The sequence below is a fragment of the Oculina patagonica genome, chromosome 6 (assembly GCF_052425735.1).
Source record: "Oculina patagonica isolate OP01 chromosome 6, crgOcupat, whole genome shotgun sequence".
Lineage (NCBI taxonomy): Eukaryota > Metazoa > Cnidaria > Anthozoa > Scleractinia > Oculinidae > Oculina > Oculina patagonica.
Window position 1 is genome coordinate 31113200 of NC_135763.1, and position 125549 is coordinate 31238748.

The 125549-nt window shown below is 38.1% G+C and overlaps 6 protein-coding genes, 1 long non-coding RNA gene and 3 pseudogenes across 11 annotated transcripts in view; 2 read left to right on the forward strand and 8 right to left on the reverse strand.

Moving 5' to 3' along the window:
• The window catches only part of LOC144658125 (uncharacterized), an 18856-nt gene extending 3000 nt beyond the window's left edge, over positions 1-15856 (reverse strand). The window contains exons 1-7 of one of the 2 annotated variants that reach the window (XM_078518465.1): positions 15336-15856; positions 14688-14946; positions 12894-14140; positions 12239-12376; positions 11757-11890; positions 11169-11331; positions 9551-10684 (exon numbers count right to left, since the gene is read on the reverse strand). In XM_078518465.1, coding sequence (XP_078374591.1) covers positions 10503-10684; positions 11169-11331; positions 11757-11890; positions 12239-12376; positions 12894-14140; positions 14688-14946; positions 15336-15471 — 2259 coding nt within the window. In that variant the 5' untranslated portion in view covers positions 15472-15856 and the 3' untranslated portion in view covers positions 9551-10502. Of the gene's footprint in view, positions 1-63; positions 1314-2015; positions 2275-8172; positions 10685-11168; positions 11332-11756; positions 11891-12238; positions 12377-12893; positions 14141-14687; positions 14947-15335 lie in introns of those variants that run through there. The other variant, XM_078518464.1, reaches the window with a different exon arrangement.
• A 2851-nt stretch (positions 15857-18707) lies between these two features.
• On the reverse strand, positions 18708-30904 carry LOC144658131 (uncharacterized). Its single transcript, XM_078518474.1, has 7 exons — positions 30659-30904; positions 30210-30477; positions 28212-29488; positions 20686-20823; positions 20166-20299; positions 19899-20061; positions 18708-19004 (listed from the first exon to the last, which is right to left on the reverse strand). Exons 1-7 carry the CDS (start codon positions 30813-30815, stop codon positions 18790-18792), a joined length of 2352 nt encoding a protein of 783 aa, XP_078374600.1. The 5' UTR covers positions 30816-30904; the 3' UTR covers positions 18708-18789.
• Positions 30905-43177: 12273 nt separating this feature from the next.
• On the reverse strand, positions 43178-48842 carry LOC144658137 (uncharacterized; annotated as a pseudogene). Its single transcript, XR_013571647.1, has 7 exons — positions 48705-48842; positions 48331-48592; positions 46337-47602; positions 45286-45423; positions 45015-45148; positions 44482-44644; positions 43178-44122 (listed from the first exon to the last, which is right to left on the reverse strand). The product of XR_013571647.1 is annotated as an uncharacterized LOC144658137 (transcript).
• A 1347-nt stretch (positions 48843-50189) lies between these two features.
• Positions 50190-57683, reverse strand: LOC144656429 (uncharacterized; annotated as a pseudogene). Its single transcript, XR_013571302.1, has 8 exons — positions 57528-57683; positions 57165-57417; positions 54653-55895; positions 54042-54179; positions 53679-53812; positions 52548-52710; positions 52125-52310; positions 50190-50254 (listed from the first exon to the last, which is right to left on the reverse strand). The product of XR_013571302.1 is annotated as an uncharacterized LOC144656429 (transcript).
• Positions 57684-60702: 3019 nt separating this feature from the next.
• On the reverse strand, positions 60703-70783 carry LOC144658136 (uncharacterized; annotated as a pseudogene). Its single transcript, XR_013571646.1, has 7 exons — positions 70572-70783; positions 70214-70472; positions 66998-68266; positions 63072-63209; positions 62724-62857; positions 61917-62079; positions 60703-61545 (listed from the first exon to the last, which is right to left on the reverse strand). The product of XR_013571646.1 is annotated as an uncharacterized LOC144658136 (transcript).
• A 2439-nt stretch (positions 70784-73222) lies between these two features.
• LOC144658360 (uncharacterized) lies at positions 73223-78850 on the forward strand. The gene is made up of 4 exons (XM_078518785.1): positions 73223-73605; positions 75341-75432; positions 76502-76702; positions 78667-78850. The coding sequence occupies exons 1-4, from the start codon at positions 73506-73508 to the stop codon at positions 78736-78738; spliced, it is 465 nt and encodes a 154-aa protein (XP_078374911.1). The 5' UTR covers positions 73223-73505; the 3' UTR covers positions 78739-78850.
• Positions 78851-78994: 144 nt separating this feature from the next.
• Positions 78995-83355, reverse strand: LOC144658216 (somatostatin receptor type 4-like). The gene has a single exon (XM_078518597.1). The coding sequence runs from the start codon at positions 81474-81476 to the stop codon at positions 80322-80324; it is 1155 nt and encodes a 384-aa protein (XP_078374723.1). The 5' UTR covers positions 81477-83355; the 3' UTR covers positions 78995-80321.
• Positions 83356-83869: 514 nt separating this feature from the next.
• LOC144658112 (ephrin type-B receptor 1-B-like) lies at positions 83870-118738 on the reverse strand. Its single transcript, XM_078518445.1, has 19 exons — positions 118571-118738; positions 116180-116328; positions 112599-113259; positions 111717-111764; positions 111136-111498; positions 110588-110793; positions 110007-110070; positions 92906-93011; positions 91682-91731; positions 91218-91361; positions 90649-90725; positions 89800-89905; positions 89165-89226; positions 88229-88327; positions 87529-87642; positions 86931-87080; positions 86479-86523; positions 85743-85894; positions 83870-85236 (listed from the first exon to the last, which is right to left on the reverse strand). Exons 2-19 carry the CDS (start codon positions 116291-116293, stop codon positions 84981-84983), a joined length of 2817 nt encoding a protein of 938 aa, XP_078374571.1. The 5' UTR covers positions 116294-116328; positions 118571-118738; the 3' UTR covers positions 83870-84980.
• LOC144658206 (uncharacterized) lies at positions 98810-100201 on the reverse strand. The gene has a single exon (XM_078518582.1). The coding sequence runs from the start codon at positions 100037-100039 to the stop codon at positions 98810-98812; it is 1230 nt and encodes a 409-aa protein (XP_078374708.1). The 5' UTR covers positions 100040-100201.
• Positions 115034-116034, forward strand: LOC144658837 (uncharacterized). The gene is made up of 3 exons (XR_013571793.1): positions 115034-115075; positions 115174-115344; positions 115445-116034. It is a non-coding gene; the product is annotated as an uncharacterized LOC144658837 (long non-coding RNA).
• Positions 118739-125549: the final 6811 nt, after the last annotated feature.

Consider the following 125549-nt stretch of genomic DNA (forward strand, 5'->3'; position numbering starts at 1 on the left):
CTTTAAGATAGCAATGACATTGCTGTTGAAGCAGTAGTTTCATAAAGTACGTATATTACATACCTTTTACTGAAAAGCCATTTGCTGTATCAAATGCCATGGCGCACATCCACGAAAATGCAGCGAGGATAGAGAAATGGAGAAAAATAGCGACCGCTTTGCAAAGAACATCGACTTCTTTCGACTTTGCAGCACCGAGGAAGATTATTTGATAACACAGCAATGCCAACGAAAGGTTGATGAGGCACTTCCCTGGCAGATTTCTAAGCTCTTTGAACATCAGGTTAACGCCAAGCAGAAAGCACAGCGAAATGATGGACAGAAGTGTGCCAATGAATGTGAAGTAAATAAGGACTGAGGAGTTTTCCTTTGGTTCCTCGTCGGCCTGACTGCCTGGGCATACAACATAAACAGTATTTCCTTGCAGTTTCATGGCATTCTTGTCCTCTAAAAACTGCTCTGTGTTTGACAACATAACTCGACTTTTATTGAAGGCAACGTTCATCTGTATTGATTGTTTTTTTGATAAAGTGAAAACCTTGCATATCTTGCCATGTAAGGTGGCTGTACAGGTGGTGATATTTGAGGTACAGTTAAACACCTTCGACGCCAGATTAGAACCTTTCTCGACAGGACCATTGATGAGAGCTGGTTGTGGATTCTTTGGTTCTTTTGTATGTGCGATGTTTGGGCTTACATCCAATAGGATTGACCAAGGTGGTATTGGTGGAAACGGCGCACCGGGGTGCGGGCCAGACTTTCCTTCGGGATTACAAAGTGCACAGTGAGGGTTTCTGTATTTAACTGTAGCTGTTAGAGGAACTTCAAAGGACATGGAATACAAAGAACACAACTGCTTAATTTCAGACATCACCGGTAGGTGAATCAAAGCGCATTGTGTATCGTGTAACACACAAGACTTGTAGTGCTGTTTTTGCTCTTGCAACGGAACATATTGCCATTTACAATTATTTTCTTGCACAAGCTTCTTCACTGCGTTCATGTCGCCAGCACCTAATGAACCACTTTTGCACGAAATTTTAAGGCCCCAGAAAGACAAGTTCTCTTTAGTGTCGCATCTGGCACAGGCAGTGCTTCTATACGTTACATTATGCTTCCAGTCAAAGACAGGCAACTCCTTTTGTAGCGTCAAATTCAACTGCTGGACAGTTTGGCAACCGTTTGTGTCTTGATTGCCAAGCAGGCCACAAGAAGACTTCATGATTACCCCGGACCATGAAATGGGATTCGTGTCTCCACAAGTCATATTCTGAAGAAGTTCATCGTCAACAACATTTCCAGTTTGATTACATCTAAGAAGAAAACCAACAACAAACACCTCATCACGCAACTAGTGCAATATGGTAAGGTCCTTAAAAAGTATTTTACTTGAAGGATGATCTCTATGTTAGCACGGTTTCTCACCTTACAGGGCAACTGACGTTAGATTAACAAGCCTGGCTTGGCTATTTTCAGTAATTTTTTTTACGGGGGCAACTTGCGCTCGCTTTTTTATAAGGTGCAAAGATATCGTTATAAAGACGTCGCCTGATACGAACAGCTTGCCGAGGGCTAAGGAAAGCTGTGATTGGCAAGGAATTAGTAATGGCCATGTGTGGCTGTATCACGTGGTATGTTTAGACCAATTGCTCGCACCAAAAATATTTGCTGGATTGTAACGTCCGAAAGAGGTCAGAAGTGCCTAAGTGACCTTCGGAAATCGCCAGACCCCGTGATTCGTATCCAGAAAACTTTCGATCTTCAGAAGACCCCAATAAATTACTGCTGTTCATTAATTTGATTACTCTTACAAGACGAATATGAAAGAGTAACAGCATATCGACTAGGGTTTTTTTTGCTGTAGTTGCAACTGATCGGGAACAATAATGTCAGAGCGGAGCTAAAGACGGAAGTAAAACAACATTAAATTAACGATGAAGTTTTTTTTTCAAAACGTAAACACAAACAAGTGATAAAACGTAAACACGACTATGTGCAACCGAGCAGAGACTCACCTTGAGTAAAAGTCCAAGCAACAGTCACTGAATGTTTTGCAAGCCTTATCACAGTAGCATGGTTTTTCCTCTCTTCTTTCTTCCAAGAAACATCTTCCTTCACAAGACTGTTGTGAATAATCCTTTTGCCAAAGCACTGCTCTAAGAAGGACCTCTTCATATGGCATAGTGATGTTGTGCTGGCGAAGCAGTTGAGAAACGTTTTTCCAACTTATATTCTGACCCTTAAATTTCACCACAAAGTCTTGGTCATTTGACTCTAAATCAGGAAAATAATATTAAACAATCATTCTAGTTCACTGTACAGTTTGCTAATGGGGGACACTTAATTGCACTTTCCTTATACGAAACCTCAAAAATCCTAGTAATATTTAATAAATGTACAAATCTAAATAAAAAGTACTTTCTAAGACTTCTAATTAGTACATTACAGTCAACTCTCGTTATAGCGGACACGCTTGGGGAGTCGTTTAGTGTCCACCATAGCGAGAGTCCGTAATACCTGGAGTCATTTTCAGTCAAACCTCGTATGCCGGGGATCTGGATTTTGTCCGTAATAGCGAGTGTCCGCAATAGCGGGGTGTCCGCAATGCGAGAGTTGAGTGTATCACAGATTAATTCACTCAAGTCTATCGTTCTTATGAAATTGTTAAAGACGTTCAGAGTTTCTGATCTTCCTATAGTTTTTGTCAGTTTTGCCAACAAGGTAGGCCCCTAGATAACTTGTACTGTGTTTACCATGCGTTATCGTGTTAAACCTGGGTATGGTAAAATCGGAGATTGTCAAAGCATAACGACTGGTGTTTGTGGCAAACAGGTTTTCTATATAGGTAGGAGAAAAAAAAATCGAGATTGTTCTAAAAACCTTTGCGAATCCTTTTACATAACATAGAATTTTTTGAATAATTTCGTGTGATAATAACTGGTCACAATCGTTGACAATGAATGAATTGACAAGTGTAATAACTTCCGGTCACAAGTGTAATAAGGTTTATCAGCAGAAATCGATGGAGCGGAGACGAGAGGTCCGGCCAACGTGGGAAGGAGACCGAGTGAATCCCGGAACGAGCACGGGAGAGGAGGAGAATCGATGCCGCAGTGGTGTGCCCCCCACCCGTGGGGGACGACGGCCCCGGAAGGGGCCGGCGCCGAGCAGCTGCCTGACGAAGGCGCAGCACACAGCGCTACGCAGAGCGGGACCCGGGCCGACGCGAACCGTGGACGGCCCGCGCGAGCGCCGGGTGCCCCCCGCCCCCGCCGCGACCGCGGGGTGCACCGGCCCCGACACACACGCCCCCGCGGCCGGGATGCACACGGATGGAGGGGGGGGGAGGGAGAGGGGACGTACGGGCGAAGAGAGAGGTGGGGGGACAGGGGAGGGCGGCGGAGGGCGGGCGGGGGGGGGGGGGGGGGGGGGGGGGCGGCCGGGGGGAGAGGGGGGGGGGGGCGGGGGGGGGGGGGGGGGGGGGGAGGGGGGTGGGGGGGGGGGGGGGGGAGAGGGGGGGGGGGGGCGGGGGGGGGGGGGGGGGGGGAAGGGGGGGGGAGGGGGGGGGGGGGAGAGGGGGGGGGAGGAGAGGGAACCAATTGTTAATTGGTCACAAAGTAAGTAAATGTTTCATATACAGGCACATGTTAACGGCACTTGTCATTCAAACTTATATTTTAGTCACCATCGCTTTACATCTACACAACATTTATATTGGAGAACTTGTGTAAATGTACATATTAATGATTTATAAGGCTGCATTGAAACACTTCAAATCAAGTATTGCACTTAACTAGTAAAATATAAAAATGGAATTTTAATTCGCTTTTATCCCGTATTCAAATAGCTTCAAAAACACATTTATTTAATAATTCATTAAGAAAATACAAAGGAAATTAATGTTAAATGGGTGTCTTTATGTCTGATGAAGAAACACCTAAATTTTATGTCCAATTTTCTTGGCCAAAATAACCCATAATCTTAATATCAGTGCAAGAATGCAAAGATCTACATCAGAGGTTTTTGAAGCCATTTCAGTTAACGCGCAGATTGTTCTTTCATTGGTAATTCAAGAGCAATCTGCCGGTATGGACAAAAGCGGTTTGGCGAGAAAAGAAAATACGACTTTTTTTTACTTAGGGCACTTTAAGCACTTCCGCAAACCCTTTTTGCGCATCTTAAATCCTCGCCGACCACACTTCAATACAAAATTTAAAGAGAAGAACGGACTAAAGGCAGTCTATTATACACACAGGCAGCTTATAATACACTCGAACCGATCGACTTCATTAGGTTAAAATGAATAAACAAATAAGAAATCATTCCCGTATTCGCAGAAAATAAAATGAAATGCAATAAAACAAAAAGTAACGAAATGAGCCAAAATTACATTAAGGCGGGACTTAACATAAAGTTTCTCTTTTTGCCGCTTTTCATGAGTTTTTGGGAAATATCTCGTTCGCTTTTTAAGCAATGCAAAAACCCTATGCTTGTCCCATAAATCTATGTTTAGAGGTGTTGTGTAAATATTTGGGTGATTTTTGGGAGGAGATAAAGGAGTTGTAAAATTTAGTGAAATAAGAAGTATTGAAGATTTGATGTAGTTTTAATTAAAATTTGAAGTTTAATATTAGTAGACGGACACCAGACAGTTCCCTGGCAACCTGGAGTGCTCTTGCGTGGGGTTCTGTTGGTGTTCCAAAAAAGAACTTTCTTCCTTTTTTTCCTTTTATAAATTACTATAAATTTCACTAACATTTACGTTAAGTACCCCTTAAATTTAATTAGATAAAAATAAGATTGAAATAAATAAAATGACACTTCAATAAGTTAACCTAAAAACAATAATTTAAAATAAAAATAAATTACAATTAAACTAAGATTAAATTAAGATGAAATACAATATAAATTAAAGTAAAGGTAAAGAAAACTTAATTAAATAAAATAAAATTTAAAGTAAAATAAAAATAAGTAAAATTTATTCATAATTCAATAAAGTAAAATAAAAAATCTAAATACGAAAAATTAAAATGAAATTAAATTCGAATTTGATAAAATATATTAAATTGAGATAAAAATAACGTTTAAATTTATTTAAATTTAATTTAAGTTTTATTTAATAACAATTAAATTAATTTTTTACATAAAATTAAAAAAATAATAAAATGAAAATAAAGATTTTTTAATTTTCATTTGACTAATTTTATTTCTACTAAAAAATCAAACAAAATTAATTGTATTAAAATTAATTGTAGTTATAATTTAATTTTTTGAAAAATTAAACCAATTAAATTCAATTTAGATTAAATTTAATTATTTTAAAATTTAATTTAGTTTTAATTAAAATAAATATTTATTTAGAATAAATAAACCAATTAAATTTAATTAAGATTAAATTTGTAATAATTTTTTAATTAAATTAATTTTTAATTAAGTTAAATATTTCTTTGGAAAAAATTGAATTTGAAAAAATTAAGCCGAATTTGCTCTATCTCAACCACAAGCATGCTATGTAGCTTACACCTTTGGCTTAAAACATCGATGGACATACTTCTTAATAACTCTGCCTGACATTCAGGATCTATTAGAGCCACTAGAGAATGAAATATCTCAGGTGATCATTCCTGCGATTACGGAGAGCAAGTGTAATCAGCTAGATAGTTACATTCTAGCATTGCCAATACGCCTGGGGGGCCTGGGTCTGGGAAACCCGTGCCAAGACGCAAACCACGCGTATGCTTCCTCTATCAAAGTAATAACACACCTCATTGAACAAATTGAATCTCAGTCACATCAGCTACCAGAAGATTCCCTCATAAAATCAGCACAACAAGCAGTACGAAGTGAGAGATTAAAGGAACTTGAAGACAAGGCAGAGCGTATTAAGGAGATAGCACCACAGAAGACTCAGCGAGCATTAAACCTGGCGTCGGAAAAAGGATCATCGGCGTGGCTTACAGTTCTTCCTCTCCAAGATCTGGGCTTTAACCTGAATAAAACTGAGGAGTTTCGCGACGCTGTTAAACTACGATACAACTGGCAAGTGGATGATATCCCTTCCATATGTGCTTGCGGGGACGGTTTCACAGTGGACCACTCTATGATTTGCAAACTAGCAGGTTTTGTTACTCAGCGCCACAACGAGCTTAGAGATCTGGAAGCCAAACTTCTGAGTGCGGTATGCCGTGATGTCGAGACTGAGCCAGTTCTCCAAGACATATCTGGAGAGCAGTTAAGTAGAGGATCTAATTTGGCACAAGATGCGAGATTAGATATCCACGCACGTGGGTTCTGGGAGCACCAACAATCAGCCTTTTTTGATGTAAGGGTTTGTCACAAGGATTCGTACAAGGACCTAGAGCCGCAACAAATCTATAGTAGGCATGAGAACGAGAAAAAGCGTCTGTACTCAAAGAGAGTTCTTGACATTGAGCATGGAACATTTACACCTTTGGTCTTCACCACAACTGGTGGAATGGGAAAGGAATGCTTAAGATACCATAGTAGACTAGCGGAGCTGATTGCCATCAAGAAAGGAAAGCAATATGCAAAAATCATGTCATGGATCAGAAGCCGAATTTTATTTGCATTATTAAGATCTGCACTCATTTGTCTAAGAGGCTCTAGGGCACGAAGAAGACCTCAACGAGACATTAAAAACACTGACATTGACGTTGAAATTGCAGAAAGTGTGTACTGCAAATAGTTTAAATAGTTTTCCTGTTGTTTGTGATTGCTACTCGCGTACGCCAGATTACATCAAACGCACAATGTAACCATTAGTTTCCTTTGCATTTTTAATCGTTCATTCCAATTTTAAACGCTTATCAGCTTTTATTCATTTTCTATTTAACATATTTTGCTTTTCATTTTAACAACTGTATTATAGAACCTTTTGTTGTAAATAGTTTTGCGCTATAGTAAACTTTTATAACCTTTTTATCCACACTTTTGAAATAAAGTTGTTGTATTATTATTAAATTAAAAAAAAAATTAAATTTAATTAAGAAAAAATTAATCAAGATTAAATTATTACTTATAGTTAAATTAAGTTTAGTTTCAATTAAATTAAATATTTATTTAGATTTAATTTAATTCGATTCCATTTAGTTTTATTTTATTTTAAACTAAATTAAAGGAAATTAAAATTAAATTAAAAAAAATGAAATATGAGATAATAAAAATGAAACATAAATAGAATTATCATTTTCATCAATTTTTGCATTTGATGAAATTTAATTTTTTTCATTTTATTTTAAATTAATAAAAAATAAAAGAAAGTAAATAAAATTAACAAGAAAGTAAAATTATAAGGAAATAAAAATGGATTTAAAATATTATTTTAATTAATTTTAGATCAATTTCACTTTAGCTTTTACAATTTAGTTTAATTTTAATCTAACTTTATTTTTATCTAAATAAGCGTTTAATCTAATTTTAAATTTAATATTTATTTGTATTGATAAAAATTAAACGAAATCAAATAATAGTAAAAGTAAAATACATGTAATCAAAATAAAGTACAATAGAATGAATTTAAAATGAGGTTTAATTAAATTTTATTTCATTATTTTATTTTCTTTTGTAAATCGATCCGGATCGATTCTGGATATATCCGCATCAATCTATTCAGGATTGATCTGGATCGATTCTGGATCGGATTTTTGAAACCGAAGCAAAATTAAATGCAATTGCAAAGCAACTATTCAAGGCGATTGAGGATTGACAGCACGTTCTAGATTTTACAAAAAAGACCTTATAAGTGACTTATATGTCCATTTAGACAAGCTCTCCAATATAAAGGAAGTCTTGGTGTAAAGTGATGGTGACTGACAACATGAGTTTAAATGACAGGTGCCGTTCACATTTGTGCCTATGTGTGAAACATTTATTACACTTGTTACTTTATTGTAAATGTGAATGTTATTACATTTATGACTTCATTAAAATTGCGAGCAGTTATTACACTTGTGCCTTTAACAGAAGCGACCACCGCAACTGTCTTTTCCATCAATACCAATAGACATCTTAGGTACCTATATATAGTAATATAGAACTAAAAGCTCTTTTTGTATTACAAAGCTTGTTCATTTGACTCTGAACCATTCAAACAATCAATGCACCATAACCTGAAACGAATAACAAAAATCGAACACAATGTACTGTACATACCAATTGGTATTGGAAACTCGTCAGAATCGCTTCTCTGCAGATTGAAATTTCCATTTGATTTTGCTGGCATGTTAAAACCTATGACCACAGCAACAGCAATACACATTGTGATAAGTCTTGAATTGCCTTGTTTCATATTCTGTCGATAAACTGGACAGCAAGTACTAATTGAATGAGGAATCAAGTTTTTAAACCAAATGGTTAAGAGTCGAAAGCTTATATGCCATTGTTCCTTCAGCTTCTTGCAGTAAACCACTACATCTCCGGAACCTCTCTTTTTATTTGCCTGTTGGAAACTACCTCTATTGTTTTCTAAAGCTAGGGGCATTGTTGTGACCTGTTAGCTATTGTTATAAGGACCAATGGCATGTCTTGCTATCCAAGGTAGTTGTCAACCGTTTCCTGCCAGTTTCCTTTTTCAACTAACCCATTATGACTGCCTTTGTTTAAAATAAGAACGTTGAAATAAGAATTATTAAACTAACATTCATTTCGTAGATTACTGTTTTATTATGCTGTTTGAGGCGTGAATAATTAAAAAAACTTCTAAAAAGGGGTGTAGTAAGGCGGGTACCTTTTCGTTAAGTTTTACATCTTACAGAAATATCTGGAAACTACGATAGCGCACATTTTTATTATCCGTGACATGTTAGAGGTACTAGTGAACAACATTTTTCGAAACGCGCTATTTCAAAGGGCACCTGGCGTTCCATTCAAATCAATTAAAATAGAACTTCCAACGTTGTCAAATAGGAGTTCAAACTTATTATTTCTTATAGGGTGGAGAAAAACGCTTGTAAAATAAATCTACATTTTATTTTACCGGAATGACAGTTGAGCGAATTTTAAAATAAAGAACATTCCTTTTAAGCGTTGTATTAAAAATGGAAAAAGTAGCTTAAATCGACGTTTGGATTTAACATAGGTTAATAATTTGCACTTGCTAAAATTTAATTATCAGTCGTTCAATGTTTTTTTTGTGTGATTCAAATCAACACCTTTTACATGTTGTCACCATGCACAAAATGTAAGCATCAAAAATGCACGTTATTGATTATATTTTTTTAATCTTGAAAAATAACAGCTTGATGTCTGAGTCAACTTGGAATTTCTCACACGCTCTCTTTTGTTTGAAACTTCGTTATAAGAACGACTGCACGCAAAACACTAATGAAGTTGATATAAGAACTTTTACCAACCGCGAGGGGGGAAAAATCCATTGTTTTTCCGACTGTGATCTTTACAATTGTAATTCAGAAACTTTTGGAAACAAATAACTTGGAGCGTGTAGCGGATTGGATATTTTGCCATGCGCATAAGCTTCACCCTATTGAATGCGATAGCAAATAGATAGTTAGACCTCCATTTTCAGCTGTCAAATCAAAGTCATTTTCATTTGAATGGTTTCGCACGAAGACTCGTTTTGAAAATAAGGCAAAAGGTAACTCAGAAATGGCCTGTTATATTTATGGCACTTGCCTTGATAAAGATATCCACTGCATTGCTGATAGTGGTCCGTAAAATGTTGTATCAACTTTCAATTTTCCTTTTGACCGTTTTTAATGTTATTATTAAGACAGAGAAAAATTCTGTGTTTCCTTGTGAAACAAAATACAAGTTTAAAAGGTTTGCTACATTGAAGGTGAGATCGTAGTTTTTAACAGTTGATAATTAAAGCTCATTGTTGAAGGGAGCATCAGTTTAGCTTTTTATGGAAAACAATGTGAGGAAAGACCCTCGGAGACCAACTACCGTCTCTTTTTTATTGCAATACTAACAACTTACAACACCAAAACAACTTTTTATCCCAATTATACAAAGATTACTTGCAATACTGAGATTACTTCCAATATTAACGTCACTTACAATCCTGATATTTCTTCCAATACTAATATTTCTTACAATAATAACATTACTAGACAAGCTTAATAAGACGGCATGTAAGTACATGTGTTAATTAATAATAATCCGAAATAAAATAGCTTATAGACCAAGTCTTAATATAATACATCATTTAGTCGTCCTTTTGGGTTTACGATTTGCCATCACGAGGTTGTTGTAACTGTTGTTTATTTCTTTTGTTTGTTTGTTGTTGATTTTTGCAGTTTGGAGAGATTCAGAGTTCTGCTTATTAATACACATTTATTTTTATCGAGTAAAAATGCACAGTTTTGTAGATTAAGTGGAGTAACATCTTTAGGAACAATGCTAAGTTACTAAGTGGTGTCCACTGCTCCTCGGTCATTCTAGCGTTTCATCGCGCATGTGCGGACTGAAAACTGAATACCTAATGAATTACACACTTTGTCCGCGCTAACGACGTAATGGCTTTATTTGTCCCTTGATAAAGAGTTCATCTTGAAGGAGCCTGATGCTGATCCATTTCTTTTATATTTTTCACGAGTGACACTTGTTTGAGTTACAGCTGCGCCATTCCATCTCTTGTAAAATCTTTCCTTGAGAAGACCTCGCACTTTTTTGGTGGTGGTGAAGCACAACGCAATAAAAAAACCTGTAAAACATTGCATAGTAATTAAATATTCGATTCTACGATTAAAATTGTCAACAAAAGGCGAGAGAAGGTAAAAGAAATAAGGTAAATGTTTTACTAAAACAATCGTTAAAGTATTATTAATTTTCGATCTTGCGGTGTTTTTGTACAGTGATTTTCCACACAATAATGATAGAAAAGCTGTCACTTGTAGGCCATGTTTGGGCAAGAACAATATTAGCTTTTCATGAAGGCTTATGAGTGGGATTTTTTTTAAATTCAAATGATATAAAGCTGTTTTTGATGATCCTCAGCAATCGCTTTAGTTGCCAGTTAGTTTAGTTCCAGTCTAATTCCGAAAATACATACACGGTCCATTGCTCAGTCAGTCATTCAGCCAATGAGAGACCTTCAAATCCGTTGCTAAATTGTTTTTTTTTTATCTTACTGTGAAAAATGTCATAAACTCAGTTATTAGTATTGTATATAGGTTACCAGAAAGTACCTTGCATGCTGTTTAGCACAGCGGAAGGGTAATGCAGGAATGCAGCTTGTTTCCAGTTCGCGATAAGTCCCAGAATCCAAGTGAGTCCCATTACTGTGGTCAGTTTGATGCAGATAAGAATCAGCGAAGTTTGGGAGCTCTTGGTTGTTGCCAGACTGGCACCCTAGCAAGAAAAAGAATCGCTTTGATTTTCAATACAAGAACAAGATTTACAAGCTGTTTCCTGGCACGGTGTAGACGCCAGTTTCTCTTGACGTTTTTCGAGAAGTCAAAGAGAAATTCCACAGGGAAATCTGCTCACGATTATGTCAGTAGTAGCATACATAAGTAGATAACAATAAAGATATATGTTTATCGCAGTTTGACCGTTAATAAACTTCGCATCATATGCACGATGCCCCAAACGCGCCGCACTGCATAATTTCTGAACCTTGCGAAACTGAACCAAATTCAGCATGACTCAAAGTCATCGAGGAGATATGAAGCTAAATGCATTACCACTTTAATCTACATTTAAATTGTTTTAACTGCTTCCGATCTTTCTGGCGTGGCACAACTGTACAACACATTTCAAAACTGAACGCGCACCTGTTGTAAATGATGAATGGCAAATACGTTTTTCGTCAAGCACGTTACATTGAAGACCAAAGCAAGGCTCACAGGGGTCACCATGGCAACAATCATCCCTATTCTGTCTGATATCCAGCAGTATGTCGAGCCTCCTAAAATTAAAAAAATAAATTTGTCTTCGCTAAAAGAAGGTTTAGAAAGAAGTGCAGATATAAGCATTATTTAATGCAATTATTTACAAGGGATTATTCCCAACTAATTTTCTCCAAACAAACTGAAATCATAGCCGGGCAGGTTTTGTAAAAAGTGTACAAAAAATTATGAACGGTGGAATAATTATTGTCTTCAGCTCAAATACTAGAGTTTTGGTCGAATCTCACTGAGAACTCTGCCTTTCAATCAAAATGATTTTATAAGGCTCTGTAAACTAAATGCATAACTACCAGTTCAGGAAAGCAGTATTGGCAGCATGTTTAATTCGGCTATTCTTCTTTACAAACCATATCCAAAATGAAACGTTTCCGTGAAGTCCAGCACAGAGCACAAACCAACCACCATTGCAGGCAGTCCCCATCCCACAATGCAATACTTGATGAAGGTCTTCCTGACGTCCGAAGTTTGTCTCCTTGTGTTGCCTCCTGTACAGAAAAATAACAAAAAGGGAACAACATGACAGATGGGGTTGACTTGTGCATATTCATGTCAAAAATAATATTTATGTAGTAGCATCTGATTATGATTGAACTTCTGTATTGTTCGATCTTTAAACACTGAGTTAATTGCTAGAGGTAAAATCGATCTGAAAGCAGTCGGGTTACTTTATTAATAGACACAAAAGGTTAAAAGTATTATCTGAAACCTTAAATGATTTTTTATATTTAAATTATTTTATTTAAACCACAAACACACTTGAATTAAAAGAAAACACGAAGACTATCTGCGTATGACCTCGTGATCTCAGTGTTTGAAAGCAATTTGCAACGGTTGCGTGTTTCCTGTATTCTGATTCTCAACTTAATGCTATCTGTTTTAAAGGGAAAGAATTGAAAATCTTGCTTCATGCTCAGCCTTACAACCTTGCCAAAGCGAAGACGAAAGATTGCAATAACATTCATTGTTGAAACATTTTATTTTAAAAGTTCGTGGTTAACCTACCTTTAACCGAAAAAGCATTTGCTGTATCAAATGCCATGGCACACATCCACGAAAATGCAGCGAGGATAAAGAAATGGAGAAAAATGGCGACCGCTTTGCAAAGAACATCGACTTCTTTCGACTTTGCAGCGCCGAGGAAGATTGTTTGATAACACAGCAATGCCAACGAAAGGTTGATGAGACACTTTCCTGGCAGATTTCTAAGCTCTATGAACATCAAGTAAACGCCAAGGAGAAAGCACAGCGAAATGATGGACAGAAGTGTGCCAATGAATGTGACGTAAATAAGGACTGAGGAGTCTTCCTTTGGTTTCTTGTCGGCCTGACTGCCTGGGCATACAACATAAACAGTATTTCCTTGCAGTTTCATGGCATTCTTTTCCTTTAAGAACTGCTTAGTGTTTGTCAACATCACTCGACTATTGTTGAAGGCAACGATCTTCTGTATTGATTGGTTTTTTGATAAAGTGAAAACCTTGCATATTTTGCCATGTAAAGTAACTGTACAGGTGGTGATATTTGAGGTACAATTAAACACCTTTGACGCCAGATTAGAACCTTTCTCTACAGCGCCAGTGATGATCGTTGGTTGTGGATTATTTGGCTCTTTTGTGTGTGGAATGTTTCCGCTTACATCCAAAAGGATTGACCAAGGTGGAAATGGTGAACCTCCAGTGGGCAATGGTTCAGGCTTTCCTTCAGGATTACAAAGTGCATAGTGAGGGTTTCTGTATTTAACTGCTGTAGTATTCAAAGTAACTAAGAAAGCCATGGAATACAACGAACACAATTGTTTAATAACAGTCATTACCGGTAGCTGATTTGAAGTGCATCGTGAATCTCTCAACACACAAGATTTATACCATTGCTTTTGCAATGGAACATATTCCCAGGTACAGTTCTTTTCCTTCATTTGCTGCTCGTTGATGTCATCAGCACCTACTGAACCACTTTTGCACGAAATTTTAAGGCCCCAGAAAGACAAGTTCCCCTCAATGTTACATCTGGCACAAGCAATGCTTCTGTATGTTACATTCTGGTTCCAGTCGAAAACAGGCAATTCCTTTTGTAGCGTCAAATTCAACTGCTGGACAGTTTGGCAACCGCTTGTGTCTTGAGACTCTTGATTGCCAAACAGGCCGCAAGAAGACTTCATGACTACCCCAGACCATGAAGTGGGATTAGTGACTCCACACGTAACATTCTGAAGTGTTGCGTCATCATCAGCATTTCCAATTTGACCACATCTTTAAAAAAAAAAACAATAGAGAATACCTGATTATCCCACTAGGGTAAAATGTTAAGGTCTTTGAGAAGCTTTTTAATTGAAGGCTGATCTTTATATCATGAAAATACACGTTATGATTGCGCGGTCTACCACCTCTTCATTGACAAGGTTGCAACTGTCAAAATTCCTAGCAAGTTCTTACTCTCATAAATTTTTAAAGACATTTACTTGCGCGTTGTTGTTTGTAGAAGAAAATGTTGGGATAAACAGGATGGGTGATGATGAGGAATACAGTTACTTGCTGACCTTCCGATAACGTCTTCGAAATTACCTTTGGAAATCTTCAGTCGTACAGTATTTGAGAAACTTCGGATCGTCAAAGTAGGCGATCAAACATTGCCTATTTTTACGAGGCGAACATATGACAGTCGCAACACGCAATTAAGTCAGTGATCCAGAGTTGTTTTTAATTAAAAGGTGAAAAACACGATGGAGATTTACGTTGACGGTATCGCTACGCAAATGTAACGTAAAGACAACTAAGCTTAAACTGAGCGGCATCATACCTTGAGTAAAAGTCCAAGCAACAGTCACTGAATGTCTTGCAAGCCTCGTCACAGTAGCAAGGTTTTCTCTCCCTTCTTTCTTCCAATAAACATCTTCCTTCACAGGACTGGGTTGAAGAATCCTTTTGCTGAAGTACTGCTCTAAGAGCAGCCCCTTCATCTGGCACAGTGATGTTGTGCTGACGAAGGAGTTGAGAAATGTTTTTCCAACTTATAATCTGACCCTTAAATTTCACCACAAAGTCTTGGTCTGGTGACTCTAAACCAGAAAAATAAAAAAAACTCAAGATTGTTTTGATAACTGTTGTAAATTCTTCGTAATCACATACAATACCTCTTGTGTGTAGCTTCTAGCTTGTGGTACATATAATATTTTGTGCATTATAAATAAAACTCAGCTATATACATGTATAAGCGTTACGTAACACCATTTCCACCTAAAACATGCTTTACTTCAGGCGTTGCTTTCACATATTGTCTTTTTTAATTAACAAAAACTGACATCGAAGGTCCGGTGCCTGCACTAATATATAAATGCTATTTTTTTGTATCACAAATCTTGATCTTTTGACTCTGAATCATTAACACAATCAAGGCGCCATAACCTGGTACAGTTAACAAAAAGATCTAACAATATACTGTACATACCGACTGGTATTGGAAACTGATCAGAATCGCTGCTCCCCAGACTTACAGTTCCGTTCGATTTTGCTGGCATGTTAAAACTCACGACCACAGTAAACACAAAACACATCGAAATAAGTCTTGAATTGCCTCGTTTCATATTCTGTCGATAAACTGGACGGCAGTTACAAATTAAACGTGGAATCAAATTTTCAGACCAAACGGTAAGGAGGCAAAATGTGTTCTATTGTTACTTCGGCTTCCTGACCTGTTCCTTTTATCTTTTTCGCTTTACGGCTGCCTTTGTTGAAATAAGAACGTTGAAATAAGAATTCACTGCTAATTAAACTAACATTCATTTCGTATATCACTGTTTTATTATGCTGCTTGAGTGCTGAATAATTAAAAAACTTCTCACAGTTGGGTGTACTAAGGTGAGTATGGTTTCGTTAAATTTCACTCATCACAAAAATATCTGGTAACCATAATGGCGCAATATATTTTATATTTGAGTTATTTTAGAGGTACCAGAGACCCTCTTTTCGTGAAACGCGCCATTTTAATGCATTCAGATGAAAGAGCACCTGGTGTTCTATCCAAATCAATTAAAATAAAACTTCCAACGTTGACAAATTGCATTCAAAATTGTTATTGCATGAATGAAGGGAAAACACTGGCAAATGAAGCTAATTTTTATTTTGTGGAATGGCAGTTAAGTGAAATCCAAAGCGAAAAACATTGTGTTTTAGCTTCATATTAAAAAAAACAAAAATGGAAAAATAGTTTCAATCGACATTTGGATTTAAGGTAGGTTATTAATTTGCACTTGCCAAAATTTTATTACGGGTCGTCCTGTGTTTTATTTGTTGATTTAAATAAACACTTTTTATATGTCACCATGCACAAAATGCAAACATCTTAAAAGCAAGTTGTTTTTATACCTTTTCATGCTAAAAAACCAGCTTGACGCCTGAGTCAACTTTACATTTCTCATGCTTTTTAGCTTCGTTTCAAGAACGAATGCAAGCAAAATATTATATTGGTTGAGTTGGCATTTAAAAGTCCTTCTACCAACAAGAAAAAAAGGTTTTTCAAATTTGGTGTTGACAATTCCGAAATTGCGAATTTAATTTGTGGGTAACACTCCCCGTTTTGAAAAATCGTTTGTTTGTAACATTTGATCAATGTCCGGCCGGTGAACTGTTGTATGCAATAACTCGGCAAGCCAGGATTATTTACCCTTGCCTTATGAAATAACCAATGAGTGACAGGTACATTGTCTAATAACCCGATAGATAACCTGCATTATCGCATGCGTCTAGTTAATTTTTATCTGCTTCACTGGAAAAGAACTAAAATTAAAGGTCATAGAATAATTGTCGTTGTTTCTGCTGCTGCTTCGACTGGTGTTTCTCATTAAAAACGGGCCGGCCAGTTATCGAAATCGTATTTTTAATCTTTTGTATGTTCCACTCAAGTATTAAAAAAGCACTAATTAATGGTAATTATGCAGCAAAATTTTTATTTTGTTTACTTTAATTATTAAACAGACCACTCAAAATTTTAATTTTATAAAGCGTGTTGCAAAAAGGTTTATAAAAATAATTTTACACTCACCTTGTTTCTCTGACGGACAATCGAGAATCGGGTTTTATTTTTTATTTTTTGGCAAGTTGAAAAGGTGTATTACCATATGTAATACGAGTCATAGACTTATACAGAACTATTATTTCCTTATATGGAACTATTATTCCCTTACTGGGAAATGGGAGCTATTTTTTTTTTCTTTGTTTACAAGAACTCGACAAATCTTGAAAGTCCCCTTTGTATACGGACCTCACCCTAGTTCAGTAACATCTACAAAGACACGCAGCACCGTATGAGCCTTTCTGCATCAAAGATAATTCCAAATACAGTCAACTCTCGTTAAAGCGGACACGCTCGGGGCGTCGTTTAGTGTCCGTAATAGCGAGAGTCCGTAATAACGGGAGTCATTTCCAGTCAAACCTTATTCGCTCGGGATCTGGATTTTGTCCGTAATAGCGAGCGTCCGCAATAGCGGGGTGTCCGCAAGGCGAGAGTTGACTGTAATAATTATAAGTGTGATTAAATACTGTCAAAACTTTTTAAAGCGGCCCTCTGTTAAGCGGTCACCTTCTATAAGACGGTCAGCTTTCATATGCCCGCAAACTGTGTCCCGTATTGAGTTTTAATTAGACCTCCATTAATTATAAGCAAACAGGGAGAGAGAGATCCCAAGATCGGGGTTGACGCGGTTAAGACTTCCCAGTTGGCTAATTTTACTGTATTTACCGGGCGTGCCATGCATTTGGGGGTATTTTGAGTCACTCGAAAAATATGTTGACCAGTGTTTTTCGCATTTTTTGAAAAAGAATAACAAATATTCTTTAACTCTAACAATATACACTTATTACAAAACATCTGACTGATTTGCGTAAAACCGGCGGGGATCCGCGCCTGTTTCTTTTAGGTGTATAATGTATTTTTGTAATCTTTTTTACTGTAATTTGGTGTTATCGAAGATATTAGCTTCTGCAAGCTACTATGAAATTCGAGAGTAAATAAAATTTACGTATGTTATGTTATATGACCGCTTTATCGGAGGTTTGACTGTCAGTGACAGTTAGAGATGCGATGGTTCGAAATTAATTCAAGATGTTTCCACACTTGGTCTATACTTTTGGGCGTTTTAGAATAACTGCCTTGTTAAATACCTCTAGGCAACTTTTAATAGAGCAGAACATTATAGCTTCCGATGGTTCATAAAATGGGGCTATTAACTGAGTGGAAGGATCGAATGGGAAAATCGTTGGCTTGAGGTCATGGCGTGTAGACCAAATGTAGAGTGCTCCTTTTCCTGCGTAGCTGGCGGTTTTCTTGGGGTTAACACGCGTGGGAGCGAGCGACGAACCCGCCAGGCTCGTCGCGGCTTTGCCGCTCGCTCGCTCGCTCGCGCGTTAACCTTAACAAAACCGCCAGTTAAACAAGCTAAGTGTTTCTTGAAAGTCTTTGAGAGAACCATCACTTCTTCCAGCCGAAACTAACCGAGTCAATAACTGTTAATTGCACAGTTTTGCAACAAAATATAAGCAAAAACGCGCTCAGAAGTTGTTTTTCATTTTTAATTAGATATCGTGATCTGTAGATTCTGCGTGTTGCTAAATTTATTGCTGACTCTTTTTGCACTGCAACCTTGTTCCAAGGGGATGGGAGCGGGGGGAGAAAGACGAGAGACCCTGAAAACAAGGCTGTTCGAACAGTTAGACCTTCATGAGATCTGTTAAAGCTCTTGTGTTCAACACATGTTACAGAAGTGCGTGCTCAGAATTAATAATCTACGGGCCGGTACTCCTCTAATGTAAAAAAACTTTGCATTTGAAGTAAAGTCTCAGGAGTTTCCTTTCCTTCTCTTCCTTGTTTCAAGAGAGAAAGACTAACATAAAATGAAATGAAAAGTTTAAGACGAGTTCTGTCTCGCTTGTTCCCTGGATAGCCGCTTCATGTCAAACGAGTTAGAACCAGTGGCTGTTTCAACATCAGTATTTCTTGTACAATGATCACGAGAGACGCTTGCTTGAGGTTCAGCTGCGCCATTCCATCTTTTGTAAAACCTTTCCTTGAGGAGACCTCGTACTTTCTTAGTGGTAGTAAAGCACAACGCAATGAAAAACCCTATCAAAAATATTGCATGGTTATTATTTCGGCTATTGTATGGTTGAAACGATCTTCATAAAAAAACTGGAAAGAAAACGGTTAAAAATTGTCCCTCGGCTTTGGCCCTGCCTAAAACGATGCAAATGTCTTTAACCTTAATGAAATTTTTATCAAATTTTGTTTATTGTAATGGTGGTCACTTGTTAATTATGACGTCAGACTACAACCAAGATTACATCAACCATTTACAAATAATCCGTCACCTTAGATCTGTCATTTTGGATTCTAAAAATATTCAAAATGTCTAAAAATAGCTAAAATTGTATCTACTGTGGCTGATTTAAGACTGCTACCCCTGTAATATTGCAAAAAAAATCAGCAAGATATCATTAAAGGGATAGTTTTACGGTACGCAAGTGCATGTGCAAGCCTTTACGTGGCCTACTCAATTCTGCTGTTTATGAAACAATCGAATGCGAGTAAAACACTCGTGTGTGTGTTCAGAATAAATCATTGGAGCCAGATTCGATGTTCAAAACGAAATTGGGCATTTTCTGTGTAAATCCGTATATATCCTGTAGAAAAGCAAAGGTACATAAATACGTTGCTTTATCTCGAATTTTCTGTGAGTACCGCAAAACATTTTGTTGATAATAGAGTGAACAGGGTACTTTGCGCAAGAAGTTGGACTATATAGTAAAATATATCACCTCTATTGCCAGGTTTTCATTATTGACCGCGCATTCTTCACAGGCAAACTTACCGTAAGAGTCATCCGAATGATTAATACAATAGATCGAAAGGGATAACGTTATTGCTTGCACTTGCGCCGAACCGTGAAACCGCACCTCTAAAACAAGACGTTTAGTCTTGGTCACCTTTTATCAAATGATTTAACAAATCAAAAAGTACCTTGCATGCTGTTTAGCACAGTAGAAGGATACTGCAGGAATGCAGTTTGTTTCCAATTCGCGATAAGTCCCAGAATCCAAGTGAGCCCCATAACTGTGGTCAGTTTGATGCAGATGAGGGTCAGCGAAGCTCGGGAATTATTGTTTGTCGCTAGGCTGGCACCCTAGAGATAAAAAACATGATTGTTTCTTTAACTGGTCTCGATTATCAATTTAAAAACAAAAAGCTAACTAAGATTAATTAATTCATTGCTGTAGTGTGGCATACCTGCTGTAGACGACGAATTGCATGAATATTCTTCGTCAAACACACAATGTTGAAGATCAAAGCAAGACTCACAGGTGTTACCATGCCAACAGCTTTCGCCGTTTTGTCTGATATCCAGCAATATGTTAAATTTCCTGAAGTGAAAGTTGATAGTCAGTACATAACACATTCAAACCCTTTTAGCTAAGACAGCGAACTAGAATGATGAACAGACCGCAAGCAATGATTTTTTTTATAGTGGGTTTTAGACATTTAAGCAAATCAAATAATATTATTTTCAATTAATTAATGAATGTAATTATTTAACGTTTGTCGACATTCAATTTACATGAATTCTTACATCGTTACTTCACTATCAAGCAGACATTGATGCAAATAAAGAAAATCATCACCTTTGGATAATTGTCTCTATATAGCACTATATTGTCAGAGGATATATTATCAAAATTAAAGTCAGCATAATAATTTTGGAAGCAATTATTTTTACACAATTATGTCGCGAAATATTAACTTTACAAACCATATCCGAAATGAAACGTTCCTGTAAAGTCCAGTGCAGAGCAGAAAGCAACAATCACCGCTGGCAGTCCCCATCCCACCGTGTAATACTTGATAAAAGTCTTCCTGATTTCCGAAGGCTGTTTTCTTGTGCCACGCACTGCACGTTAAAATTTAGAACAAATAAATACAGCATAAACAAGGGAACTGTATTTGGTTTGGTCTGTTATGTGATTAGGCATAAATAGATTGTGCTCGGCAACTTTTGAGCAACTTTTGGCTTTTTGAGCAACTTTTTGTAGTGCCAGCAACCTAGGGCAACTTTTACTTTCCTTGGCAACTTTTGAGCAACAAATTGATTTAAAACCGATCCAAACCATAAAAGGTCCTTTTTATTTCGAAGGATTTTATTAAAACTGGTTTTATTCGCTGCAACATAGAATTTGCCGCCGGCCATCTTGGCATTTGCTGAAGTGCGAGTCACTTATGGCATCGCAATCAGATGAAATTCCAGACGAGGAAAATGGAAATAATTCAGACATTGACCTCATTAAGGTTGCCATAGACGCTGGGGTAAGTCTAAGTAAACCTGCAAGCGCTTCAATTTCTAGAAAACGCAAAATTCACGTCAAAACAACTCTAAGAGCAAGCAACTTTTCTGAATTTTGGTGGCAACTTTTTAATATTTGAGCAACTTTAGAGCAACTTTTTGGTATATTGTGAAGCAACTTTTCCTAAATTTACATGTACTAGCACAATCTATTCATGCCTATATGTGATAGCCTCAGTCTTGGAATTATGAACAATTATCAAATCCAATTTGTCTGAAACTACAAGGTATATTTATACGATTTAATTTCTACGATTGTCAGTTTCATTATTATCGAACGCTTCCTTGGTCGGGGGCATTTTTTTCTTTTTCTCGTGACAAAGTCCCGGGGGGGGGGGGGGTACTCAGAAAAGTTTTATACAAGGAGGCTCCGCCCCAAGTTCTAACCCCTTAACCTTTTATATACCATTTTTGACAGAAATTGTACCCCTTTCGTATATACCTTTAACTGAAAAAAGGTACCCCTTTCATATACCTAAGAGACATGGCGTGGACTTAACCCTATTCAGACCGGGGGGGGGGGGGGGGGCTTTTGAGGCCCGCGCTGACTTTGAACTTTTATAACTTTTTTAAGATTTAACCAAACGCTGCCAAACTTTCTGAGTTTTCCTAAAATTTATCTGGCAACAATTTGGTAGGGTTGGATAATGTGTGAGGAACTTGACGTCACCATGGCAACGGCATTTTGACAGGCATGTTTTCCCAAATTTGTAATTTTGCGTGTTATTGTTAACAAAAATCAACTTAAGAGCGAATTTTTTTGAAGACCGAGTGAAAACAAAAATATGCGGTACAAACTTCCAAAGTCATCTACCTTCATTTTTGGCTTAGAGATACCTTATGGTAATTCGATAAACGTGGTGTATTTTTTTCGTTTAAATCTATTTTAATTTTCGAGAAAATATTCAGACACTGTAACGAGTGCCCGGCGACATAAAATGACCGAAACAAGAGCGACGAACATGGTCACAAGAACTTAGCTCATCAAAAGCGTAAATTGAAGATGACCTTTCTCAAGTTTGTATATTTGTACAGGAGGCATTGACGAATGTTATGAGTCTAAAATAAGGATAATCAACTGAACTGTGAAATCCAGGCAGGCGTTTAAAAATCGCCATTTTCTCATTGTTTACAGATTTCATTTTGGAGACGTTTTTCACGAAGTACTTTTGCTATGCGGTATAACTCGGATTCGCCTGAAACTTTGGCTTAGATAAGTAGAAATGATGTACTTTTTAATTATATAAAAATTTGCTCTGGGCTTTTGATTTTATCCAAGAAATAGACCGTACTACTTCGAAGAAATCGCTCGACAGTGACTTATGTAAACAAAGCAAATAATCGAATTACGCAGTACACTTTCTCTTAATATAGCCAAAATTCGAACACAATCTTATCATTTAGCTACACACGAGTTTATTTATTAATATTTTACTCTTACCTTGCAAAAGCAGTGGTAAAACATTGTTTTTCTTCATTCTTGACATTCTTTTACCGGCAAATTGCACGGGCAAGCGGCTATGTTGCTTATGATACAATCAGTCGATATTAGCAAAGGCCCTCGTAAACATGGTATTTCTTGACAATTTTAACCACATTTCAGGTTCCATACAGCCATTCGTGCAAGAGACTTGATAACACGATGAACAGATTCACTTAACGACGTTTTAAGCCTCAAATGAGATGTTGTGAAATTCAAAGAACGGTTACATGTCATTGCTCGTGAACCCTCGTATTTGTCACGCAATGAGTCACGAACTCCCGGGGGGTGGGTGGGTACTTTACAGGGGGATCCCTTCAAAGTCTGCATTTTTCAACTTCCATTTAGATACAGTCGACTCCCGATAACTCGAATTCACGTTTTAAAAGTTTTCTCATGCTCTCTTGTTCGTCCACATGTGCAACCTCTCACTCGGTCATAAAAAAGCCGCTTTTTGAACTCCATTTTCCCTTTTATTTATTCAATACAAAATAATCAAGATGTACAGACTTGAAAAAGCACTGCATCTAGCACCAACGGTACGGTAATTTATACAGGCTTTTTATTCCTGTTAAAATTATTATACTATTATACGGAACCCCATCTGGGCGTGGTAAAAGCTTTTTAATTTGACCCCGGAGCCGGATACCATTTCTATGTCTTATCAATGATCTGAAGACTGCCAACAAATCACGAGAGTATGTTTTACTTTGAGTGCAGCTCAAAACGGAACCTTTTTGGTTAAACTGACAGGCAGCCTGCCACGTCCTGAACACCCTATATGTGTGACCAAAATCCGTAACTTAACCATAATATGGGAGTTCACCCTTCCCGCTTCCAATACACAGAGGAGTCTGTCATAAACGTTTTTACTTTTATTCATTTTACTTTGGGGGGCTGATCAACTTATCAGTACGAGATAACTAGGAACGTCCCGCACACTTTTAACGGGATCGCAATAATGTTCGACTGCATTCACATAGGCCTGCATAGCAGGCGTCGGAAACGGGGGGGGGGGGGTTGGGGGGGGAGCTGGGAAGAGGGAGAGAAAGAGGGAAAAAAACGTAGGGGGTTCTTAAGGCAGGCGTTCCCTCTTCCCCGTCTTTTTCCCTCCCCTTTTTACGCCTGCCGCGCAGGCTAGCATTCACTCGAATGCGGTGCTGTTTCAGCATATTATTACGTCAAGAAAACGTTACATAATCGACATTTGTTATCAGATGGCGCTAAGCTCGATTTTATATATATCCGTCACCACCGTTACCAGAATTTATCAGACTAAAACAGAGAAAAAGAACAAATCACACTGTGTTAGGTTTCTCCTTTTTAAACTTAATAATATCGCATTTTATATAACCACAATATTAAACGGACTGAGAACTGACTTACAATAAACCCCTTCTAGCTCGAATTCGATGACGATAACGCTCATTCATGAACATAGCGCACTCGAGGCGTCACAGTTTCTATCCTTCGAAGCTTCACTTATTGGGTAATTTACGATTCCGATTATAATTACATAGTTTGTGGAGGAAGAAAGTGGCATTTAAATTTTGAAAGAGTTTGGTCTTAAATATAATATTCATGAAAAATTGGAATTCCGGACAATCGGAAATCTGGATAATCGAGGTTCGACTGTACTTTCTATAGAAAATTAACAAAAATCGCAGACTTACCAGACCCAGCAGGGACAAATATACCCGTACGTCGAAAGATCGTTCTCAAAAGCGCTTTGTTGATTTCCGGGGGGGACTCGCCTATGAAAGTGACGGGGGTATAAATTTTTGATATTTGGTCTTACTTAGGGTCTTCCGCGAAAAAATAGCAATATTTTCAGCCAAAATGGTCTCGTTCAGGGTTATACACGCAGAAATATACAAATAGCAATTCTATTTTCAGTTTTTTGGAGGCGTCTAAGGGTCAAGAAAAGCTAGAGCCACACTCAGATTGTTCTCTTTTAGGGGTTCTTTTCAAAATTTCTGACGAGCATCCCCGTCCGTTTCATACAGTCCCCCCGGGTGTTGATTCCGCGGGCAGAATTGCGTGATTTCCCTTTTTTGGCATGCCTCAATAATTCTGCGGGAACGCGGCACCGTTGCGAACCTCTTCTCCATCCATTGCCCAGAGAAAACCGATGAGCTGGGCAGATAGTAATGTCCGAAATATTCAAAGGTACGTTGAAGATTGATGCCGCGCTAAAATGATATGAACGCAGAGGGAGTATAACAGAACTTCTTTCCGCAGCTCGACTTCGCATATCTTGGAGGCAGTATCCCCCAACTAATCTTTGAAAAGAGTAATTGATTTCCATTCTATACTCTGTAAAATTCTCTACTTATTAAAAGCACGAATCAACAAAATAAATTATCAGTTCTTGTTTGCTTTGGAAACTATGGCGCGACGCTCATTATATTGTTAGAGCTGCACCTAATCTAGTTTATTTTTCCTTTCTGATTTTTAAATAGAATCTCTGATATTTAAAAATGCTATTTCCACTTTGTTAAAACAAAAAATATGTGACCCCTTTCTTTAATCCGTGCCAGACCTTGACGTTAAAACCCCTCCCCAAAATAAAACCAAAAAATAAAAAAATAAAAGTTACTTCGAAAAAACAAAACAACCAAAAATACAGCTGCAGTACTCCGTTAAAAATGCAACAACAACGGCAACAGTTACTCAGTGACCTTCCCCGTTTCAGGTTTAATAATTTTTTTTTCTATAGTATCTTTATGTGTGTGTTTTTTTTTTAACGTGAAAACGTACTTTCATCTACATATGCCGTGACTTTTTTGAAAGGGTTTTTAGACTTTTTATTACCCCGTTTATGTGCTATTACGTTTATATTAAGCCCCACCAAAACCACTTACGAAGTTGTATAAATCCAAGGATTATAACCGAAAGTTTACGGTATTTCTCAAAGTACATAGCCCACCAAATTTAATTCAATGGGTAACCTCCCCTCAAGTGACATATCATTGCGTGACAGATGTCAAGCCGCCATTTTCGCTCTAGTTGATCTTCTGCAAAAACAACGGCCAAAACGCGGTTTTTAAACTGTGAAGCAAGTTTCTTCTATGAATTGGCCGTTTTCACTAAATGTGGTTGGAACTGTGAAGACCGGAATGCGGTGGTTTTTTTTCAAGGACCTTCTGGCAAAGTTATTGCTGATTTGAAATTCTCTGAATACTGTCATTTGGTAAACACCGTTCGAGTGCTGGTAACGTATTTGAAACAAAAGTAGGATACAAAGCAATCTTCAACGAATTGTTACGCCAGGTAAGCTAAATATTGAGTTTTGGATCAAATAGGGTGTTTACTAATAAGATTTTGTCGGAATTTTGGCTTTGAGAAGGGAAAGCGTAATTCGAGCCTTATTCGATTATTTGCGGTTGTTGACAAGTCGGTGTTGTGATTTCGTCCAAATTAAAAGGGGAAGTTCTTCGTAGCAATTAAAAGCCCAAGGCTGATTTTTATACCATTAAAAAGAACATCATTTCCGCTTATTAAAACCCAAGTCTTAAGTGATTCTGAGTTATACCGCATAGGAAAAGAGTTCTTTGAAAAAATGCTCCAAAATGAGATTTTTAAGCAATCAAATTTTTGTAATTTTTAAACAGGCTCTAAATATTCAAATCGATCTTTGCAATACTGTTCTTAGACTCAAATTATTTGTAAATGCCTCCTTAACAAATACACAAAATCGAGAGAAGTCTGCTTTATTTTGCGCTTGTGAGCAGCATCATTCTTATGCTCTTAATCGTGGTATGAAATTAGACCATTTCATGGCAGTCGGCAGGCGTGACATTTTTTTATTTTTTTTTCTGCCAAACAAAGATAGCTCTTAAAGAAAAAATCATAGCACGTTGATCGACTCACCATAAGGTATCTCTGAAAAAAAATTGAGGGTAGGCTTGTTTAAAATTTTGTACCACCTCTCACTCGGTCACGAGAAAAATTCGCTCTTAAATGAAATTTTTTTTACATTTTTACGGGTTTTAAGCACATTTTAATTCATTTTGAGTAATTTGCAGTGATTTTGGGTGGTTTTCTGGCATTTTGGAAAAATTTTGAAATCCAAGATGGCGGATCCAAGATGGCGGCTGTTTTGACATCATGATGTAATTGTCACGTGGTGTGACGTCACCATCCCACGTGACGTATACCAAAAGAAAGAGTTTCGGACATACAATACATCCTATAAGTTTCATGGTGATTGCGTTAATATTCTGGAAGATACATAGGGGGGGCTTCCGAAGCCCCCCCCCCCCGGTCTGAGAAGGTCAAAAAAAAGCCCGGTCTGAATAGGGTTAAAATAGGACGTTTTCTTGTCATTTTTATGTAGCGCTTAATAAATTAAAATAATACAGCCATAAATTGCGTCTGTTCGAAATATTTTAATTAAAGGCCTTTTTAAATAGCCAAATGACAGATTTCCATACCCTTTCATATACTTAAACTCGTGAAATCCCTACCATTTTATATACCTGAAGCCTGAAAAAGGTACCCCTTTCGGGCGGAGCCTCCCCGTACAGACCAATAGGGAGTACCCCACCGGGGAGAAAGTCATTCTAAAATAAAGTATGTAAAGACACCTCCGCCTTGTCACATTCTGTCGTTGGTCTGTTGTTTGACTGTTTGAAGTGTCCTTAACGAGTACATTTGCTCCTGCGTAGTATTTTGTAACACGTTTACCGAGATCATTGATTGGTTTAGTAATAAAAGCAAGAAAAATTGGCAGGGTTTATATTTATTGACCAAGTTTTTCTTTTGAAAACTTGTCATGGGATTGAATAATAGTTTTGAAACATCTCCTGGAAAACCGATAATTGTAAATTGAGTTAGTCCAGGAAAGTTTAACCCCTTGTTTTTGTTAGTTATTAATTTAATGAATTTAATTGGATAGAGTTGAAGGGTAGTAGCCTCTGTACGAGCCTAGTGTCCCATCAGACAGGAACTTATTCTGGTTTCCATAGCATGAAGCGAATATAAATATTTCTTCTCCCCCCTGGAAGAGATGCCTGTCTATCACCGGGTTACCTCAGCATTAAATGGGCCTGTTCCCATTCATACGCCTGGGTAAAGATAGGCACTATGAGAGTAGTCTATGAGAGTAGAGTAGAGTTTTTTTTTTTTTATTTTTTTTTTTTATAAGTAAATTTTTGTTGTAAAGCGCATTAGATCATATATGCATGGATTTTTGCGCTACAGAAATAATACGGTTATTATTGTTATGTTATTATTAAAACGCCAAGTTGCCCAAAAACACAACGCAGAGGCCCGGCCAAGGCTCGAGCAAGAGTCAAGGACAGGGCAAAGTGTTTTACATTGCAGCCCATTCGTATGCGGTATTTGGGGCCGTCTCAGACCCTCAAATTCCCTCTTCCGAGAGCACGTTTCTAGTATCGCTGCTTTTATTAAGACCTATAGCTGATAAGTGTTAATTTTAATAAAAAGAACTCACCTTGAACTTTAAATGTATTTGCTGTATCAAACGCCATGACACTCATCCACGAAAATGCAGCGAGAATAAAAAAATGAAGCAAAATGGCGACTGCTTTGCAAAGAACATCGACTTCTTTCGACTTTGCAGCACCGAGGAATATAGTTTGAAAACACAGCAAGGCAAAGGAGAGGTTGATGAGGCACTTCCCTGGCAGATTTCTAAGCTCTTTGAACATCAGGTAAACGCCAAGCAGAAAGCACAGCGAAATGATGGACAGAAGTGTGCCAACAGACGTAAAATAAATGATAATGCTTGAACCATGCATGTGCTTCGAGTCCTTACCGGCCTGTCCAGCTTGATGCTCCAGGCAGAGAATATAAACAGTATTTTCTTCCAGATCCATGGCATTTTTGTCAAATGACATCTGCCTTGACCTCATCAGTATCACACGGCTTTCGTTTAGTGAAGATTGCATCTGTGTTGATTGGTTTTTCGCTGTACTGAAAACTTTGCAAATTTGACCTTCAAAGCTGACTGTACAGTTGTTGATAGTTGAGGTACAGTTAAACACTTGTGACGTCACCTCTTGTGTGGCAGGTCCAAAATTCAGCCATTGTTGTAAATTTTCCCCGTCGTCTTGATGTAAAATACTCGACCCTACATCCAATAGGATTGTCCAAGGCGGAAAAACTGCACTGCCAAAGGGCGACCATGGTTCAGAGTGTCCCTCAGGATTGCAAAGTGCACAGTGAGGGTTTCTGTATGTAAACATAGTCTTTTCATGAAAAACTGCAAAGATCATAGAATAAGAATAACACAGTTCTTTGACTAAAGACATCATCGGTAGCTGAGTCGAAGCGCATTTTGCATCGTGCAACACACAAGACTGGTGATACTGCTTCCGATTTCGCACTGGTGCGTATTTCCACGAACAGTTTGTATTTTTCTTAAGAAACTTTTGTACCGCTGATATGTTAATGGGAGAAGCCAAAGACCAACTTGGCCTCGGGCATGAAATGTCTAGGCCCCAGTAAGACAAGTTTCCTTCACTGTGGCACCTCGCACAAGCAATGCTTCTGTATGTTACATTCTGGGTCGAGTCAAAGACAGGCAGTTCTTTTTGTAGCGTCATATTCAACCGATGAGCAGTTTGGCAATCGTTTGTACTTTTAAAGTTGTGCAAACTGCAAGAAGATTTCATGATAACTCCGGCATACTTTAAAGGATGATTGATGTCTTCACATGTCATATTGTTAAGATACGCGTTATCAGCACCATTTTCAATATGGCCACATCTGTAAAGTCATATGCACCAGTCAAATATATCAAGTGACAAGAAGTAATTGATTTTTCACTTTCAATTTCTAAAGGTGAATATATAATTAATAATTCTTATTGGTCGAGAAGTTCGGCTTATGACGCTACCTTTACACCACAGTGCGGTGACAATAGGTTTTTTAGTGCTTAAATTCACGTGCAAATTGGTTTCCGGCGCTTTTTCACAGTTGATATTCACCTCTGAAACCTCATTCATTCTTCTTAGGCTCAGTGATCATTGGTGAAAATATATCTCAACTTCAATTTGTCTCAGTAAATATTCACCGATGCTCACTTTGCCTTCAACGAATAATTGTTAAACATTCCCAGTAGAAACCAAACATATGATCAACCGTTTGTTATCAGCAACCAGTGGCTAGCTTTATGCTGGAGATGGATAATCGTTCTGGACAAAGTTACATTTTAATAAGGCAAGCCTTTCTGGTTCATCTGCTTATTCGTTTGTGGATTCATACGGGAAAACAGAAAGATCATGTAACTAAAAAAAACGCTTGCCAAACGGATAGCTTACGGATGTACCTTATTCAGAAGCAAATAATTGAGATGTTTGTAATAAAAAGTGGTCAGACAAAAAATGTAAATTCATAGTACTAGTTTGCTGCAGTAAAAGAGAACTTACACAGCAAAGTTTAATATCATTATTACTTATATTTCGATTTTCTGACTTGTTAGTCTTACCGCGAATGAAAATCCAAGCAACAGTCACCAACTGTTTTACAAGCCTTATCACAAAAGCAAGTCTTGTAACCTAAGTTCTCTTTCCTTTTCTCTAAGAAGCATCTGCCTTGACAAGATTGTGAGGAAAAGTTCTTCTCTTTAAGCACTGTAGCAAGAATTTCCCCTTCTAGTGGCATACTGATGTTGTGCTGACGGAGCAATCGAGAAAGGTTTTTCCAGCTAAAGATCTCACCCTTAAACTTTACAACAAAATCTTGGTCTGTAGACTCTTGAAAACGGAAAAGAAGGCACGTTACATTGATAACACTGACCATGCTCTCATAGATGATTTTCATGTTAATGGAAAACAAAATGCACGAGTCTGCAGCAAAATGAAGTCGGCGTTCTACAGTAACGAAAAGTAACAAAATACAAGAAACAAAATACAAGAAATAATGTTGTATACACACCAACAAGGGCTGGAAATTCCCCACAATCATATCTTTCATTTGCAATTTTAGTTTCGTTGCCAAGCATATTTTCTTGGGATCTTGATGGTGCTGTTAAACTTACAACCACAGCTGCTACAAAGCATGTTGATAATACATTGAAATCGCCTACTTTCATATTTTTGGTTTTGCTGTCTTATTGTTTTTAAAAAATGACGTAACCCAACGGCAACTAAAATTTTGAACCATGGACAGGTCCTTCACTGGTTTTTATAGCCGTGAATGTGCTGATCGTCATCACATCGCAGCTAGCTCGCTCAATATAATGCACTTGCAGAAATGACGCTTTGAAAGAGGATGGTTCATCTCTAATTGCCCAATTTCGATATGTAAATTAAAATTGATACAGACGCGAAACATACGAACAAAAAGAAACATTTCAAAATCTTGCTCTCGTGTCGAGTGTTTTAGGTTATATTTCAATTGTTATGTCGAAAGTTTGCTATTTAGTCAAAACCATTTCGATGCAAATTCTATATATTTTATGATAGCCCATCTGTTTGAGTCAGTATTTTCTGTGCGTCTAAAAGAGCTTGGTTTGGTAAAATAAATGCATTGGTCGATGTAGCATTTATTTTTACTTTTAAGTATCAGGCAAACATATATTGTAATGCACTTGAAAGCAGACTGTCGGAAAACGCACTTGCATTTGTATGCATGTGAGTTAAGTTATCATAGTCGACAACAGTTACCACTATATTTCTATTTCAATATGAAAGGCATTATTTTCCATACTGAATCACAAAAATGTCCATTTTAAAGATGTTAATTGTCTTCATGTGCTTTAATTTCTGGCAAGTTTGTCTTTTGTTGACGCACAGACTCTTTAATTGTCGGCAGCTGGTCAGAGCGAGCAAACTCCTCAAAATCACAGCATGTTCATTTCATATTCCAAACGTGCACAGTGCTTTAAATGTAAATTCTACGAGAGCAAACGTTAACATTTTATTGTTTCTGAGAAAAGATTCCATTTTCAGTATAGTCAGGTGCCCAGGAGTCCAAAATGTGACACCCACGGGCATTTTTGTCTGATTTTTGGCAACATTGCTATTTTTACTAAATCGAGTACGCTGATTTCGAAAATCAATGTTGCCAAGCTTAATTCTCGCGTTAAGATGATGTTTTGATGCATTTAATTATGACGTCATGGTCCAAATAAGGAATTTTCTTTCCTTTAGCTATTTTAAGCATAATACATCCAGAAATTCATTTAAAGCATTGTTAGTGTGCTGTAAAAATGATTTCAAGAATTTTCTGAGAGTTTTTACGCTGTTTCTGTGAAAATCAAGCCCTTCAGTGACAATTGACCACGCCCTCTTAAACAAAATTCACCATATCGCGGGAACCTTATCACGGGTGTAGTTTTGTTATTTTGTCAAAGAACAAATGCGATATTTGTATTAACAAATCGCTATAGTTGCAATAAGAAAGAAAAATATGGTCGTCGTGCCACGCTGAAGCTAAGAGCTAGCGAGCATCAAGAATGACGCCATTACAATTTTCATATATCGAGTTTCCCTTGTTTCAGCATTTCGTTTAAGTTTTGTGGTAAACTAAATGAAAATAACATCATAGTTAATGTCGTAATATATCATCGTTGTTTTAGTTAGAGATAAAACTTTATTGATTGTCTTGTATATTGCTGAATCTAACTTATTTCACAATGCACTTTGTCTGTTATAGGCTCATGATAAAGACTTTGGTTGAACGCATATAAATGATCATATAAACATTGCTCCTTGCTTTCAGGTTTAAATCTGTCTATAATATTTTTAATCAATATCGGTAAATATTTTTAATATATCTTCTGAACTTTTTTAAAAACACTGAACTAATATTGCTTTTTAAACAAGTTTCTTTAAAGCGCTTTAGCGCAGTTTGATATAGCAATTAGCGTCGGTCTTGGTGCATCCACACAACTCAGTGCACATGGCATGCGTTTATCTAAATTCATAGCGAAGAGGCACATATATAGCCAGTGGTCAGATCGGATTTCATACATTCAACAAATAAACGTTTTCTGCGGAGGTAGTGGTGTCAGCTTTGAGGACATCTTCGCCGACCGAGAAGAGAAGAACAAATTTTTCTGTGATAACTTTCCACAGATGAAAGAGGTGCTGTTACAGCCGGTGATGGTGTGAGATGGTAACAATGAACTTGACGAGTTATTAGGAAGATTTGCTGAGACATCCTCTAAAGTTATTTACGTTAGATTCTCTGAAGTTCCTGCCCATATCCACACTGTTGACGAGAGCTTAGCGCGATCGATGTACCAGGAGAAGTAACAGCAAGTCTGTGCCTCGAGTGGAAACTATAATGTTGTCGACATGCCCGCTATGACTGACTGCATAACGAACAAACTTCTTATCGGCTTCCTCTTGGTTGGATCTCAAAAAGGCTACATCTAGGCCAGAATCTGAGCAGAATCCACTTCGTATGAAATACTACGATTGCAGAGTCAGTGCCTGCGAGATAAGTTCATCTGAGAGAATCCGTGCAAAGTCCGCTTTGTTGTCTCCTAGTGCCAAAAATGCTCGCAACTTCATCGGCCGCAACTGAACCTCTCTTACGTACTTCAATGACTCTGCTCACAGGCCGCGCCGTGTTCTCGGAGCGTCGACTTCTTGTCGTTGCTTTTATGGAGTGCCTCCCATCGAGTAACACATCAATCCTCTGGTATCCAGGACCTTTCCGTAAAACAGTGTTTACGTAACATTTCGCAAACCCACCGAAAGCATTTGCATTTTTTGGTTTGCCAATAGCTGCCACCATAATTAGTATGCTGCCACCAGGGCGAAGCCATCGAAGAACAAACTGACTCTAGGCACTTGACCTTTTCTTCTGAGAACGTCTTCTAAAATTGACTTGTTTCACACTTGTGGGGTTCATTTCTGCGAGAAACAGTGGCACCGGCATTATACCTCAGATGCTACAATATGGCTTGCATGTTTATCTCGCGCCTGCCTTCATACACCGTGACTAGACAACATAGAATACTCTGATTTCCATGCAAATTTCGTCTTTCTCTTTTTGCGGCTAGTTGCAGCACTTTTAACTTCATAAAGGCTGGCAAATAGAGGTGGATTATTCTTGCGAACAGGGTCACGAAAGTTTGTCTTCCATCCCTTCTTCCTGTTCCCGTTCTTCCTCTCTGTCTGAAGATAGTAGCCTCCATTCCACGAATCGTTCAAGCTGAGTCTGTCCAATCGAAAGATCTTGTTTTATTTCTAGAGTCACGAGATCTTTCTTGACAATTTTTTGCAATGTCTCATTTGTCCGTGACAAGAACAACCCGGATTTTGTTGTGTGGAATGTACAGAATTCTCAGCTTCATTATCTTACTTCTGTCTCTCCTTGCCACTCTCTTTGTGGATAAAAGCAGTCCTTATGGTGTATGTCAAACATCGCTGATGTTTGTGGAGCAATTCAATTACTACTTTTTATTAATACAAGAATCACATTCATTTTTAAACAAAATGTTAACACTATACCCGTGATAAAGTGATTTTTTATGAGAGGGCGTGGTCAATTCCCACAAGACGGCTTGATATTAATAGAAACGGTATAAAAACTATCAGAAAATTCTTAAAATCATTTTACAGTATACTAATAATGTTTTGAACGAACTTCTGGATGAATTATGCTTAAAATAGCTAAAGGAAAGAAAATTCCTTATTTGGACCATGACGTCATAATTAAATGTATCAGAACATCATCTTAACGCAAGAATTAAGCTTGGCAACAATGATTTTCGAAATCAGCGTACTCGATTTAGTACAAATGGCTATGTTGCCAAAAATCAGACAAAAATGCCCGTGGGTGTCACATTTTGGACTTCTGGGCACCTGACTAGTATGTTTTTTTATCAGAAGAAAAAAAGACATATATTGGTGGAATACAGCTAAGTCCAGTGTAGTTCTGGCACTTCTTTAGTATCACGAAACGAATGAGATCGAGGGCTTTAACCCTTTCAGTGCTAAATTTATCCAAAAACAGGGTTTTTTTCTACCGTTAAACTGAATTTTTGATGCTACGATCCTGAATTTCCTTTAACTTTGCTTAAAAAGCACTTTTTCACAATGCAGCAAGATTTTGATGAAGATTCCATTAAAAAATGTACAAAAATGTACTTTGGCGCATGCGCATAAGCCAAAATTTGGACTTGTTTTTTTTTTTTTTTTTTTTTTTTTTTTTTTTGCGAAATCGTTTCCATTTTTTTTCTTGCTCCTTTTCCTTTCGTTTCTCTTGGCTTTGTTATTGCCACTTCTTTCTACTGTTTCCGTCCTTCCTTTAGACCAAAAAAGTTTTGATTTAAACATTGGTAAACCCTGAAAAGAGGACCTCGATCTTTTACAGGTGTTTTGGCCTGTTTAAGCACCGATTTTGCACTAAAAAGTGATTGACTTTTTCTCGATTAGCTCTGTCAGGATGCGACCGATACGCAAAATGAATAGTTTTTTGAAAAGGTCAAACCTAGCTCTATCAGATGCTTATCACTAAAATCTGCTGACTTTCAAATTGATGACGTCACAAGTGGTTCATTGACTGCTCCTCCAAATGTCGAGAAAAGTCGACTTTAGCAGTGAAAGAGTGTCCCCAAGATTGCTTTATCGCCAATTTCTGGTTGTTTCAAATTGCTTTTGCTCCATAGATTGTATTTCAATGGAAAGAAGCACAATTTGAAGGGAATTGCCCTTTTCAATTAACCCTTTCAGTGCTAAATTTATCCAAAAACAGGGTTTTTTTCTACCGTTAAACTGAATTTTTGATGCTACGATCCTGAATTTCCTTTAACTTTGCTTAAAAAGCACTTTTTCACAATGCAGCAAGATTTTGATGAAGATTCCATTAAAAAATGTACAAAAATGTACTTTGGCGCATGCGCATAAGCCAAAATTTGGACTTGTTTTTTTTTTTTTTTTTTTTTTTTTTTTTTTTTTGCGAAATCGTTTCCATTTTTTTTTCTTGCTCCTTTTCCTTTCGTTTCTCTTGGCTTTGTTATTGCCACTTCTTTCTACTGTTTCCGTCCTTCCTTTAGACCAAAAAAGTTTTGATTTAAACATTGGTAAACCCTGAAAAGAGGACCTCGATCTTTTACAGGTGTTTTGGCCTGTTTAAGCACCGATTTTGCACTAAAAAGTGATTGACTTTTTCTCGATTAGCTCTGTCAGGATGCGACCGATACGCAAAATGAATAGTTTTTTGAAAAGGTCAAACCTAGCTCTATCAGATGCTTATCACTAAAATCTGCTGACTTTCAAATTGATGACGTCACAAGTGGTTCATTGACTGCTCCTCCAAATGTCGAGAAAAGTCGACTTTAGCAGTGAAAGAGTTAATCTGCCAGATTTTTACTAATGGCCGATCTCCTATCCTCTATCCTCTTCAATACGTAAGTATACAGCGGTGATGGTGGACGATCAAACCACATGATGTAATACGGAGAGCGCTTTAACAAACTGGAAACAAATGGGGAAAGTGGCGGCGCCAATAGGATTTTTGGCGGCAAACTGTGAGACGCTTTAACGTGAACTCTACTGGTAAGGAAAAAATCCAACTATCACATGTTGGAATCCCTAGTTTCTAGGTATAAGTTGTTCGGTCATGTTTATTCTATTGAAATTGCTATTCGATTCAGCTTTTATACAACCATATTCGGCCAGTCGCGTTGCTAAAAAGAATACACACAAAATCCTTAATTAACAGTTTCATATATTTTTTTCACATCAGAAGCGAGGCCAATGATAAAAAAGGTTCCAGTACACAACGCTTCTATGGATTTCTGGAAATACAAACTTATCATTATGCCATAATGACGTCATACCATAATGCCATAATGTTCTTCATTAGATTTGTTTTTGTTAGTTAAAACAGCAACCCTATAAAATGCTGGTAAAGGAGAACAGTTTGCTCAAACAGAAAAGCAAAATTAATCTGTAAGAAGCCTCGCTTCGCCCCTCGCCAACTATCAAAAGCCGGTAGAAACCGAGAGCGAGCCGTCTAATTGTGTTAGCATAACCGACTGACCGATCTATTAAACTCAGAATATCGCTAGAATCGATTCATTGAAGGTTTTGATTGATAAAATTCAGCGAAGATTAAGCGCGCGCTCCGAGAGCCTTCTACGGATCGATACCTGTGTAGCCAATCAGATTGCGCGATTACCAATAATAGGTCAGTGTGGTTATGCTAATGATTATTAGGCGAGTAGTAGAAATGGTAACGCTGTATTTAATGGCAACATTGGATTTATTTATATGCAGTAATACTAACACCGTACAATCGAACCCGTTAAAACGGACTACGGAAGGGAGAACGTGATTGGCCATAGAGGGTCATCTTTGTTGACGTCAAATGGAATTAAGAAATTCACTAGTTTATATTAAAGATAAAACAGACATAATTCGAAAGACAATGTAGAACATGCTGATAGTTTTAAAGGAATGGGTTCCAAATCAGCTTCAAACGATGTACAGTCAACTCTCGTTATAGCGGAGACGCTCGGGGCGTCGTTTAGTGTCCGTTATAGAGGATGTCCGGATGTCCGTAATAGCAGGAGTCATTTCCAGTCAAACCTCTTTCGCCAGGGATCTGGATGTTGTCCGTAATAGCGAGTGTCCGCAAGGCGAGAGTTATATTGCAAGTTGTGTTTGCTGGCTAGACGAACTATAAATTATATCCAAACGCAAGATATGTGTATTTTTTATTAGATTCGACACGGCAGAAATGCGACGTTTGAATCGGTGTCGCATTTCTGTCAGATAATGCGACAAGACTAGTCGAACGTGCGGCACAAATTCGACAGCCGATTCAAACGTTGAACTTCTGCCGAATTTTATTCGTTTAATTAAATTCAACACGGCAGAAATGCGACGTATGAACCGGGCCTAAGGTTGAGAGAAAACCTCTCGATACAGTTTTTCATATTGGTCTTGGATTCAAGATTCATTTAATATATATTTTAGGACAATCGATATTTCCATGGCAACGATAAACAAAAAACGAAAAAATCAGTAAAATCGAATCAGATTTGGTAAACAAAAAATGAGACCACCATCTGAAACAATCGTGTATTGCAACTGAAACTTTAAAGAACAAATTTTTTTGTATGTTTGGATTCGAATTAATCGCAATTCAAACCGTACTTTCTAGATGATAAGAATACACTAGCCGAGACGCAGACACTGCTTTAATAATTAACTTTAATTACATCAAAGTTACCCCAAAAGTTGTATTTAACTTACTTTTTGGCGCTGTTAAAGTTTTGTTGATTTTCTTTTTGGCGATTCGGAGAATTGGAATTTTTTCTTGCCATTACTACCATTGCACTGATTATAAAGTAAGTTTCGATTTTGAGCGTTTTATCAAAAAACTTAAAAACTGCTCGGTAAGTTTTGTTGAAAATTGTGCAATGCATCCTTAATAATGTACAAAATGTTACCCCGAAGTTTTATTTAACACTATTCAGCAGACCGGGCTTTTCTGGATCTTTTGGGACCGAGGGGGAGGGGAGGGGGCTTCCAACCTTATATAGAATGTATCGCACGTCCAATCATCCATCTTTTGGTATACGTCACGTGGGATAATGACGTCACATCAATTACGTTATGATGTCAAAACAACCGCCATCTTGGATCTGCCATCTTGGAATTCAAAATTTTTTCAAAACGCCAGAAAACCACCCAAAATGACTGAAAAGTACTCGAAATAAAGGTAAAAATAATTGCATTAAAGTTAATTTTCATTAATAGAAACACGAAAATTACAAATTTGGGAAAACATGCCTGTCAGAATGCCGTTGCAATGGTGATGTCAAGTTCCTGACACAATAACCTGTCCTACCAAATTGTTCCCAGATAAATTTGAGATAAAGTCGCAAAGTTTGGCAGCGTTTTGCTGAAGGTTGAAAACGTTATAAACATTCAAAGTCAGCGGGGGCCTCAGAAGCCCCCCCGCTCCCCCCCGGTCTGAATAGGGTTAAATTGATTCACTGGGACAGGTCTAAATTTAACGATAAAGAAGGCGTTTGAGCCACAGGAAGAAGTTGCGCTACAAAGGCGCTGTCAACAGAATTCCGCAAAAATATTTAAATCATTGTGTATGACGTTCCCCTGTGAAAAATTCAATTTTCGAACAAAAGAAAATAATGGCGAAACTAGAATAAGAGTAGGTATAAAAATGCTGTTGAATATTTTAGCTTTATTTGTAAAGCGTTAATAATTATTGCAATGCAACGCTTTCGTCCTTTCCAAAGCCTTCTTTATCGTAAAATTTGAAAACGTTCCAGCGAATCAATGGAAATAAAACTTTGATATTGAGATATTTACATTATCAAGCATGCGTGGTAATCGTTTCAAAAAAATCTATTGAGCCGTTTTAAAGATATTTCAAAAATAGCTCAGAGTCGAAAATAAATCAAAAATTGTAACAGGAGTGGTCGTAAAAAAAAAATCCTATTCTCGAAATTGCGATGAGGAAACTCTACAAAACGTTCACGGCGTCAAAAGATAAGTTGAATACACATTCAGGTGCTATTTGAGATATAGAGATTACTCCATGGAAAATGCGCGCGTACGATTTTTATTCACGAGTTGAGTAGTATCAGAAAACGAACGAGTGAGCGTAGCGAACGAGTGAGTTTTCTGATACAACTCTGCGAGTGAATAAAAATCGTACAAAGCATTTTCCATGGTGTAATTTGTTTATTTTATAGATACTGAGGTTTTTGGAAAGCAAATTAAATCGCTCGACGTTTTATCAGTTACGCGCGTGTTTAGGAAACCCATTCATCTGCCATAAACTAAAATAACTAAAACATGTTTGTCTTTCAAAATCACATCTTTAATGAAGTAGCACAAGAAATAAGACGTCAGTTTATACTCTCGCAACTTTTACAGAAACAACTTTTGATAGAAAACCTGACTGAGACTTGTACAAAACTTGCAAGTTCCAGTTCAATGTTTTAACAGAACAAAACAGCGCTAAACGCTGAATAACTCATCGCCAACTCGAGCGAACTTTTACAAATTAAATCAAGAAAACAGTCTGCCAAAACCAAGGACAAACCTGCAGTGTTTTAGTCATCATCTGAATCAAAACTCGCTACAATCCCTCGGAGTGAAGACGGCCCGTATTCTTGTCCTTTCTTTTTGCGAATTTATACTCAAAGGTTTATTCAACTCGGCAGGAGGAATTTCGGTTATCTCGCTTCGTGTTTCTCTTTTTGTTTGAAGAAACGTTGTGACAACAAGGCCGTCTTGTTTCGTTTTCTTTATAGTGTTTTGGTTTTCCCGTTCTGCAATATAAACGACTCAGTGGAGCCGTTAAAGACACAAACAAACCTTGAACGTGTCTCCGCCATGTCGCCGGTGTTTACGACGAGAATCAAAATGGCGATACGGTGTTGTTCACAAGTGAGTTTTGGCCGTTCGCGCTTGTGATTGGACGAACGACGTTTTTTCACTAGTGAGTTTTCATCGTTCGCCTTTCCTATTGGCTAATGCATTTTACGTATCATTTATACGCAATCGTTTTTTCGTGAGAAAATCTCAGTATCTATGATATAAAACGTCATCAACGTCGTGTTTGTGTCTCGGTCTATTTATTATCATTATGCAAAAATTACAATTTGAAACATTTTTGCGATTTATTCGAAATAAAACATACATAATTTTTTTTATTCCTTAATATTTTATTTGCAGTGCACCATAGTTTAAGATGTGGTACTAGTTTTCTTGACAGGATGATCCTGACTCGTGTAAATTCAGGTTTTGCCGATTTCGCGGTTTTCTGCTTATCGTTGTCATGGAAATATTGATTACCTTAAAAATATGTTAAATCAAACTTCAATCTAAAACCAATATATGGTGTAATTTTCATTTCGATCCGAGACACGAAAGGTCGCTAAAAGCCCAATTGCAAATTGTAGGTTAATGGCCCAGAAAAAAACTGTATCAAAACACCTTTAGTAGCATTAAAATCTACTGTCCTTATAGATATATATTATCTACAATACGCAGTCAACAAAATTAAATATTTCGCAAGTAATAGAGCGATAATTTTGAACTTTTCCAGATAAATAGCATAACTTTCGGTTAGCGTGACATTCTTAAGTTTTGCATTCAATGAAAAATCGTATTTGACATTTCATCAAGTTTGAATCAGATTTTTTGTAATAAATATTTGCAGTGATAATTAACAAAAAATTAAAAACAGGAACGAAATTATTGCTTACATTTATAAGAGTGTTAATTTAACCCTTCTAAATAGTCACGCTACGTTCCTTATATTCTCTATTGATATCTTTTTGAGTCTACCTTATCTTTGTCTATGAAAACTTCTCTTTCATTTCTGTGTTAAGTCCATAGTTGAAATCCAGGGCAGGGTTGTTCGAAAGCCGATTAACAACAACCCAGAATTAAAAGTTGGTCATGGGTTCAATTTCTCTTGTGTAAAAGTGTTTCAGTGCTATTTTTTTTTTTTTCGTTTTCAGTGCTAATGCACTGTGGAGTTTAACGTTTGTCGACATCAAAAAAAGAGGACAGAAAATATAAATAGTATAGAGAACCTCACTGCTGAACAAACTGAAATCAAAATTCAGACTAATTCTAGATTAGCTTAATCGTGCTTTGAAAAATCCGGCCGAGCATTTCAGGAGAAGTCTAGCCTGTTGAACATTATACATATTTGGTAAATCGCTCAGTAGTTGTTTGTTGTTGTACATCTGTAGATCTGCGTGTTGCTAAATTCATCTCATAAGTTTCCTCTCTTTCCCACCATTGTTTCAAGACGGAACGACTAACTTGAAATGTTTTGAGAAGAGTTCTGTCTCGCTTGTTCCTTGATATGCACTCCATGTTAAACGTGATTGCACCAATGGCTGTTTCAACATATTAGTATTTTCTGTACACTGATCACGAGCGACGCGTGCTTGAGTTTCAGTTGCGCCATTCCATCTTCTGTAAAATCTTTTCTTGAGGATACTTCGTACTTTCTTAGTGGTAGTGAAGCACAACGCAATGGAAAACCCTATCAATGTCGTTATTAAATCGGCTATCGTCATGATGGCTCAAAGATGTTTGTTTTATCTCAGTTTTTTTAGTAATTACTGCAAAGCATGTGGTTAATTATAAAGTAAACAAGTAGTCAGAACATGCAAAAAGAACTATAGTGATAAATATTACCGCTATTGCCATATTTTTCGATTGCAAAATGTCTCCGAAACAGTGAAAGAAAATTGGGCTAAAGTTATTGCTTGCACATGCGCTGAGCCCTGAAGCCATTTCTTTAAAACAACACGTGTTACCTTAAGAAATTACTTTATTCTCGGTCTAGGGTATTATTTTCCGAAAGTATCGCTGACTCAATTCAGCTTCAAAAATTACCTTCACGCAATTGTTTAAATAAGTTCGCGCACTTTTACCTCAAAGAATCGCCTAAAAGTTGTGCTATGAAACAAATGGTAAACGTCTCAGCGTGCACTATTGAGTTACAGATGCACTTAGGAGGTTTACTAAGCACTCAATAAGCTAGAGTCGCCCTCGGTTATGGCCTCGGGCGACTCTTGCGCTTCTTTCGTGCTTAGCAACCTCCCTCGTGCATCTGTAACTCAATAGTGCATGCTGTGACGTTTACCATTTGTTAAATTTAGCCAAAACATTTCAATGCCAATTCTATTTTCTCACAGTCCATCTTTTTGAGTCAGTATTATTGGGTAAGGCTAGAAGAAGTCGATTAGGTATAATAAATACATCGGTCGATGTAGCATTTATTTTTACTGAACATTTACTTTTAAAGTCTTAATGAGATTTGTGAATAAGGAATAAATTAACGCAGTCGACGCCGTGCCACGACCTCTATATAGTTATTTCAATAGGAAAACATTGTTTACAATACTGAATCGCAAAACTGTCCAATTTAAGGTTGCATGGTCACCTTCAGACGTACTCTTCAAATGACAGCAGCTGGTCAAAGCAAGCGTTAAAACACAGTATGTTCATTTCATATCTTACTAATTATAAAACAGTTTTGAATGTAAATTTTACAAAAGAAAAATTTAGAATTGCAAGTATTGTTTAGGTGAAATTTTTAGCATCTAAAAAGAAAAGAAAAAACGACGCATTGGTAAATTATTGCAGTCCAATCTGGTTTTGGCACTTCTTTAGCATCACGAAATGATTCAAATGGAGGGTTCTAGCTTTATCCGCTAGATGCTTTGTAACTGTCGATCTCTTATCCTCTTCAAAGCATTGGTATCAGTATCGGCTGTTGTTTGACGATCAAATGACTTGATGTAATATGGCGAGCGCTTTTATAGAAACAAGTCGAGAAAGAGGTACTGCCGCGCTTTTGGCGCGAAACTCTGTGAGGTAGATTCAAAATTTAAGGAAGGAGAAGGAGAAGGCAGACCACGCACTGATCTGCATGACTTGATTTACACACATCGGAACGTCAACTCATATTGGAATGGTTTATTTGGCGCTTTATTTTAATTATCAGTTCTGGACATAACTATTAGTCATCATTTAGGTGGAGATGTACTCTTTTTTTAAGTTTTTAATCTTCATTGCTGCAAAGCTTCACCATGTATTTTCTTGGTCTTTTGTTTATGGCACTGTAAAATATGATTATATTTGAATAGATATTCGCTCAGCTAACTAACTGTCTAAAAATACGTTTTTTCTTCCTCTTTTTACAAATCTTGTCGGATTACCACTAATTAGTGGCACGGGCCATTATGTGTCCCATGTGCCCAAAGAAAGCTAAAATAGAAATGTGGGTTAAATCTTATTCCTCTTTGGTATAATATTGATAACTGTTACAAAGGCAAACCTTGAATATATTCGAGGGCACTTTCTTCCTTAATTGATAGACTCTCAGCTCACATCCTCTTTGGTTGAAACGTTGTTAAAGGTAGATGGTGAAAATAAATGCTGCTTTCAATAGTACTTTTTTCTGAAGTTTGGCAATCAGTAAAGCCTTACGAAAGAAACACTTACTAATTGCTCACGGGATTATACGTAACGTTACGCCTTGATTTAAATCTTCTGTCCCTATAGATAGATGTTCTCTCCTTACACAATCAACAATGTTTAATGATTTTCAATAACTAAACAATATAATCAAAAAATCAGAACACAAACTCTTAGTGAGTACGTTTACAGTGCAAGAGTTCTCTTGATTGAGATGGCAATAAATGAGATCTTTAAGAGAAATTCTCAAGTCTCTCATTTTTCCTTGATAGGCTCTTTATATTTACTGTGTTGGAACCTGTAGCTGTTTCAACATCAGAATTTCCTGTACGTTGATCACAAGTGAAGCAGCTTGTTTAAGGTTCAACTGCACCATTCCATCTTTTAAAGAATCCATTCTTGAGGAGACCTCGCACCTTCTTGGTGGTAATGAAGCACAGTGCAATGAAAAACCCTGTCAAGGAGATTGCATGGTGGTGTTCAAATCCATTTAAGTATTGTATGATTCAAATAACCTTGGAAAAAATAGAAAAAAAAGCATGGGTGGTCTCTTTAATTGAAACGGCGGCAACATCCTGGTAGCACTGTATTATCTTCTTTGTCCGATTTTCTCAAGCAATGGTACATACAATTAAAGGTAATTAAAATTTAATGGAAGGAAAACCTAAGCCAGAGCTTCAGCTTATTAGAGAAATGGTTTATCAGTGTAATTGTATTGGTGTAGCCTGCTCAGTTATCCTTGAAAGAAGGGTTTAACACTGGTTTAAAGTGAACTGATACCAATATTCTATCAGTATCCTGAGCAAAACGTACCTTGCATGCTGTTTAGCACAGCAGAAGGATACTGCAGGAATGCAGTATGGTTCCAGTTCGCAATAAGTTCCAGAATCCAAGTGAGCCCCATAACTGTGGTCAGTTTGATACAGATGAGAGTCAGTGAAGGTCGCGAACTGTTGTTTGCTGCTTGACTGGCACCCTGGAGGAACAAATGGGTAAAGCTATGCATTTTAAAACTGCACCCGCTTATCTTGAAAATCCGTCACAGACACATGTACACTTCCACTGAAACTGCAGCTAGCCATGATTACCAGTTTTACCACAATAACTATACTCGGTCACTTTTGGTTAATTGAATGTAAAGCATCGAGTCTTCCAATTCTATTCGATAACGCTGTTACTGTGAAAGACAATGTAGAAACTTTCTAGGTCTAAAATAAATCTTTTCAAAAGATTGCGTGGTGTTAAAAAAAACAGATAAAGTCACAACAATTCACCATGTTATGTTATGCGAATGGTTCTTTCTTTAAGACGTGGCCATTAGGAGAGGCAATGTAATTATTACAAACCTGCTGTAGGTGATGAATAGCATAAACATTCTTTGTCAAACACATTACGTTAAAGACCAAAGAAAGGCCAACAGGTGTCACCATGGCAACAACAATCGTTGCTTTGTCTGATATCCAGCAATATGTCGAATTTCCTACAAAGGGGAGAAAGTTAACAGTGTACTTCTAATTGTAAGCTGAAAGTTTTTCACCAGATTAGCGAAAGTAATGTTTATATGGCTTAAATTCACACATTAATCAGATTAAACCCAGCTATTTTTTATTTACAAACCATATCCAATAGGAAGAGCCCCTGTGAAGTCCAGCACAGAGCACAATCCAACCACCACTGCAGGCAGTCCCCATCCCACAATGCAATACTTGTTGAACGTCTTCCTGATGTCCGAAGGCTGTCTTCTTACGTTACTAACTGTCAGGGTATAAGGCGTTAAAGACAATAATTGTACTTGAGTATCATCAAACCAACTAACGATTTTATTTACAGCAGATAAAACGTAACAGTATTTTAATAACTGAACCTCGCATAGGTTACTGCGTCTTTCAATAACACGCGAACTTTGAAATTTAAAATAAAACTATGACGATTGCGTTTTTGCTGCCGTAGAACATAATTTTTGCGACAGCCAACGAACCTTGAGAGGAAAGCAACAACAAACAAAATTTAGCAATTGGACCCCTGTGAAGTCCAGCACAGAGCACAATCCAAGCACCACTGCAGGCAGTCCCCATCCCACAATGCAATACTTGATGAACGTCTTCCTGATGACCGAAGGTTGTCTTCTTACGTTACTAACTGTATAGGGCGTTAAACACAATTACTGTATTTGAGTATCATCATACGAACTAACGACTTTATTTACAGCATGTAAAACGTAACAGTGTTTCAGTTACTGGCCCTCGCCGTACGTTACTGCGACTTTCAATAAATCGCGCACTCTGAAACTTAAAACAAAACTGTTACGATTGCGTTTTCGCTTCCGTCGAACATAGATATCAACATAATTATCGCGCCAGCCAACGAACCTTGGGAGAATAAAAGAACAAACAAAGTAGATCAAAATCTACCAATTTGACCCGTTATAGTGAACTTCTGTTTCCTTTTCTTTTTAACGTGCAAGTTTTCCATATGTTGACAGGTTTTATAACTAGTGTATATTTTAAAATTTACTACTGAGTTTCACCTTGTCACAAGTAGTGTTCAACAAGTAATTCCAGTTGTAAAATTTTAATTTTGATGTGCAGATCGGCAAGAAATTGTTAAATCCCGTTCCAAAAGCTAAACGTCTACGCTATTTTAAGCTGCAGTTTAGGAGTTAACTTACTTTGTACTGTAAATGTGTTTGCGGTGTCAAACGCCATGATACCACGAAAATGTAGCAAGCAGAAAGAAATGGAGAAAAATGGCCACTGCTTTGCAAAGAGTATCCACTTCTTTTGACTTTGCAGCACCCAGAAAAATTACTTGATAACACAGCATCGCCAAACAGAGATTGATGAGGCATTTTCCAGGCAGATTTCTAAGCTCTTTAAAAGAAAGGTAAACGCTGAGGAGGAAACACAGCGAGACGATTGACAGAACTGTGCCAGTGAATGTTATATAAGTAAGGACTGCAGAGTGATGCCAGCTCGGGTCCTTGTCTACCTGTCCACCGTGTCCACCGTGTCCGACCTGCTGCTCCGGACACACAATATAAACGGTATTTCCTTGCCGCGTCAAGCCATTTTTGTTATATACAATCTGCTTTTGGCCTACGAGCATGATACCATGGCTTTCGTTTAGGCTAAAGAAGGACATCTGTGTTGATTTGTTTTTCGTTGAAGTAAACGTTTCACACGTAAAGCCTCCAAAGGTCACTGTACAGTTGGTCGTCGAACAGTTTAAAACCTGGGAGGTCAGATTTTGTACCGAAGGTTCAGTAATGAGAGTTGGTGATGGAGGATCAGGTTCCTGAATTGGATCTAGAATGTTTGCACTCACATCCAGAAGGATTGACAGTGGTGGAAAATGTCCATTTGAATCTCTCCTTTGTAACAGCCTTCCGCCGGGATAACAAACGGCACAGTGAGGGTTTCTGTAGGTCAATTTTTTGTTGACTGAAAATACCATGGAATATAACGAACACAGTTTTCTGACTACAGATAACACTGGCAGCTGATTCGAAGCACATTGTGTATCTGGCAACACACAAGACTTAGACTTATGGCGCTGATTTAGATGCCGTGGTGCATATTTCCACGAACAATCCGGATGTTCCATTAGAAACCTCTTTACCGCCGTGATGTTAACTGGAGTACCTATTGATCCAGTGCTATACTGACAGGAAATGTCGAGTCCCCAGAAAGAAAAGTTCCCTTCGCTGTTACATCTGGCACAAGCAATGCTTCTGTAGGTGACATTATTCGCCCAGTCAAAGACAGGCAGTTCCTTCTGTAGCGTCATATTCAGCTGCCGAACAGTTCCACAATCGTTTGTACTTCGATTGTGTAAACTGCAAGAATTCTTCATTATAACCCCGGACCATGAATGTATATTGACTTCTCCACATGTCACATTCTGAAGAGATGCGCCATTGCCAGTTTGACCACATCTAAAGGGAAAAAATGACAAATTGACGTCAGCATTTTGTGTTTTTTCTTTTGTTGATGATAAATCACGTCACACATTGCCAAAGTAGCTTTTGACTGTTTTAACAATGTTACGAGGAAATGTATTATTGATATGAGGTCAAATGCATAAAATGCAGACGCCAATTTGTTTCTTTACAATAACGAGTCACATAGCCAAAATGATCAAGCGTAGACTTCAGACGAGAGAAAATGTTAGGAAAGTGCGAAATAAGATGGATTTCTTTTAGCAGTTGCCTATATTGAGAACTAAAAACGCTAAATACGCTATTAACAGTTTGGCGGGCTAGGGATAGCGTCATCAATGTGTCCATACTTTTATCGACGGTAAGAATGAGCGTGCGAGAGATGTGGCAGTTATTGCAAAAACTGTTTGAAAATGAAAATGGTAATGGTTACCGCTTGTAACCTGATAGGCATGCAGTAGAACATTTCGCTTGATCTTCCAGATCCAGATCAACTAACAGGTTTGTCGATGAGTACCTGATAAGGCACTGCTCATTGCTTGTTTGAGAAGCTTAGCGCCTTCAGGCGACGAGTCGATAAATGTGTGGCTTCGCTTTGCAAAATAAATGTTCAATATCTTTGCAATAAAAAGTTTCTAAACAAAGCGGCGTAAATTAAAAGTTTTCCAAGGAGAATAGCTCAAGATTCAGTTGCACTTTAAGAGTCAAGTTTCAGTTAGTCTTACCGTGTATGGAAGTCCAGGCAACAGTCACTGAATGCCTTGCAAGCCTTATCACAGAAGCAAGTCTTATAAGGGGTTTTTCTTTCATCCAAAAAACATCTGCCTCGACACGACTGGGCGGAAGAACTCTTCTGTTTAAGCACTGCAGCAAAAAGGTGCTTTTCCTGTGGCACAGTGATATTGTGTTGGCGGAGTAGCTGAGAGATTTTTCTCCAACTGATAATTTCACCCTTAAACTTGACAATGAAGTCTCGGTCTTTTGACCCTAAATTTTGAACAGATATAAAAAAATTGCAACTACTCTAAACTCTTTCTAAAGACCACTTGGCTAGCGTTGGCTAGCGAAAGCACGGTCCATATGCTTTTCATATACATACCGACTGGGACTGGAAATTCATCAAAGTCGTCTTTTGCAGCTGGCGTTTGAGATTTCGTTGGCACAGTAAGACTTAAAACTGCACCAGCCACAATACTTATCGTTATAAGATTTGAATCGCCTAGTTTCATTTTTGCGTCGAGAAACTTGATGAAAACTACAGATTAAAAGATTTACAAATTTTCACCAAGTCAGCAAGCAAAAAAAACACACTGGTTTCTGCTCAGGTCCTTTGGTCCTCCGAGCTGTGCAGCAAGCTCATTATGACTGACTTTCTGAAAATACGGAGCACTTTATAAAATAGGAATTGCTGTCATTCTAATAACATTGAAGTAGCACTCAATTTGTACACCACTGTGTGTTATTATGGGCGATCTGTTTGCATCCTAAGTAATTGAAAAAAACCTCTTGGGTGTGCCACATTCTGCTCACGAGTTCTTTTCTTTGTTCGGTTCACGTTAACACACAAACATACATGGAAAATATAACGGCTAAGTTCTTTTAGTATTAATGATAATTTTTGTTTTAGTTTCGTTGCCCAGTATATATTTTCTTGAGACCTTGCTGGTGCTGTTAAACTTACGACTACAGCTGCCACAAAGCATGTTGATGACAAATTGAAATTGCACATTTTTATTTTTAGTTTTATTTTTTTGTTGTTGTTGTTGTTCGGCACGCAACTTATTACTGGCAAACAAAATTGTAAGCAATAGGAAAGATTCCAATGGTTTCTACAAAGTTTTTTTTACATCGCCATCAATATGCTGACCGTCTTCCCTTCGCAGCTGAAACAATAAAGTCCACTTATAGAAATGGTACTTCGAAAGAAGAGTATTTCAGTCCTATTTGCTCAATTTCGATATGTAAATAAAGTTTTTACTGACCTGAAACAATAGATATCATTTCAAACCTTTGCCTTCATGTCGAGTGTTTCAGGTTCTGTTTTAATTGCGGCATCAAAATGAAGCTATTTAGGCACTAATTAAACATTTCGGTGACAGGTTATCTGTTTGATTCAGTATCTTCGGATGGCCTAGAAGGGCTCGGTTTGTTAAAATAGATACATCGGTCGATGTGGCATTTATTTAACTTTTAAAGTACTAAGCAAACATTTTTAATGTACTGAAAGCGAGTTTCCGGAAACCTCCCTGACTCTTTAATTGTCAGCAAATAGTATCAAACCTTTTCAACTAAGAGAGACGGAGGGAAAAAAAAGAGAAAACCACAAGAAAAACATTGTCTTCCTTGCTAAATATAAAACACAAAACTGTCTTATTTAAAGTTGGTCAACGTTTTCCTGTGCCTTAATTTCATTTATTGACCCACTAATGCACTCTTAAAATGTCAGCAACTGTTTAGAACAAGCAAACACCCTAAAAGCCCAGCATGATGCTCTTTTCATAATTGTAAAACAGTTTTGACACGGGATCCAAACGTGAGGCAGTGCTGTTAGTGTAAATTTACAAGAGCAAATATTAGAACTGTATTATTTTCGTGGAACGTTTTGCTTCTCTAGTTTAGATGGTATGACGGTGCCGGGCTCTAAGTTCTCTGAAAACAAAACACACAATTAAAAAGTAGTTCACTGAGTCCAGTCTGGTCAGGTTTTGGCACTTTCTTAGCATCACGAAATGATACTAATGGTTAATCTCTTATCCTCTTCTATGCGTTGGCGTCAGTATCGGCGGTTGGTCGGCTGTCACATGACGAGATGCAATACGACGAGCGCTTAAATAGACTGGAAACGAGTCGAGACAGTGGTGTCGCCGAAATTGTGGGCGCCAAACTCTGAGAAGTAGAATTAAATGTTAAGGATGAACCGTCTGAGCTTCAAGTCTGCCGCTAGGGAAGACATCTAACTATCATTTGTTGGTATATCGTTTCTATGCATAAATTGTTTGCTCGTGCTTATTCCACTGAAAGTGTCTTTCCATTTTCGACTTACAACTGTGTTTGGCAAGTGACGCTGCTAGATCAGAAAACACACGAAGCCTTAAATTAACAGTTTCATAATTTTGCTGTTATTGGTTAAAACGGTAATCCCATAAAATGATGATAAAGGAAAAAAACGTTTTCTCTACCTAATCATTCTTCTTTCAATAAAAGGGAGTCGTCATTCTTAAAAAGCGGCTTAGGACTGACACTATTTACACAAATGCAATATCGCTTATTCATGTTAATGTATTTATCTGTACGAAAGCTTTATTTTATTCAGTATTAGGCGAGTAGTATAGGTAGTAATGTATTGAATAGCAATATCGATCGCATAATATGTAGTAATACCACGCTCTACAATATCTTTGCTTAAGTTATAGTTGGCTTTTGATATTTAACGAATTCACTTATTACAATTTGAAAGACCATGCTAAATATACTGATGGATTTTCAAAGTTCCACGCACGTATTACTATCTGGTACGCCATATTCATCTTATTCTTAAATTTGAGTAAATGTATACTGATTACGAGATCAAAAAACACCGACGTAAGCCAAGTACTCCATTTTATTCAGTTAGTATTGTGTACAATTGCTTTATATTAAACTGGTATATTTGACATTTTCATGTGTTTTATTTAAATTTTAATTATGCTCATCATAAAGAACGAACATCTCATTAGCTTTTAATCCTGGACGTAGCGTATGAATTTGGACTTCGGCATGAAGGTAAGATTAGCGCGAGAAATCTTAAGAACTGCCCGTAATAAGTAATTTGGTTGAAGTGTTTTTCCATGGCTTCAAAACTACACCATGTATCTTCTTTGTCTTTTGTTTATGGCACTGTACAATATGGCTATATTTCAACAAATTTTCCTCTCTTTTTTTTTCCCTTTTTACAAATCTTGTCGGATTGCCATTTATCAGTGACATGGGGCATTATGTTTCCCATGTGCCGAAAGAAAGCGAAAATAGGAATGGGTTAAATGTTGTTTCTCTTTAGTGTAACATTTATAACTTTTACAAAGACAAACTCTGAATATATTCTAGGACGCTGTCTTACCTAATAAATAGGCTCTCGGCTCATATCCTCTTTGGGAGAAACATTTTCAAGCTTGATGGTGAAAATATGCTACTTTCAATGGTAATGTTTTCTAAAGTTAACATTCTGCGAAGTCCTTACAAATCCCCTCAGCTTCAATTGTTACGTAAGAGACATTTACAAATGGCTCAGTTGATTGTACGTAACGTTACGCTTTGATTTAATTCTACTGTCCTCATAGATATGTGTTTTCTACAATACTCTATCAATGATGTTGAACGATTTTGCAAGCTAAAGAAGTATGCAATATAATCAATATACAATAAATGAGTCAATTCAGGACACAAAGTCTAAGTGAGTACGTTTGCAGTTCAATAGTTCTCTTGATTGAGATGGCATTGAATGAGATCTTTAAGAGAACTTCTTAGTTTTCCTATTTTTTACTTGATAGGGCTTTCATGTTAAATGTGTTGGTACCCAAAGCTGTTTCAACATCAGTATTTCCTGTCCGTTGATCACGCGTAACGCTTGTTTGAGGTTCAACTGCACCATTCCATTGTTTAATGAATCCATTCTTGAGGAGACCTCGCACTTTCTTTGTGGTAATGAAACACAGTGCAATGAAAAACCCTGTAAAGAAGGTTGCACAGTAATGCACAAATGAATTCTCTATATTCTATGATTCAAATAATTTTGGAAATAATAGAGAGAGAAAGACACGAACGCCTTCCTAACTTTAACAGCGGAAACATCCTGAAAACACGTACACCAAAAAAATGTGTACTGAAATGCTTGGTGGCAATTCTGCTACTGCAACCTCTGTCTTTCAAAGATTAATTTAATATAAATACTTATCTATCAGTATACCTTGCATGCTGTTAAGCACAGCAGATGGATACTGTAGGAATGCAGTATGTTTCCAGTTCGCAATGAGTCCAAGAATCCAAGTGAGTCCCATTACTGTGGTCAATTTAATGCAGATGAGAGTCAGTGGCACTCGCGAGATGTTGTTTGTTGCTTGGCTGGCACCCTGGAGAAACAAAAGGGAAAAGCTTTGCAGTTTAGCACTGCATCCGGTTAGCAGGGCGATCGCTCATAGAGTCCAATTTCACTTCTACTGAATAAAAGAGTGGTAGTATTTAAGGCAAGTACCTTGTTGGGCCGTGTTTTCTCGATGTTTTTTAAGGAAAGTATCGTTTGTAGTGGTCACGCACTTAGCTTCATATATAAATCTCTTCGACATAGCTAGTTTACAGGCAAGCCACAGAAACAGAGGAAACCAAGATTTTAAATGAATACAAAATAGTAAAGTTGCCAAATAGAAGGAAGCAGACCAGTTGGCTATATACAAAGCCTGACCGAGGATTGGAACTCGGGACGACCTTTAAAAAATCCAGCTAGCTGGCAGGGTGGAGGGTTTGAACCCAGGACCACCTGATTACAACACTAAACACTGTCTAAACCACTCGGCTTTGCTGCCTCCTGAATCGAATCGGAATTTGTAATGGTTTTTTTCGGCGGAGGGAAGAAAACCGACGAACCCGGAGAAAAACTCTCGCAGCAAGGACAAGTAGCAGCAACAAATTCAACCCACACATGAATCTGCAGCTAGCCACGATTACGAGTTGAGGGATCACAATAATTATGTGCCACGGTGGTACTGAAACCAGTTACTCCTGCTTTACTGAATGTTAAACGAAGGGCTCACCAAATTATTTTATATCGCGGTATCTGCGAAAGCCAAAGTACAAACCAATCCACGGCTTTTGCAGTTAGTTGTCTAGGTCTGAAACTATTGTTTCGTGCATTAGTAGAAACATGTCCTAAGTTTAGTGTTAATGAAACAGTTCAAGCTGAAACAATTTAAAAATATTTGTTATGTGAATGGTTCTCTTTTTGATGCATTTGTAGCAGACTACAGTTGGTTACATTGTTCTTGATGGAACAGAGTTTTTTACTTGCTACATTTGTGACATTAGGAACGGAATTGTAACTAACCTGCTGTAGGTGACGAATGGCATAAATATTTTTCGTCAAGCACATTACGTTAAAGACCAAAGCAAGGCTCACTGGTGTCACCATGGCAATAGCTATTGCTGTTTTGTCTGATATCCAGCAATATGTAGAAATTCCTGAAAACAGAAAGTTGATTTAGCAGAAAGTTAAAACTCTTTTTAAATAAAATTGTTTTTATATTCGTAAGCAGAAAAAATTTCAACCTTTCGTAGTGAATGTAAGGTATTAGTCTCTTGATATGCTACCAAAATCTCAGATGGAATATAAAAAAGTGTGACAATGAGTTGGACAAATTATTTTGTATACGTTTTTACATAATTAGCCCATTTATTTTTATTTACAAACCATATCCGATAGGAAGAGTCCCAGTGAAGTCCAGCACAGAGCACAAACCAACCGCCACTGCAGGCAGTCCCCATCCCACAATGCAATACTTGATGAACGTCTTCCTGGTGTCCGAAGAATGTCGTCTTACGTCAGTAACTGTTCAGGGAAATAACAAGAACATAACAATGAGAACACGAGACAGATATATTGTAACAAAGAACATTATCCTCCTTGTGTATCAGAAAATAAATTAACGATTTTATTTACAGAGGGTAACACATGACAGTATTTTAGTTACTAGCCCTCGACACGTACGTTTCAGCTCCTTTCAACAGCACGCAAACTCGAAAGTGTAACGATTGCTTTATTCACAGCTGGGTGAACACATTTTCTTTTTAACCTACAAGTTGCTTTGTATTGACAGGTTCCTATTGCTGGTGTAAATAATGAAACGTAACACGTTTCACCTTGTCATATGTCGTTGTTTGAACAAATAACACCAGTTGTAAAACTTTAATGTATGTAGCTCGACAGGACTGAATGCATTTCAAGAAATTGTTAAATCTCGTTTCAAAAGTTAAATGCTTAGCTTCTGAGTTGTCAAACTGCCGTTTAAGGAATTAACTTACCTTTCACTGTAAATGTACTTGCGGTATCAAACGCCATGATACTCATCCACGAAAATGTCGCGAGCAGAAAGAAATGGACAAAAACGGCGACTGCCTTGCAAAGAGTATCAACTTCTTTTGACTTTGCAGCACTTAGAAAAATAGCTTGATAAAACAGCAACGCCAAAGAGAGGTTGATGAGACATTTTCCAGGTAGATTTCTAAGCTCTTTAAAACACAGGTAAACGGTGAGGAGAAAACACAGCGAGATGATTGACAGAAGTGTGCCAGTGAATGTTATATAAATAAGGACTGCAGAGCCATGCCAACTCGGGTCCTTATCAACCTGTCCACCCTCCTTCTGGTCTGCTGCTCCGGACACACAATATAAACGGTATTTCCTTGCAGCGTCAATGCATTTTTCTCATAGAGAATATGCTTTTGGCTTATGAAGATGATACCATGGCTTTTGTTCAGAAAGAATCGCATCTGTGTCGATTGGTTTTTCGTTGAAGTAAAGTTCTCACAAGTGTAGTCCCCAAAGGCCACTGTACAGTTGGCCGTCGTACAGTTTAATACCTGAGAGGTCAGATTTTTCACAAAAGGTCCAGTAATGAGAGTAGGTGGTGGATTTTCCGGTTCCTGAATTATTGGATCTGGAATGTTTGAACTCACATCCAGAAGGATTGACAAAGGTGCAACTACACTTGCACCCGCTTCACTCTGCATTAACGGTCTTCCGTCGGGATTACAAAGGGCACAATGAGGGTTTCTGTAGGCCAATTGATTCATTCGATTATTTACTGAGAAGACCATAGAATATAATGAACACAGTTCTCTGACTACAGACAATACCGGAAGCTGATTCGAAGCACACTGTGTATCGGGCAACACGCAAGACTTGGACTCATGACGCTGATTCGGATTCCGTGGAGCATATTTCCAAGAACAGCCCGGATGTTCCTTTAGAAACGTCTTTACAGTCGTGATGTTAACTGGAGTAGCTATTGACTCACTGGTAACAGCGCATTTAATTTGAAGGCCCCAGAAAGAAAAGTTCCCTTCATTGCTGCATCTAGCACAAGCAATGCTTCTGTACGTTACATTTCGCGCCCAGTTAAAGACAGGCAATTCCTTTTGTAGCGTCATATCCAGCTGCTGGACTGTTTGGCAATCTTTTGTACTTTGACGGTTGTGTAAATTGCAAGAATTCTTCATTATCACCCCGTACCATGGACGTACATTGACGTCTCCACATGCCATTCTGTCAAGAGTAACGCGGCAGTTTGACCACATCTAAAGAGAGGAAAATCTAATTGAGAAATTGATGCCAGCCTTTTATTTGCGTGTCGTATTGCTGATCGTGTGGGGGGGGGGGGGGGGGGGGGAAAAAAAAAAAAAAAAAAAAAAAAAAAAAAAAAAAAAAAAAAAAAAACTGGATCACAACATTGTCAAAATAGCTTTTGCAATTTGTTTTGGTTTTACTTCTTAAATTTTGTGACGAAATTTATCATCTGTAAGAAAGACGCACAAAATGCGGGCGCCAACTTGTTTGTTATAATAACAAATAGCCAAATGTTCAAGTGAAGATTCAGACGAGAGATAATGTCAGGAAAAGTGCGAGAGAGCCTAAATTACTTTCAGCCAAACAAATCGATCCAGAGTCTGACAGCATCAAATTTTCCGAAAACGCACAGTAAAAACAGAGACGAGTTCTATTATTTCTTGGGACATTTTAGAAAACCCGCTGAATAATAACCATGGTAATTTTTCAAACACGGCAAAATAATTAGATTCCATTCATCCAGTTCCACGTAAAAAAATAGAAATGTTTTTCGTTTCAGCAATATATGCAATAGCTCGGATGCTATTTGATGACTATACAGAGAACTGACATTTCTAATCACGCTGTAAACAGTTTGGCGAAACTCCGAGGTCCCCTCGGGATAATGTCATCGATGTATCTGTATCGAGTCTGTACTTCTATCAATGATAAAACATTATAAGCCAATGGGCTTGCGGGGAATTTTACAGTTATTAGAGAAATCTGTTTCAAAAGGCTTATAAAAAGTTCATGATGAAACTGGTAACGAAATAAATGTGCATAGAGTAAAACATTTCGCACGATCGTCCAGGCCAGTGCAATCGAACTAACAAGACTGTCGATAAGTACCTGATAAGGCACTTCTTGTTGCTTGTTTGAGAGGCTACGGTCTCCCTTTCAGGTAAAAATACAGGTGTGGCAATTTACTTAGATACTTAACTGAACTTAAGCACAGGAAGGCTCGTCTTTGCGACTAGAAATAAATCATTATCCTTGTTGTTATCCAGGACAGCTATGGAACTTAATTTAGAGAAATAACAGATGTAGCTTCGCTTTATAAAATAAATGTTCGATATCGTTATAATAAAAGTCTCCAAAATTAAAAGCTTTGCTACGAATGACCTGACATAGCTCTGTAGAACTATATAAGCATTTCCGTTTTATACGGCTCGAGATGTTTGTGCTTAAAGAGTCAAGCTTTTCTCTTACTGTGTATGAAAGTCCAAGCAACAGTCAGTATATGTTTTGCAAGCCTCATCACAGAAGCAAGTTTTGTCGTCTTTTCTTTCGTCCAAAAAGCATCTACCTTGACACGAGTGGTGGGGAAACGTCTTCTCTTTAAGAACTGCATCAAGAAGATCTTGTGTCACAGTGATGTTGTGTTGGCGGAGCTGCCGAGAAAGGTTTTTCCAACTGAAAATTTCACCCTTAAACTTCACAATGAAGTCTCTTTCTATTGAATCTAAATAAAAAAAAATTCATACTGAAAACTGATACTTTTCTAACCTCTTTTAAAACTTAAGACTATTTTTTTTCCAAAAGTAAAAAACATTCACTGCTCTAAATACTTACTGACTGGGATTGGAAATTCGTCAAAGCCGTATTTTGCAGTTGAGGTTTGAGATTTCGTTGGCGGTGCAGTAAGACATAAAACCACACCAGCAACCATAATACATATTGTCGTAAGATTCAAGTCGCCTAGCTTCATTTTTCAGATTAACAGATATACCAAATCTAGACTTTGTTCCAAATGGATTCTTTGATCTGCACTGTGCGGTAAGCTCAATGTGACTGACTTGTGAAAACACGGAGCGCTTTGAAATAAGAATTAAGTACGCTTCTAATTAAACTAACATCAATGCAACACACAGATCATTGTGTGTTTTTTTGATCGATCTGTTTGAGTCTTAAGAAATTAAAAAACCTTTGGGGTGTGTCCAATGCCGCTCGGTTCACGTAACCTTTTCAAAATCGCAAACATACATGGCAAATATAACGCCTGTATTTTTTTTAGTGTGAAATAACTGATATTCCAGTCCGAAGTAGAACGTATAACTAATATGGGAAATCGACATTTGGAAGAGGCTTCCATCCTCTTTAAAGACTCCATCGTGTTTGCATTTCAGAGGCAAATAAAACGTTATCACCTGTCATAACAAGAAACAAAGTAATTTTCACTTACATTAAGCTCGACTACTTCCTACATGCTGCGAATAAGTTCTTCCTTCTTTTTTTGACGTTTTGAATACTCACCAACTGTTTTTAAGAACTTAAATTATACTGGGAATTAATAAAAAAACCAACCGGTTAATTTAGCTTTCCACTTCGGACTTTTAATTAAATTTCACTAAAGATGGAATCAGTTCTATGTGCCATTTTACTATAGCAAAAAATGGTTGTTTATATCAAAATGAGCTTGATAAAATAAAATATAAAATAAAATAACCAAATAGAATGAAATATTGCAAGAAGAGAGATCTTCTAAAGGTGCCAACATTTTATTTAATTTGCACCTGGCATTCTGAACACATACAAATTAAACTTTGACCGAGTAATAAAAGAAAATAGGTGTTTAGGGGGAAAAATTTGAAAGGCTAAAATATTATATAAGTAATTGCAAGAGTTGACAAAAATTACTTCTCGTGTGGATTTATTTGTCTTCATATAGCTGATTAATTTTACTGAATATACTTCTTATAATAAGCTGTCAGATCTTTTAATAAAAATCTTTTCAAAATTTAGTGAAATCGTGTCACCTGTCATCGATTTCAAAGGAAAACATCTCAAAAACATGTTCATTTTATGTGTTGTTATTATATGTAATAAAGCAGTTTGACGCCTAAGCCAAGCTTATCTCATGTTTATTTGTTTTGCCTTTTCACTGCAAAACAAAACTCAGTGGTTTCTTTAACAGTAGAAAAATAAATAGATGATAAAAAAGAGAGCGAGAAAAATAGATACCAATATCGCGAACTTTTGGTATAATCCTTTAACTTGTTCATGTGTTTTTTAAAACATTATCTAAACTTTGTTTAAAATCGCATTTGGAACGTTTGTTTGTCATATTTGTGGCAAACGTTTTTATCATTTTTTTAAATAGGTACACAAGATACACTTCAATAAAGTGCATTACAAAACTACACTACGCACTACACTACTCAATGTTGAAAAAATCCGACATCATCAAAAGATTAAATCATCTAGTGCAAACTGCTATATGCAGAAAAAAAAAACAACAACAACAAACCGAGTAATATTGGAATGAATGATCGATAGGCGTTTTGTTTTCAGCCCAACAACTGTGGACTTTTATCACATACTCTTTATTTGTTATGATATTTATTTTGTTGATTTTATCCAGCAAGTTGGAATATATGATTATATTCTGTGTTTTACTTCTGTGAATATCTAGCTCTCTTATGCTACCAATTAAAAGTGGCCGTGGTTGCGAAAATGAGGGAGTAGCAACTTGGAAATTCATTAAGCCATCACATTTTAATTTAATTAACTAATATTCGCTAACTTTCCTAAATTATAATGTGATAAGATAATATGTCAACATGTCAATTCATCATAGTGATTTTTCAAAAGAAATCAGTTTCCTGCATAAATGATAACTTCACAAAATAAACATGATAAAAATTGTCAAATCGACGACGAAAGTGAAGTTTTCTCATTTAAAGATAATAAAAGTGGCAGCTTAATTGTAAGCCGTTTTAATGCTAGATCTGCCAGAAAAAGTTTGTATTTTTCCGATTTCAGTATTTTAAACAAAAAATTGTAAGTCCAATCTAAGAATAAATTTAGACACTGTACACTAAGGCAAGACATATGCTAGTGTCTGTACAAGCAGATGAGTGTCAGCTTGAATGAAAAATTTCCTTCCCGGGTGATGCGTGATTCTTTATGTAATGAAAGTTAAATTTCGAAAATAAAATAAAGAAATGGGCATTTTTTTGAGTCACAAAAGCTTCGGCAATAGCCCTCTACCAGTGTGAAAACTTCAGCTAATGGTATACGGGACTGCTTCCTGATTTTGAAAAATACAAAGCTCTTTATATATTAAGAATTCCTTTTATTCTTATTAAATAAAAGAAGCATTCAATTCGTAGATCACTGTGTTTTTGATTAAAAAAAATTGTAGCTGTGCCGAGCTCGGCTTACAAGTTGGTTTCATGTTAACTTTTGAAAATTGCAAAGATACATGTGCAAATATCACGGCTGAGTTATTTTAATATTAATGATTTTTTAGCACGTGTTCAAGATGTCTAAAACCGTGCAGTTCATTTATATTCAGTTGTAAGGGATTACGGGCGGTGAATTCTAGATGTTTTCATTGATTTCCGGCCGCCATGTTGGTGCCCAAAGTCGTGGGCACCAACATGGCGTTTCCATACTGTGCTCTCTAAATTTGTGTGGAACATTGTGACGGATAACTCAAGTACGGAATACCGTGCAGACTTGAGACTTGGACAAGTAGACTTTGAAGTAGTTTTAGACAACCTGTCTTATTCTTCTTTTTTTGATTCAATAGTTTTTGAATTATTTTTTTCGCGACGTGACATTTGCGTAACAGTGTAAACCACCTATTAGTTGAAAATTTATAGCCGAACTCACAAATGAATAAAGAGATTAGTAACAATTTTATCCTTAAAAATCAACTCCATTTACCAATAAATTAAAAAAATGTTCTATATCGTCTTTACTTATCAACACTTTCCAATATTTTGCCAGTTAATATTTTTACTATAATTTTAAATGAATCTTGACACACATAGCCATCGCATGGATTTAATATGTACTATATCAACATTGCTAGTATTACGTAATTCGGCGTTATGTGATATTTATGACGTCGCTCAACTCATGCAAACAAGAGAACAGCAAACAATGCTGTACAACAATTTATGTAACAATTGTATTGGATACCGAAGAAAGCATCATTTACACTTGTGTCGCATAACAATATGATCAGCATCCAGCTGCAGACACTAACCCTCAATGAGCAAGTATATAGAAGTTCTTTTGTGTCAGTAGAGAGTTATATGAAACGCAATTGATTTTTTAAGAAGGCTGTCTTTTACACAGCGTGTTGTTTCCCTGACAACGGGTTTGTCATTTTATGCGGTCAACTGAAAGATTAGATCGTTCATGCAAACAATAAGTTGCTCAGAAACAGTTGTACAACATTTGATGTGAGAGATTGCAGTTCCTTGCTGTTTGTAAAATTTAATGTTGAAGGAAGAAGTATTTCTGCTTTGAACGCGAAACAATGCGCCCAGCATCGAGACACGAGCCCTTAAAGGTTAGTACAGAGTACAGCAGTTCTCTTGTATGAAAAGGTGATGAAGTGGAAAGGAATGAGACCCTTAGGAAGAATTCTGTGTCGCTTGTTCTCTTGAGAAGCTCTTCGTATTTATTGTGTTGGAATCTGTAGCAGTTTCAACATCAGTATTTCCTGTACGTTGATCACGAGCTCGAGTAACGCTTGTTTGAGGCTCAGCTGCACCATGCCATCTTTTGTAAAATTTTTCCTTGATGAGTCCTCGCACTTTCTTGGTGGTAGTAAAGCACAACGCAATGAAAAAACCTGTAAAACATTGAACAGTAATGTATATAATTCCACTCAGAAATCAAAAAATATAATTTAAATATTGTTGAAAATACTGAAGAAAACGGCATATATATGGCAAATATATTTACTGTAAAATGAGTAATAAATTAATACATTTTGTACTAGACAGTACACAATGAAATGCAAAAAGAGATTTAGCCAATCAAAGAAATTCTTGACGGTACCATACCGGTACATGTAAATATTTTACTGTAAAAGGGTTCTCCTAGAACGATATAGATTTAAATTTAAAAGTGATCTCACTGAAATGCATGGCTTGTAAACAATAATTTCCTTTAATGACCTTATTTATCAGTGTCTTGAGCTTTAGCAGTATTTATAAGTACCTTGCATGCTGTTTAGCACAGTGGAAGGATACTGCAGGAATGCAGTTTGTTTCCAATTCGCGATAAGTCCCAGAATCCAGGTGAGCCCCATAACTGTGGTCAGTTTGATGCAGATGAGAGTCAGTGGAGCTCGTGAACTGTTGTTTGTCGCCTGGCTGGCGCCCTGAAGAAAAAAAGAAAAGTTCTACCTTCCAGATCTGCACCAGATTGTTAGCTTCAACACAAAAGCCAGAAAATATTGTCACAATCCCTGGTTAAAATTGACTTTTATCAAACCAGTGAAACATGAATGATTTCGCTATAGGAAGAAAATAATTTGTTTTCGATTGTCAAGTTTTTAATGCTCTAGTTTCGTTGCCAGTGTACAGTGGAATCTGTTTCGTATCACCAGCCGTGATGCTGAGTTGTTTGTGTTGTTTCATATACTTGTTGAAAACCTTTAAGTAAGAGACTTAATTTAATGAGGGTGACCCGTGACAATAACTTAAGTTACTGATAAACTTGGGCCCATAGCTTAAAATACCAGATTTTAGTGAATGTTTCCCTTTTGTTATTTGAGACGTTATTATTGACAACACCGTCCTGACTAAAGTAGGGTGCTTTGAATTACACCATAGGTGTACATCTAGTTCTTACATTGTTCAGTGTCTGTTTAACTGCTTTTATAAGACATTTGAGCAATAAGAAAACAGCGGCAAAGTGTTGCTTTTTGGTTAAATACGACAATTTCAAGTAAATATAAAAAGGAATTCATCAAGCGCCATTCTGAAGAAAGTAAAAGCAAAACCAAAACTAAATGTAACCAACCTGCTGTAGGTGACGAATGGCATAAATATTTTTCGTCAAGCACACTATGTTGAAGACCAAAGCAAGGCTCACAGGCGTCACCACGGCAACAGCGATTGCTGTTTTGTCTGATATCCAGCAATATGTCGAATTTCCTGGAAAATAAAAGAAATTTGTTACCTTTTTGAAATATAATAGATCTTTATGAATCTGTTGAAGGATTTCAACAGATTTTAGTGAATGCAAGGTTATAGTCTCTTGATAAATTATCAAAATCTCAAGAGTAACATTAAAAAAATTCTGACAGTGCGTTAAATACCTATTTTGACTTTTTGCACATAATTAGCCCATCTATTTTTTTTTACAAACCATATCCAATAGGAAGAGCCCCTGTGAAGTCCAGCACAGAGCACAAACCAACCACCACTGCAGGCAGTCCCCATCCCACAATGCAATACGCGATGAAAACCTTCCTGGTGTCCGAAGGTTGTCTTCTTACGTCACAAACTGTACAAGGAAATAACAAGGATATAACAAAGAGAACACTTACTGCTACTTGTCAGGTGGTGTGCGGCCTACGATCGCGGTGCATTATTGTTACACATTTTCAAGATGGCGGTCTTTCACATCGTGAGGCGACGTTCGAAGACGAAAATTAAAGTCATTTTTTGTCGCTGTTACAAAGCTTATCGTGCCACAAAGGAATTCAATAGAAAGTAAAATCCTTCCTACATCTCCAGAAGACGCTAATGATTGTCAAACACCGTTTGTGGTATCGTATCATGTTATAAGAGTAATAGCACGTAATTTCGTTTGACCGAACGTCTGCGAAGTACACTCCACTCTGATGGCTCTCTTCAACTATTCCTGGCGCCCACTTTTCCAAAACGATTACCAAGATATTCCTGAAGAGTAGACCGACTAACTGAGTGGATCGCACCCCAGCGCACCCCTCTACTTTTAACACAAACTGCATTAGAAGTTGACAATATTTTTGCTTTGAGACGATGTGTACAGCTTTTGTTTATTCGTTAAAAGACGGTGATGTCATGCACGTCACCACACCGCAAAAACAAAGCCTGCTTTGATTTAAATGTGTTATAATCAATTTAAGGTCTTGTAAAAGACTGTCCTGCGTTTTCGCCATATAAATTTGTTTATAAATAAATAATCGCTAGGTTTCTTTTTCAGTCTTTTCCTGTTAGTTGATAGACTAGACATTGTTTACTAAATGTTAAAATGTTTCACGGGCTAAATAAAATCATTCTAAGAAACTGCTTTCTTGTCTTACATTCAGCGTGTCAGTCAGCTTGGTTTTATTCTGTCAAATGATACCTCTTGAGATATTGAAAATGTTTTACTAATGTCATCTGCTTGAAAATATTTTATTGTACACTGAAGGTATATTAAATTTGTATTATTTTTTTCACTAGGACTTGAATTTGGTTCATAAAAAATGGGAAGTTTAATAGAGGTTTCTGAAAAGGGGGGGGGGGGGGGGTATAAAATCCCATTTCTCAGCGTATTTTTTCTTATTTTCCAAATCCCAGTTTATATATTTTTTATTTTGATTCCCAGTACCAGGGACCCAAATCAGTTTTTCCCAGTGAAAATTTTTAAATCTCACTTTCCATTTTACTCCTTCAGACCCCTCTCAATAATTTTCTAAATTTAATGAGGATCAAAATGGGTTTTATTCATCACTTTAAGATGGCTTTCCAAAATTATCTAATCAAATTATTCTATCAAGCTTTGAGCAACAGATCAAGGATCTCAGGTCTGCAAGAATTAAATACATGTAAATGACACAAAGCTGCATGTTTCTTTGCATGTTTTATTTTCAACAACCTTTTACAGCTAGTGATTTCATTTATTTGTGGCTGCTTGCCACACAGTGTGCCACTAAAAATTTTACTGGTCAGTCCACCTTTGCTGGCCACATCCTTGTGCTCAAACTTTGTTATCAAAAAATGATAAAGAGGAACTACTGCCTCCCAAGTTATCTTCTGCAAGCCTCATCATTTGACATTTTCTATTTCATATTTCTGAAAATAGAAAAGTGGATAACTTTATTCAGTACAAAATTATAGCAGTTATGAAATCAGTGCTGATTATAAAGGAAAGTAAACTATGTAAAGGCCCCTAACACAATGCATCTATTTGCACACAATCTCACATTTTAAGAGCAAAGATACTCTTATGGTAGCATCAATTTATAAGGTGAGGGCCTTTCACAACAGTTTGTTTGAGCTAACATTGAGCAACCAGGGCCCTGTTGTTCAAAGGCGGTGTCTGACATTTGCAGAATATATTGTGTCACCTTTACTATTATTGAAAGCTAACCAGAGTGTATAGTAGGCTAACCAGAGTGTAGTAGGCTAACTGGAGTAAACTTTTCACTCCGGTTAGCCTACTTTTCACTCTGTTAGCCTAAATAGCACTTTGGTAAAGGTAACACAATATAAATTATTTTCTTAGTCTCATTCTGCATTCTGCAAATATCAGACACCTGTTCAATGGGTGGATAATGCTATCCACAAGATAAATCACTATCCAGCGGATAAAAGTGCTGAGATTATACATCCTTTGAACAACCAGGGCCAGCTGTTCAAAAATAAGGTGAAAGATCTAATCATTAGCTGTAATTAGTCGATGAACAAAGACCTTCAGCCATCTTAGCATGTAGACAACTACTTGTACTGCTGCTTAAATCTTTCTTATAATTTTCCTTGGTCTACTTACATAAGACTTTCATTTATTATAGCACCTAGTCTCCCAATAAATTTAATCAAAAGAGAAAGACCTTGTCAATAACTGACGACCATATGCATTATCGCCACAGAATCATTTTCCTTGGTCTACTAGTTTGTACACCAAATTATGCTACATAACATATGATGCATGAATGTGTGCTGATGAATTTTCTGGCTATGAGAGACTATATGTAGAGCTTCCACTGATTTATATCTCTGCCAAGGAAATAATCTTTCTTTTAGTTTCTTTTAGTCCACTTAGTTTCTACTAGGCAAAACTCCAAACAAAACTAATTTTTTAAGAGCACACACTATTACAGTGGAACCTCGATTTAACGAAGTGCCAAGGGACTGGGGAAATTTGTTCGTTATATCGAGGGTTCGTTATATCGAAAACCTCGATATAACGAATTAGCGGAAAAACAACCAAAATGTTCGTTATATCGAGGTATAGTTAATCAATTTTTTACAATTTTACGCTGCACTACGAACCCAGCATTTTCGGATATTGACGATTTCTGAAAATAACATTTATAATGTCTAATATATGCACATAGATATGAGCATACTGTACTTGAACTTGCTCTCTTGTTACAGGATTAAAGGATTTTCATCTTTGTTGGTCTGTTCGACATTATCTTTTGACGCGTGTTGACATTTTTTCGTTATATCGAGGTACATCTTACGTTTTGTCTCTGAATTTGTTCGTTATAACGAGGATTTCGTTATGTCGAGGTTCGTTATATCGAGGTCCTGTTCCATACATTTTACTGTAATTTGGACGGGCTGCAGAATATCGTTCGTTAAACCGAGGACTTCGTTATATCGAGGTTCGTTAAATCGAGGTTCCACTGTAGATGCACAGACAACTGTGTGTATTAAACCATGACAATATGCAGCACAGCGACCAGTTTTACTTTATCACTGATGATTTTACGTTTGATTCTTTTTGTTTCCAGTGGTCAGGAAAGCTACAGTGTAATAGTTTGCGTACATTTATAATTTTTCTTACCCTGCTTGCAAAATGGTGGGAATGTCGATGAGCAGCAGTCGTAGATACCACATTCAGACGTCCAAAACCAAGGTTTTCGAATCCAAACGGTCAGTTCCGATTAAAACGCTAATTCCTTAGATCAGTAACATATCGGAAGCATGTTTCAATCGAAAGACTCGCAGAATCAGCGATATTTTGAACAAATTGTGGTCATTTCAATCTTCGCAAGACTTCCTCACGCGATGGCGGTCACGAGTAAATGAGCTCCAAAGGACACAAATGCCAGCATGCAGTGCGGTCATAGGCCGCACACCACCTGGCTACTTGTATTTAGTAACTGTTGAACAAATTAAATGATCCGGTACGTTAAAATGCAGAAATACTAGACTTCATTTACAATTACTAACATGTTGGATAAAAAATTAATAGAATATTATAGTTCCTCTATACAGCATAAACTTGCACGTGTGAAAACGCGCTCCCAAAGTAAAGAGCTAAGCTTTTTGCAATAACTAGCTTAAGCTGCAGTTTAAGCAATTAAGACTTACCTTTCACTGTGAATGTACTTGCGGTGTCAAACGCCATGATACTCATCCATGAAAATGCAGCGAGCAGAAAGAAATGGACAAAAATGGCGACTGCTATGCAAAGAGTATCGACTTCTATTGATTTTGCAGCACCCAGAAACACTGCTTGATAACACAGCAACGCCAAAGAGAGATTGATGAGACATTTTCCAGGTAGATTTCTTAGTTCTTTGAAAGACTGGTAAACGCTGAGCAGAAAACACAGCGAGACGATTGACAGAAGTGTGCCGGTGAATGTTATATAAATAAGAACTGCAGAGTTATGCCAGCCAAGGTCCTTATCTACCTGTCCACCGCGTCCGTCCTGCTGATCCGGACACACAATGTAAACGGTATTTCCTTGCAGCTTTAAGGCATTTTTCTCATGTAAAATCTGCTTTTGGCTTATGAACATGAAAGCATGACTTTTGTTCAGGTAAAATCTCTGCGTTGATTGATTTTTCTTCGAAGCAAAATTTCCACAAGTATAATATCCAAAGGTGACTGTGCAGTTGGTCGTATTAGAGGTGCAGTTAAACACCTCTGCCGTGAGATTGTACCCTTGAACTGGAGATCCCGTAGTGAGAGTGGGTGATGGAGTTTTTGGCTCTTCTTGTTCTGGAATGTTTGCGCTCACATCCAGAAGGATTGACAAAGGAGGTGCCGGTGGTCTAAGCCCATCTCCATTTGGTGCCAACGGTCTTCCGTCAGGATTGCAAAGGGCACAATGAGGGTTTCTGTAGCTCACTTTTTTGTTGACTGAAAATACCATAGAATATAATGAACATAGTTGTCTGACTACGGATAACACTGGTAACTGATTCATAGCACATTGTGTATCGGGCAACACACAAGACTCGTAGCGCTGGTTTAGAATTCGTGAATCATATTTCCACGAACAGTCTTGATGCTTGTTTAGAAACATCTTCAAAGCCGTGATGTTCACTGGAGTAGCTATTGACCCACTGCTAAAAGCGCATGAAATTTTAAGGCCCCAGTAAGACAAGTTCCTTTCACTGTTGCATCTGGCACATGCAATGCTTCTGTATGTCACATTCTCCGCCCAGTCATAGACAGGCAATTCCTTTTGTAACGTCATATTCAGCTGCTGGACAGTTTGGCATTCGTTTGTACTTTGACTGACATGTGAAGAGCAAAATGATTGTCATAATAACCCCGGACCATGAATATTTATTGACATCTCCACACGCCACATTCTCAAGGGATACGTCATTGCCTGTGTGACGACATCTGAGAAAATACAAGTACAGAACTGAACACAAAATTTTATTATTACGGAGCGGCAGTGAAAATCAAAGACGGTAAAAAAATCGAGTTTGCTCAAACTTTGGCAGTTTGAAGGGCAAAGCGGCATAACTGGACTTTATGTAGTAAGTTCTTTTAAATATCCAATTAATTCGGTGGGGTTTTTTTTATAAAACAAATTTGTATAAAATGGTATTTTACTGAACATTTTATATTTTTCGATTTCTCGCTACACAAACGTTAGCATCGCTAAGATTTTTCCTGAATGCCTTAAACTGAGAGAGATTTTTAAGCAAACAAACAAGTAAATATAGTTTGTTTCTAAAATCAGGTAAAATCGTGGTCAAAGAATAAAATGATATACTTCAATTTTAAAGAATATATGACAAGACTGACTTGTAAATTCTTTCAGGTGATCAATTGATTCGATAGACCACACTCTTTAAGCATTGGAATTAGCTGGTCAGAATCGCAAGGAAAGGATAAGTTTTGTTTTGTGTTTGACTTATTTGCGCGTTTGCTTAAATGTTGTTTACTGCATGAAAAATACTAACGATTTAATTTCGATAAATGAAAGGTGATTTAAGGTAAATTAGGGAACAGAGTTAATGGGGGAGCATTTTTAATGTTTTTGTATCTTGAGACCAACAATTAAAATTTTGTTCTCTGCAAGAAAAATATTTTGTACTAAACGATGAAGTTATTTGAAGAAATGAATGTGGAAGATGAGATGCTTTTCTTTCCCAGGGTGAACATTCAGAATTGTTGCAATAAGTAAACAAATGTCTCTAAGACAAAAAAAACTGAAGGGACTGATGACCACAAGATGAAGACTGGAATTGCAATATTTCAAAAAGTGATAATAATAATAATAATAATAATAATAATAATAATAATAATAATAATAATAATAATAATAATAATAATAAAAATAATAATAATAATAAAAATAATAATAATAATAATAATAATAATAATAATAATAAAAATAATAATAATAATAATAATAATAATAATAATAATAATAATAATAATAATTTTGATATTGTACACGTTTAAAAAATACGGCATACCAAGCTGGGCAAGTACTCTTACGAAACGAAGGCTTTTAGAGAAGTGCAGTCTAAGTGATATGACTGAAAGATCCCAAAACCGGGCCATATGATTTCGTTCATAAGGATAAAACATTTTTTCGACCATATGTATCTCACACAGTGACGGGTGGCTGTACACGTCAGAACCAAAATGTTCCAGCCTGATGAGGTTTACCATTTTTTTTAGATATGGGGCTCCGCTCGAGATCTTCGCTACCAGTAAGGGCAGTAGGATTCAATAACAAAACTATTAACCTTTCTGCCTTTGATGATAGAGTTAATTATTTATATAGAATAGAAAGTTATTAGTGGCAAACGCGAGTAATTTATAATGTTAGAACAGGAAACAAGTGTGAGGGAAATATGAGACAACTGTGAGTAACAGTGCAGAAAACAAATAAAATTTAAGGAAACATAAAGAGAAATTAATATAATTGAACCTAAATAACTCGACAGGAAACATCTAAACCTTTCGTTCGAACTTCTTGGTGAATCAAACAAAATGAAAAAAAAAATGATGTCGAAAGTACCTGATAGGGGACTCCTTATGCATTAAGTTCAGCTTAATGTTTGTGTCATTCACTGCTTTGGGATTAGAATGAATCGTCTGTCCTTGGTTTCCCGTTTCTATTCGTATGCGCAAATGAACTTAACTGGCGCATCTGTTGTTTAGACTGAAGTAAAATAGTAAAATCATCGAAGCATTTATAGAAGCAAATAGTCAAAATGTTACTATAGATTTTTTACTACAAATTTCATTATTTCTATTTCTAACTCAAGGTCATCATTTGCGCTTTAACGACAGTTAAGGTTTCGTTATTTTTTACTCGAGTCTTACCGTGAATAAAAGTCCAGGCAACAATCATCGAATGTTTTGCAAGCCTCATCACAGAAGCAAGTCTTGTCATAGTATTTCCTTTCGTCCAAAAAACATCTCCTTCGGCACGACTGGGCAAGAGAACCCTTTTGTCTAAATGCAGCAAAAAGGACCTTTTCTTGTGGCACGGTGATATTGTGTTGGCGGAGCAGTCGAGAAAGGTTTTTCCAACTGAATAGTTCACCCTTAAACTTCACAATGAAGTCTTGGTCTTTTGTTTCTAAATAAGAAAAGAAATTGCATATCCATTATTAATACGTATCTAACTTCTACTTGGTTTGGAAAAGTGAAAAATCGTAGTGCTGTTCCATATACTTACGAACTGGGACTGGAAATTCATTAATGTCGAATTTTGCAGCCGAGGTTTGAGATGTTGTTGGAAGTACAATAAGACTTGAAACTACACAGGCCACAATACTTATCGTTATAACATTTGAATCGGCCAGTTTCATTTTTGTGTCGTGAAATTAAACTGGACGGAAACTGCGTTTATTGGACTTTCGCCTCCCCTGATTGCTTTCTGGAAGGATTTTTTAAATCTTCTTCGCTGGATTGCTAGCTCATTATGATTGACTTTGTAAAATAAATAGATCTTTTTGATAAAATAATTGAATATGCTTCTAATTAAACTTAAATAAATTCACAGATCACTGTGTTTTATTAGCAACGATCTGTTTGCTTCTTAAGTAATTAGAAAACCTTTTGGTTGTGCCGAATGCGGCTATCTTTAGTGCTAACCAAATATCATTCTAACACAAAATAAAATATGCCAACTCAAAACATTCAGTTTTAAGTGCACCTGGCGTTCTACACAAATACAAATTAAACTTTGACCGTTACTAATATGTTAGCAACATAGTGCACTGCTATATGTGGTGGAGAAAAGGCCTATAGAGTTGAACCATATTTATGAAACACTGACTGAATTTTAAAAAATAAAAAATAAAAAAAGAAATTGAAGAGGATCAGCCGTTAAAGGGGTTAAAGCTCATTTTTTAAGCTTTAACAGGCCACCGTCCAATTTCTTGTTTTCACGAGCGTAGCGTTTGAGAATGGAACTTCCTAGAACACGGATTCTAACTTCCCAAGTTCATTTGTTTTCCTCTACCTCACACCAATCATCACGACTTCTTTGTTAGGTTTTTTTTGGGGTTGGTTTGAAACCCAAAAAATATTTACGCGATAGAAAGAGTCAGGGACAAAAAATTACTAGTTTGGATTTGTTTGTTTTCTGATAGCTGATTAATTTCCTGCATGAACTCCATATAATAGGTTGACAAATAAAGACCCCTATACATAACTCAATAAAATATTCTCTACTGTCCGTCAGTCACAAAAAGGCAAACACGTCAAAAGCACTTTCACATTTTGTGTTTGAAGCCTGACCTAAACTGTTGTCATGTTTATTTTTTTGGCTTAACACTGCCAAAAATAACTCAGTGCATGCGAGTATCTTTACCGATGGAAATTCGAACCAAACAAGTGATAAAAAAGAGAAAGACAGAAAACGTCAGACGTAGACACAAATATGGCGAATCATCGGTGAAATACTTCATGAAATAAGTTGCAATGCCATAAAAAGAAAATAATAATAGTGAAAAAAAAATCTTTGTTGTCAATCCAACGCTTGTTGACCTCAATTGCTTGCCGTTTGTTATTTAAACACGCCAAATTTATCTTGCTTTTTTCGTCCTTCAAATAGGAATCGAACTTCGGTGATTCGGTATTTTCCTATGCTACCATTAAAGGTGATCTCGGTTGCTAAAATGAGTAAGAAACAACCTCGGTGTAATTTTAGGGAGCCAGTATATTTTGATCAAACTAATATTTTTTTACTAGCCTGCTTGTAAATAAATTTATGTTCGCATGCCACGAAAAACCTTAAAAAAAAGTTCAAGTCAACGACGGAAGTGCCGGATGTTTTCCCTAAAAAAAAATACTGGATCTCTTATTTATTTTCCGATTTCAGTAACTTAAACAAAAAAAAAAACACGGAAAATTTAGTCCAAAAGTAAATACTTCTAAAACCGTGCCAGTTTAGAATATGTTGGCTTGAATGAAAGTTGTTCTCTCCGGTTGATGCATGAAACGTAGTAAATATTTCAATCTTGAAAAAAAAGAGATTTAAATGGAGAAGTGAATCATTTGTGAAGGCCACAAACGTTTTGGAGTGTAACACCCTCCTTTTGCATTGCACCGAGCCTAAAAATATATTTTTAAGTTGTTTAGTATTCCTTCGTACAACCAGTTCCATCGAGCGAGCAAAAAATATTAAATCATCCTAAACGAGAACTGAAGGAATCGTAATAACTGGAACATTGGTTCTCTTGCGTGAAATATACTTCGGAAACAGAAATTGCTCCTTGAAACTTAAATATTAGGCCAGGCTTATTTTTAACTCTTGCTACTGGAAAACAAGAAATGTTTCAAAAGCATTATTTCGGAAAAAAGTTTTGCCCTACTTGCTGCAGGTCTGCCAGCGAGACGAGGCGGAGCGAGCGAGGCAAGTGCACATTGTCCTTCTTAAATTGCAGCGCGCGTTTACTTGCGAGCTCGTCGCAAGTTCAACTTGGGACTACTTGCGTCCATTAGCGTTACCGTTTGTTAACAGTAACTCCCACTGTACTTAAAGAAGTCTGCTTTTCCAGCCAAAACAAAGCTAACAAAAATTAAAGTCATTCTCAGTATCGGTTTCTGCTTTTAAATTCCACATTATGTGTACCGTTTGCGATCTAGCTATAGCGATCTAGAAGCCAGGGAAAGTCATTATCAAAATTACCATCACGAGTATACTGGCTAAGTTCACATCGCCAGTCAATCCGTAAAGAAAAAAACATTTTCTCAATGTGCGCGCGCGAATGTCCGCGTGCAGATGCGCAGTGCGATACTTAGGCGCGCGCGCATCAAACTTTAAATGGCGCATCTACGCCATAACTCGTGCGCGAGCAAAACGTTAACTTTTTTCCTAGCCCTGTGTTTACTGTCCTTACCGTGAAGGATGAAAGGGTTTTCACGAAGCGACTGTAACTTTGTTCATGATCGATACGCACGTTTCTCAGAAATACTTTGCTGGATATATCTCAAACAGTTTGTGTTCTTGGTTACAGTAAGCGCGCGCTTTTATCGATTACGTTTGCAAACGGTATTTGTTGACATTGCAACGTACTCGTCATAAACAACGGTTACAGTCTGAAGTTGTTACAATCGATAGTTTGATCAGTTTTTAAGTACTCAAAATTATTTTGAACACTTCATGAATGGTATTGAGAAGTTCATCACTATATTCTTCTTAGCATCGACTTCGTGTGCGCTTTACCAGAAATGTGAAGCCAATCCTGGGAATGCCTTTTGCGGTAAGTACATTTTTTGGAAAGTTGTGCAACTGAGTTAATGAAAAAGTTTCCGCTTTTGATATCTAAAGTTCAGCGGCTTCAGACCACACTTTTAGAGGGAAGAATTATTTTGTTGTTGCCGTTACTTTTTTTGTACCGAAGCTTCGTGTTTATTTCCTGTTTATTTGTAAACGTTTTCATATCAACTAAGGCAACACGCTATTTAAAAGTCGACATACTTAACCAATGTGTTTTCGTGGTCTTGATCTTGTTTCCATTATGCAACCTCATGAAGACATCAAAATATACATGGCTAAGCAAATCTCTGTCACCGTCTGACTTTAAATTGATTGACTTTGATAGCAATTCAAAAGGCTGAAAAACAAATGATTACGATTCTTTCGATTTGCTTTCATTTGTTGTGATTATTTATTTAAAAGTACACTTTAGTTTAGAATCAGCCGAATAAAGACAGGTGGAAATATGATATCCATGTATTACATAACCTTGGAAACCGCAAAATGTTACAAAGTAGTAGAAACTATATATAACCTTGGGGGTAATGTACCGCCTGCGCAGGGCACAAAAAATCCGTTATCGTGTTAGCGCAATCGTCCTGAAAGGAAAAAAACAGAACGTTTGATTTTACAACTCATACAACGTAAGACACTCGCTGCAAGAATGAAGTTAGGGTGTGGTTTGTTTGTACAACTTATGTAGCAGCAAATTTTAAGGTAAGTTAGTCGCGTAAAAATTATTTTGTCGTTTCTGATTTTCCATGGTGTTTGCATATCGTAAAATTCCGGATATAAGCCCCCCCCCCCCCGGTTATAGGTCCATCTACCTGGAAACAAACAAAAATACATCCGTTTAAAGCCCCTCCCTCCCGGATATAAGCCCCCCTCTGCCGGATGACAGTACTTAACTGGGATAAATGTTGCTTTATTGTGCGTTTTCGTATTATGCGAACGTTTTCTTATTCCGCTTATAAGCCCTCCTGGATATAAGCCCCTCCACTTATAAGCCCACCCCAAAACCCTTACGCAGTTGGATAAGCCCAGGGCCTATAACCGGAATTTTACGGTAATTCAAATGGTATGCGCTCGCAAGACAAATAACACGCAGGAGTACACGCGCACAACCTTACTGTCTGGCAAAACAATGACAAAATGTTTCCAGAAACACCCGTAGTGCGCAAATTTCCGATGTTACCTAGTTTTGACACACGGGAAGCATTGTTTTCAGCGTCAACTTTGTTTCCAAGAAGCAAAATTTGCTTTTGCTACACCGCAGAAACATTCCGTGTCTCTAGAGCGTGGTATGAAAACATGGCTAAACAAGGAAACAATTATGGAAACATGTCTTCCGCATGTTTCTGAAAAAATGTTTCCTCGTTTTGCCGGGCCTGTACTCTTTAGAACATAAAAACGTTCAAGCTATATTAAGCACGTGCAATACCTTGTTCCACTATAACGTATGGGACGGACCATTATTTTTTGGACGGGGGTGGGGATGAAAAATATTTAAAAAAAAATTGTTTGCAGGGCCTAGAAAAACAAAATAAATTGTTTGCAAACACGATATGAATAACAAAACATAGTTTGAATTTCAAAAAAAAAATGTTTGCAGAGATGCAGAACCTAAAAAAACAGTTTGCAAAGGAAAATTTTCATCCCCCGTCCCCCTCCAAAAAAAATATTGATCCGTCCCTTAGATAATTTTTTCTTTTTTTTTTCTTTTTTGATGGATTCTACAGAATTTCTCCAATCGCGGTGGAAACGTCTTTTTCAACCACAGGCAGATATGAGCCAATTACTAACAACCATGTTGCTTCTTGCTGTTATTGAGGTAATTACACGGCAATCTTCATGAATTCTGGTCAGGTGTTATGCTACCCTATGAGACCTTAATTTTTAATATCGAGAATGCAATACTTTTCTTCAAGATTGCACGGTCTTGTCTCCCTCACTCACTTGTAAACAGAACGAAAACTTGTCTATATTCTTAAGCGACAGTTGCCATGTACAAGTTGTGACCAATAGGCTTTGTTTTGTTTTTTTAAAATGATATCAAAAACACCAATACAACCAAACTTTTTTTGTTACTTTGAATACTACCTAACTTTGCCATTAAGAGGGATTTCGTTATTTTGAACCTAAAACCCTATTACTTGCACTAAATAGTAGCAATTGTATTTCTAACTGTGGGGAAGGGGCAGTCAAGGATATTAGTTAGCTAAGGCCTTAGAAGCGCAGTGAAGCGAATCTTGCAGTCTTCTTGTTACCAAAACGCAACCGAAAATCACTTTGGTACTCCAAACAGTACGTCATCGAGAACTGAACCCGAAAACGATCTTGGTGAACGTTGGCGGACAGTGTTAGGAATAGCAAAATTATTAAAATATATTTGCACCAAATATAAATTTGACAGTTAACAGTAATCAAAGAGGCCTATGACCTACTCGTGAATGCGTTAGATATATTTGAATCGTTCCTTTGAACAGTATAGTATCAATGGAAAATATTCATAACAGGTTGCTTAGGTATAAGAATTACTTTTTTCATCAAGCAAACCGATGGCTCAGTGGTACAACTCTGCCTTCTAAAGCGTGTGACCCGGGATCGACTCTCATACTCTGTGGCTCATACCCTGTGGTTTTTTCTTCTTATTTTTTTTTTCACGGATATTATATACATATCTGTCTTGTATAGACTGAGTTTCATTACTCCTTTACTGATTAACCTTTAATAAATCGTGCCGTGCTCTAACCTTCCCAGTCTTTTAATAACACATACATGAAGTCACTTCAGTGGAATCGTAAACGTTTCTTGAAGGAGAATTGAGTGCGGCCGGTCTGCTTGCTCAGAATAGGGTTATTTGGTTTGAAAATCGAGTTTTTAAAATTCTGCCATTGCAGCGGGAAAGAGAGCTCATGGAAGATGAGGATGAAGTCGATCTGCCGGAAATAGAAGAAGATGAAATCAACCTTGAAGAAGATCAAATGCTGAACATCGAAGGAAGTGCACATGATAAAGAAACAGCTGAAGGCAACGAGCTTCATCCCAAGCTCATACCACTGTTACTGAGTATAGCCTTCATGCTGATCAACTTAATTTTGGTAAGCTTATATAATTATATAGTATTTTTTTTCGAGGGGGGGGGGGGGGGGGGGTTAGTTGAGAGTGGCAGATATCATTGCTAGAAGCACTTGAAAAAGATGACGATGTTAAATTTCTTAAGTGTGCCTCTATTTTTTTTGTCGTTTATTGTTTGATAACCTTAAGCTTTATGTGCAAACCTACCGACTGCAATTCCTAGATCACAGAAAGATTCATGGCCTTTCTATACTGAGGAGAGTTGTCCCTGAAAGAATGGTAAACCTCTCTCCCCATATTTTAACAAGCGTTTATAGCAATAAAGTTGTCTCTGCTGACCGAGCCAGAATTTGGCTCTTTCCGGTTTCACGCGTGCTCTGTATGTTCAGAATTGTTCTTGGTCACTGGCGAGCTAAAAATGTCAAAGTGTTAACATCAAAAAAAATATATCGCTCGCCCTCCAAGGTCACTCTACCTTCAAAGCGAGTGGCCCTCCATCCAATGTAAGTCCTTTCTCCCTGCCCCCCCCCCCCCCCCGCACCCCCCAGGCAATTATGCAATTTCTCATATAACGGCTCGCAGCTATTACAAAAGAATGCATTAAAAGCTCTCTCGCACGTGATGGCTCGGTATAAAGGTTCACGCTCCTACCAGGGCAAATTTTCTCCATATAAGGCCCTCAGACCGGGGATAACGGGAGAATAGAACCACAATGTATGAAAAACGCTACATCCAATTATTTCCGCATCATTCGGTCCTCTTTATGCTCTGTAGTACGGCGTTCACACAGGACTATCACTGACTTCGATCGTTAGCTTTCAACCATAGAGCGGTTTTCACTTGAGTGTCGAAAGATAATTGCGTTTGCTTTGGTTTTGCATTGCTACGCTTAGTGATTGGCTTAAAAATCTCGCGCCACTTTCTCAGCCAATCAGAACTAAAACCAAAACCAATCGTGACTCGCCCGCGCACGTTTTCCCGCACTTCGTGCCGCTACATGTATTTGCTTGGAGTTTTGATTGGTTCACTGGTTTGTCCTTGTCCTTTGTGATTGGCCGGAGTAATTACTTTGGTTTTGGTTTTACGACACTCAATTGAAATCTGCTCTATCCCTTAATTCCTTTCAAAACTTTAGCCTATAATGCCGCTTTATCGACAAGTTTAGTCTCCTTATATTTGTTGTAGTACTAACTGAAAATAATGAAGTAAATAACAAACCGTTGTTGTTCATCGCGAGAAAGTACAATAATAATAATATTAAATGTCTTTAAAGCTTTGTTTAATGTTTATTGTGGTGTAATATAAGATAGGAAAGATGAACGTTTATTTGTTTGTCTCACGATGGAATCGCTTTAAGTTGTTGATCGCGACGTTTCGACTGCAACACTGCCAGTCTTCACCAGGCGATGAGGTCGATTGTTTACGGGTCGCTATTTGTAGCATGTTGGTTCACTGCCATTGGTTCGTTTCGATCCTCATTATTATTCCGACTAGTAGAGTTGTTTCCTCATAGGTCCGCTTTGATATCGAGCGACTGTCGAGAGAACCAGGCTGCCTTCTCACCACCAACGTATATAAGGTAGTAAGCGTCACCAGTCGACCTTATCGCCTGGTGAAGACTAGTATGTACTCGAAATGTCGCGATTCACAACACATATTTTAATGTATCGTGTGATAAACTATAATACTATGGCGCAGTGGTGAGAGCGCTCGCCTCCCACCAATGTGGCCCGGGTTCGATTCCGGCCCGGTGCCATATGTGGGTTGAGTTTGTTGTTGGTTCTCGTCCTTGCTCCGACGGTTTTTTCCGGGTTCTCCGGTTTTCCTCCCTCCACAAAAAAAACCAACACTCCAAATTCCAATTCCATCTTGGATGCACGTACATGTCTTAACGAGCTCTTGAGCTCTGCCGTGTCACGTGGGTAACTAAATTACATTGAAATTACATTACATTGACGTTGTTATTATTTATTGAAACTTTCTGTAGGCCTTATTCCTGACGATGGTAGGTCTGTTGGACTTGAAAAAGAAGCATTCTCAGATAATGCAGTCATCATGACCATTTTTTGTTCACGGATTGAATTTTACAACGCTGTACAATAATATCATTATATTCCTAACGAATTGCAATAAAATAATAATGTGTTTTAATAAAGCAGAAAGTTATTTCTGCTGTCTGTAGTTAAACGTTTCTCACCTTTACTTCGAGACAAATACAGCACAAAATACGTTTCATAAGTAACGGACAATAACGTGACATAACTGAGATACAGATAAAAGCATTCCAATTAACTTAGCAAATTTTCTAGAGGAGGTCTTAGGTCTTTGATTCAATAGTGTTGCTTTCTGTTTTTTTTTTTTTTTTTTTTTTTTTTTTCAATAAATTCTGGGATACGCACGCTAAGCTAACTGGATTTTTTTCTTGATGGATATTTATACAATTTTGTCTTGCATGCGTCAATGAACTTATTTCGTTCCCAGATCTCTGAGCTCAAAAAAAGACATCTTGGAACTATATTAAAATTTTCGTTTTTTGACAAAAAAATTGCTTACATTTCTCACCAAACTGTCATGTTGTGTTCAAGCAATTTAAAGCATGTCAAAAGCTTTAACGTCATTGCACACAAATTTGAGTTTTCATTTTGCCTTATTGACATATCTTCGCTATCTGCCTGCTAAATAAATACATCGATAGAAGTTAAAGTTTAGTTTGAATCAGTCCACCTACGGGTCCATGCTGTTACCTTTAAAAACTGAAATTGATTTACATTTCAAGAAACAAAGAAAATACCACTTTATAATCTTGTGTCCATCAAGTAATTAAGGAAAAGTGCGTTCGCCTAACTAAATATTGACGAATTAAATTTTCTCATATCTTTCCGTTTGGCTAGCTAAAATTTTCTCCAAACGAAACATCCATCACTGAAGGTTATTTCCGTTTACTTTAATTTGGTCCAATATAATAACTTTACAACATTACATGTTATTTTTCGAAAATTGTAAGAAATAAAGTCAACATTTCAAAAAGCCTTCAACCAAAGCCCATACTGTTTCAGCTAGGTTCAAAGCCTCATACATTTAAATGCTACATGTTTTTTTTTCTTATGCAAATACTTCCGTAATTTTTTCAGGAGAATTGTGTTAATCTGACATTTCTTAGAGACTCTTAAAGTGCGGTTGTTCAAACGAGTCGTGGGTTGTTTGTAAGGATTTCGAATTCATATCACTGAGTTTTGAATTTGTCAGCTTTAAAAGCGGCTTATTAGGCGATGTGCATTAATATCCTTTGTACAAATATTGGAAAATCCATTGACAAGTGTAACTTACCGTTGTTTTTTGGTGCTGAATAAATTACTCTATTTTTCTGCGAATAATAATCTTCCGATCATGGCTTAAACTATAAACCGACACGATTTATTTTTTGCCTCAGAAACAGCTTTATATATCAATGGACACTGTAATTAACTTCTGCACCCAACAAACTGATTCCAAAATATTCTTAATTTTGGCCGCTATAATTGTGGTCAAGCTATTATTGAGTGTGCGTTTTTACCGACCAACTTGATTAAAAGCTATCGGCAACAGCTGTAGGCAGCTATATCAACTGATTCGCTAACTTTCCTCGGACGCGCTACTGTACATTTATAAGGAAGAGATTTTTTGAATGTCCCCTTCAATTCGGATACTTATGCTGCCATTGCTGTCGCACGCTAGTTGTCTTCTTCTAAGGGATCCTGATGAGTCCCTACTTTGACTAAAAGAGCGCTTCCTTCGGCAGCGAAGTTGGGCTAAAATCTTTTTAAACCCCCTGCGGTAGTTTTCGCTAAAAATGGCGTACAAACATGGATTCAAAGCGCTGTTAAAATGAGCGAGAACAAGTCGCACATGCAACCAATTACAAGGCAGATCTCGGCCGTATGCATACATGAAGAGTCTAATATAATAGAGAAACCAACACAGTACGAACGCTATTACTACGATGGAAACCAAGCGAAGGACCTTCTTTTTAACTCTTTCTCTGTGTCGGAATCCCTCGCTGCTATTGGACGAATTTTCAGGAGTGAGACCTGGAGCTTTTCTTCGTTTCAGAGTGACTATTATGGCAGTGTACAATATCACAATCGTTAGAAGAGGAACCGTGAATATGACTATCATGTTAAAGTGATAGTAAAATCGTTGGACTCCTTCTCCGAATGTGTCATCGAGATTAAGGTTACAGTAAAGTTTGCCGTCTTTCCCAGTCATGGTTTGCACTGCATAAACGGTCGGAATGCGAAATGCCAAGGCCAGAAGCCACGTGCACAATATGATCACTTTACAGAGTCGAGTAGAGACTAATGTCCGTAGGGGGAACACAACGGCATTGAAGCGATCGAAGCTGACGGCCACAACGGTAAATACAGAGACTATCATGGGTGTCTGGTTGAGGAGGATTGAGAGCTTACAGAAGACGAGCCCGGCTGTTCCCCCGACGATCCATTCGAAGCCTGCTAGGGCCATTGTAATCATCCTGGGCATGTACAGTGTGATCATTAGATCTGCAACGGCCATGTTGACAATGTAGTAATTCACCGTGGTTCGCATCCGCTGGCTCTTATACACAACAGCGACAACCATCGAGTTTCCGAGCAGAGATGCAACGATTATGAAGCAATATGGAAGAATACGAGCCACTTTGACGCCAACTGGATCTCCGTGGAAACACCCGCTCTCCGAAACGAGATCTCCTGAAGAGAGGTTTACAGTCATGTTGGGGGACGACAGGCTATAAGCCCGTGTGTAAGCAGTTTTCTCCATTTAGATACGAGAATGTGAATCCCTCAAGTATCTAACACAAAATACGAGTGCAGTTAAGTGGCGTAAGCTTGCTTCAGGTGAATTAATGTAATCTTCTTTCGTTTTGTGATGAATTTAAGTAGTGGAGCAAATATATGCCACACTTTAATTACGGAACATTTTGCTTGACGTCAAATGTATGTCACACGCTAAATACCATGTTCAGGACAACGCAATTACTACACAAACATTCAAGCATCTTAAAAGTGTTTTTTCTCGGAGAATATTAAAAAACTTATAAGGGCAGGTGCATAAGGACGAATAACTACTTGAGATAATATCTTTTAATTTACTTGTGTCTTAGTTTGTAGGCGTGTTGTTTTGAGCGTGGGTAAAAAAACGGTTTAAGTCCTTCCACGCAAAGTAAAACTATAATTTTGCTTTTTAAATTGCGGGTGGTCGCGACTAATTTTTTTTTATTAAATATCAGCTTTCACGTAAAATCTTATGAAGAAGCTGATCACTTAATTTCATTTAGTCGGTATATATTAAAAATGCTGGTAAACTGTTCTGTTGACCACTTCACAAATTGGCAGTTCTGTTAAGACCAGCTTTAACGACACTAAAAATTTAACCGGCTTTTTCTTAGATATTATAAACCAAGAAAATTAGCTCACAATAACAAATTTCTATGACACAAACCTGATCTTATCTTTTATAGTCACTTTTAGTCACGGTGACAGCCAAAAGGAAAAAGCACAATTAAGTGTCAACTTCACTGACAAGCTTTAGCTATCTTTCCTTTTTTTTTTATTGAAAACTATTTTAGATGTCTCTTATGTTTAAAGCATTACATAAATTTCATCTCAAGAGAGCAGACTATTTGATGGCTTTCTGGACCACAGCTAAATGGATTTTGCTGAAGCTTTTAATTCAATCCGTATAAAGTTGAGCGAAGGAAGCAGTCCGGCATTGTATTTATACAAGACAGTCTTTTTTATGGATGTTTGTATTTCATTACATGAAGCTCCATAAATGAAAACTGTCAATATGTCAGTTCATTTCCGTTGTTGTGGAACACCTGTTTGGTAAAATTACATGCCAAATGAACATGCATTTCAAAAGTAATTTAAAGTTTATTAGGAGACGCGGCTTCCCACTAAGAGCTGTAAGAAACTGCAACGTTGTATCTTTGCCCCAAGCTCGTGTCAATAGAAAATTACATGCCAGAATAAATGAGATTATTTTGCGCGGCGGAGAGAAACAAATAACGACACGATTCTATTCATCTTTTTCTTCATGGGAAAAATAGAGCCAACAAAAACAACCTGCATGGCTCCTAATGTGCGGCTTCACAGTTCAGCTGAGTGGTATAGCATCGCACCGGTATCGCAAAGGTCACGGGTTCGAATCCCGTTGAAGCCCCGTAAATTTTTATTTCAAGCTTCTTTTTCCCAGTTGTTTTAAAAAATTGATGAGCCTACGGTAATTTGCTTAGAAAATTACATCTTTCTCCTTTCATTGAACGAAAATTTCAATCCCTCTTTCATTATCTTCACATAGGAAGCTTTCGCAATACCGAGCCATCAATATGCAGGATCGCGTTTTACATTTTCTTGAATGAATGGCCTAACTCACGAGTCTCTTTTGGCCAGTGGGAAGAGCATCGGAACGGTGCACGGAAGGTCATTGGTTCGATTAACGCCTGACAATTTCGAATTCATTTACGTTTGTCTCACGAGCATGACAACAGAAAAATACATCTTTTACGACATTTTTGCCCTCGGTAAATGGTTGGACCTGCTGTTGCTAGGTAACGCTAGGTAATAACAAAAAAACCCGGCTGGGGCCTTAAACTGACGAGGGAGTTTTTGGTGTGCACCCGGGTGCTCTAGCTAGCTTTTCAACTAACGAAACCAATCCAGACTTTTTGGCCTAGCTTTATTCTGTTCCTAGATATGTAAAGCTACCACAATAAAAACTTAAAGGGTGTGTAGCAGCTACTACTGGTTGTATGAACCATAGGAAATAGGGGTCTTGAAAAGTTAGGGCTTATGCCCGACCGGGAGAGACGTCAGATGGCACAGCCGCTGTTTCTATACACTGAAATGATGTTTCTTTGCTCTAATTTACGTAAAATGGAGAATGAGGTTCTCATGAAACCCTTTTAAATGTACAGTTTATATTGAATCTCGATAACTCGAACGTTCAAGCAAAATAAAAAAAGGTTCGAGTTATCGGGGGGCCGCACAGCAGTCCGGCGCTCTACCAACTGAGCTAACCAGGCGGCGGTTAGTACAAAGAAAACTACACGAGTTGACCATATTTACGGCAGCTATATTAACGTTGCCAAACAAAAGGAAATATTTCAAGACTAGAACTCAATTACAAAGAAAATAATTTTTTTATTGTCGAGTTACTATATTTATTCAAAAGCTCTCTCTATAAGGATTCAAAAACAGGGTACAAAATTGCTTTAACTGTAATTGACATACAAGAAAACCTTAAATTGAATGCATGCAACTTGTTTTTGACGAACATTTGCCTGGGGCTTGTTCATAATTTTTTGCAACAAAAGGGAGAAAAGTACACTTCTTGGCAGAAAAAGTACAGTATACAACAAGACTTCTTTCGCTAACGAAATACAAAATAACAAAAATTAAAACAAGATGACTCATTAAAAGAATATTATACGGGGCTATAGACGCACGCCACTTGCTAAAAATTGACCGATTTGCTATATTCATTCTACATCCATAATTGTTTATCACTATCTAGTTTACAAAATTTTGAACTCTATGAAAGCGTGCTATTCGTAATTTCATTCCACGCTTAATTACATACTTATTACGCGTAAATTGTACGCGAACGTTAATCTTAATTAATCGTCACCAAAGGGTTATAGAGGCTAAATTTGCCTCTTTCTGAAGTAGGCGATAAACTGTAAAGGTAAAGATCAATTTAGACTAACTTGAACAGAAAATTAAAGAACTTAGACGGTGAATTAAAAAATAGACAAAACTATAACACGATATTTTTTTTCAAAAACTTGAAAGTATCCAAAAAGAAACTTAACATAAACGATTCTACTTTATTATTAGCAGTGGTATTTTGAAAGAAAATAGTTTAACGTAGCTAAACAAGTCCATCGATGCGATAAGAAAACTTTCTTCAATGAAATTATATAATTACAAACTACATCAATACTCAATAGCAAAGCGTGCGAGTGACGTCACGACTCAGACAAGACTCAGACAAACAAACCGAAATGGCGGACGATTTTTCGAAAACACTTTCTAAAACAGGCGGTGTTCCTAAAACACTGTATTAAAACAAAAGTTTCCCCTAGATTCTCTCTTTTTCTCTCAGAACACGCTGATGTTTTCTGAGCCTCGTGTGGTATATTCATTTGCATTCAATTTTTAGACCTCGCGCGCTTCGCTATTCTTAAGATAATACTGCGAACTTTAGAAATCGGGTTACGATAACTTTTTCTCAGATTTTTTTATATCAGAAATCTGTTAATTATATTGCAGCTTCATCGTCGTCAAGACCCCTGTTGTGACATTGTGATTTCATCGCTTTTATACTTTTATTCATTTTATTGCGATGACCAATCAACTTAATTCCCAGTGCCTTCAGGTCTCTATCTTCCATTCTAGTAATTTGTTTGAGGCTATTGATGCTTGCAGCCTTGAATGCTTCCGAGTACGTTCCCATGTTGAGGTGCTTCAGCCAATCATCCACGGACTGGAATTCTGGCATATCTTCCTCTGCAGATCTGAAAACAAAAAAATGTTTTAGTAACAATTATAGCAGTGCTTTGATAGATTGGGAGGCGCAGTGGCCTAATGGTTAGTGCGCCGGACGCCGGATCGAGCGGGGTTATTATGTTGTGTTCTTGGGCAACACACTTAACTCTCATAGTGCCTCTCTCCACCCAGGTGTAAAATGGGTACCGGCGACATAATGCTGGGGGAGGAGGGTACCCTGCGATGGACTAGCATCCCATTCAGGGGGAGTAGAATATTTATTACAAGCTGATAACGCCCTGCTTACCGCCGTCAAGGTTACTTTTCTTTGTTGTAAATTCATGAATTTTTATTCAGTGATGAGTTTTGAGAACATTTTGCCAAGAGAGTCTGTAGTCCGAGAGTCTGTAGACGCGGGCGGGCGTACGCTCACTCGATTACCAAATTTTTGCGGCTTCATGGGTTACCAAATTTTCTTACCAATGGTGCTCCGCTATCATAAGCTCCGCTATCATAAGACATATGATAAACTTACGTGGATTTAAGAGGCAATGAATCGTCTTTCAGACTTTCTGGAGAGCGAAATAATCCGTCCAGGCGACTGACGATTTCAGAAAACTTGGGTCTTTTGTTCTTGTCTTTATCCCAGCAATCAAGCATTAAGCTATGGACGATTTTTGGACAACCCTGCGATAAATGAACAGAACAGAATACATTCATGAGTAAAGATATCATGATATAGAAAACAACTAGAAATGTACGTGTCTCGCAGATTCTCGCGAAGGTAGGAATAGGGTGTATTCTTGATTAGTAAAGGTAGAGGTTTTGAAAGCAGACCACTCAGAGGAGACATGCACTTTCATTTATCCAATTCAAAGAAGAAAGAATCAAAAGTTGTTTATTGCCGGTTAATGGGAATGCTATCTCATAATTGTATCACTGTGGCTTGGTTTCACAAACTTAAATTTTAAGGCCCGGCAATCTGAGTTCTGAAGAGTCCACTCAAAGAATAAAGTTTTATTTCTCGCAATTCACAATAGCTATATGAGATAACGAAAAGGGTACAAGCTTAAGGTATGGTGTGGGCTTTAAACCCACCCAGCGGTAAATAATAATGGTAATGACTAGAACTGCACATATCAAAGAATTGTTTAGTTTAGTTGAACACAGAACTGAAGCTTGTGCTGCCATCAATGGCACCACCTATCGGCTTATGTTTAGAAAGTCTCAATAACTCAGTTTATCTGTAATGACTAGCAAAACATGAATACCTTAGGAGGTGGCAGCCGGTATCCAGTCTCCACTCGGTTAATCACCTGTACAAATTATGACGATGGGAAGCAACAAAGACGACAATTATCAAATTAAGTGAACACACATTAATTTTATATTCTATTTTTTTGCCTCTGTACTTCGACTATCCACTCTTTAGTGTAATTGCAGGTTGTTGAAATCCTCCGCGAGAATGACTTATTATAAAGAGATCATCAGGGTACGTAAGGCAATTTGTAACGCATTGTTTCCTAAAATTACCGAAATTACCCCAAAAACAGTTATTGTCTGTGACATCTTGTAGAAAATCATTACAAATGAAGGGAATAAAACTGCAACTAAACCACGTTCTTGTCTTGTTTCTTTGCTACACGAAAACCGATGGTTGTAAGTTTTGTGTTCGTTTTATGATGTTTACGATGTACCACGGCCAAATTACTTTATCACTTACGTCATAGTTGTTCCAGTCCCAGTAAGGTCTATCACTAAATGACATGATCTCCCAAACCAGAATACCATAACTCCACACGTCACTAGCGGAACTGAACTTCCGGTGTTGTAATGCCTCCGGGGCGGTCCAACGAACAGGAATTTTACCTCCCTTTAGAGAAGGCAAAATAAAAAGGACGCTTGTTTTAATTAATTGCTGATCCCCTTTTTAATGTTCTTAAACAAATTCAGTTACAAACACATTTTTCACTTTTCAAATAGTGCCCACATTAGTTCAGGGAGACATATAACACTGAGTCAAACTAGTGGAGAAAGGATGGCCCATTAGTAAGAGCACTCGAGTTTCACCAGTGTTGCCCGGGTTCGATTTCCCGACCCAGCGTTATATGTGGGTTGAGTTTGTTGTTGGTTCTCGTCCTTGCTCCAAGTGTTTTGTCTCGGTTCTCCGTCAGGTTTTCCTTCCTCCTCAAAAAGCAACATTTCTTAATTCTAATTAATTTTGATCCTGAACAGTGGATAAATAGCCAATATATGTGGAAATACCACTCAAAATTCCCATTTGTCGTGGCTGCTGTTAAGTGTCCTATCGCAGAATCTACCTGTGTCTGGTACTCTGAGTCAGGATTGTCATCAGCAAGCTCCCTTGAGAGACCAAAGTCAGAAACCTTGCACGACATATTCTCGCCGACGAGGACGTTGCGAGCAGCAAGATCCTAATAACAAGAAGGTTACCATTTAATTAGTATACAAGAATCATGTAGTTATTTCACTGTAATCCTTTGTTAGTGATCAGATAGTGACAAACTGCTATACATGGATATATAAATACAGTCAACTCTCTCTTAACGGACACCTCTATAAGACGTACACCTCTTTAAGACGGACACCTAGTGTTGGTCCCGTCCCTGCCGTTTTTCAGTCATTTTACTGTAACTAAACTCCCTATAAGACGGACACCTCTGCAAGACGGACAGTTGGAGCCGGCTCCGACGGTGTCCGTTTTAGAGAGAGTTGGCTGTATACAAAATCCGTAACAATTGCTGTTAAGCTTAAGGGCTAGCTACTGAATTAAAAGAAAGAATAAGTTAATTTTATAAACAATGTTTTATGTCATTAACATATCGTAATTACTGATTACCAACAAAATCATAATGCGTGGAAATGTCAGCTAAACACACGACTTTAGTCTTTCGTATGTATAATATTTTCTAATCTATTAATCGAAAATAAGTAGTGCACGCAATATTTGTGTGTTGTACAGATGTAATCCAATATTGAGTATATAGCAATGTTACATACCCGATGAATAAAGTTCATCCCTGACAGGTAGACCATCCCGGAAGCCACACCTCTAGCCATTCCTAACAACTGCAGGGTGGTAAGCTGACCATCACGTTCCTGCAAAAAAAACGACGCTTGTATTCGGATTGGAAGAGACATGTGACACTTAACAACGCTTCCTGTAGCATGAAGTGACTAGGTGATGTGTAAAGCCCTGGCCAAACGGTAGCGCACGTGGACGCAAGTAGTCGCAAGTTGAACTTTCGTACAGACTTGTGTTGGGTGGCCAAACGGACACGCAAACTAAGTCGTAAGTGCGCGCAAGTTTGCAAAATGTCATTTAAAATGCTACGAGGTGCAATTCAGTATTTTGAAAGTAAATTGCACAAAATGCGTTGACTTGCGATGGGTGGCCAAACGGTGAAAAAAGTGCGTTGACTTAAGGGCAAAGTTGATCTCGACCAAAGTGAGCACAAGTCAGTCCAAGTGTACGCAAGTCAACGTAAGTGCACGCAAGTTCTGGCCAAACGGAGACGCAAATGAACGCAAGTTTTCAACTTGCGTCTACTTGCGTAACCGTTTGGTCAGGGCTTAACTCCCCCTCCCCGCCCCCCTCAGCAACTTTGTCAGCGTGTCTCAACAACTGGCATTTTGTCTCAACAAGAGGTACCTATTTCTGCTCCTGAGTGGAGAGAGAAGTAGTTTATCAGCTAAGGTGAAGTTTCGTGCCCAAGAACACAACATTAAGATCCCGAACAGGCTTTAACACACCAACCATTAGACCACTGCGCCTCCCTCGAAGAAGCAAAGAGGTTGACGTTTTGACATCTTGTGAGTTATAAAAAAGATCCGCTTTTCTGCATCGATTCACTTATGAAGCAAATATATGAGTGGTCTTCTCAATCATTATAGAGTAAAAAAGGCTCGTCGCACAAAAACTGAGCATAAAATTACCTTCAAAAAGTGATCCAGCGATCCACTTTCCAGAAACTCTGTGATAATCATCATCGGTCTACCTACAACACGTAATAAGTTTGTAAGAATTCAAAGAGATTCAATAATATGCAAGACCACGATTACATGCATCAACTATTACTTGAGAAAGGCGCTGTGATGGCTCCAAAAGCTTGTGAAAGCAAACGAACCTAGTTCTGTTTGGTTTCTCACTTTTTAATATGTAACGACTTATTTTGCAGCCACGTCACATTTAATAAAGCGCTCTCCATATCCATACTATACAGATCAGATTATCTGTAATTGTGCAACCACACAGTTATGACAGCCAACAAACTATAACTAACATTGACATTCATTTGTTCGTCTTGCAGCTCAAAAAAATATATTAACAAATGCAAGCTTTGGGGGTTTCCGTAAGCGTTGACCCAACTCTGTTAATACTCTAATGGAAACTGATACAAGTGGCTTCTTCTTTTTACACCAATGTCAAAGTCTCCAAATGAAGAAAAATAATACAAAAAAAACAGACGATTCTTAATCGTTCGATATGTTCTACATTGCAAAAATGTATGAAAGTCATTGTACTGATATCAAGAAACTTTTAACTGATAAGCACGTCATGTACGACTTACTTTGAGTGACAACTCCTATGAGGCTGATTACGTTGGGGTGGGTAAACTGACCCATGATGGACGCCTCTGACAGGAAATCTTTTTGGTTTTTCTCGCTTGAACCAGGCTGGAATGAGTTAAAGAATGAAAATTTGATATTTACCAAACAGTTAGTAACCTAAATGATAATGGAATGACGTGTGTTTATGAGAGAAGAACTCAGAAAAAAATTCTGAGTTCACTGATGGGATTAAAACCCACCACCCTCCGTACACTAGTCGGAGGCTCTTACCACTGAGCTACTGGAAACTCTAGTGGTGAGCAGTGGTCATTTGTGGGCTATGTGACACAACATCTGCATCACGCAATCACGTTATGTCAATAAGAAAGCATGCTTTGACCCATTTATTTTTACCACGTAGCCATTATCAGTATAGCCATGCGAATATGTTCTTGTGCCCACTGCTGTATGCACTATCTAGCGAGATAGCTAAGCCGTATAATGTAGTGCAATCAGTCTCTTTGTTCTTTTCATTGCATGAGAAAATTTAAGAAAAGATATCCTAAAAAGGAGACGTTGGAGCTGGGTAGGACATGTGCTTAGGATGGAAGGGAAAGCTATTCCAAAAACAGCAGTTCATTGGACAACAGAAGGGAAAAGACAGAGAGGACGACCAAGAACAACTTGGAGGCGGACGATAGAAAGCGAACTTAACTGGGGAGACATCGAAAAGAAAGCTCCTGAAAGGCATGTGTGGAGAAACTTTGTCGCTGCCCTTAGCGCCCACGGCGTATAGAGTAGTAAGTAAGTAAGTATCCTAAATTGGGGAAGTGAAGAGAGAAAAAAGAAACAAAGAGAAAAAAACTAACTCTTAAGACTTTGACAGCGACGATGCCTTTGCCCTCTTCGGTTTTTAATGTCCCTTTGTACACATCAGCAAACTCGCCTGAAGAGGAAGCAAGAGTACCATTAACAAAACACACACAGAAATACATTAAATTTCCCTGTTAGCTGTTGTTAATCGATTTAAAGGGACTGTGTCACGGCTAAGTTAATCTTATGTTATTAAATTTTGCCAAATATTCGCTATGAAACTTAATGTTTGCAAAGAAATTAATTCTATGATTCTAAATGACAAAACCATAGCTTCATTGCAGCCAAATGTGTCTCCCGGGCGTCATAAATTAAAGTTACAAGCAGACAAGATTAACTTTGAAAACTGTTCCGCCGGACCATATTTCAAAAGCCCACATCGCAATCCGTTTCAATCTTCGACACTTTTGGCCATCCGTACCTTCTTTTGCATTTGGTGTGTTATTTAAATATTCCTTCACTGTTTTAAGAGGTTATTTTATACATTTAAATAAATTTGATGGTCATTTCCTATGCCTAAGTTTGGCTAAAATCCGTGACACGGTCCCTTTAATATTCCACCTACCTTGTCCAATGAGTCCCTCCAGTTTAGTTTTACTTCTATCGAGTTCCGACGTGAACGTTGACAGAAGTTCCAGAAGATCGAGATAGTTTCCAGGGTCAATATATCTCCGTTGATCCATGGAATCCAAGGAATTCAGCTCACTCCCTTTAAAGAACAAATCATTCATATAATTGCATCAATGTCTGTTTCAATGTCTGTGACATGTGATCATACTTAGTGGAAGAGTATTTTGTGGAACACTTATGATGAAGGGCATATGATGCGTCAAAGTAATCCTGCTTACGTTTTCAGTAACTCGTGCAATGGGCTCCTTTATCCGTTTTTTATTATTATTATTTTATTTTTTAGACCTGCATGCATCACTGGGAACAGTTCTTTGTTCTCGAGTTAAATACCAGGGATCCCCAGGAATGTGCAGCGAGACTCTTAACCCTTAGATGCAGTACGTAGTAATGTGAACTGACCTTGCTCAATGCTGCGCATATAGTCTTTCTCTACACTTCGATGTCCTCTCCTACATGTAGACAAATTAAAACAAATAAAAATGAAATGTTTAAGTTTGTTACAGTACACAAGGCTTGTGTAAGCAAGCCTGTACACAGGCAGGCAACTACCCTGTCAATCTCGTTCCTCGAGTCTTCGCTCCTTTAAGGTATCACGGAAGGAAAATTGGCGTTTTCGTTCCAAGTCAAATTGTGTGCAAACCATCAATGCTAACCCCAATAAAGTATATATTTTCTGAAAGCTTATTGAATAAAGATTGTAATTTTGGATTTTGTTATGATCATATAGACCATAATAAGCAACGTCAGCATTTTGTTTGTAATTATGATGTTGCGCAACTTTAGGTTTATTTGAGAACACATTTAAATGTGAGCCAAAACTTTTATGTGGAATTTGATCAACATATATTGGTCTAAAAAACGATGTCTCGGATTTTTCTTTTCTTGCTCCATTAATTTTTTATGAATTTTTAATCCTAAAGAAGCCCTAAAAATGCCATTTTAAAGTTTAAAAATTCATAAAAAATTAATGGAGCAACAAATGAAAAATCTGAGACACCGTTTTTTATATCAATATATGTAGATCAAATTCCACATAAAAGTTATGGCTCTCATGTAAATGTATTCTCAAATAAACCTAATGTTGCGCAACATCATAATTGCAAACAAAATGCTGACGTTGCTTATCATGGTCTATATGATCAAAACAAAATCGAAAATTACAATCTTTATTCAATAAGCTTTCAGAAAATATATACTTTATTGGGGTTATCATTGATGGTTTGCACACAATTTGACTTGGAACGAAAACGCCAATTTTCCTTCCGTGATACCTTGACTTGGAACGAAAACGCCAATTTTCCTTCCGTGATACCTTAATACTGCGTAAGCTTGACGAAACGAGCGATTCTTGAGAGTTCCGTTACACGATAAATATCCGGAAGTAAAACACCAAGAAGTGCGTCGAGTGAAGAGATGTTTTGAAAGGAAGGCATGCTAAATTCGATTGAATCCCATATTTTCGGACTTTTCACCAGAATTTTCCAATGTCACTCGTTTCCCGACCGCTGGCGAGAGGTGCAAAGACCCTGGAAACGAGAGTGTCACTTCCAAATAAAGAGATACTCTGTACAATTTCTTTACGATTATTTGGGGCACAATAAATATAAAGCAGAGTTCACTCACCTTCTACGTAAGACGATGATGACGATAATTATTACAAGAATAATCAACAGCAGGCCCCCAGCTCCAGCGGCGATAGGAATAATATTAAGCTTATTTGTGGTTCCACCTAAACGTAATCAAGTATTTTATTATTTAATGGTTGTCTATCAATCGATCGATAAATCCATTTGATCGATCGATTGATCGATCGATGGTAGAAACCGAGAGCGAGCCGTCTAATTGTGTTAGCAAAACTCTTTTGATTGACAAAAATATGCGAAAACTAAGCGTGCGCTCCGAGAGCCTTCTACGGATCGATAGTAGGCACCTGTGTAGCCAATCAGATTGCGCGATTACCAATAGTAGGTCAGTGTGGTTATGCTTACGATCGATAGAAGGCACCTGTGTAGCCAATCAGATTGCGCGATTTGCAATAAACGGCAGCTGGGTTATGATAAAACCAGTTAGTTACTGTTTAAACGTATTTTTAGACTGTGGTACGCCTCTTGTTTACTGAGACTTTCAATGCCAATTCCACCTGATATATAGAACGTTCCTTTTTGTGTCATATAAAGCGATTTGTTGGCTGAATTTAAAAAAACGTACGGTTGGCTAAGACTACACACATGTAAATTAGGAGTTGTGGCACAAATTGTGACAACTCGCTCGGCTCGCCCGGGCTCGCCTCGCTCCTTGTCACAATTTGTGTCCACAACTCCTAATTTACATGTGTGCGCGGAACGCAAGACGCCTTTCTTACCCCCCTCGCGAAACGAGTTGCAAAAAAGACGTTTAATCCCAGAAAACTTAAGAAAAAAGAAAGCTGCAATCGTTATGCAAAGCATGGTTAAAACTAACAAAAAAATCGGGAAAGCAGGCGTGGAAATGGTAAAAAAAAGGAGGAAAATGTGAGTGGCTTTCACATTCCTAACTTCCTGAAGCAGATTCGCCGGACCCGACAGTGTACCAATCGTTGTATGGCGCCATTGTATTAAATTACAACCAACCTTTAATTGCTGTGCCAGAAATAATTCCTATTGAACAAATGCTCTTATTGAGTAAAAGAAGATGGGAAGAGGGAGAACTGGAGAAATTAACTTGAGTGTAAAGAAAAACTTGAAAAGATCTTGTGGAAAAGCGTTTACAACATACAAAAAAACTAAAGAAAATGAAAAACAAATAACAATCTTTTTAACAGACGAGCTGATTGAAAAATTAAAAAAATTAGACAGCAGTGTTGTCGCAAACGTTTTAACAAGCTAAACAAAACTTGCACGCTCCGGTGAGTGCATAAATTATCGAGTAACACAGGAAGTCATTGTTTACCCTGTGCCAATTGCGTGGAAAACCCCCTTGACGTAATCTAATTCTTTTTTTTTTCATTTTGAATATTTTTAGCCGGAAAACAAATCAAACTCTTTGTATGTGTGTTTTAAGAGCTATGATTTATTCAACAACAATATTTAATTTGACTAACATGTAAATATACCGTGAAATATTGAGCTAAGAACTTTCTAGAACATAAAAGAACAATATAAGATCACGGTAAGTTTATTCACCAGGCGTCATTACTATTTTTAGTTAATAGGTTATTTCCCGATGTAATGACGTCTTTTGTGACCAATCACCGTTAAAATTATAACTATATATTATTCACATAAGCTTTTTTGTATTACACAAGCAAGTATGGCCGATGTATAAAGACGTTTATCAAACCTTCATTGAAAAAGAAGCAAAGACACAGCTTACGGACATAAATCATTTGGAAACGTCAAACGAGGATACGATTTTAATATTTCATATCAGCTATTCGTGCCGAAGCAATAATTACGGACAAAAATCAGATGCTTGGTCGTGAAGTTTGATCACAAGGTTAAGTATATCGGATGCTTGAAGACGTTTATCAAACCTTTCTAGATCAAAAATTAAGAAGTTTTAATTCAGTTTATCGACATAAATCATTTGTAGATGTCTAACGATGGGATGATACAACTTTAGCGTTTGCTAAACTTGACCAAAATTATCTTAGTCACAGGCAACATCACACGCCAAATGGGTTACGGCGTAACCCGAATTGACACTTAAAACGTCAACACATTAGAATACCAAATGGGTTACGGCGTAACCCGAATTGACAAAATTATCTTAGTCACAGGCCTTAAAAACGTCATCACATTGGAATGCCAATGAGTTACGGCGTAACCCGAATTGACAAAAACTTGCAAGTTTACAAGCTTAAAATATTCTGACGTTGTCAAGGAACAATTTACCTTAGTTACCGCGGCCATGAGATGTCCGCCGTTGTCAACGAACAATTTACCTTAGTTACCGTGGCCATGAATGTCCGCCGTTGTCAAGAAACATTTAACTTAGCAACTGAATAAAATTATTTTTACTTAACACACTTGTAATGTTTATTGATTGCTTATATTAATAGATACAATATTGTTTCACGGCTCCCAAGAAAAAAAAATAAATAAAAGTGAAATAACCCCCTGCTTCACACCTATTTTTTGGTCAAAACAAATAAATACGTGCGGCCCATCTTTTGCTGGCGGTCGCTAAATTATTTTGTCGCAGTCAGAGCGTGACGTGCAGGTCGAGGGGGCTTGGGTCTTTTGGAAAAGAAGGATCGTGGATCGTGGATCGTGGAAAAAGGAACGACAGCCTCAAATGTTGTTCAGACAATCAACAACCTCTTTAGTGATGACTCGAATATTTTTTTGCCACTCTGGCGTGAAATATTCAATCACAAAGTAAACAACAAGATGAGCGCAGACAATCATTCTTTCATTAAATGAAAAAATGTTCTATTGGACTGAAATTTTATTTCGAAATGTCGGTGGTGCTTTCGAGAAGTTTTTTTTTCATTTTTTGTCTTTCTGCTTTCATGATCTCTTGTCGTATTTTTTCGATGTCTGGCTGTGAATTTGTTTGTTTGTGTGCAAAGCTTGAACGTAAAGTCTCTTTAAGTTGACGATATTTCTGCATTTCTCGTAAGATCAGTTGAAACTCTTTGTCAGAAACAAGATTATCATTCAGAGCTTGTGAGACAGAGCTGTTTATCGAGTCATGTTTTGCAACAGCCAGAGCGAGGATTCTTGAGTGCTTATTAACTTTACGTTCAAGCTTTTTGTTGATAACTGACAGGCCAGTGGAAGCTGCGCCAGATATACCTGCTACTGCTGCAACAGGAACGCCGATAACAATTCCAACACCAGTAAGTGAAGTCGCAACAGCTCCAGAAGACAGAGCTGCCGTCACGGCGCCAAGACAGACCACGGAATAGTGAATAACTTTCCGGACTTTTTTATATTTTTTTAACACAAGCCTGTAATGCTCAGCTTCAGCGGATATTTCTTTTTCAATTTTACTTATTTCAGTCAGCCGAAAATTCTCGGCATTTGTTGGGAGGCTTGGATAAAGTTGTGTTTCTTCGCGATCACCATAAGCAGGGGCACTCGGGAGAACATTAGCAGATGACATGGTCTCGTATACATAAAAGTTAATTTTGTATTTAATTTAATTCAATTCCAACTCATATGTAAGATTTGAGCCGTTAAAATCGAATGGCTTTCCATTCTCATCTCTAATCGAAAGAGTCAGAGATGATACATTTTCTTCAGCAGAAACGTCGCGCAAGACGTTAAAATGTGTATTTTGGTAATAAACTTTTTCATACGGTTTTCCACGTATGTCAAAAAACGCTAAAAGGCTTGATGGCTTACCATTTAGCAAGCTTTGTTGCTTGTCGATAAGGTCACAGTTGATGAAGTAATTTTTAGGATTTGAAACATTATTTACCTCAATTGTTTCAAAAAATTCCTTTTCAATACTTGCGTAATTCTCAAACCCAGGCAAATTAAAGAACTTAATAAGACTTTCATTCAGTCCAAAAGTTTTTAAATTGGGCTCTTTTGCTTTTATTATCAATGAACGGCCTGCAATGCCTTTTGTTACAGAAAACATGTTTTTCTCTGGAAATCCTTTTTCAAAAATACTCCCAATGTCATCGAGTGAGAAGTTTCCTTGCCGTATATAACGCGCCTTCTCTTCCTTGTTCACTTGTTTATAAAAAACTATTCCATCCTTTTCCAAACTATTCCAGCTGTTGTAAAGAGAACAACTTAAAAGCCGGATATAGCTCGGTTTTGGAATAGGCTTGTCAAAATAAACAGTGTTCGGATTTTCTTTTGTGGTGACAGTCAGCACAACCATTTTTATATTAAATAAAAAAAAAAAATGTTTAATATAAAAGAGGACCATGGATGCAAAAACAAGAGGTTTTATGAAGTGGATGAAAACCCCAGAAGCAACTACAATTTCTAAAGCGGCAAAAGACAATGCATGGAAACCTTTTCTTGCAAAATATCCAAACGCTGACCGAACAAAATTTGTTGCACAGGTTGAGTTCGCGTACAACCACACAGCAACGGCAGACATTTATTACAAGGCAGGGCAAGGCCATTTGATAAATGTTTTTGGCTCTGACAGCAAATATTGGAGCCCGGAGATGAAAAAAGCACTGGGGGTGAATCAAATTTCAGGCGGTTTTCCACAACAGCTGTCACCAAGCGGCGCAAAAGGCTCATCTTTGCCAATTCCCGCGGTTGGATTTCACGAAGCCGCACCGAGTTTGAAAAAAATATTTAACAGCCAAATCAACATCTACGTCACACCAGACCAATATTTCACAACGAAATTAAGAGAGATTTTTCAAAAAACAAAACTGAAGCATACATCAGGAAAAGAGTCAAAAAGGTGGCTTGCTAGCCAAAATATGGGCTATTGGCCACAGCAACTTAACTTTGCGGTATGGTGCGCGACAACAGGCTGCGGTATAAGTCGAGAAATTTTCGATGAAGAACACTCATCTCTTAGCTTGCCACCGATTGTGCGAAATTTTTACCTTTTTCACGTTTATTTCACGATAAGGCGAATATTGTTTCAGATGGGGGGGATTCAGAGCGTAAGCGCCTTGCCTGGCGACCCAACTTTTAGCCAGTTCGACAACAAGTACGACGTGGCTTCGTACAAAAGAATATGCGCTGAGTTCGGTGTCGACCCGTCAAGCGATTTCCGTTTCACAACAGGCGCAAACCACGGACTTGGTAACGTTTATATCTGGATTACTAACATTGGACCAAACAAAACTGGAGCAAAATACCCCGATTACGATAAATTTTCGGATGAAGGTGGAACTGCAAGCAAAGGTAACTTGATTCAATACATCGAGCCAGACGACGCTGCATATGCACAGGCAGACTGGTTTTGTCCTAACGGCACTGAAGGGCTTACTCAGGCAGGTTTGTCGAGAGTAAACCAGTCGATAGAGGCTTTTGTCTACTGTATTCTCGGTTCGCAGGTGAACGTTCGAAGTAGCATACTTGGAACAGGCGGCCGTGCAAAGGAAGCGCAAAGTGAGTTCCTCGTGTTGGTTGAAGACGCTATAAGGCAACCTGATCTGGCAAAGTCGGTCCAAAGATACCAACTAGCCATCGACGAAGCTAAGGTTCGGCTTAACCTTGCAGTCTGCCCAGGTGCCTGGCTGATGCCCGCTCGTATGGTGATAAACACAGAAAGCGTTGTTGGTTACAATAACCAGCTTAAGCAGGCTGTTGTTGGGATGAAATTAGGAGTGAATGATGAGGTTAATAAAGCTACAAAAAAAGCAGCTCTTAAACTGATGGCCGGAGGAAAATCAAAAATCAACCCACCAAACAGCCACCCTTCAAATCCTATACACAAGAGCGCCACAGCAAAAAAAAATCAGGCACCCGCCGCAAGCGCTGCTGAAACACCAGCTAGCAACGCGCAAAGCGCTAAAGCTACGAAGGCCGTAGCCAATGATTCACACGAAATAAACAAAGCAACTGTCGCTGTTGGCGCGGTTGGAGCAGCAGCTTTGATCTACACCCTTATGCGTTAACGTCTCTTTTTGATGTATTTTTCAACAAGAAAAGCAACCACAGCAAGGATAAGCAGCCAGGTGTGCTCTGCAAGAAATCCAATTACTTGACCAGCGGTTTTGAAAAGAAATTTCGCAATCGAGCCAATGAGACCAGGCAGAGCTGATGCTACCTTTGAGCCAATATCACTTAGGCCTTTTCCCAACGCTTTGCCGGTGGCCTTCAACGCGTTTGTAATGGCTCCAATAACAGAACCAATCGTGACACCAGCAGCCAGAAGTATTGCTGTTAATGTCACGCCATGTTTTTTGAAGATCTCTTTGATCCTCTCACGAAGTGGAAGCGCTCTTTCTCTTTCGGCAATCTGCGTTTGCAAGCGTCCAAGTTCCTCGGTTCTTTCCGCAACTCTTTCTTCCGCGGCTTGTTTGTCAGTGGGGGAGGCATTCTCATCCTCAATAATTTTTTTGTCTTCCTCGTTTTGGCGCTTGAGCTCATCTTCTTGCTCTTTAAGATCATCCAAAGCTCTTGTGTCGTTGAGCCTTTCTTGCAAAGTGTTTCTTTCGCTCTCTTTGGCAGCGAGGCTTGCCCTTAGTTGGCCGACTCGTGTTTGTTCTTTTGCCTTCTGCTTTGCTTGTTTTTCAAGAGCAGAAACTTCTTTTTTTGCGTTTTCAAAATCCTTTTCAAGATTTTTTTTTAGTTGATTAAGTCTGCGCAATTCTGATTCATTTTCAACATTTGACCCAAGTTGATCCATCTTGGCATTTGTTCGCTCGATTCTTATTCTGAGATCTTCTACTTCTTGGGTGGCTTTTTCTTTCTGCATGGCAATTGTTTCTGCCTGTTGTAGTTGACTTTCAGCTTCTCTTAATCTTTGGCGTTCATATCTTATGCTCTCATTGTCTTGAGCAATAAGATCTTCAGCTGACGGCCCAAGTTCATCTTTGAAGCTGTCTAAAAAGTTTTTCATGAAGCCTGACTCATTATCTTTTAGAATCTTGTACTCGCCTTTTTTAGTTCCTATAGCAACAATTTTCCCCTCATTTTTCCCAGTGCCTCTTCTAATTCTAATTTTTTCAAAATTTGCTTTGGGGAATTTGCCTTTTATCGTGTCTACAGCTTTTTTAAGTTTTTGCCGCAAAAAACTTTCTTTTTGAAGATCACTTATCGAAGGGGTTCTTTCAAGAAAAGGTGTTTCGTCGTAGGATGTATCTGGCAGCCCGCTCTGTTCGTGCTGCATCGTTTGCATTTCATGTTGTTCACCCCCATGGTAGGGTGTGGATGCCTCCCCGGGCTGAAATGGTCGGGTTGTGTCGACCTCTTGTCCCTCTTCATCATCGTTATCACTGTTGTGGTCAAGATCTTTGTCCAAATCAGGGTCCTCGAATCCAAAATCATCACCACCTGTTGCCATCGCTTAATTTATATATATATATTTTCAAATTAAACTTTTCAATTTAACAATAAAACCAATCGAGAGATGGCTGCTGTTCAAGAAAACCTTCGACCGGGGCGCACAGAGAAAATACTCGGCGCACTGAAAGCCGAGCGCGCGGTAAAACGAATCACTTTTGACCGCACAGAAGCCAATCCAGAGGAAACGTTGTATGTTTCAGTGCCCAAGCTGAACGAAAACGAGGTCATTGTGCCTGGCTCGCTGGCGCTGCGCTTCAACATCGACTTGAGCGGAGGCCATGCCAACAACTTTCTGGTTGACAACGTCAGCCGAGCTCTGGTCGACAAGTTTGTTGTAAAGTACGAAGGCACCGTCGTGCAGGACACGGTTGGCTATGACATCTACAAAATATTTGAGGATTTTTTCCTTTCGCAGGAGGAGCGCGACGACAGGGTGCCAGAGGGCATTCAGAGCGAGGACCTTAACAAAATTCGCTCAAATGCTGGCGATAAGAAAGCTTCAGGTGTGGACGCAGAAAAAAAGCTGAATGAGATATATGGAAATAAATACCGCATCCGCCTGGATCACCAGATTTTAACTGACCATGGGGCATTTTATCCTCAGGCACTATACAACGATCTTGTGTTCGAACTGAAGCTCGCGGCAGCCGAACATGTGGTCAGAGGCTCAGATACAACAAAACTAAAATACAAGTTGACAAACATCCAGCTGGAGTACGAGATGATAAGAAGCGAGGAAATTGCAGATGAAGCGTTCAGCGCTTATTCGGGCGGCAAAGAGTTCGCTTACGACCACATCCAGCGTGATAAAGTGACGACTTTTGCAAAAGGCTCCGACACTCGTCTGAATCTAAGGGTCAACCCGCAGAGGAGGTCCATGAAAGGTATCTTGCTCCTATTTATTGAGCAATATAACAAAGGTGCAAGGAGCTCGGAAAAGTACATTAACCCGGACCTTACAAAAGTAAGCATCACTGTCAACGGCTCGCCAAACATGCTGTACAACAACGGCATCGAAGGAATGGACATTTGGGGAGAAGTTAAAAGATTCTACATGAAAGAAAAAAATAAAACGCAGCACATGACTATGCAAAAGTTTTACACAGAAGACAAGTTTGGCCTTCTTATTGATCTGCGTTCCATGGCTGACCACTCGATGCACGGAAGCGGCACGCGCCTTGTGAACACAAAGGACGGTGTCCAGCTTGAGCTAGAGAGGAAAGCAAGCGGCTCAGGTAATTTGAACTGCCACATTTACGTAATCAGCGACGCCCAAATGAATATAATTGGCAGGCAGTTAGAATCTGTGCTTTTATAATTTTTTCTTTGAAAAAGTGTACCTTAGGTACATATACGAACGAAGATGGATCCTGCCAATATACCCTTCAACGCCCTCATTGTGGGACCAACGAACTCAGGAAAAACAAGATACGTGGTCAATCAGCTTTGTGGCCCTTTCCGAGGCAAGTTTGACTACATCGTGCTCATCTGCCCGACGTTCGCGCACAACAAGACTTATTATCGCTTTGCTGAGGAAGATCTTCGATTTTTTGTTTTAATTTGTGAGCAGCACGAGGTGGAATCTTGGTTAAGGCTTTCAAGATTTCTTTTTGAGGGTACGAACACGCTTATCATCCTCGACGACTGTGCTGCTTCGAAAGATGTAAAAGGAAGAACAGGGGAGTTGGTGAATCTTGCTTTCTCTGCTCGCCACGCAGGCTTGAGCATATGGGTGTTAACTCAAAAATTGACAAGCATAACATCCTCATTCCGCGAAAATGTTGCGGCAATCGTTTTCTTTTACACCCCCTCTGCCAAGACCACGAAGGCAATCTTTGAGGATTACGCTGGCGAACTTGCCCATGAGGATTACAAAGAAATCATTTTAAAGCTGAAAAAAAATAAGTTTTCGCATCTTGTCATTTCTCATCGCCACCCTTACGGCACAAAATTTTTTTATTGAACATATTTTTTAGAGTAATAAATGGCTGACCCGTTCGCAACTTCTCCTCCCGAGAGCGTCAAGGGCGCTGCAAGTGAACAAGAATTAGCTTCCGTAATGGAACTGCTAGGAGCTGAACCAGAAAGTACAGAAAGCGCTATGGCACTCATTCAAGGCCCTGACATTCCTGCTTTGCGTGAACAGCTTGCAATCCTTGTTTCAACAGGCAAGTCCAAAGAAGCAATCGGTGTGCAGCTGACACACGAGCAGGTGAAGCGCTTGACAGATAAAGAAGTTGAAAAGTACTTAAAGAGATATGAGGCATACGTTGGATCCAAAACAACCGACAGCTTGATTGACAGCTTTATTTTTCTTGTTAGTAAAGTCGTTGGTATGGCCGTAAATATCAAGGACGTCAATGATTATCAGAAGGAACTCAAAAACGACTACATTATCAGTAAAGAGCTGTCCACTTTGGCAGGCGGTCTGGCTTTGAAATGCGGCCGATTTCTTGCCGTTGCAAATGCTGCGCTCATCACAACAAAGCACATTGATTTAAACGAATTGACAAAGTTGCAAGCCAAAGGGACTCTTGAGTCCCAGCGCCATGGCGCTGAAACACTAACTACTGAAGATTTTTCTGAGAAATGCTAAGAAAATGCTAAGTAATTACTGAACAATGCTTAGAAATTGCTGACCAAAAAAGTTTGCTGAGCATTTTTCATTTAAATATTATTTTTTTCTCATTAAATAATGGCCGAGATCGAACAACGTGAATCACAAACTCCGATCGCTCAAGAAGAACAGAAACAAGTTACTTCAACAACTCCAGCAACAAAGCCTGCCAAAAATCCAAAGAGAGTGGCTGCTGGCAAGCTCGCGGCTGAAAAAACAAAACAGGCTCGTGAAGCACAGAAAAAAGCTGCTGTCGAGGCTGCTGCAATAATTGCAAAAGAAAAGGAAAAGAAATCTGCATCTGCTAAGCGAAGTGTAACTTCGAGCCCTTCGGGCACGCCCGTGGAACCAGCTCCGACCGAGCCTCAGCCGCAATCAAGCGGTCTCACCACAAATCAATGGATATCTTTGCTTGGTATCGGCGTTGCAATCGTTACAACTTATGTGAAACGCGAAGACATAAAAGCCTTTATAAACGAAAAAAGAAGTCCAACATTTAAAGCTCCGCCAACTCTTATAACTGATGACACACCAGTTACAGCAGAAAGTATTGGAAGGGTTGCAACGCGTTCTTCAGACACGCGCCAAACGGGCTCTAGAATTCCGCAACCAACAAACCAAAATGGCTCAAAAAGAGGAATCCGTCCGATGGATTAAAAAAATTATTAAATAATTTTCATTTAAACATTCGATTTTTTAAAGTATACCAAACACGATGACCGACACGAAGACATGCACTATGCCTGACCCAATGGATTTTGGAAACTTTATTTTGTTGGGTCTCTGTGGCGAGTTCTTTGGGAAATTCTTCGAAAAAGATGAGGCACGAGCAACAGCTGCTTTGGAAGGGACAAAAGCCTTTTTTAACCAGCTGAAACCAGAAGAATTAAAAAATTTTATTGCTATTGATGAAAAAACTGTGGAAAGTTTAAACAGGCAGTTTGAGGATTTAATAAAACTTGAAAAAGAGTATGAAAAAATAGAAAATGAAGAAAAAAGAAAAGAGAAGATTGAAGAAGCAAGAAGTTTGATGTGTGCTGAAATGAAAAAAATCTTTTATTCCATGTTGCATGATGTGTTTGACCAACTAAAGTTTTAAAGAAAGTGATTTCTGTTTTACTTTCTGACTTCAGCAATTAACTTTTTTTTTATTAGAACTCTTTGATGAAATTAAAAGAATTCAAAAAATTATTTTTCAATTTAAATATTTATTTTTATTTTATAACAAACACCATGTCTGACAACAAACTCGTAAAAACACTCATGGATGCCGCGACTCTCACTGGCCTTGCCGCCGGAATCGGCTGGGCTGCCAAAAAAGTTGTAAAAGAAAACTTCACATCCGACCCAAGCAGCAGTTTTATGAACTATGTAAAGTTCACAGCCGTCATGGCTGGCAGCGTTGCACTTAAACAGTATCTCGAGGACCAGAAAATTCTCCCCACCAATTAAAAAAAAATATCATAATATAAGAACAAAAACACACAATGGCAAGCGTAGCGATTATGGCTGGCGGAGCTATCTTGAACGCTGCTGCTTTCATTGGCGGCAACTATCTTGCTCGAGCTTTGGGTGGCGGAGATGACGCCGCTTTGAAAGAAAAAGAAAGACACGACAAAGCTCTCGAGGCTTACCAGGCAGCTTACGCGAAGTACTCTCGCGACCGCACGAAGCTTCTCGACTGGATCGAAACCAACAATGAGATCAAACAGCAAGCGAAACAGAACTTTACGAACACAGACTACGCTTTCAAACTCTACAACCAGGCACATCCTGACAAACAAATGATTCCTCCGAAAGAACCCAAGTTCTCTGATTTTTATCAGCCAAGCGAGCAGCAGAAACAAGGTGAACTGATGTTCGTTGGCGCAGGCGCTCTTGCTCTTGGGTACGCTGCCTTTCGGTTTCTTTAAACGTTTCTTTTTTTTCTTGTATACGCATGGATGCAAAGATCTCGAAAGTCTACTATAGCCCCCAGGGCTACTGGAAGGGAATTGCAGCGATAAAAAAATTAGCCGAGGCTGCCAAGGTTTCCGAAGATGCCGCAAAAAAGTGGCTAGTTAAGCAGGCCCTTTGGCAGATCTACCTTCCGGCACCACGATACGTTCCTCGCCCAAAATTCGATGTTTCTTCTCCTAACGCGGTCCACCAGGCGGACCTTCTTTTTCTGCCACACGACAAACTGCCGCGAGGGCGAAAAGTTTACAAATACGCTCTGACTGTTGTTGACGTTGCCAGCCGATTCAAAGAGGCCGAGCCTTTGACCTCCAAAGATTCAACTGAGGTTGCAAAAGGTTTTCAGACAATTTACAGGCGAAGTGCACTAAAATGGCCACAGATGCTGCAAGTTGACCCTGGTCGCGAATTCATGGGAGCTGTTACCAAAGAAATGGAAAATCACAAAACCTATATTAGACGCGGGCGTGTTAACATTCACAGAGATCAAGCTATTGTTGAACGTTTTAATCAAACACTGGCAGGGCGCCTGTTTGGTTATCAGTACGGTGTCGAGATGAACCTGCCATCTGGCCAGCGGTCGACAGCGTGGGTAAAAAGGCTACCCGAAGTTGTTGCCGCTCTGAACAACGAAGTAACCAGTCTTACTGGTAAGAAACCTGCTGCTGCAATCAAAGAAAAGGCTGTTTCGTCAAAACCGTCCTCAAAATATACAAGACCTGTTGGCAAGAAAGAAAAAAAACTCCCCTCTCTCGTTAATGTGCGCTTCCTCTACCAACCTGGCGAGCTGGAAGGCGGCGTAAAAAGGGCTACAGATCCGATTTGGTCATTAAAAGTCTACAGCATTGAAAGGTCTGTTACTAAACCTGATCAGCCAGTGCTTTATTACTTGCACGATGGTCCAAAGCGCGGCTTCGTGCGTGAAGAATTGCTTGTTATTCCTCCAAATACACAGTTACCACCAAGCACTTAGTGCTTGAGCCCCTTTGGCTCAGAAAAGCTCTAAAAGTTATGTTTATGTAGGCTTTGTTTCGCAAAACTTATACCCGTAAGCATTTGTATGTATCCCATCATCCGCTATCCATCGCTTTGAGTCAAAAGGCGACAGCGATTTTTTGTTTACCACTATTGAATACATCTCGTGGGCATAGCTTCTTAGCATGTGCATTTCGTGAAAGCTTTCCTTGTTTTGAAAAAGTGTATCTTTGAAGTTTTCATGATCTATCTTATTCTTTGTCACACACTCTTTTACCCCCTTTGCTTTTTTTATATTTTTTTTGTCTTCTGTCATTATTGAATACATTTTTGGCCTCAAACAAACACACTCTGAAATTAGTTTTCCTGCGCATTCGTCTTTCATTTTTCCCAACACCTTTTTGTTTTTTGTTGAAAACAGCGAATGATCTTTCGGGTAGTCGCTTGTGTCGTACTTGTCAATGTTTTCTGCCATGTCCGCGTAAACGTCTTCTGTTTCTATCTCAAGCAAAAGGCTGTCTGTGTCTGTATACAAAAGCTCGCAACGCTCCCCGTACTCTTTTTTCAGGTGGTTGTAATAAAAATCGTACATACATAACTTGCTTACGTCAAGGATGGTCATGCCTGTGTAGACCGATTTATTAAGAAAAAGCTTACTTTTTCGCATGTCTATTCCAACCAGATCGTTTGAAAACATTACATGTCTTGAATACAATGGACTTGCAACTAATTTTCTTATTTTCTTTGTTTCGTCGCTGCGCACTATTCTTATGTCTACACGGTTTCTCAGGTTTTCCATTGTTTTTCCAAAAACTGAGTTATTCATCAGCTTGTAAAAGTTCTTTTCAAAGTCGCTTTTCGCTTCTTTTCGGAATTCTGTGTTCATCCGGATGTACGGCTCCATCCACGCCTCTTGTTCAAACTCTAAGGCCCTGTGCACTTTTTTGAGTTTCATTCCCTGTTTTAGATAAAACTGCAAGTTTCGGTAATGCACGACGTAATTGGTTTTGTCTTCAAGAGTTAAAACAAGCTTTTCGGTGTCTGGCGGGTGCAAATCAAGATTTTTTATTGTTTTGTTTTGGTAAGGCGAAAACATTTCTTTGTTTATTTTCTTTTTCTCTGGTGCTAATGGATAGCTGTTGTGGGCGTCATGCAGCTCTTTCGGGTATTCCAAGTCCACCTCTAAAATCCATCCAGCTTTTGCATACTCTTTTTTTGTCGTTATTTCTTTTTCTGTTGGCATAACCTTTTTCCATCTGAAACCACTTTTTGGGAGCGGCTTGCTCATTGCCCACCCGTAAAGGTTATTCGCATCGAGGTACGTTATGTATATTTTTGGCTGGCTCGGGTCAAATCCCTCAACATAAGGGTTGTTCGCCTTTGCATATCTCTTGCTTACCATCGAAATTCCGCCTCTTATTCCCCTTTCGACAAAAAGATGCATTTCATAGTCTGTAAGTAACTCAAGCTCCACCCATGTCTTTTTCAAGAGTGCGTCCCAAGAAAGGCCTGGCGTCGTGTAATAATTCGCGGGATCCAACCCGTACTTCTCAAGACCGAGTTTTCGGAAGCTTTCAAAGACGTCGGCTAACAGGGTCACGTCTGTCTTAACGTACAAATCGTGGTAGTCGCCCAGGGTCTGGCAGCCAAAGGTTTTCCACACTTTTTGCGCATGTTCATACTCTTTATCTGTTATGTGCTCGTCGTTAAGTTTGCTGTAAAACTTTTCTTTTTCTGGCAAACTTGTTTCTTTAAATCTTCCCCATGAGTCCATGTATTCGTAAGGATAGATTCCCTTTTTGCAAAGAAGTTCAAAACATTCTTCGCTTTCTTCAAATTCTAAGTTATCCTTTGTTATATTTAATGACTCCTTTGGTATCTCTTCTACAAGTTTTTCAAGCTTCCCAGGTAAAAAGTTCAAGCTGTCAATAAACCTTAAACCCCCCAGTGAAAATGTGATGTATTTTTCCATGTTGTTTGCGACACATTTTACCTCTTTCTGTGCCTCTTTTGAAATCTTTGACATTGCCTGCATTAAATGGTGTTCATCATAACCCCTCAGGTTGTGAAATGCAACTGGTATTTGAACCTTTTTCGGATCTATTCGCATCATAAAGTTACAAATGTTGTGTGCGGCTCCTCGAAACTTGCCTGTTATGTGGCAATGGTCTTTTACCACATCCTTGTAGTTCGGCTGGATAAGCGGCTTGTGGCACGCTAAGCAGTTTTTTTGGTTTTTCGCTGCTAATTTGTGTGTTTCTTTTTCAAGCTTTTTTAGCTTATAGTGGGTTTCGGTATCCAGGTTTTTTTCCTCTTTTTCCTTTCTGTAATAACATTTTTTGTGCATCTGCCCAAAGTAATTAAGCTCCTTTTTGTTTCCAATCCAAACTGGCAAAGAGTCCAAAAAGTTTTGTTTCATTAGCGTTTCTTCGCAAATGTGGCAATTGGTTGCATTTTTGAAGTTTACCCAGTCTTTTGCCGTCATCACAAGAGGTTTTGGCTTTGACAATTCATATCTTATTTTTCTTTCTTCACTTAAAAGACAGTTCAAAAATACTTCAACGGCGTTTTGTCCTCTGTACACAAATGTTTTTTCGTGTTCACCATCACTCCTTACAACTGTGTAAGCAAATCCGCATGCCTCGTGCTGTTCTGTTTTGTCTGTGTAACTCGGCTTCATGTCTTTCACTTCTTCACCAAGGTCTTTTCTTTTCTGGCGCTCCTCGGCCGTTTCGCGTTTACATCCTTGCATCTTTCTTAACAATGCCTCAAAGTCGGCGTAAATTACAAAAGGCGCTTTCATTTGTTTGTGGTAGTTTTTAAAAGAAATAGTGTTTTTCCCCTCTTCCGGCATTTCGATTCTTGTTGGCCTGCCGTTAACTCCATTGCAATATTTTTCGTGCTTTTCGAGCAAGTCTGCTCTTGTAAAACCGGTCAAGCACATCATGCAAAAGTGTTTTTTGTTGTGTGATTTAGTCTGATCGTAAAGCAGAGCGCATACTCTTTTTACAAAACAGTAGTGCTGAATTAATCCTGACTCAATTAACATAAGGTTTATACGGGAAATGCTATTTTCTTTTTTGCTTGTTCTGAGAGGTATCACACAGTCGTCTTCCCATCCAAACACATTTATTGCAAGGTTGTTGTTTTGCGCCTCAAGCCTGTCAATCTGCTTTAGAGGCGTTGGAAAATCGATTCCATTGTAGTTTATTCCGTCGTCAACTGGGTATCTGCTTGTTCTTTGCGGATTTTTCCCATCTCTTGGCGGAAATAATGCAGCTCTCAAAGCCCATTTCAAACATTCGTTATCCCTGTTTTGCACGTTAATAACTGCTTTTTTGTTTGCCAATTTTGGTGGTAAAGGCAGATAACTCCCCCCTCTCAATGGCTGATAACGCGCGACATTGATATACGCCATTTCTATTCTTTCAATTTTCCACCCCGAGCCCTTCTCTGACCAAGCCTCAATTTCTCCCTTTGCTTTTTCGATAAATCTGACAAACTCTTTTTCGATTTCTTCTTTGGTGTTTTTTGAAAACACGTGCGGTTCTCTTTCACTGAAATAGTGGTTCATGTGTTGCGTAACTCCGTCTCTTTGTATCGAAAATTTAACTTCAAGTCCAAAGCTTGCTTTTAAGCTTCGTAAGTCATCAATTTCGCTTTCCAAAAGATCATAAAACTTTTTTTTGTGTTTTTTTGCAAAAATTAAAAGATCTTTGTTGTTAGTGTCAGTTTCGGGTATGTTCATTTTCCATACTCTAAGCCATTCGTTAAAATCGGTGTGGGCGAGTGAAAAAGACAAATTTCTTTGGGGGTTTCTTTGAAATTCACGGAGGTTTTCCTCCATCATAGCTTGCAAAACTTCTGACGAATATCTTGCGGCAGCCATCTGTTGCATATACTTAAGAAAAATATTTGTTCAATTGAAAAATAAATCTAGCACACAGGTGGCGCTCTCTGTTGCTGCGGGCCGTTAGAGGTGCCGCCAACGTCTTTTTTGCAACTCGTTTCGCGAGGGGGGTAAGAAAGGCGTCTTGCGTTCCGCGCACACATGTAAATTAGGAGTTGTGGACACAAATTGTGACAAGGAGCGAGGCGAGCCCGGGCGAGCCGAGCGAGTTGTCACAATTTGTGCCACAACTCCTAATTTACATGTGTGTAGACTAAATAAAAGTGAAGGAAAATAAATTCAGTAATATTATGTAATAAAGCGTTACTGTTAATTTAAATCAGCAATGATCAGTTGACAAACCGTTTAGAACTGTAAACGTCTTCACACCGGCAGGTCCTTTTCCAAAGTTATTCTCAGCAAACACCTGCAAAGAGGGACAGGGATACTTTTAGTTATTCAACATAAGCTGGCAGGAAACTGGTGGATAGCCTACGAACGCAGAAGTATTTCTTAACTCGTGGAAGGAAGCTAGCCATCCTTGTATCTGCATGTTAAACAAATGTCAGAAAATGACAAGAACTCCATGCATAAAAAAGTCGAATATAATACTTTAACGCAAAAACCGCATAGATATTAGAAGAAACGAAGCAATAATTTGAAATTGAAGCTATACCGTAAGCATTAAATATGTCGGTGAAAAGGGTAACTGTCTAAACAGTTTCGTTCAGCTTTGTCGTTAATTGTAGTAAGAGTGAATACTGAGACTTTCGAAAATGCAGACACAATTCCTGAAACATATGACATGTAAATAGGTTTTCCCCTTCTTCAGTCAAAATTTACTGATCCATTTTTTTTTTCTTAAAAATTAACTATACTAACCAGATATTAGACTGTAGAAAGTAATGCTTTCTAGCCAGTCACGTGGTATATTCGCCACCCACCTGAAAGTCGTAAGTTTTTCCTGCCTTTAGATCCATAAACTGCTGTTCCATTTCCTTTGTAGTAAGAGTCTTGGTATCTGAGGAATCATCCTTTCTGACGTATTTCACGTGGTAATTTTTTATGATTCCGTTTTTTTCTTCCAACTTCCACGACACAAGAACAGTGTCCTTCGTTTGTTCAACAGAGACTTCTGGTTTACCGGGAACTATAAAGTAAAATAAAAACCGTTACATGGGGGAAATGTTTTCTAAATTTGATTACTGTAGATTGAAAAAATGGACGGCTAGTCATAGATGACGTTACCACCGTTTGATAGAATACCATCCAGAAATTAAAATCGTTCAACCATGCATGGCGCGTGTACTTATTTTCGTGTTTTGCTTTTTAAATCGCGAATTAAATACCCGCGAAAATTTATTTCTAACTAAGTCCCGCGAAATATGCCCGTTCCATTTGCGCGAAATTAAGTTCCCGCGAAAATAAGTAACAATAAGGTATAGTAATGTCATAGTTTACTTGAAGTATTCCGTAAACTTTACAAACTCACTTGTTCCTGTAGTCCTCATTGTGATTGTCGTGAAGTTTCCTTCAACTCCATGTTTTCTTTTAGCCACCTCACTCACTCTGTTCATGGCGTAGACTTTAAAAGTGTAGTTCATGAATGACAAGAGGTTTGTTACAATCACTTGCGTCACGTTCAGTCCTTCCTTACTAGGTATGTAGCCGACATCACTCCCGCAAGATTCCTCAATACATTTCTTTTCGTCGTTAATGTTACATAGCTTACGACAATTGATCTTATAAGACACGTGACTCGTGTCACCGGTGACTAAGGGAGGCAGCCATGCTATCTCAACTGCACTTCGGTTGACGAATGTAGCGCTGACGTTCCTTGGAGTTGATGGCAAAACTAAATGTAAATAATTACACATATTTATCAGTATGACGTTCAGGGGACACAAACGAGAAAAAAGTAAATAATTTCACTGAACTCCTGAATCTCAAAATAAGCTATTACAAATTCAAACTTTAAGGAGCCAGAAAGTAAAGCAAACCACTCAACAGAATCTACCAACAATATAAATAACCATCGAGCTTGCATTGTAAATAAAAAGTGTGTCTTTTTACCTGTGCAATTGAGGCCATTTTGGTCGTTGTACGTTCCATCTGGACAGGCTAAGGGTCAAAAGAGAAACAATTAACCCACAATGCCCGAATGAGCATGAGCATGAGCAAGAGCTACCATAAATTAAGGGGAAATGATCAGGTGAGAAAGGGGAAGTGATATGTTTTCCCTGTTTTGTGATCATTGGGCACTACTGATTGCATCAGTGAGTTCGAACGCTTTGCCCAAGCGGACAATCATTACAATCTTACATCGTACTTTTATGTATTATTATTATGCATCAAACTATGAAGAGGGATGTTTTGCTAGGAAATTTGGGACTTATGCAACAGCTTGAAGTAGTTCAAAAGCTGCCACACCCCTTCCCTACTTAGTCTACCCGTTTAATTCAATTATTGGCAGTGGCCATTTTCTCAAATTATTCGCCACCGACAGGACACCTTCTGTCTCGCTTATATGCAGACAATTGAATGTTGACTTGGCGAGGTCTTTTTAAAGAAGCTCTAACAATGTTTAGAGTCAAAATGCCCTGTATAACAGTGAACTGGAGCTGAATGCAAATCCATTCCTGGGGTAGCCCCTACCCTTATTCAAAATCAGTTAATACAGAGTACATATAAAACGAAACAGTAATTTTGTAGTACTCGTTCATTTACCGTACACTAGTCCAAAAAATAGCAACACACGACGTAGAATTCAAGAACCCTTGTAACATACAGATGATTGTCTGCAGCGAACTTGGAAGAGCTGAAGCTCTCTGGCGATGGGCTAACGCTCGAAATGTCAGCTTTTCCAAATTCACTTTGGTGAGTAATCAGCTAAGAGTTTCAAATGCCCGTCAACAGTTATCTTAAAAAGCTAATCACTTTGACCGTAGAACATACCTTGGCATTTTCCCCCAACATTTTGCATGTCCTCCTTACAGATGCATCTTCCTTTTAATCCACTCATGTCCCACTCACCATTGCTTTTACAATGAACGTACAAACTGCCCTTTATATGGACCGTATCTTTCTCACAATTTCCTTGAACTTGAATGGATTCTGAATCATTTGCTGGAGCTACAGTTCTCGGTAGCATCACCAAACTGTCGCTAAGTGTTTCCTTTGGACAGAAGTTATAAGTGACTTTCACAGAGTACAGAACAGTGCAAGCTCCTGAATTGTGGAGTGCTAATAGAACATGCCTTCCTTTAACAAGGCTGTTAATTGTTATGAAAGTTCTCAAATTGGTAGGCTGTCTAATTTCGGCCACTTTTTCATACGCCGCTGGGTTAATGAGAGGGTCGGGATACTTAGTCGGGTCTTGAATAAACTGGTCAGATTGGTTTAAGTACAGGCCAAACGTATCATCGCAGTAAGGTCCTCCATTGTTCGGTTGGAAGCCAGAACAACTTGTAATGCGGTACTCGATAGTGATGTCAATCCTGTTAGCTTCACTGACTGCAAATTGATCACTAATAAGCCAATTGTTTGGTTGGGAGTCCGACGGTGTTAATCCAACATTACATGCTCTGTATCGTGCAGGGTTGGTCTGTCTTATCCACTGCACAAATGAACAAATAAGCAATACACCAATGAAGCATCGATAACTCATTAAGTAACTCTACTTGCTTTAATGCTATCGTTCTTAACAATAATTGTAATCCACAACACAGCTGCTATTAATAATTTCAAACTGAAAATTTCTTTTGACTCATACAAGTAAACCCGGTTTTCAATAAGCAATGATCTTTTTTTCATTATTTTGACAGGCATATCTTTCCAGGGCAACTACAGCATATAACTGAAATAAATGCTCGAGGGGCTTTTTTACATCCCCATTTTGGAAACACGGCGTTCATTCCAGAAAACGGTATTCTTTGTATTATATAGCTCTAGTTTTAACTACAGATCTAGAGCAGTTGCTAAGGAATTACTAATGATGGTTTTTGCTGGCAAGCCATATATTTAAGAACGTTTGGTTATGGTAAATGGTGATTTTTTTTGGAGGGGGATGGGGGAATTTGGGTTGAGGAAATTGATATTGCGCGCGCGTAACTAGTGCCAGTCCCAAACTGCGCATTAGAATTTAAAATTCCTAAGTTAAAAAGAGTTGAAGATAACATGACCTTTTTTATAACCTTATGTTTTGAATTGCCGTTTACATGTAAAGATGGAACGCTACTTAAAAAAAGTCTGCAAATATGGGTTCATTACGCCGTTCCTTTTAAAATAATGCGAACTTCATAAAAAAAAATAAAAAAAAAAAAAAAAAATACGACGCATTAATCATGTGGATGTTCTTTTCCGCTGTCACTAATTTAAATTTGCAGATATGTATGTCCTTGCAGTTTAAGGGTTTAGTTTATTTCGGTTACGTGAATTGTCGTATATGGCCGTGATTTGAAACTCTTGAAATTTTCTTCAAAGGAACAAAGTTGTACAAAAAGCTTAACCATAGCGGGATTAGGAGGTTTGGTTCGAAAAAAAAAAAATGACGGCCAGAAAACTTTATTAGCAACAAATTGGTAGTTAAGAATTTAACTCTGCTGATTAGTTAATTAGTGCATCTATTCTCGGCAAATGCGCGCGCCAAAGTTACGAGCACGTTTTCGGTTAACCGGAGAGCAGGCTCTTTCTCCCTTCGGGGCAACGACGCGAGCGAAGCGAGCCTTTGCGCGAGAGGGCTCGCCACGCTCGACACACGACTCAGCGGCTCGCTTCGCTTGCGTCGTTGCCCCGAAGAGAGACAGAACCTGCTCGCCGGTTAAAGCTGATTTCCAGTCCGTACTGCGCAGACTCGGGGTTTGTTTTCGTTTTTGTTTTGAATTCATTGAAACGTTACACTTCGGTGACAGCATACATGAAGTTTTTAAGTCCGCCATTACAGTTCGTTTCGTTCCAGAATTTCCGATGAGCTGAAACGTCGGTTTGAAATAGCGTCAAGGTTCTTCTACTCGTTATTATTTGTTCTGCAAGGATATCTGGCGTTAATAATGAAGAAAAAGGTAAGTTTGTCGCGGAATTTTTAGTTTTGCTTGTAAACATTTCTTCGTGGTGGGCTCACATAAACATTGCAGCCGAGATTGCGCAGTACGGACTGGAATTCATCTTTAACGTGCACGTGTTAGTACTGTATATCATGGTATATATATTGCACCTAAGTTGCAATGGGAAATAGACACTGGTCTCCTTTGAATCGTTCAAAAACTAAATCTTAAGCGGTCTATCGTAGCGGTCCGTATTGCAAAATCCGTCCCGCTCAGGGAACCAATCAGAATGCTTGTTTAATACTTTGTCGACCAGTTTGTTATAACATAGAGGGCAGAATTACTGAATGCTGATTGGCTGAGACAGAGGGCATTTTTTCCTTAATTTTGGTAATTGCCCCGGGCAAAATTACTAGATCCTGATTGGAAAAACAGGAAAACTGCTCGTTTCTGATTGGCTGAGCGCGCTGCACTTCGTTAGCTTCAAGACGGCGGGATTTTGAGCAGAATTTTCAAACACAGCGCTCGCTTGGACATCGATCTTTTCGAAATTTGACTTCAGTTTCCGCAGATATGTGATGAAAATGGAATGGAAACGGGGTGATAGCTTGAAACGAAGATCCGAAAGCTGAAACAGAAGATTATTACAGTTGAAAACGGTACAAAAATTGGATCAGACACTTGCGAGTGTGCGACGATTCAAACTTATTCATAGCGGCCGGCAACTGACATCTCTGTTTCACTTCTGTCATCTCTAAGACTCATCACCAGCAACCCAGGATATAAAGGAGGACATACATAGTTTTTTCTGTGAAAGAAGGTCACATCTACCGGACAAATTACTTCTACATGTTTGTTTGGGGTCGTCGTTTGCTGTTTATATCTATGTCGAGGACTGACATGTGAAGCCGCTCGTAGACGGAAAGCTTCAAAACGTGCAAACAGGTGAATAAAATTAAGCTTACGTTTATATTGAGTGTTCGCTTGTTCAGTTGTTAATAGCTTTTTTATTATTTTCACGACTTTCATACCTTTCATTGCATACAACTGTCAGCGTTATTCTTTTCGAACGCCAAGATTTGCTCGATTATGAGGAACGTTTTCGTTTTGCAAGCCAAATTATTAAGCTTCGCGCTGTACATAAGTTATTATAACCATCGACAATATTTTTCAGAAAATTTTGCCCTCTATGTCATAAACAAGTAATCACATGTGTCCTCGTAAAATTAAGGATTAATATCACTTGTGTTTTCAGAAGTTGTAGAAATTGCCCTCGTCGCTTCGCGACCCTGGCAATTTCTACAACTTCTGAAAACACGCGTGATATTAATCCTTAATTTTACTCGGCCCCATGCGATTACCTATACAAATGAATTATGCTATGTTATGTCAGCAGTTACGTCCAGAGAGAGACGGTGAAAATATGAACCGAATAAGGTTCGCTTTGCAGCTAGCAAATAGGACGCGATGCTCTCCATGCCATTGTTAACTCACCCCTTTCGTTTCCCAGTGCCATTCATTCGCTGTATTCACCAGTGTCACTGGTCTTGATGAAACGCAAGCTACAAACGTCCACACAATAAAGACAACGAACCAAAAATGTTCCATAAAAAGCGGGTGGTGGGTTTCCAAGCGTTTTATACCTATAAATATGACAATAAATGTATTGATAATTAGAATCAGGCTGTTCTGGGTACAGTCGAAGCTCTCGTAAGCTGGCCGCTTACGAGAATGGTTCTCGTAAGCGGCCACTAGAGGTGTCGGGGGATGTCGGGGATAGATGGCCGCTTACGGGAGCTCGCCCAGCTAACATTTACCGTGGAAGACGACAAAATAAAATCATTGAGACGAACGGCGATGTGAAGTTGATTGATAAAAACAAGATACAGGGATTGTTAATAGGATTTTCTTTGGAGTGTCCGCTTACGGGAGCTTAAAAACAAAGAAAAAGTCTAAGTCGTAATTTCTGAAAGTATCCGCAGCCGCTTACGGGAATGTCCGCTTACGAGAATGCAAAAATACAGAGTAAAAAACGGGGTTTCAAACAAGGCGGTCGTAAGTAGAGCTGCCGCCCCCGGGGGGGGGGAGGCTCCGGGGAGGCTCCGCCCCAGTTCTAACCCCTTACCCTTTTATATACCATGGCGTGGACTTAAAATAGGACGTTTTTCTTGTCATTTTTATGTAGCGCTTAATAGATTAAAATAATACAGCCATAAATTGCGTCTGTTCGAAATATTTTATTTAAAGGCCCTTTTAAATAGCCAAATGACAGATTTCCATACCCTTTCATATACTTTAAACTCGTAAAATCCCTACCCTTTTATATACCTGAAGCCTGAAAAAGGTACCCCTTTCGGGCGGAGCCTCCCCGTAAAGGCAATTATGGGGAGTACCCCCCCCCCCCCGCCTCAGCCTTTCCGCTTACGAGAGCGTCCGTTAAGAGAGCTTCGACTGTAGTAGTACTTTCAAATGACCATATGTTTGCGTGACAAACGAGTATTATTTATTTCTAAGTAAAAAATAGTGAGATAGTTTCCTCTGCGTGATTCACAGTATCGCTTCAATGAACTATGAGCCTGGCGACTCTTTATCAGTTTGCGATAGATGCGTTAGGCTCGATTTCCAGTCGCTTTTTCGGAGGGACGAGTCAGCGGCTGTGCTGAGTGACATGTTTGCGTGACACACGAGGATTATTTATTTTTAAATTTTTAATGACAATAATTTCCCCTGCATGATTTACTTCTCCTCTTTATGTCCTTTGTTATATGTTAAGTATTTCTAGTGAAAATATACTTATGGATTGTAAATATCAAATTGACTTTGATATGGAGATTTTGGCGCCCCGTTTCCGTCCTTGCCAAAGTTAAAAAAATCCAAATGTTTTACGGTTCTTTCGCCTTTCTGCACCATGAACAGTTCAGTAGCATCACAGGCACGCTAAATGCGTCAAAAATTCCACGAATATAAACAATTGCATACTACAGCAATATAACATAAGTAGAGACACCGACCAGTTCGCTAAGCTAAAGTATGTGACATTGTTTGTGCTAGTTGTTTTATTAACTAACACATTGCTATTAAAGTCGAAGTGCTTCTTTTAAATAATGTAAACTATTCAACTTCTAGTTAAACAGTAAATTTAATAGGTAATTGCAAGGAAAGGCTTTCTAAAGATAGGTGAGTGAATATTGAACAGTTTCCGCGTTGTGTGACGAACATGTTCGCTCCTAGAGATAACATTCCACCTGATCAAACAATATTACCCGGGAGTTAACTATTCGGAAGAATTCACGGAAATGCCGATAGAACAGACACGTATGCTTGAAATTAAGTGAAAAATTACACGTTCGCGGTTGTAAGGACAACTCATTGTCCACCATGGTCGATTCCCTTGACCCGAAGCCGCACGGGAAGCTATAGCGGCAAGAAGAGAAATCAACTATTTACGTCACACTTATATCGACAACAAATTATTTATAGAGTCTAGCCGGCACTCCGATGCATTCTCCTACATGAATAATGTTTCCTCGGCGACATAAATTATCTTAAATTCCCATTCTTCTAACGAGAATACGATAATGAAACACTACACCCGAACACTGTTTTCCTCGTCGTGTGATTGAGATGAGTGCTTTGAGGCGTCGTCGGCGGAAACCTACAGATACTAGTGTAATTTATTTCATCGTTTGACTCGAACTTGTGTTAAAGAACCCGCTTAAAAGTCTCAAAGAATTGCCATGTTCATAGCACTCATAATGATCGACAAGTAGCAGTTTGGCCATTTGTTCTTGAACACCGTGCAACTTGTTTTGAAATCTATAAACAAAGCGTCGTCACTAAAACTTTGACCTTGTCAAAGAAACGTTTACATCCAACATTACTCACCAATTTCTCATCTACTACCAGTTCATAAGCCGTCAAGAAAACCTGGTAAAGCTGAGTTTACCTGGAGCCGATAACCAAGGAAGAAAGAAGTCAAATCATTACAGCAAACGATTACGCGGGGTTAATGATTACTGCACGTAATGAATATGCAGAAAGGAAGTAGTTACACAATAATGGCTTTTATAAATAGTTACACAATTGCGTGTGTCACGCAACGCTAACAAGCGGAATCAGAAACAATCGAGAATTTCGTTCACCTTGCAGATTTAAAAACGTGTATCTCAAAAACGGTTTTCTTTTTAGACATATAAGAAATGTATATATTTTAACTTTTGGGGGGTTAATTCTATGTTAGTTCAAATTCAATCATAACATCTATCCGCGCGAAACGTACGCTACGGCATGCGGAAATATTTTAATTCTTTCTCAAATTCGGCTTAATCATAGATTCCATCAACCAAATTTCAGGTCTCATAATAGACCAGTTCTATTAATACTGAATTCATATTTCATCCACCAAAATTTCTAAATTAAATAACATGTTTAACTCCGAAGATGTTCAAAACTCTGAACCTATCCTAGCTTATCCTACCTCCCACAAATTACCAAAAAAAATGTGACGTCATTACTAAAGCTACAGTTCAAAGGTGCAGCAAAATCAAAAGTGTCTCTAGTCTCATGTTTCTTGGTTAAAGTGACCTGAAACCGAAATAATGGACCTGACGTACTGTACATACATAGCTACTTGAGCTCCACTCGTGTATTGAATATTGGCATTCGAGTCCATCACGCAAGACGTTAAGACATTCAAACATCTCAATTTTCAGGCAATTTGCTTTGAACATTGTGGTGCAGTCTGCAAAGTATGGCATAACCCGATATCTTTCCAAAATTTATTTTAAGTATATAAGGACATGTACAAGTACAATTCAACACACTCATGTCATCCTCCAACATTCACAAAATCCAAATACACACTCAGTACTAAAAATTTAAGGGAATATCAGTATGGAATAATCTTCCAACATCTATCAAAGAAGTTAAAACAACTAGCTTAATTATTTTCGACTTATTCACTGAGGAAAAAGATTAAAACACATTTTCTTCTCAAACAGACAAACGGAGACTTCAGTCAGTATCGTTAACTGAAATATTATAATCAACATACTATATGCTATATACTGTAACCTACATGTCACAGCCATGTATATCTAATTTGTTACAATTGTAAACTTGTCCAGGGACTCTCCTCGTAAAGCCTTCAATAAGGGTTTGCTGAGAACTCCTGCCCACGTATTTACTCGAATAAGCGCCGCTGCGCATATTAAGTTTTTCGCACCTTAAGTGCGGTGCTTATTCCAGGGCGGCGCTTATTTAAAATCTGGACGCCACAAAGAATCTTATCCTTTACAGTAATATAAAAATAGCGTCTTTTGATTTTCAGTTTTCAACTCTTGGTCATGAGACGGAATTGGCGCTAGCTGTCCTGGCAAAGTTTCAAAACGTTCAAAAGTACAGAACTACGTATTGTAAGAATATTGAATAGAAAAAACTAATGGGCAAGCGGTAAAACAATCACTTTGAACTGTAAAACATCGATTTTGATGAAAAGAAATGTTCAAGCCTGATTCAGGGTTACTTTGAAGTGCCATTTTTAGTTAAACGAAATTCATCAAATAAGCACCGCATCGGGACTGCAGCACTTATTCGGGGGCGGCGCTCATTAACTTTTCTGTCCCAAATGCGGTGCTTATTCGAGGGCGGCGATTATTCGGGGGCGGCGCTTATTCGAGCAAATACGGTATTTTCCCTCCCTTCTGGGACATTTAAACATATATATAAGGCAAGCAAAACACCAAGCTTTCAATTAAGGTTACACAATACCTTCGCGGGTGCCCTTCAGAAAAAAAAATCGTACGCGTGTTGTTTTAAAGTAAACTACCACAAAGTATATATCAATAGAAATGTAAAGAACTGTAGAAAAAAATAAAATATTTGCTGGTTGGCAGAGCCATTTAAGAAAAGAAAGAGGCCGGTAAAGAAAAAACGACCTAGTGTCCTCCCGCCAACACAATCACTATTGCAAAAGTACTGCACAATGTAAATCAGCAAGCATCAATCTCTCAAAGTGTATCAGGCTTTTTCTTATTTTTTATGGTTATCTTTTTATATAGACTCGAATAATTTGCCGACCCTGTTGCGTCCGCGGCCGTCAAAGGAGAAATGTCTTAATATTGGAAATCCCCGACATACTTTTGCTCTTTAAATTAATACTTACCGAACCTTCTGGTCAAACTGTTCGTTACAATTTGCCAACTCTACATACCCTATTTAATCATTCAAAGAGATGGTATTCTCGCGAGAGACAATTGCGAGTTTTCGCTATTTAAGGATTTGTAAACATCATTGTTACGCTCTTATGTCAACAAGATATGCCACCGGCCAATGAAATGACGACACCCCGGCCCTACCGTTCACAGAGAGCGAAATGATCTTCGCGGGAATTCAAAGGCAATAATAGTGTGACAGTCACGTTAGTTCACCCGTTCTAGCTTCAGTGGGCGAGAGAAATGGTAAAGCTAAGTAAAATATGCAGGGGAAGGGTACAGACAATTTAGTGGCAACGGGAAGGTTCATTTGTTCGAAGGATCCCTTGTCACTGCCGGCCAACATTTTGACTGCGTGGGAGGCTAGCCAACATTCAGCTTTGTTTTCTTCTTAGGACATGGCTTCGATTTGTTTTTCGCTGTCCACGGACTTTTTACCATATTTTTAACTTGTTTCACAACCTCAGTAACGTCAGTAACGAGAAATGAAGAGCCAGAAAAACGAGGAGTGATGTCAATGTCATGTGAACAGAAAATGCTAATGAGGTCCTCGTAATAAGAGCTGTCGGACAAGGCCGTTGCGCGCAAAAACGTCGCCAGGGAGTTAATGCGCCATGAGGATAATGTTATTAACTTTTATTTAAAAAACTGTTTTTTTTTTTCGAAATACATGTAACTCGCGCGCGTTTTAAGATTTTACTCTCATTTTTGGGAAAATGTCAGATTTATAGTAAACTTTTATTTTAGTCCAAAAATTTTTTTCGACAAAACTAGCCCTTTGAAGGTCAGTTGTGTAACCTTAAGATCTCAGAAATTAAACTGATCAACAAATATCAGTTGATATGTTTTCAATGAGCACATTTTCCAGGTATTTCTGACAGTGAGTTGAAAAACGATTTCCTATTTTTGTTTTGTTTTTATTTTTTCATTTTTTTTTTCATTGAAATTTTTTTCATTGAAAGAAAAGTGTTTTGATTATAATCAATGTACTATATGTTACAAAAAGTAAAAATTATTTTTCAATGTAACTTCCATCCTGGCCCTCTAAGATTTTGCAATCCTGACCCATAAAAAATTAATTTCAGTTCAACTGACGAGCTATTTTGGTTTAGAACTCCTCAAACAACGCAATTTTTTAAATACACACAGCTGTCGCTAGTCATTTGCGTACTTCTAAAACACTTTCAGAAAAGACAAAACATATTAGTTTTTGTAGATAAACATTAAAGATAAGCCGAGGACGCTTTTTGAAAACGGAGTGCAACGGAGCCAGATTATATAAAACGGCTCGATGGGAGAATAACTTGAAACCTTTTAACGATAGAAATTTTAACGATAGAGAAAGATTTATTGAAATGTCGTTGTTAAAGGGACGACAGTAATGTTTGTTTTGACTAACAGAACGCTTCCCATTTTTTACGAAGAATCCAGCTGTTTCGGTGAAAAATTGAATATAAATGGAAAGGTCGTTCGTTCTTGATATTTTTTTTTTCGGAAAAATGGAATATTGGGGTATTTTTCTTTTCTCGTTTTTACCTGAATATATTCTGGGAATATCACTGTACATTTTGCTTTTTCGCACTATAAAAATACCATCCTTTTCGATTAAAAACGCGGCTGCACTGTTTTGGGGAAAAGTGAAATGGACACGATCCTTTTCAAATGCTTCACACTCTTCGGCCGACCATTGCGTTTGTTGAAAAATGTACTGTTCCGCCATTTGCCGGAAAATTTTCGCAGGTTATTTTTCAAAACAAGGCGCTCAAAAAAAAACAAATACAACTTACATTAACAGTAAAAAGGTACTCATTCGTACGTTTTTTATCTTTACTCGCCTGAGTACAACATTTTAGAATTTTCCACAGAGGGTGAATTATAATTAATTAAATTTAAATTCAAAACCTCAACCGAGTTCTTGTCTGGTCAGCTCGTCTTTTTGGGTTTGTGGTTCGATGACAGGTGTATTACGATCGATCAAAACATACACAGTGTTTCATTTTGTGTGGATTTGCGAGAGAGAAGAAACTTCTTATGACCTACAAGAAAAAAAAAAACGGTAAGTCTTAAAAAAAAATCGATAACAGTAATAAGTTGTTTTCATTGTTTTGAAACATAACTCTATAAGAAGCGCGTTGTTGGCATATCACGTTTCTTTGAATTGATTTTAGCAGGCGATCAATACGGGGGAGTCAACGTTACTTGGTAAAGAATATAGACTTTTATTAGCATTTAAAGTCATTCATATTTTATCATTAAACAGTATTCAACTCCCCGTGGAGAGTCGCATTAAGGAGCTATGTAATCTATGGTCTATGGGCCATAAAGTCATTTTTGTGATGCACAATAATGCTTTTTAATAGAAAGAAACCATTACATTGACCGGATAATAGACTACCGGGGCAGAAAAAATATCAGACAGTAAAAGGATGGCTTTAAATGAGGAAGATTAAGAAACTTAAACATTGAGGATAATTTTTCAAAACTTTCAGTTTTAACCGTGCATACAACTTCTTAATTGGTTCAGCGAGCGTGTTACAGCGATTAACAGTCCATTACTGTATAATATTTTTTTCACGCGACCATTTGGTCTAAACATGTCACGTGACGCGGGATACACGTGTCAAAAATGCGATGTGAATGTTCAGATTTCGAAGAAAATAAGATAACATAAACTGTTAAACTGACACAGCTGTTGGCCTGTTGTCACGTTGGTCTACCATTCTCGTCCCCAGAACTGCTGGTCCTTCTCAGCCGGCTGAGCCTGGGGCACGAGCAACAAGTGGCTCTGGGGACACATGATTTGATTGGCTAGATCTTTAACAAAGGAAATTTAAATTTGACAAATCAAATCAAATCAAACCAACTCAAATCAACCCTTTGTTATACCTTAAGGTTACTATTGTTAGCGGCTACTAATTTTAGCGATTTTAGCGAGTTGGACAAAAATCGCTAAATTAAGTACTCGCTAAAATTTGTCTCGATCAAATTTAATACGCGTTTAATTTAAATACCCCCCCCCCCCTCCCACCCTAAAGGGAAACATAATTAAGCATAGTCGACATGAAAAATTCTTTTAAAAATAGATGACATAGATGCCAGTAACTTTGTTCTTTCTGGCAATGCAAATACTCGTTCAATTTCAAGTGAGCTTGTTCTCTTCCTGAACATTTACATCCATCTTAGCTATATGTTCATTAAAAACAGGTTTACACGATATCACTTACTTTTTAAATTTTTCGGAAAATCGCTAAATTAAATAGTCGCTAAATCTTGCTTTGAAAATATCGCTAAAATTAGTAGTCGCTAAAAATAGTAATCTTAAGGTAAGCGATTTTACTAATGTTGATTTGATTGGCTAGTCTTAAATTCTCTTTATAATTGTTAAAAATCTAGCCAGTCGAGTCATTTGTCCCCAGAGCCACTAGTTCCTCGTGCCCCAGGCTCCGGGGGCGAAAATGGTTTGTTCTACACCACTCGTTGTTGTTGTTGTTGTCAGAACACTTCGTGGATCGATGGTGTTTTATTTTTACACAAGTTTGGCACATTGGCACAAAGACCTTGCGCTGCACAATTTTCCAGCTTCATTTCTTTTACATGCGTTTCCGGTTTTTGTCTCTGCTGTGGTTTGAGGTTCATTTGTTTTCTGTAGTTACTTAATTAAAACAGGGCTGAACGCATTTCGTAGACAACCGTAACTTTGACTATGGGGAGGGGAGAGGGTTTTTGCGATTGAAGCTGAAGGACTGTTTTGTTGGACTGTCTTGCTTGTGGCTTCATAAACTGGCGCGTCCGACGTGGGGGAGATATGTTTCCTTAAAGTAACTTTCAATAATCAGCCTGCTTTCCTCTGATAACGAATGTTATTTATGTCTTTGCTTACCGGCTTTTTATTTTTAAAGTAAAGTCATTAAAAACAGATTTCCCGTTTTTGTTCCACGACCTAAAAGAAATATTTGCACAAGCGAAAGGTCACTGTTGTTTGTTCCGCTGCTAATTCTATGGAGCATGTTTTCGGTATTTGTTTTGTTACAAGAAAAGTTAGTTAGGTCGGACCTTACAAGATACCAGACTTAATTAACAGTACTAGAATGAACTGTATACAGAGAAGTTTTTAAGAAGTGTATTGTGTGATAATTAAGTATGTTTTCATAGCAAATGTTTTCATCGGCTCAGTGCCTGAAAGCATTATCTTTGCATGGGTCATGATGGGTCTCAAGTCCCGATAAACGTCCATATCGCTGATAAGCGCCAATCATTTGACCCTAATTACATCAGTTTGCCTATCCAGATGATCAGTACAAGATTATTTTATTTGCCTCACTGGTGACCTTGTTATCTAAACAAAGGATTACTTGACTTCCGCAAGAGAGCTCAAGAGGCATATTTTGGTCGGATCCCCTGGTGGACATAATTGCGCCGGGGTGTAATTTAACTGATGATGACTGGAAAGTTTATACAGTACTAGTCGAACCTCTTTAATACGGACACCAAACAGACAGGGAAGAGTGTCCGTATCATGAAGGTGTCTGTATTACAGATGTAGAGTTTAAATGAATTTTGATTTCTTTTGGATCAAGTGAACAGTCCGTAGCAGGGAGGCGTCCGTATTACAGAGGTGTCTGTAAAGCGGCCTTCACACGACAAACTAAAGT

Bases quoted from the DNA above. Each gene is read 5' to 3' on its own strand.
- LOC144658131 (XM_078518474.1), bottom strand. From the start codon at position 30,815: ATGAAAGTAGGCGATTTCAATGTATTATCAACATGCTTTGTAGCAGCT. The intron at 29,489-30,209 runs GTAAGACTAACA...ATGACTTTACAG, and splicing joins TGCTTGGATTTTCATTCGCG to ATGTGGCCATATTGAAAATG. The intron at 19,005-19,898 runs GTACTTTTTGAT...TATTTTTGATAG, and splicing joins TGTGCTAAACAGCATGCAAG to GGTTTTTCATTGCGTTGTGC.
- LOC144658360 (XM_078518785.1), top strand. From the start codon at position 73,506: ATGAATGGTATTGAGAAGTTCATCACTATATTCTTCTTAGCATCGACT. The intron at 73,606-75,340 runs GTAAGTACATTT...TGGATTCTACAG, and splicing joins TCCTGGGAATGCCTTTTGCG to AATTTCTCCAATCGCGGTGG. The intron at 75,433-76,501 runs GTAATTACACGG...CTGCCATTGCAG, and splicing joins TGCTTCTTGCTGTTATTGAG to CGGGAAAGAGAGCTCATGGA.
- LOC144658216 (XM_078518597.1), bottom strand. From the start codon at position 81,476: ATGGAGAAAACTGCTTACACACGGGCTTATAGCCTGTCGTCCCCCAAC.
- LOC144658206 (XM_078518582.1), bottom strand. From the start codon at position 100,039: ATGCAAACGATGCAGCACGAACAGAGCGGGCTGCCAGATACATCCTAC.
- LOC144658112 (XM_078518445.1), bottom strand. From the start codon at position 116,293: ATGGAACATTTTTGGTTCGTTGTCTTTATTGTGTGGACGTTTGTAGCT. The intron at 93,012-110,006 runs GTTTGTCAACTG...GATTACGTTTAG, and splicing joins GACGTTTACAGTTCTAAACG to GTGGAACCACAAATAAGCTT. The intron at 89,227-89,799 runs GTAAGTCGTACA...TACGTGTTGTAG, and splicing joins CATAGGAGTTGTCACTCAAA to GTAGACCGATGATGATTATC.